The sequence below is a fragment of the Dama dama genome, chromosome 23, assembly GCF_033118175.1.
Source record: "Dama dama isolate Ldn47 chromosome 23, ASM3311817v1, whole genome shotgun sequence".
NCBI classification, from domain to species: domain Eukaryota; kingdom Metazoa; phylum Chordata; class Mammalia; order Artiodactyla; family Cervidae; genus Dama; species Dama dama.
The window spans coordinates 43,724,185-43,834,078 of NC_083703.1; the positions used below are offsets into that span (position 1 = coordinate 43,724,185).

Below are 109,894 nucleotides of genomic sequence, written 5' to 3' on the forward strand. Positions count from 1 at the left end.
AGGAACACTGGAGTGGGTTGCCATTTCCTTCTCCAAAGCATGAAAGTGAAAAGTGAAATTGAAGTTGCTCAGTCATGTCAGACTCTCCGTGACCACATGGACTGCAGCCTACCAGGCTCCTCCGCCCATGGGATTTTCCAGGCAAGAGTACTGGAGTGGGGTGCCATTGCTTTCTCCTCAAAGCCCTACTACCCCCCCAAATCCACACTCCAGTTCTATCAGTGTTTTACATGGTGTAGTGTGTGTCTCCACCCTTACTCCCTTGTCCTTGGCCCCATATATATATAGTTCGCTTGCAACTGTAAAGAACCACTCCAGCTGCTCTTCAGTTTAAGCTCAGTTAAGTGAAATGGATATCAGTCTCCAGGCAGCTCCAAAGTAGGGGAGAATATTGCACAAGAGGATTTCTGCAATGAATCTGCTTTGAGGGAGGCACCAGGGTGCTGAGCCACCACCCTTTACAGATCAAGATGGCTCTGTTCAAGTCAGGGGAGAGGTGAGTGTGAACAAAAACACACAGAAATATTCTTCCAGTCTTCTGGATCTTCCCTAGTTGTGTATTCACTTTGTTGCTGTAGATGTTTGTTTGACTGTTTCCCAGAACTCCTGTGATGTTTTTCAGCTGCTTTCTCTTCCCATGCTTCCCTTTCCAAAGGAGACTTCACTCCTCCTAGATCACTATTTTGCTGACATCACTCTATGTGTTAAATTGCATTTTCCTTCACAATATCTACTTGTACCAGTCCATCATGATTTCCCTTACTCTTCCCAAATTTGTTGCAATTTCAGTTGTTCATAGCTTTTCCTCTTATGAATAATGTTGAACAAGATAATAAAGTATGTATAATATGTTTCAGCTACATTATGAGAGTACTCTAAATGTTCTATAACTAAATGCAAGGTATAAACAACAGAGTCTCTTTGCATCCTGCACATGGTATCCTAAAGCTATTAATAATTAGCTTTCAATATACATGTTGCCAAAATATCTGGTTTTGTAACCTTTGTAGGATTTCTCCCTTGTCACTTCTGTAAGGGCTTCCCAGGTGGCCCAGTGGTAAGAATTCACCCCCCAATGCAAGTGACTCAAGAGACACGGGCCAGGAAGTTCCCATGGTATAGTAAATGGCAACCAACTCCAGTATTCTAGCCTAGAAATCCATGAACTATGTAGCCTGGTGGCTATAGTCCATGGGGTTTTAAAAGAGTTGGACATGACTTATTGACTAAACCTTCACCACCACATGCAGGGGTTAGTAGTCAGCCGCCTGTTGCTCTGGTTAAGCCATGAGAAAAATCACCATGGGAAAAGAATAAAAGCAAAATAGAGCAATACAGCATAACCCAAATAAAAGTACATCGGGTTGATTAGTTGGAGTCATCATACCCTGCTAAGCTAAGGAAAAGCATAGTGTGGACCTTGAAACGCCAGGTGAGGGCAAGTTCAGAACATGGGTTGTGCACACCCCAAGATGTTTTCCCAAGGCATATGTGGGTCTATGACCTCCAGCTAGGTGATAGCCCTTGTACAAGGAAATAACAAAGATAAGTTAAAGTAATCAATAAAATGGGAGACGTGCCTGGGGACACAGGAGGTGGACTTCATCGCAGCACAACAGATAGTTTCTGCTTGCCAAGACACTAAATAAAAATGATGTGTCTCCGAGGAACAGCACTCTTGATCCAAGAGGTCTTAAGTACCACAGTACCATCTTTAAAACTTTCATTCTGTCTCTAGATTCTTTTTCCCAAACTGTGCGTGTTGGTTGTTGACCACTTTGGATCCCTACCTGCTGCGCTCACTGCAGCAAATGGCGCCCAACTCGGGGCTGGGATGTGAGGGATCGGTGAGAGAGAAACTGAAGTTGAAATATGGGCGGCGCTTGGTCCTGCAGGAGAGTGGGGTGAGGCCTCTGAAAATCCTCCTTTGCGGTAAGTGATACTCTCTCAGGCATTGAAACCGGGCATGGGAATTCAGAAAGCTGGGAACAAAAGGCAGCTTTTGAAAGCAGGGGGAACAAAAACAAGTGAGGGCCGGCTATTGGAGCTGTCACAAACCACTGAGAAACACTGATTATAGTTCCCTTCTCTCGGTACTTTAGATTTACGAACGTGGGAGAAGGTAGATAGTGAATTAGAGAAACCTCTTTGCAAGGGAGTGCCCTCAACTTGGGCACTGATAAAATCTGTTTTGGAACCTCTTCAGATCCCGGAAAGCTCAGAAGGGAGTGAAGATGAAAGTGAAATCCCATCATGAGGGAGGACCTGAAAATGCAGAGCCCAAGGGGGTAGAACAAAAAACGCAGGAGGCTCTTAAAGCTGCAGTTCCTTCTGCGCCTTTGAGAAAGACCGGTTTCCTCTGCCCCCTCCTGCCTTAACCGCTGGAGCGGCTCAAGCTTTTCCTTCCTTACAACAGACAGCAGTTCTGTCACCCCTCCAGAAAGGTGTTTGTTGGACTCGACAGGAGGGTGACTTGGAGGCTATGATTATGGCATTCCTAGTGACAATACATGAATGGATAGCTGCTGGGACAGATCCTAATAATACTACTGGGGTGTGTGAGGCTGTACACAAATGGATTCTCTTCAAAATACTAAAGGAACTTAAGCAAGCTGTTCAGAATCATGGAGTAAATTCTCCTTTAACTTGGGGATAGTGCAGGGACTAGCTGAGGGTTCCCATTTGCTTATGGTGTCTCATGACCAAGCCAGGCAGAGCCTCATCTCTTTAGATCAATTGATAGGCAGTGGAAACTGGGGGAGAACCCAAGATCAAATGCTTATGGAAGACCAAGCTATAGAACAGGTGAGGTGATACTGCATAAGAGCCTGGGAGAAAATAAAGGCTAAAGGACAGGCTTTCTTTACTTTAAAAGAATACCTCACCTCCCCAGAGACACAATCCCTGCTGGGACAACATCTTATCAGTCACGTTACCCCTGTCATCAAAGCCAATTTGAACATTTCCTGGTTTACTTTTTAGCTAGAACAGCATGTATATTATCTATGGTGAAACAGATCACCAGCCCAGGTGGGATGCATGAGACAAGTGCTCGGGCCTGGTGCACTGGGAAGACCCAGAGGAACTGGGTGGAGAGGGAGCTGGGAGGGGGGATCGGGATGGGGAATACATGTAACTCCATGGCTGATTCATATCAATGTATGACAAAACCCACTGAAATGTTGTGAAGTAATTAGCCTCCAACTAATAAAAAAAAAAAAAAAAAAAAGAGATGACTCTGGGAAAACTGGTCAACCACTTGTAAAAGAATGAAACTAGAACACTTTCTAACACCATACACAAAAATAAACTCAAAATAGATTAAAGATCTAAATGTAAGACCACAAACTATAAAACTCCTAGAGGAGAACATAGGGAAAACACTCTCCGACATGAATCACAGCAGGATCCTCTATGACCCACCTCCCAGAATATTGGAAATAAAAGCAAAACTAAACAAATGGGACCTAATGAAACTTAAAAGCTTTTGCACTACAAAGGAAACTATAAGTAAGGTGAAAAGGCAGCCCTCAGATTGGGAGAAAATAATAGCAAATGAAGAAACAGACAGAGGATTAATCTCAAAAATATACAAGCAACTCTTGAAGCTCAATTCCAGAAAAATAAATGACCCAATCAAAAAATGGGCCAAAGAACTAAACAGACATTTCTCCAAAGAAGACATACAGATGGCTAACAAACACATGAAAAGATGCTCAACATCACTCATTATCAGAGACATGCAAATCAAAACCACAATGAGGTACCATTACACGCCAGTCAGGATGGCTGCTATCCAAAAGTCTACAAGCAATAAATGTTGGAGAGGGTGTGGAGAAAAGGGAACCTTCTTACACTGTTGGTGGGAATGCAAACTAGTACAGCCACTATGGAGAACAGTGTGGAGATTCCTTAAAAAACTGGAAATAGAACTGCCATATGACCCAGCAATCCCACTTCTGGGCATACACACTGAGGAAACCAGATCTGAAAGAGACACATGCACCCCAATGTTCATCACAGCACTGTTTATAATAGCCAGGACATGGAAGCAACCTAGATGCTCATCAGCAGACGAATGGATAAGGAAGCTGTGGTACATATACACCATGGAATATTACTCAGCCATTAAAAAGAATTCATTTGAATCAGTTCTAATGAGATGGATGAAACTGGAGCCCATTATACAGAGTGAAGTAAGCCAGAAAGATAAAGATCATTACAGCATACTAACACATATATATGGAATTTAGAAAGATGGTAATGATAACCTTATATGCAAAACAGAAAAAGAGACACACATGTACAGAACAGACTTTTGGACTCTGTGGGAGAAAGTGAGGGTGGGATGTTCCGAGAGAACAGCATGTATATTATTTATAGTGAAACAGACCACCAGCCCAGGTGGGATGCATGAGACAAGTGCTTGGGTCTGGTGCACTGGGAAGACCCAGAGGAATCGGGTGGAAAGGGAGCTGGGAGTGGGGATCGGGATGGGGAATACATGTAAATCCATGGCTGATTCATGTCAATGTATGACAAAACCCACTGCAATGTTGTGAAGTAATTAGCCTCCAACTAATAAAAATAAATGAAAAAAAAAAAAAAGAGAATATTGTAAAAATATATATTTATTCAAATATTTAAAAAAAAGAGAGATGACATTTTTGACACTGAATGGCCATGATATTCTTTAGAAAACTGGCTAAAATAGAATCTTTTTTGAAGTTGCAAAACTGGTTCTTGCATGTAAAATTAAGAAAAAGTTGGCTTGTTAAGATACTTTTTTGGAGCTCCAATTCTGCCTAAAAAACTAAAACAGGCCTGGGAAAAAACCCGAAGTTAACTCTTACCTTGTCCTTGGGATACACAGCCCACTCTATCTGGGACTCCAGCCCTGGGCAAATTGGTAGAACTCAAGCCAAGGAAAAAAAAGAAAAAGGGGCAAAGAGACATTTTAAATTTAAGTGGAAAACTATGGGATCTCTGTCTGTCTGTCTCAATTTATCTGTGTCTCAGTGTGTGTCTTTGTTTTTGCATAACATGAGGGTAATTTATAAATGAGCTCTATTTAAATTCAGGTTCATGTGAACTGAAAAATATTCAATATTAAATATCTAACATTATTATTTGTTTGCTAATCTAATTAAGACATGTCTTAAGTCATCAAAATTGTGTAATATTTTTATTGTGCCTAGGTTTAAGGTAAACTAAACTTGTCAACAAGAAAGCAACTCTTTATATATATAAATGAGATGAAAACATTTAGATAAACTCTATTAAAAATAGCTATATTTTAGAATTGTCTATCTAAAATAATCTCTGAGAATTGGGGTATTTTAAATTTCTAGAGTTGTACTAAACTAAATGATGAAAGTTTATTAAATAGCTAGGTCATTTCCAAGTAAAATAAGATTTTGAAACATTAATTACTGAACACTAACTTCCTCTTACAGAGAAGCTAGAGATTTTGGACCGTTAATAAATATGTTTGGTGCTATCCTGAGATGTTCTCTGTTAAAAAAGAAAAAAAGCAAATATTAAAAAAAATTAAAACTGGTATTTATGTTCACCAATCTATAAAGTGTTAATATACAAGATGGTTCATGGTTGCTTAAGGAAAATACAATTTATGTTTTTAATAATAATAAAAGATATGAAAAATAAAATTACAGTCTATTAAGGAAAAAATAAAGTAAATCTAAACTTCCAAGTGGCTATTCTCTAAACAGGTAAATGAAGTGATGACTTCAGAAAATGTAAAAAAAGGTTTATGACAAGTGAAAAAAGAGTTTTGTGCACGGTACAATTTTCTTAAGACATTAAACTGCCTTTGAAGTCTTATTGTTACTTTGACTAAGAAAATAATTATTGTTTCACAATGAATATAAGATGGTACCAATCTGGAATATGGTTTTCTCTTCCTATTAAAAAAACAAAGGTTTCTTGGAATATGGCTTTTGATAGCAGATTATGTAAATTTCTTTAAGTGATTCATACTTGTTTTTAAACTCTGTTGTTACTTTGACAAAATAAATGAGTGTTATTTCACAATGATCTATGGAAACCATGGCACACATAGACAAAGCTCATTCTGCTTCTACAAAATTAACCCCCCATCAAGAAATTTAAAATGGATAAACAATGGCTATAAACCAAACAATCAGGGCTATGGGAAGTCCAAGACGGCAGCTTGGCTTTTCCCAGCTCCCTCTAAAACCTCACTTCTTTTTATAGGATAAAGCCTTTCCTGGCTGCGGGGTTAATATCTCACAATGGAAAAAATGGTTAAATTGCATTTTCTGTGATCTCCAGTGATCAGGGCACCCACTTTGCTGGACAGGTTGTACAGACACTAGCAAAAACTTCATGAGCTTCTTAGAGACTACCACTTTCACTGACGTCCTTCGTCATCAGACAAGGACCACAAAACAAAGGGATTGGTTACATGAGATTAAACAGACTGCTAAATATGACTAAAATTTTCATGACTTTTTGTCTGACATATTACTGGCTTCTAATCTTTGTTTTCAGATATAAAAAAGCTCTTCTCCTGGAGTCACTGATGGTTTAAAACAATTTAGTGATTTACACTTGTGGGTAAAATTGAAACATTTTTCTTTTCTCTCTGCCTCATCCCTCCAAGAATTGGAGACATTTTGAGTTCTAAACAGCCTCATCAAGGTAAAAAAAAAAAAAAAAAAAAAGACTGTCTCCAGACATATACAAAAATCTCAGAGTAATACTAGGGAGCTCTAAAAAAATATCCACCCAACTGATGTCAGGCCTATGACATCTAATATATTTCACTGCATATTAAGTTCTAGTTTTGTTAATTAAGGTCTGTCTTTAATAAGAATCACTTCTTAGATAGTTCCTTGTGGTTACGTTACATTGCTAAAAAGACATTCATTAAGTTAAATTAAAAGTGTCCTTCATTAAAAAGGACACTGTAAGTTTGTTTCTAAAGCTTATCTCAGTAACTAGTCTGTAAATAAAGATCAGATGCTCCAGGATCTACAACCAGAAAGTTAACAACAAGTTATAGTCATTTAACAAACTAAGTCAGATGACTTAAAGATGTCACTAGGCTATACCTAATGAAAGTTCTTGACTTAAGTTCTTACTTTTGATTTTACTATTACTGCTAGCTATATTGTTTTCTACATCGCCTATTTCAAAAAGTGTTGTCAGAGGTGTTATCATAGGTGTGATTGAGCCACAGATATAATGATGGTATACAGTTCCATGTGAAATCCATAGTTGTAATGAATGTAACTCATATATCTTCCTTTGGTAAACTCTCTTATGCACATGTGACTATTGATACATTCTTTCAATTTATATAGACCACTACTCAATCCAGTGAGACTATGAAACAAGTACAAAGACATCTATGTGCTCGTTTTTTGCTGTTATAAAACTACCAAAACTATAAAAACTGATAATGGCCCTGCTTATACCAGTAGAGTATTCCAACAATTTCTTAAAATTTTTTCTATAAAACATTCTACTGGCTTTCCCTATAATCCACAAGGACAGGCCATAGTGGAGGGTGCTAATCAATCACTTAAACATATGATACAAAACAAAAAGCGGGAGATGCCATAGGACAGCAAACAACATTAATAAAGCTTTACTTACTCTCAACTTTTTAAATATTTTGTCACAAACTACGGAAACTGCAGCTGAGTGACATTTTCAGGGTACATCCACAAATACAACTAAGCCTGTGATTCGGTGGCAAGATCCACTAACATATGCTTGGTCACCGGGGAAGTTAATTACAAGGGGAAGAGGGTTTGCTTGTATCTCCCCAGAAGAAGGTCTAGAGTCTGTGTGGATTCCAGCTCGTAGAGTAAAACCTAGCAGAGACAACCAGTGATTCCAGGCAACCTGATCATGGTTATGTTGATTACCATCATAGTGAGTATACCCCTAGCTTTAGTAGAAGCAAAGAATTATACCTATTGGGCCTAGGTACCCTTGCTAAGGCCTGTTGATTAGGGTGAAGGATCTATCCCTGTTTATGTTAATGACTCCTCCTGGATCCCTGGTCTAGAAGACAAGCATTTGCCCATTCATAAAAAGGAAGAGGGGACTCCCTTCATTAGTACTTTGGGTTTTGACACTTGTTCTGTTTTCCTGGGTGCTGATCAGGGCTGTCTTAATCTATCAATGCAGGCTTGGCTTTCTGTAAATTCTTTGAACAGAAATCACACTAAGGCTCAACTGCATTTACTTTCTGGATTGAACTTTGAATATCAAGAGACTGATCAAAATAATCTAACCAAGCCAGATAGACCTTTGTGTGAGAGCAGACACATAAGGGCCAAATGACATGATCAAATACTCTGGAATAATTGTCGTGGGACTGAGGGGGTGATCTTACTTAATGGTTCCTATGGAATTGTCTGGGACTGTCCCCTAAGGGGTATGCAGCCTCGAATTGCTCACACCATAACTCATCCTGCAATCCTTATGAGAAGTTGCATTGGCATGTGTCTGTATACAATCATACTAATATTACTACACACTCAGAATATCCTATTATCTGGCATGGCAGTGGAAGGTCCCCACCACAGCCACGGCTCAAATTAGGTAGGGCTCAAACAGAAATATGGAAGCTAGCCAAAGCCTGAAAAAATATCAGTTTTGGGACAGAAATTATTCTTATTCCAGGAATTATACCTTATCATTAAATATATCAACAAATTGGACATTTTATACTCAAGTTTGTGTTACAGATCCCTAAGTGATTATAATTGGTACTATAACTATTAATCAGATAGAAAGGAAACTGACCTGCCAGAATTGCAAACTGTATACTTGAACAGTTCTTTATTTAACTCTAAACATTCCTATGTGATTTTGTGTAGATGTTTAAGAGTTTGGCTGCCAATAACTCAAAATAAGCCGTGGGCACTCTCCCCTGACATGCATACTTTGCTCACAGACCTAAATATTTTTCTGAAAAGATCCAAACGTTTCATTGGGCTTATTGCTGCCATAATGGGCATTTTTGCCATATGGCCAACAACCTTACTCTACATATTAAAAAGCTACAAGCAAAAATCATTGGCATACAGCATGCTTCTCTTAGACTATTACCAGGTACAGATACACTTCTAGGAATAGCAGAGGGCCTTAACTCACTGAGTCCTCTTGAGTGGATCAAAGGTATCAGAGGTGGTCTCATTGGAACACTAGCAATGCTTTGCTGTTTCACTATAATCTCTTTAGTCCTTAGATGCATGCAAAAAGCCCTCTGAAAACTAATGAAGAAAGAAGTTGCGAGATCAGCATATTTTCTGCTACAAAAACAAAAAGGGAGATATGCAGGGTTTAATAGTCAGCCCCCTGTTGTTCTGGTTAAGCCATGAGAAAAATCACCATGGGAAAAGAAGAAAAGCAAAATATAGCAATACAGCATAACCCCAATAAAAGTACATTAGGTTGATTAGTTGGGGTCGTCATTCCCTGCTAAGTTAAGGGATAACATAGTGTGGACCTTGGGACGCTGGGTGAGTGCAAGTTCAGAACGTGGGTTGTGCACACACCAAGATGTTTTACCAAGACATATGCAGATCTATGACCTCCAGCTAGGTGATAGTCCTTGTACAAGGAAATAGCAAAGATGGTTTAAAGTAATCAATAAAATGGGAGACGTGACAGGGGACACAGGAGGCTGACTTCATTGTAGCACAACAGATAGTTTCTGCTTGCCAATACACTAAATAAAAGTGATGTGGCTCTGAGGAACAGGGCTCTTGATCCAAGAGCTCTTGAGTCCCCCGGTCCCATCTTTAAAACTTTCATTCTGTCTAGTTTCTTTTTCCCATACTGTGCATCGACCAGTTTGGATCCCTACCTTGCTGCGCTGGCTACAGCAACCACAGGTGTGTAAAACAAAACAATTTTGTTGTTGGGAAATTTAAGCAGGCAAATTTAGTTTCATTTCACATTTCGATTTTTTATTTTAGGACCACATTTAGGAAAATTGTTAATAATCATCACTTTTCAATTGTGTGATTAGTGTGTCTTTCTGTACAATGACATAGTTATTTCAATTGATGTTTGATCAAAAGTGGGCTTCATAATTAGAAAAAAGAAATGACTGATATGTGGAAGTTTCTGTGTAACATTTGGTGAATAATTGTTTGGAACACTTCATCATTATATAACTTAAGTTAGTCTGATAAAAAAAAAAAAAAAAAGCAATGTAACCAGCTTCAATTCTCTTCTTATTCTATGGGCACTGGTTTAATCCTCTCCTCCTCCAATGTATCTGCTTACTTTGGACAGTCAGCTGGGGTGTTAACTTCCTGTTATTTAAAACATGTGGAGGCTGAAGAAAAGATCAGAGTCTGCTTATTCAGAGGCGAAACAGACAATGGATCCCATTAAGCTTCACTCAAGCTTAACGACGGCCACTTCATTCCCATCCTGGGATTTGGCACCGCTGTACCTCCAGAGGTATCAGTACTGGTATGGGGTTGAGATATAAATACTAGTGGATGTAACATGAGTGGAAGGGACTTGGGTTGTCAAGCACAGAGCTCCTGTGTGACTCTGGCTGGGTCACGTGGTTCCACAATCAGGCTAGAACCACGTCCTGTGAAAGGGGAGAGAGAGCGTCCAGTTTTCACTCTGCATCAGGGTCTGAGGCTTCGCTCACCTGCAGATTACTCAGGGTTCCCCTCTGGTTTCTGTCTCTTTCCCAGCTTGTCAGAAGAGGTGAGACTCGGCTGTCAAGATCACTGTCAGTTGCTTTGCTTTGAGGGCGATTGCAATGGCCGGGTTTCTCTGTGTATTTCATTAGTTCCAGAACTCTTACCTCTCAAGAAAGATGTGACCCAGAGAAGTATTTGAGGTGGAAGATCCTAAGGATGAGGTGAATAGGAAATAGTGCAGAGAATTGCCTTTCTACCGTGGGGTGCTTGGTAGGTGCCAGGCAAGGTTTTGCCTGTACTTCGATTGCTCCCTGGAAATTTCTTCTAATGGAAAATATAGTGTCATTTGAGGGGATAAGCTACCATCTTACAGGCATGGTTTTGTAATGTATCCTTGGGTGTTGTAATATCTTTTTATTAAAGTGTAGTTTTCAGTGCTTGGACAGAAAAGGGACTAGCGGACAAGTCTCTAGACCTGAAGCCAGAAAATTTGTTGTCTATCTTGTCTTTATAGAATGTAGTTGTGACAAGATCTGATCCTGAAACTTTGCATCTCATTTTTTTTCATTTGGAGAACAGAAGGAAATATTCAGAGGCATTTTGGAAAGAGAAGACAGGATTTTGTAGTGCAAAGTAGGGTGTGGGGGGTAAAGTGTCCAGGCTAGTACTGAAGCTCACTGGTCCATTCCTCAGTACATTCCCCGAATGCCAGAGTGTTAAAGAAAGACCAGGACTGCACCCAACAGAGGGTGGTTACACCAATTATCTACCTCCTTGAAATAGAAAAGATTCTGACACATGAAAAAGATATGGAATATTATCCAACATTTAAAACAAAGTTAATCCTGCCATTTGAAACCACACAGGTGAACCGGGAGAACTTTAGCTAAGTGAAGTAAGCCAGAAGTAAAAACACAAATACTACATGATCTCTTTGTAGGTGGAATCTAAAATAGTGGAACTTATAGAAACAGAGAGTAGAGAAATGATGACCAGAAGCTGAGACAAATCTGGGGAAAATGGAAAGATGTTGGTCAACCATCCAGACCTTCAGTTATAAGATGAATAAGTCGGAGACCTGATGTATAGCACCATGACTATATGTAAAAATAATGGGTGATACCCTGAGATTTTGTAGAGACTAGATCTTAATCCTTCTTACAAATACACCCTAAAGTGAGGTATGTGAAGAGATGGATCTGCTAACTAGCTTGATTTTGGTGATCATCAACAATGGATTCTTATATGAGAACATCACTTTGTACACCTTGAATAGATACAGTTTATATTTGGTGTATTCCACATAGTTTCACTGGTAGACAGTTGTCTTAGAAGATTTCACCTTGCTTCTTGATGCTTTTTGCTATTGTTTTTGTTCAGTCACTAAGTCATGTCTGACTCTTTGTGATCTTATGGATTGCAACAGGCCAGGCTCCCTGTCTCTATCTTCTATAGTTTAATGTTTTTACCATGTACATTTTACCTTTGTTGATTTTGCTTCACCTATGTTGTAGATAAATTATGCTCATGACTACAACTTTATGCTGAGACCTTTGGGTTCTTCTAGCAAATCTCTTAACCTGAAGGTGGTCTTGGGGTCCTCTGATGCCAGTGATCGACCACGAATCATTTGGGATGTAAGGGTTACTGGGTATCTATTTTTTAAAAAATATTTTTATTCTTTGTACTTTCATCTCACTTTATTTATTTTTTAAAATAAATTTATTCATTTTAATTGGAAGCTAATTACTTTACAATATTGTAGTGGTTTTGCCATACACTGACATGAATCAGCCATGGGTGTACATGTGTTCCCCATACTGAACCCCCCTCCCACCTCTCTCCCCTCGGGGTCATCCCAGTGCACCAGCCCTGAGCACCCTGTCTCATGCATTGAACCTGGACTGACGATCCGTTTCACGTATGATAATATACATGTTTCAATGCCATTCTCCCAAATCATCCCATCCTCTCCTTCTCCCACAGAGTCTAAAAGACTGTTCTATACATCTGTGTCTCTTTTGCTATCTCACATATAGGGTTATTGTTACTATCTTTCTAAATTCCATATATATGTGTTAGTATACTGTATTGGTGTTTTTCTTTCTGGCTTACTTCACTCCATATAATAGGTTCCAGTTTCCTCCACCTCATTAGAACTGATTCAAATGTATTCTTTTTAATGGCTGAGTAATATTCCATTGTGTATACGTATCACCATTCATCTGCTGATAGACATCTAGGTTGCTTCCATGTCCTGGCTATTATAAACAGTGCTGAAATGAACATTGGGGTACACATGTCTCTTTCAATTATGGTTTCCTTGGTGTCTATGCCCAGTAGTGGGATTTCTGGGTCATATGGAAGTTCTATTTCCAGTTTTTTAAGGAATCTCCACACTGTTCTCCATAGTGGCTGTACTAGATTGCATTCCCACCAACAGTATAAGAGGGTTTCCTTTTCTCCACACCCTCTCCAGCATTTATTGCTTGTAGACTTTTGGATAGCAGCCATTCTGACTGGCATGAAATGGTACCTTGTTGTGGTTTTGATTTGCATTTCTCTGATAATGAGTGATGTTGAACATCTTTTCATGTGTTTGTTAGCCATCTGTTTGTCTTCTTCGGAGAAATGTCTGTTTAGTTCTTTAGCCCACTTTTTGATTGGTCATTTATTTTTCTGGAATTGAGCTGCAGGAGTTGCTTGTATATTTTTGAGATTAATTCTTTGTCAGTTCCTTTGTTTGCTATTATTTTCTCCCATCTGAAGTTTGTCTTTTCATCTTGCTTATAGTTCCCTTCATTGTTCAAAAGCTTTTAAGTTTATTAGGTCACATTTGTTTATTTTTGCTTTTGTTTCCATTACTCTGGGAGGTGGGTCATAGAGGATCCTGCTGTGATTTATATCAGAGAGTGTTTTGCCTATGTTTTCCTCTAGGAGTTTTATAGTTTCTGGTCTTACATTTAGATCTTTAATCCATTTTGAGTTTATTTTTCTGTATGATGTTAGAAAGTGTTCTAGTTTTGTTCTTTTACAAGTGGTTGACCAGTTTTCCCAGCATCACTTGTTAAAGAAATTGTCTTTTCTCCATTGTATATTCTTGCCTCCTTTGTCAAAGATAAGATGTCCATAAGCACGTGGATTTATCTCTGGGCTTTTTATTTTGTTCCATGATCAATATTTCTGTTTCTGTGCCAGTACCGTACTGTCTTGATGACTGTAGCTCTGAAGTATAGCCTGAAGTCAGGCAGATTGATTCCTCCAGTTCCATTCTTCTTTCTCAAGATTGCCTTGGGTATTCGAGGTTTTATGTATTTCCATACAAATTGTGAAATTATTTCTTCTAGTTCTCTGAAAAATACTGTTGGTAGCTTGATAGGGATTACATTGAATCTATAGATTGCTTTGGGTAGTATATTCATTTTCACTACATTGATCTTCCAATCCATGAACACGGTATATTTCCCCATCTATTTGTGTCATCCTTGATTTCTTTCATCAGTGTTTTATAGTTTTCTATATATAGGTCTTTTGTTTCTTTAGGTAGATATATTCCTAAGTATTTTATTCTTTTTGTTGCAATGGTGAATAGAATTGTTTCCTTAATTTCTCTTTCTGTTTTCTCATTTTTAGTGTATAGAAATGCAAGGGATTTCTGTGTGTTGATTTTATATCCTGAAATTTTACTATATTCATTGATTAGTTGTAGTAATTTTCTGGTGAAGTCTTCAGGGTTTTCTATGTAGAGGATCATGTCATCTGCAAACAGTGAGAGTTTTACTTCTTTTCCAATCTGGATTCCTTTTATTTCTTTTTTGCTCTGATTTCTGTGGACAAAACTTCCAAAACTATGTTGAATAGTAGTGGTGAGAGTGGGCACCCTTGTCTTGTTCCTGATTTCAGGGGAAATGCTTTCAATTTTTCACTGTTGAGGATAATGTTTGCTGTGGGTATGTCATATATAGCTTTTATTATGTTGAGGTATGTTCCTTCTAATCCTGCTTTCTGGAGGGTTTTTATCATAAATGGATGTTGAATTTTGTCAAAGGCCTTCTCTGCATCTATTGAGATAATCATATGGTTTTTATCTTTCAACTTGTTAATGAGGTGTATTACGTTGATTGATTTGTGGATATTGAAGAATCCTTGCATCCCTGGGATAAAGCCCACTTGGTCATGATGTATGATCTTTTTAATATGTTGTTGGATTCTGTTTGTTTGAATTTTGTTAAGAATATTTGCATCTATGTTCATCAGTGATATTGGCCTGTAGTTTTCTTTTTTTTGTGGCATCTTTGTCTGGTTTTGGTAGTAGGGTGATGGTGGCCTCATAGAATGAGTTTGGAAGTTTACCTTCCTCTGCAATTTTCTGGAAGAGTTTGAGTAGGATAGGTGTTAGCTCTTCTCTAAATTTTTGGTAGAATTCAGCTGTGAAGCCGTCTGGTCCCGGGCTTTTGTTTGCTGGAAGATTTTTGATTATAGTTTCAATTTCCGTGCTTGTGATGGGTCTGTTAAAATTTTCTATTTCTTCCTGGTTAAGTTTTGGAAATTTGTAGTTTTCTAAGAATTTGTCCATTTCTTCCAAGTTTTTTTTTTCTTCCATTTTTTAATTATTTGGAGGCTAATTACAATATTGTAGTGTTTTTTGCCATACATTGACATGAATCAGCCATGGATTTACATGTGTTCCCCATCCAGATCCCCCCTCCCACCTCCCTCCCCATCCCACCCCTCTGGGTTTTCCCAGTGCACCAGTCCTGAGCACTTGTCTCATGTATCCAACCTGGGCTGGTGATCTGCTTCACCCTTGATAGTATACTTGTTTCAATGCTATTCTCTCAGAACCAAGTTGTTCATTTCATTGGCATTTAGTTGTTGATAGTAGTCACTTATGAGCCTTTGTATTTCTGCATTGTCTGTTGTGATTTCTCCATTTTCATTTCTAATTTTGTTAATATTCTTCTCCCTTTGTTTCTTGATGAGTCTGGGAAAAGGTTTGTCAATTTTATTTATCTTCTCAAAGAACCAGCTTTTACCTTTGTTGATTTTCGCTATGGTCTCTTTTGTTTCTTTTGCATTTATTTCTGCCCTAATTTTTAAGATTTCTTTCCTTCTACTAACCCTGGGATTCTTCATTTCTTCCTTTTCTAGTTGCTTTAGGTGTAGAGTTAGGTTATTTATTTAACTTTTTTCCTTGTTTCTTGAGGTAAGCCTATACTGCTATGAACCTTCCCCTTAGCACTGCTTTTACAGTGTCCCATAGGTTTTGCATGGTTGTGTTTTCATTTTCACTCGTTTCTAGGCATATTTTGCTTTCTTTTTTAATTTCTTCTGTGATTTGTTGGTTATTCAGCAGCGTGTTTTTCAGCCTCCATATGTTTGTATTTTTAATAATTTTTCTCCTGTAATTGACATCTAATCTCATTGCATTGTGGTCAGAAAAGATGCTTGGAATGATTTCATATTTTGAATTTACCAAGCCTAGATTCATGGCCCAGGATGTGATCTATCCTGGAGAAGGTTCCATGTCACTTGAGAAGAAAGTGAAATTCATTGTTTTGGTGGTGAAATGTCCTATAGATATCAATTAGGTCTAACTGATCTATTGTATCATTTAAAGTTTGTGTTTCCTTGTTAATTTTCTGTTTAGTTGATCTATCCATAGGTGTGAGGGGGTATTAAAGTCTCCCACTATTAATGTGTTATTGTTAATTTCCCCTTTCATACTTGTTAGCATTTGCCTTACATATTGCAGTGCTCCTATGTTGGATACATATATATTTATAATTGTCATATCTTCTTCTTGGAATGATCCTTTGATCATTATGTAGTGTCCTTCTTTGTCTTTTTTTCACAGCCTTTATTTTAAAGTCTATTTTATCCGATATGAGTGTTGCTTTCTTTTGGTCTCTATTTGCATGGAATATCTTTTTCCAGCCCTTCACTTTCAGTCTGTATGTGTCCCTTGTTTGGAGGTGGGTCTCTTATAGACAACATATATAGGGGTCTTGGTTTTTTATCCAATAAGTTAGTCTTTGTCTTTTAGTTGGGACATTCAACCCATTTACATTTAAGGTAATTATTGGTAAGTATGTGCTGTTGCCATTTACTTTGTTGTTTTGGGTTCAAGTTTATACACCCTTTCTGTGTTTCCTGTCTAGAGAAGATTTTTTAGAATTTGTTGGAGGGCTGGTTTGATGGTGCTGAATTTTCTCAGCTTTTGCTTCCCTGTTAACTTTTGGTTTCTTGATGGAGAAGTTTAAATAAAGTGTCTGAACTTCTGAAACCATGCCTTTCCTTTTCTCTCCTATTTCTATACTTCTGTTAGACAGAGGCATCAACTATACTTCATTCCACACAACTTTTCATTTGTAAAAAACAGCCTTGAAACACACAGACAGTGGCTCCTTGCATTTCTCTGGAACAGAGAACGCTTATTCCAGGAAGGAAGAGTGTTCATGGAACATTTAAGGGCCAGTAAGTCGACTGATGTGAGTGGAATTTAGTGAAGTAGGGAGACAGGAACTGAAGACAGGTCAGAGAGCCAGTGGGGCATGGGATTCCTGTCACATAGGCTTTTAAAGGACTTTACTGTGAAGGAAATTAAGAAGGATATTTCCAGAACCCTGCTCCTTGATCCCCTCTCATAACCGATGGCCACCCTGGCCTGTCCAGATGTCCTGCTTGTCTGAGCCGGCTCTGTACCCCTACTGCCTACTCTGCCCAGCATGGGCAGCCCTTGCCCCAAGGGGAGTGAACTGGATCTAGAGGCACTGAGGGGGCATCTGTGGGCTGGGGGGCACAGACACTGCCTAGTAAACCGGCCGAGTCCTGGACAGTGTCTGGCGGCCTCTTCAGTCTGTTCCAGGAGCAGGAGTGGGTGCATGTCTCAGGAGACGAGTCAGGTTCCTGGGCCTCCTGTGGGTACCCCTGGGTTCACAGCAGCTGCAGGGCTGCCACCTCCCCGGGTCGTTGCAGGGCTGTGGTGCCCAGTGCGTGGCGTTCAAGGGTCTCTCTAGGGAGGACCTCCAAGTCCCTGTCCCCCCTCTCGTCTGGGGCCCTCCCAGGGTCTCAGTCCTGATCTGCCAGCTTCTCTTCCCTTCTCACCCAGCTCCGTGGGGACGGTTCTTTACAGCCTTGGTGTGGAGGGTGCTTCCTGCTGCTCTTGTGTATTTTCAGGAGATGTGATCCCCCTGATGTTCTCTTGGGGGAGCTGAGCTCAGCACCCTCTTGCCCACCTGGAGTTCCTCCCCAGGACAGTGTGTGATACTCACTGTATGCTAAGTGTGCCTCCTGTGATAGTTCAGAAAGAGTTGGTGCCGATTTTTTTTTCCTTTCATGGATCATGTTTCCCAGGTAGGGCAGTGATAAAGAATCTGCCTGCCAATGCAGTAGATGCAGATTGGATCTCAGATCCAGGAAGATCCACTGGAAAAGGAAATGGCAGCCCACTCAGTATTCTTAGCTGCAGAATCCCATGGCCAGAGAAACCTGTGGGGCTACCATCCATGGGGTTGAGATAGTTTGACTTAGCGACTAAAGAGTAACAAAACTGTTTCACGGCTCATGTTTTTCTCTCTTTTTTCATCTGTGTTTCTTTTATTAGCTTTCTTTTTTCACCTTTCTTTAGTGTATGCCTTTTCTCTCTCTCCCTCCGTGTGTTCATGACTGGGTACTTGGAAAAGCACAGCACACCCACTGTTTGCAGATTTGTACCACATCCTGATTGTCCTTCACTAGCTGGCACGGCATGTGCCTGGTCATGGGGTCAGCCCAACAGGAAACTAAGGGAAACTCAGTTCATTTCTGAGTCAACAACTTACCTGGGCCATGAGAGCCTTTCTGATTCTGGGAATTTATCATTGTTTTTGAATGCCTTCAGTTCAGTTCAGCTACTCAGTTGTGTCTGACTCTTTGTGACCCCAAGAAAAGCAGAACTCCAGGCCCTCCTGTCCTTCACCAGCTCATGGAGTTTACCCAAACTCATGTCCATTGAGTCGGTGATGCTATCCAACCATCTCATGCTCTGTCGTCCCCTTCTCCTCCTGCCCCCAGTCCTTCCTTGCATCATGGTCTTTTCCAATGAGTCAGCTCTTCACATCAAGTGGCCAAAGTATTGGAGTTTCAGCTTCAACATCAGTCTTTCCAATGAACACCCAGGACTGATCTCCTTTAGGATGGACTGGTTGGATCTCCTTGCAGGCCAAGAGACTCTCAAGAGTCTTCTCTGACACCACAGTTCAAAAGCATCAATTTTTTTGGCACTCAGCTTTCTTTATAGTCCAACTCTCACATCCATACATGACTACTGGAAAAACCATAGCCTTGACTAGACGGACCATTGTTGACAAAGTAATGTCTCTGCTTTTTGATATGCTGTCTGGGTTGGTCATAACTTTCCTTTCAAGGAGTAAGCATCTTTTAATTTTATGGCTGCAATCACCATCTGCAGTGATTTTGGAGCCCCCCAAAATAAAGTCAGCCACTATCTCCCCTGTTTCCCCATCTATTTGCCATGAAGTGACAAGACCAGATGCCATAATCTTAGCTGTCTGAATGTTGAGCTTTAAGCCAACTTTTTCACTCTCCTTCTTTCACTTTCATCAAGAGGCTCTTTAGTTCTTCACTTTCTGCCATAACAGTTATGTCATCTGCATATCTGAGGTTATTGATATTTCTCCAGGCAATCTTGATTCCAGCTTGTGCTTCTTCCAGCCCAGCGTTTCTCATGATGTATTCTGCATATAAGTTAAATAAGCAGGGTGACAATATACAGCCTTGTCATATTCCTTTCCCTATTTGGAACCAGTCTGTTGTTCCATGTCCAGTTCTAACTGTTGCTTCCTAACCTGCATATAGGTTTCTCAAGGGGCATGTCAGGTGGTCTGGTATCCCCATCTCTTTCAGAATTTTCCACAGTTTATTGTGAACCACACAGTCAAAGGGATCAGTGAACTAAAGTGGACTGGAATGGGTGAATTTAACTCAGATGACCATTATATCTACTACTGTGGGCAGGAATCCCTTAGAAGAAATGGAGTAGCCATCATGGTCAACAAAAGAGTCTGAACTGCAGTACTTGGATGCAATCTCAAAAATGACAGAATGATCTCTGTTCATTTTCAAGGCAAACCATTCAATATCACAGTAATCCAAGCCTATGCACCAACCAGTAATGTGGAAGAAGCTGAGGTTGAATGGTTTTATGAAGACCTATAAGACCTTTTAGAACTAACACCCAAAATGGATGTCCTTTTCATTATAGGGGACTGGAATGCAAAAGTAGGAAGTCAAGAAACACCTGGAGTAACAGGCAAATTTGGCCTCAGAGTATGGAATGAAGCAGAGCAAAGGCTAATAGAGTTTTGCCAAGAGAACGCACTGGTCATAGCAAACACCCTCTTCCAACAACACAAGAGAAGACTCTACACATGGACATCACCAGATGGTCAACACCAAAATCAGATTGATTATTTTCTTTGCAGCCAAAGATGGAGAAACTCTATATAGTCAGCAAAAACAAGACTGGGAGCTGACTGTGGCTCAGATCATGAACTCCTTATTGCCAAATTCAGACTTAAATTGAAGAAAGTAGGGAAAACCACTAGAGCATTCGGGTATGACCTAAATCAAATCCCTTATGATTGTACAGTGAAAGTGAGAAATAGATTTAAGGGACTAGATCTGATAGACATAGTGCCTGATGAACTATGGACGAAGGTTCGTGACATTATACAGGAGCCAGGGATTAAGACCATCCCCGTGGAAAAGAAATGAAAAAAAAAAAGCAAAATGGCTGTCCGAGGAGGCCTTACAAATAGCTGTGAAAAGAAGGGAAGTAAAAAGTAAAGGAGAAAAGGAAAGATATTCCCATTTGAATGCAGTGTTCCAAAGAATAGCAAGGAGAGATAAGAAAGCCTTTCTCAGCAATCAGTGCAAAGAAATAGAGGAAACCAACAGAATGGGAAATTAGAGATCTCTTCAAGAAAATTAAAGATACCAAGGGAACAAGAATTCCTTACTATCCCCCAAATCCATATCCTAGTTCTATCAGAGTTTTACATGGTCTTGTGTGTGTCTCCACCCTTACTTCCTGGCCCTGACCCCATATATTTCTAGTCCCCCTGTAGCTGTACCTAGCCAATCCAACTGCTCTTCAGTTCAAGCTCAGAGCTAAGTGAAATGGACACCAGTTTCCAGGCAAGCCCCAAGTAGGGGAGAATATAGCACATAAGGGTTTCTGCGATGAGTCTGCTTTGAGGGAGGTAGCAGAGTGCCAAGTCACCGCCCTTTACAGACCAAGGTGGCTCTGTTCAAGTCAGGGGAGAGATGAGTGTGAAAACAAAAAACAAAAACAAAAAAAAACCCCAAAAAACCACACACAGAAATATCCTTCCAGTCTTCTGGATCTTCCCTAGTTGTGTGTTCAGTTTGTTGCTGTAGATGTTTGTTTGACTATTTCCTAGAACTCCTAAGATGTTTTCAGCTGCTTTCTCTTTCCATATTTCCATTTCCAAGGGATACTTCACTCCTCCTGCTCACTATTTTGCTGACATCACTTTATGTGTTCAATTGAATTTTCCATCACAACATCTACTTGTACCAGTGCATCATGATTTCCCTTACTCTTCCCAAATTTGCTGCAATTTCAGTTGTTTATAGCTTTTTCTTTATGAATAATGTTTAGCATGATAATAAAATATGTAAAATATGTAATGATTACATAATAAGAGTACTTTAAAAAGTTATGTAATTTAGTACAAGGTATAAACACTCAGTCCATCCCAGAGGAGATCAGTCCTGGGTGTTCATTGGAAGGACTGATGCTGAAGCTGAAACTCAAGTGCTTCGGCCACCTCATGGGAAGAGCTGACTCAATGGAAAAGACCCTGATGCTGGGAGGGATTGGGGGCAGGAGGAGAAGGGGACAACAGAGGACGAGATGGTTGGATGGCATCACTGACTCGATGGACAAGTGTTTGAGTAAACTCTGGGAGTTTGTGATGGACAGGGAGGCCTGGCATGCTTCGATTCATGGGGTCACAAAGAGTCAGACACGACTGAGCGACTGACCTGAACTGAACTGATAAACACTCAAGAGTCTGTTTGAATCTGCACATGGTATCCAAAAATTGTTAATGATTAACATCAATAAACACTTTGCCAAAATGTCTGGTTTTGGTATCCTTTTCAGAATTTCACCATAGTCAGGTCTGTTAAGAGTTTCTCACGTGGCCCAGTGGTAAGAATTCGCCTGACAGTGTAAGTGACACAAGAGACTTGGGTTCAATCTCTGGATCAGGAAGATACTGTGGTGTAGGAAATGGCAACCCATACCAGTATTCTAACCAGGAAATCCCATGAACTGTGGAGCCTGGCACGGTACAGACATGAGTCAGACAAAGAGTCAGACATGACTTACTGATTATACTCCACCACCATAGGTGTATAAAGCAAAATAATATTGCTGCTGGAAAATTTAAAAAAGGCAAATTTGGCTTGTTTCACGTTTTGATTCTTTATTAAGAGATTACATTTTGGAAAATGCTTAATAATCAACAATTCTTAATTGTGTGATTAGTATGTCTTTCTGTACTATGTAGTAGTTGTTTCAATTGATGTTTGATCAAAAGTGGGCTTCATAATTAGAAAAGTGAATTGACTGATAATGTGGAGGTTTCTGTGTAATATTTGGGCAATAACTGTTTGGCACATATTATCATTATATAACTTACATTTTTTTCTGATAAAAAATTGTACTGGATTCAATTCCCTTCTTACTTTATGGGCACTGGTTTAATCCTCTCCTCCTCCAATGTACCTGCTAACATTGGACAGTCAGCTGGTGCATTAACGTTCTGTTATTTATAACCTGTGGAGGCGGAAGAAAAGATCAGTTTGCTTATTCAGAGGTGAAACAGGCAATGGATCCCAAAGGCCAGAGAGTGAAGCTTAATGATGGCCACTTCATTCCTGTCCTGGGATTTGGCACCGCTGAAAGTAAAGAGGTAACAGAGGTGGTTTGGGGTTGAGATATAAATAGTAGTGGATGTAACATGAGTGGAAGAGACTTGGGTTGTCAAGCACTGAGCTCCTGTGTGACTCTTGGAGGGTCACATGGTTCCACTAAGGAGGCTAGAACCATGCCCTGTGAAAGGAGAGAGAGCATCCAGTCTTCACTCTGCATTAGGGTCTGAGGCTGTGCTCACCTGCAGATTTCTCTTGGTTCCCCTCCAGTTTCCACCTCTTTCCCAGCTTAGCAGAAGAAGTGAGACTCTGCTGTCCAGAACACTGACTGTCAGCTGCTTCTCTCTGAGGGGGATTGCAATGGCCAGGTTTCTCTATATATTTTATTAGTTCCAGACCTCCTTCCTCCTTCCAAAAAGACATGATCCAGAGAAATGTTTGAGGTAAAAGGTCCTGAAGATGAAATGGCTGAAAACTAATGGGAGAGAATTGCTTTTCTACTGTGGGGTGTCTGCTTGGTCCCAGGCCAGACACACTCCAGCTGTATTTTACCCTGTACCTCTGTTTCTGTTGACTACTTCTTCTAATGGGAATTCTAGTGTCATTTGAGGGGATAAGCTACAGTCTTACAGGCCAGGCTTTGTAATGTATTCTTGGGTTATGCAGTGTCTTTTTATTAAAGTATAGTTTTTAGTGTTTGGACATGAGGGGCTAGTGGACAAGTGTCTAGACTGGAAGCCAGAAAGTTTGCTGTCCATCTGGTCTTTAGAGTATGTAGCTGTGACAAGAGTCTGACTGGTCCTTAAACTTTGTGTCTCACTTCTTCAGCTATAAAACGGAAATATTCAGAGACCCTTTCAAGACAGAAGACAGGGCTTGTTTCCTTGTAGTGCAAAGTGGGATGAGGGGAGGGAAGGGACCAGGCCATACTGAAGCTCACTGGTTCATTCCTCAGCACAGTCCTGAATACCTGAATATTTAAGAAAAACCAGGACTAGACCCAACAGAGGGAAGTTAGACCAATCATCTAGTTCCTTGAAACAGGAAAGATTCTGAATCACATAAAAAGAAATGGAGTATTATGCAGCATTAAAAACAAAGTTAATCCTGCCATTTGCAACCACACATATCAACCTGGAGAACATTAAGTTAAATGAGAGAAGCCAGAAATAGAAAGACAAAACTTCATGATCTCTATATGGGTGAAATCTAAAAAAGTGGAACTCACAGAAGAAGAGAGTAGAGGAATGGTGACCAGAAGTTGAGGACAAGGCTGGGAAAAAGGGAAAGATGTTGGTCAAAGGGACAGAGCTTCAGTTTGAGATGAATAAGTCTTGACCCCTGATGTTCAGCACAGTGACTCCAGTTAATAATAATGGATTCTATCTTGAGATTTGCTAAGAGAGGAGATCTTCAGTGTTCTCACAAACACCCTCAAAAGTTAGCTATGTGAGGTGATGGATCTCCTGGTAGCTTGACTGTGATAATCAATAACAGTGAGTAATTATAAGCAGTACTTATGTTACTTTACCATTAGTGCCACTTGGTGCTGGTTGTAAAGAACCCACCTGCTAATTCAGGAGACATAAGAGGTTAAGGGTTCAATCCCTGGGTTGGGAAGATCCCCTGGAGGAGGACATGGCCATCCACTCCAGGATTTTTGCATGGAGAATCCCTTGAACAGAGGAGCCCGGTGGGCTATGGTGGCCATAGGGTGGCAAAGAGTTGGACATGACTGAAGCAACTTAGCTAACATGCACTTATATGAAAACATCACTTTGTATACCTTGAATATATATATATATATATATATATATATATATATATATATATACTTACATATATATATATGTAAGTACTACCTTTGTTGCTCATGTAGGTTCCTAAGTGTGAAGCTCTGGAGGCAACCAAATTCTCTATAGAGGTTGGGTTCCACCATATTGACTGTGCTCGTGTGTACCAAAATGAAGAGCAGGTTGGCCAAGTCATTCGAAGCAAGATTGCAGATGGCACTGTGAAGAGAGAAGACATTTTCTATACTTCAAAGGTGCTGTGTGTGTGTGTGTTGTGTGCGTGCACATGTGGGCAACTGATTGTACCCAGGTGACTATTGTATAATAGGATCATTGTTTGGTGAAGAGTTGTTTGGTGACCCATATTTATTGTTACATTCCTAAAGTATTGGAATTCCCTGGTGGTCCAATGGTTAAGACTCAGTGCTTTATTGCCATGAGCCCGGGTTCAATTCTTGGTCAATGAAGTAATATTCCAAAAGCCACGTGGTAAGCCACCCCCAACCCCACCCTCTCATCGCCCACCAAAAAAAAATTTCCTGAAATATTATTAACACAGCTTCCATTCTTTAATCTCTGCAGCTTTGGTGCACTTTCCTTTGACCAGATTTGGTCCGACCAGCCTTGGAAAAGTCACTGAAAGATCTTCAGCTGGACTATGTTGATCTCTATCTCATTCATTTCCCAGTGGCAATGAAGGTTGGATATTTGTGTGGTCACTTCTTTTTTCAGAATGTGTATCAACTTGCATGGATGGTTGAATTAAAGATTTGTCTTAATAGGTTGTAGCGAGGGTTTCACTAGAGTTCAGTTCAGTTCAGTCACTCAGTCGTGTCCGACTCTGCGACCCCATGAATCGCAGCATGCCAGGCCTCCCTGTACATCACCAACTCCCGGAGTCTACCCAAACTTATGCCCATTGAGTCAGTGATGCCATCCAGCCATTCACCCTCTGTCGTCCCCTTCTCCTCCTGCCCCCAATCCCTCCCAGCATCACGGTTCTATCCCATGAGTTAACTCTTCGCATGAGGTGGCCAAAGTATTGGAGTTTCAGCTTCAACATCAGCCTTACACTGAACACCCAGGACTGATCTCCTTTAGGATGGACTGGTTGGATTCCCTTGCAGGCCAAGGGACTCTCAAGAATCTTCTCCAATACCACAGTTCAAAATCATCAATTCTTTGGCACTCAGCCTTCTTCACAGTCCAACTCTCACATCCATACCTGACCACTGGAAAAACCATAGCCTTGACTAGACGGACCTTTGTTGGCAAAGTAATGTCTCTGCTTTTTAATATGCTATCTAGGTTAGTCATAACTTTCCTTCCAAAGAGTAAGTGCCTTAATTTCATGGCTGCAGTCACCATAGCAGTGATTTTCAGTTCAGTTCAGTCGCTCAGTCATGTCTGAATCTTTGTGACCCGATGAATCGCAGCATGCCAGGCCTCCCTGTCCATCACAAACTCCCGGAGTTTACTCAAACTCATGCCCATCGAGTCAGTGATGCCATCCAGCCATCTCATCGTCTGTTGTCCCCTTCTCCTCCTGCCCCCAATCCCTCCCAGCATCAGGGTCTTTTCCAATGAGTCAGCTCTTCACATGAGGTGGCCAAAGTATTGGAGTTTCAGCTTCAGCATCAGTCCTTCCAATGAACACCCAGGACTGATCTCCTTTAGAATGGATTGGTTGGGTCTCCTTGCAGTCCAAGGGACTCTCAAGAGTCTTCCCCAACACCACAGTTCAAAAGCATCAATTTTTCGGCGCTCAGCTTTCCTCACAGTCCAACTCTCACATCCATACATGACCATGGAGCCCCCCAAAGATGAAGTCTTACACTGTTTCCACTGTTTCCCCATCTATTCGCCATGAAGTGATGGGACCAGATGCCATGATCTTAGTTTTCTAAATATTGAGCTTTACAGCAACTTTTTCACTCTCCTCAAGAGACTTTTTAGTTCCTCTTCATTTTCTGCCGTAAGGGTGGTGTCATCTGCATATCTGAGGTTATTGATATTTCTCCCAGCAATCTTGATTCCAGCTTGTGCTTCTTCCATACCAGTGTTTCTCATGATGTACTCTGCATATAAGTTAAATAAGCAGAGTAGAATCCCCCTATAATCATTCGTGATCATCTTTTTCCTGATTTTCTTTGAATTCCTTACACACCTCCCAGAGAAAGGAGTTAAAGAATCTTTCAGTGTCTGCCTCAAAAAATTGAGAAAATAGAAATAGGTGAGTTCTGCACACAGTCCTGAATATGACTCCTGAGTCTCTAGGGATTTCATGATGCAGCCATGATGAGCAGCCATGATGAGCAATGACACAATCTTACATTGAATGCGATGCGTTCTTACCCTCTTTCACCCTTTTGAGTTGAGCAGATTTGGTGGGTACTCCATCTGGGTGGGTCTAAAACTAGCAGACATCATAGTGACTTGGGCAATCTTGGCTACACTGTTGCTTGTCTTCATGATGAATTTTGTACACTGCACTTAGACTTTAAGAACCCTATTATTATGCTGCATAATTATGTAGACGGGAATTTCCTGACAGTCCAGTAGTTATGACTCCATGCTTTCACTGCTGAGGCAAGTTGGATTGAGGGAAGGAGTGCAATCCATGTTTGGGGAACTAAGATCACACAAACCTGAGACACACACACACACACACACACACACACACACACAACAAACCCCACAATGAAACTACAACAACAAAAAACTGTGTTATCCGAGGGTGGGATGTTTCGAGAGAACAGCATCGAAATGTATATATTATCTAGGGTGAAACAGATCACCAGCCCAGGCTGGATGCATGAGACAAGTGCTTGGGCCTGGTGCACTGGGAAGACCCAGAGGAATCGGGTGGAGAGGGAGGTGGGAGGGGGGATCGGGATGGAGAAAATACATGTAAATCCATGGCTGATTCATGTCAATGTATGACAAAAACCACTACAATATTGTAAAGTAATTAGCCTCCAACTAATAAAAATAAACAGGAAAAAAAAAAAAAAGAAAACTTCTTATAACTAAATGTACAGCAAGTCTCAGACATTACTATTAAAAAAAAAAAAACAAAAAACTGTTATCTAGAACTCTTGATTTTAAATTACGGAAATCTACTCAAGCCATCCTATGTAAAATAACTTAGAGGACTATGTAGATGGGAAGTCCAAGTCATGGATAGATTTATGGATTTGCAGTACTCTTCAGAAATGTCTATTTTTTCTATCTCTTATCATGGCATTGGAGGCTTTCCCTATGGCTCATCAGTAAAGAATCTGCCTGCAATGCAGGAGCTGCAGGAGATGTGGGTTCAATCTCTGGATTGGGAAGATCCCCTGGAGGAGAGTCTGGCAACCCACTCCAGTATTCTTGCCTGGACAATCCCATGGACAGAGGAGCGTAGTGGGCTACAGTCCATGGGGACACAAAGAGTCAGAAATGACTGAAGCAACTTAGCACACAGACACATCATGGCATTACTCATGATTTGCTTTATTTTTACTAAACTTTGATGACATTTTCGATTGGTGGCAAATATGGTCTTGGGGCAGCTCAAGGCTCATGGTCATGAACTTTTGAGGGCATGTCTGGATCTTCCACATTCCATATCAACCTAACGAGAGCCTTGCTGGTTCACATGCCTGCCCTAGGGCATCTGATGCTCAGAGGGAATAGGAAGTCTGATTATCTCATCATATCAAGATTGAAATTTTTATTCTGGAAATTATGTCAGGTAACTTACTGGCATTTCCAGCTCAAGAGAAGCATTTCAAGGGAGGCAAGTAGAAGGAACAGACAAAATTCACAAAAGTCATGGGAAGTCCCTTTTAGTGCCTAGAAAAACATATTTATTACTATCTATCTATCTATCTATCTATCTATATATATATATATGTATATATATATAAAGTATAAGAGATTAGAATAAGCCTCCCTCCTAAAGACATTGCTTACAACTCCATATATGCAAATACTAGTATCAAGAATATTATAACACCTACCTCATGGAGGTTAACTACTTGGTGCCAAGCAGCCAGGCTAAATGTAGAGATATTACTTTGTGACATCTCTAAATTGACTACTTCTATTCCAGCCAGGGGAGGAATTTCTTCCAAAAGATGAAAATGGAAGAATGATATTAGACTCAGTGGATTGCTGTCAGAAGTGGGAGATGAGTCTGGGAAGGAGAGAACCAGAGGAGGAACCAGGAGAGGGGGAACCTCTTTCATTTCTTCCAACTTGACAATGGGCTGTGGATCATCAGACAAAGCAGTTCACGGATCTAAGGGCTGGGATGCTGGGGTTTTGGGGAGGAAACCATTGCTGAAATGTTCACAGAGAGGAACGGAGGTGGAGAACCTGGGACAGTGAAGACAGGCATCTCTTTCCTTCCATGTGGTATGTCTTGTAAGGGTTTTTCTAAGGAGGAAATGGTAATTGTTGCTTTTGTGTCAAAACTTCTTTTTTCCTCTTGATAATCAATGCTAATTCTTGATGGGTGACCCTGTTGACAGATAATTTTTCAGCATTTATTTTGCTCATTGCCCATCCTCACCACAGCCCTGGAGAAGTGTAAGGACTCAGGGCTGACCAAGTCCATCGGGGTGTCCAGCTTCAACCACAAGATCCTGAACAAGCTGGGGCTCAAGTAGAAGCCCATCTGCAACCAGGTGAGCAGCTCAGCTCCTCTCTTTCCTGCTCTTCAGAACTTCCTTCTTGCACCGGAGCTTGATGTCTTTCTGTCCTCCCCTCCTGCTCACCTGACCTTTGTGGACAGAATATTCTAGAGAGCAGAGCTTCTGTGTGGATGGAACACTGAATAGAACCCACAGTGGTATCTCTGTTTGATAAAGTCTGGATGGAACAGCTGGGGAGGGGGATCCTGCTAAATTGTGGTGGAGACTGAGGAAAGGTAAAGGAGGTGAAGAAGTGTTAGACTAGTCATCCAGAACTTAGAGGAAGGTGGTGTTTACCTGAGCCAAAAGGGTGTCAAGAAATGGATGTTGAAAGTGCCTGGGAGGGAACTGTGGACAGGAAGCAGGACTATGAAAACTTGGCATGGGGAGTAAAGAAAGATAAATCAGGTAATATTGGTTTAAAATTTGCATGGGTTTGGATGGCTGAATCCTTAGTGTTTCACCTTTTCTGGGTCTTCAGTACCTAAAATGTGCTGAAAACTATGAAAGTCATCCAGTTGAAAGGCTGAAGTTAAGGGCTCATGGTGACACTAACAGTCAATAAAATATTTACTCAGAAACATTTACTCATATGTAGAGCTCACCTTATGATTACTCAAGCTTGGAATGGTTCTCTCATCCATGTCTATTATAAAATTAACTTTTAAGTACACTTCTCTATATTTTTATCTTGATGTTGATATTTCAAGTTTACATTTAAGTTATAGTTTTTCCTTTAGCATTTTAAAAAACTTTTAATATTTCTGTGTCATATTAATATTACTTTTCCATATAATCTAACACTCTTCTCTGTTGGCATTCTACAGGTGGAATGTCACCCTTATCTCAACCAGACTAAACTGTTGGATTTATGCAAGTCACACGATATTGTTCTTGTTGCCTATAGTGGTCTGGGATCCCAAAGCGTAAAAGAATGGTAATGAACTCTAAGGAAGAAAACATGGTGTTTACCTAAAATTCAGTTTTTGATGAAATGGTTTAAATCATACAGTACTCAGTGGTCAGGAGATAACTCTCATAGGCAGGGGAAGAAAGGGGAAGGATGGACTGATTTCTTCTCTTTTATCTTCCCGTCACTCAGACAGTTTCTCTACATTGTATTAGCTTGGGTGAAATGGTTAATTGCATGTTGTTTCTGACTCTTTGTGACCTTATGGTTTGTAGCCTGCTTAACTCCTCTGTCCATGGGATTTTCCAGACAAGAATACTGGAGTGGGTAGCCACTCCCTTCCCCAGGGGATTTTTCTGACTCCGGGATCCAACCCAGGTCTCCTGCTTGTAGATTCATCAATAACATTAAAATCTGTATATAATCTCCCAGTTGAGACCAGCAACCCAAGCTTATGTCATGATTTTGCTTATTAACTAATGAACATGTTTCTAACAATAAATGATCCGAACCTCACTTACCTTATGTCTAAAATTGGAACAATAATATGTAACTCCTAGGTCTATCATGCTAGAAAAAAATTTCAATTTGAACCATTTTTGTCAGCATCTCTAGAAGAATAATGGTGAAATAAATGACTGTCATTCTGGGACTACTCAGTTTTTATCAGAGCTTAGAAAAGTGACATTAAAATATTTCCTGGTATTTTTCTTCTCTTTCTCTACTCATAGTCTTGATTACCAAAGAAAAACAATCAGTGAGAAATAAAGAAAAAATTCCACAAGTTTGGCAATCCCGGTCTCAACTCAATCATGAATCTGAATTACACACAGAACTTTGTAAACACAGAATGTGAGGTGACCCACTTGAGGTTCTGATTCAGTTTGTCTTCAACTAAGTCACGGAATTTGTATTTCTAACAAGATCCCAAGTGATACTGATGAAGCTGGTCCCTGGATCACACTTTGAGAAGCACCGGTCTAGAGTGAACCTACTTGGTCTGTTTGAGAAGTCTCCTTAGAAACTGAGTATTTAGTTTCAGCTCCTCAGCATTTCTGAATTTCCTTCCAGGGTGAACCAGAACTACCCCACTCTTTTGGAGGACCCAGTTCTTTGTACCATTGCCAAAAATCACAAACAGACCCCAACTCTTGTTGCCTTTCGCTACCAGATACAATGTGGGGTTGTGGTTCTGATCAAGAGTTTCAACAAGAAGTGAATCAAAGAGAACATAGAGGTGATGATGAGTGGGGCTGTGGGCAGAGGGCTCCTAGGGAATATCCTTCACGAGGGTCATTCTTTGTCCATCTCTCAAGACTTTCCTTGAGTCAAGATGAGTTACCTGTTCTTCCCTGTGCATGAATACCTTATGTGTATTCCTGGTAGATTTCTCCTCCTGCTGTGGCAACAGGAAATGTGGCATGGATGGAGAGGGTTAACGTTGGACAGATGTATGTGCTCAGTTTGTCAGTCTTCTCTGACTCTTTGTGACCCCATGGACTGTAGCCTGCCAGGCTGGTCTGTCTGGGGGGATTCTTCAGGCAAGAATATTGGAGTGGGTTGCCATGCTCTCCTCCAGGGGATCTTCCCAACCCAGGGATTGAACTCAGGTCTCCCACATTGCAGGCAGATTCTTTACTGTCTGCATAACCAGGAAAGCCCAAGAACACTGGAGTTGGTAGCTTGTCCCTTCTCCAGGAGATCTTCCCAACTCAGGAATCAAACTGGGGTCTCCTGCATTGCAGGTAGATTCTTTACCACTGAGCCAAGTTTGGACAGATAACAGAAATTTATTTCCAGTGTTACTTCTGCAATTTATTCTGTGCAAATGACATCTTATTTTCTTTGTTCTCAATTGATGAAATTGTGAATTTTTAAGGCCGTTTGGACTAACAAAATATCACAGATTGAGTGGCTGAGAAAAAATTGAAATTTGTTTCTCACATTTATGAAGCTGGAGTCTTGAGGTCAGGGGGCTTGTGTGGTTGGGTGAGGGCCCTTCTTCAGGTTACACACAGGCTTCTCCTTGTGTTTTAACATGGTGGAGGGGGCAACAGAGTATTTCCCTGAATACTAATAAGGTTTCATCTTCATACATTTAATCTCCATGAGTTTCTGCCTTTGAGAAGCTCCTCTTCAAGACTTTGTCCACTTTAGCTTGGTTGTTTCTATTTTGACTTCTGTGTAGGAGGCCGATATTGTTCTCATAGGCATAGGTGTGCAGAAAACCCTCCCCAATTTCAGGATTTAATGTAGAGATCAGTTATGCTTCTCTTGATTCTGTGGTTTGACAATCAGCCTGCACTCAACTAAGCTGTTGTCCTTTTGGCTGGGCTCTCTCATGCCTTTGCAGTTCAGTGCAGAGCAGCTCGGCAGTTCCGCTTTAGCAGGTGGATGTGGCTCTTGTTAGAGGAGCCTGCACGCTTCTCTGCATAGCTTTTCATATACGTTTGGCTAAACTGTGGTCAACTGACTTGGTCTTCATCTCAACACAGGGCTGTGAATCAAGTCAGTGATTAGGGACAAAATTCTCTTCCTGTCTGGTTTCAGATTTGCCTCAGCACTTCTGGGAAATATCACTGTTCAGTGCCGCAGGTTACAGGTCAGGCCAAGTCAAGGGGAATGGAAATTGTTCCCTGATCAATTGTTTCCGTGTTTCCATTTAAATTTGGTTCTGTAATCTAACTGGAACTGAGTTTCTAAGATAATATGAAAATGGATACATACACCTTTGGTATACTTAAATTTAAACTTAAAGTTCCATGTTTCCTCACAGATTTTCATTGTCAACTCTGTCATATATGAAGTCTCCAGAAGTACATTTCTGGTGTCTCTCTTCTATTTAACTATTCTGTTTTCTGCAACATGTTATTAAAGTGGAAAATAAGTATGCTTTTCAGAAAGATAATTTTTTATTTTTTAGAATGTCCTGACTGCTTTTGTTTAGCTCTCTTTTATTGAAAATTTAGTATCACTTTACCAACTTCTGGGGGAGAATACATGCTCAAGTCTTTGGTTCATGTTGCATTGAAACACTGGATCATTTGGAGAAAAGGAATTTCTTTACAAAACTGAGCTTTCCATTTCATGATTATGATATGAAATTTTAATTATCTAGGTGTTCTTTAATGTTAGACATTTTTCATAACTGTCTCCAGAAACACATTTACATAAAGTTTTTGTTAGATTCAGTCATAGATAATGAATAGTTTGATATCAGATCCTTGAATGGGCTTTCACAGGGAGCCTCCTTCCCACAATTCTTCAGCTGAATGTTGTCACCCTTAGGGCTTGTTGGGGAGAGTTAACAGTCTAATGTTAGCTCAGGTTCAGGTATCGAGTCAGGAGTGTCCAAAGGCAATGTATTTGGAGAAAGAAGATTTTAGCTTGTTTTCTGTCACAGATGATTCACAAAGAAAGATAAGGGACTGATGCGCTGTAATGTTTGTGAGGTGGACAGAGAAGGAGAAGGTGTGGGGAGGAGAGGTGAGAACTCAGCAGAGGGTCCCAGGTTGTTGTCCTGGAAGCTGAGGACAGACATGGCTTCCCAGTCCTCTATTCTTGTCTCTACCAGCTGGAAAGCCCTTTAGTCCCCAGGGGAGGCTGTCTCCTTTGGGGAGAGGTTAATGTGATTGTTCCTTCCTTTCAGGTGTTTGACTTTGAACTGAGTCCAGAAGACATGAAAGCAATTGATGGCATCAACAGAAATATAAGATATAACAAGATACTATTGTAAGTGATTTGCAGATATTTCACACATACACTGTTTTATGTAGCAGGCAGGTCAGCAGGAGAACTAAGCTTTTCAAAAGCTTAATTCTGGGAAGAGAGTCCTGATTTTCAGTGTAGGAGTAAACCAGGGGCTTCCTGTAGACTTCAGACCAGAGGTTTCCTCCAGGGCTCCATCTCTGACCAACAGAAATGTAACTTGGGCCCAGGACAGCCCATCAGTAGAACCCCCAGATTTGACATCATGGTGATGTCACTACTTTGTATCCCTAATCCCTATGCCTAGTGTACCTTCTCTCAGGGTAGAGGGACCCAGGAAACACAAAGGGCATAGTGCCTGCAGCCCACAATTCTTTCAGGGACCTGTGAACATGTTTCATCTTTAATTCTTTTTGTGTCAGGGGAATATGATTATATTAATAATAGCTATATAATAATGAATCCATCATGCATTACATTCATGTTTTGTTGTTGTTCAGTTGCAAAGTCCTGTCTGACTCTTTTGCAATCCCATGGACTGTAGCCTATCAGGCTCTTCTGTCCATGGGATTTCCCAGGCATTTCCTTGTCCAAGGGATCTTCCCAACCCAGGGGTTGGACCCATGTCTCCTGCCTGGGCAGTGGGATCCTTTACCACTGAACAACCTGGGAAGCCTGTGTTGATGTTTGCCCATGTGCAATTGTGAAATGTCATGTTAATGATTTTCTGCGGTGGGGGGATCCAGGCAGGCCAATGTGCATCAGTGCTCCAAAGTCACAGTGGACCTACTTCCATCCCCTCCCCTAAGTATCTGGTGGGTTTTCTCCATAATGGACATTTCTTCTCCAAGACATTATCCATTTATTTTAAATTGATCTCTTCATTGGCCTTTTTCCCTATTCCAACTCCCATTTCCTCATCCTTATAATTTCACAAAACTGAATTATAAGTAGGTCATTAACTTAACTGACCCTCCAGTGGGTGACTTCTGTGTCCTTAGCAGGACATGCCCAGGTAAGATCGGCTGGGTGTTTGGTTTTTTGAGTCAACACTTATCCCACTGTAGCTTCTGTCCATCAGGGGTACATCCCTTTGGAAGCCCCTATCACCTGGACTTTGACTTAGTCACTAACATGCGGCTCGAGCTGCCCAATTACTGAAGAAGGCAATCAGGATCGAAGAGACAGAATAGAAATTTGAAAGGGAGTTTTGAGAAATGAGAGTACAAATTATTGGCAAAATGAAGATTTAATTTCAGTGAAAGATCTCAAAACTGCCCCTGTTGTTGCAAAGCTATATCATGATTCTAAGAAAAGATATGATACATGGAAAAAACATGGAAAGCTCTTCTTCTGTACTCAAAGGCTTTTAATTTCTCAAAGGCTTTTTAATACTATATTCTCCTTCATTAGGCTGTGAGTGCTATCTTTGTGGGTTTAGCTCAATAGCACAGCACTTGGAACATGGAATTGCTAAAAATGCACTTTTAATGAATTGAATTTGAAAGGACACATTAGAATGAAAAGTAAAAATATGGAAAAAAGGGAAAGAGCAGTAATACTAATTGCTGAATAACCAGTGTATTAATATATTATAAAGTAAGAAAATAATGATCCCACTTTGTGCTGGGCAATTATTGAGGTGTACATGGTATCTCTTCAACAGATGAGAAATTCCTTAATGGAGACACCCTGTAATTTTTTGGTTCTCAGTATCTGCTTATCCATGGATGTGTGAAAAAGAGCAGCTAATTTGTTCACTGTGATTCTTATCATCATCTAGGGACAGAAGTTCCACCTGTGTCTGAAATGATCCCCACAGTTAGTCCTACGTCTTGTGCTTTTGTATAAATTGTAACCTGAATCAAACTACCTGTCATTGTGGAGTGAATATTACACGTGAATGTTGGGACTGTAGATGCAGGTACTGTGTGCACATGAAGTGGGCATCTGTATGTGTGCTTATTGGGGGAGAAGGCTAGTCCTGCTTTTAGAATTAGAGTTTTAGCCCATCCCAACCACATTCACAGAATAATATTCTCTGTGTACGAACAAAGCTAGTGGAGGTGATGGAATTCCAGTTGAGCTATTTCAAATCCTAAAAGATGATGCTGTGAAAGTGCTGCACGAAGTATGCCAGCAAATTTGGAAAACTCAGCAGTGGCCACAGAACTGGGAAAGGTCAGGTTTCATTCCAATTCCAAAGAAAAGCAATCCTAAAGAATGCTGAAGCTACCGCACAATTGCACTCATCTTACATGCTACTAAAGTAATGCTCAAAATTCTCCAAGCCAGGCTTCAGCAATGCGTGAACCATGAACTTCCAGATGTTCAAGCTGGTTTTAGGAAAGACAGAGGAACCAGAGATCAAATAGCCAACATCTGCTGGATCATCGAAAAAGCAAGAGAGTTCCAGAAAAACATCTATTTCTGCTTCATTGACTATGCCAAAGCCTATGACAACATGGGTGATTTAATAAATGAATCCTCCTCCTTCTCTTTCAGTGGTGTAGGTCACCCTGAGTTTCCATTCTCTGAAGAATATTGACTCTCAGCTCTCACCGTGGTTCTTTGAGAATGTATTTCTTCTAGGGTGGTGAAGAAGATTTTCATACTTGGTGGAGGTACTTAAATGAAGTGTCTCAAATTTTGAAAGCTTGCTTTTCCTTTTAAAACATTTAACACTTTATGAAACAATAAAGACTTCAAAGTTAGACAACTTCTTTTTTTCTGATAATTAAGGTAATACATACAAATTACAGAAAATTAGGAAATAGAAAGCCAAGGATTGAAAATCAAAATAAGCTGTGACTAACCATTTTAATAATACTTTCATGCACTTTTCTTTACAAATGTGTGTGATTTTTTTTTATTTACAAAGAGAAAGAATCTTCAATCTACAGGTTATATATTTATTTTTTAACTTAGCATAATTATCTTGGTAACTTAAAATATGATTTACAAATCCAGCATTATATTTTGCTTAGGCAAAAATCTTATTCATTTAATTTCTTAACTGTCTGCCTAGAAATTGCTTTATCAATAGATATTAATTAAAATGAGAAACTTTTGAGTTGATAGTCTAGTGGAGGCTGAGACTGTGAACAAAATCAGGAGTATTTAGCTGTTAGAAATGGGTAAGTTTCTGTAGGAGTTATTTCTACACAATCTCTCCCATTTCTGTACATCTGTTAGGCAGAGGAGCCAACTACACTTCATCCCACACAACTTTTCATTTGTACAAGAAAGAGCCTTGAAACATAATGATAGTGCTCCCTGCATTTCTCTGGAACAGAAAATGATAGTCAAGTAAGTATGAATACTCATGTAACATTTAAGGGCCAGCAAGTCAGCTGATTTTGGTGGAGTTTAGTGAAGTGGCGAGACAGGAGCTGAAGCGAAGGCCAGAGAGTCGGTGGGGCCAGGAGGTCTGTGTTGTGTAGGTTTTTGAAAGGACTTTACTCTGAGAGAAATGGAGAATTACATTTTGGGTTTTGAGCATAGTAGTTACATGAATTTATTATTATTATTATTATTTTTTCCAGTGGGTTTTGTCATACATTGATATGAATCAGCCATGGATTTACATGTATTCCCAATCCCGATCCCCCCTCCCACCTCCCTCTCCACCCGATTCCTCTGGGTCTTCCCAGTGCACCAGGCCGGAGCACTTGTCTCATGCATCCCACCTGGGCTTGTGATCTGTTTCACCATAGATAGTATACATGCTGTTCTTTTGAAATATCCCACCCTCACATTCTCCCACAAAGTTCAAAAGTCTGTTCTGTATTTCTGTGTCTCTTTTTCTGTTTTGCATATAGGGTTATCGTTATCACCTTTCTAAATTCCATATATATGTGATAGTATGCTGTAATGTTCTTTATCTTTCTGGCTTACTTCACTCTGTATAAGGGGCTCCAGCTTCATCCATCTCATTAGGACTGGTTCAAATGAATTCTTTTTAATGGCTGAGTAATATTCCATGGTGTATATGTACCACAGCTTCCTTATCCATTCATCTGCTGATGGGCATCTAGGTTGCTTCCATGTCCTGGCTATTATAAACAGCGCTGTGATGAACATTGGGGTGCACGTGTCTCTTTCAGATCTGGTTTCCTCAGTGAATTTTTTAAAAAGTCACTCTTTGGAGGAACAAGATGGTGGATGAGTAGGTGAATGTGGAGTACATCTCTCTCCTTGGATACATCAGGAATCCACCTTCTGACACAGAAGTGCATACAGAACAACAGCTGAGAGCGGACAGGAGGATCTGACCAGTGGAAAAGAATATATGGAACCACACAAAACTCCATAGGATGAAGGAACTAGGGGTAAAAACAGGAGTGTTGGTAGGACTTGACCTGCCCTTGGTGTGTGGGGAAACTGAAGCAGGGGTCCAATCTCCACAGTGGGGCAATTGTCTGAGTCAGAGGAGAAACATTTAAGGCTGAGTGTGAAATAGTTGATCCGTGGCAGCCTAAATAGAATGAGAATCAGACAGTTGGTGCTGCAGCCATATATACCGTGGGCAGGGATGCAAGTCCCCTAGAAGGTACAATGGCTGGGAGCTGGCGCTTAGGGATTGTGGAGCAATCCCAGGGCAAGGGCTGCTGTGGAGAGATGGATGAGGTGATGTGAGGGAGGAGACTGTGGTGGAAAATGCTGAGTCATGCATAGGGGATGGAGCCATCACCATAGCCTCTCTCTCCCCGCACGTCAGCATGGGGAGCTGAACAATAGAGAGGCTGAGACAGGGAACTACTGAGGAGGACCCCACCCAGAGTGCCCCTTTAAGTGCCTCATGTGCTGATCTACACAGTAGGACCCCACCCTGGGGTGGGGGTATGGCACAGGGAAGGGGGGCCCTCTATGTCCGTGAAGCACCGAACAACAGAGAAGGACCCCAGGCAAGGGAGCCCTCTAAGTGCCTAAACGGGCTGAGCTATGGACAAAGACTAGCCAAAGAGGCCTTCTGATCGCCAGGTACCAGAGGTTTGAAAAAAGGCTCTGATAGGGCCAATACTCCAGTGGCTCAGGCAGTCCGTGTCCCTGCGCATTTGACACCACCATGGTTCCCACAACCCAAGCAGCTATGCCACCATCATGTTCAACCTTCACTGGGGAAGAACTGTCACAGGCAAAAAAAAAGTCTTGCATCTATGCTCACGGGGTCCCTTTGGTTGCGTCCAACTCTCTGCGACCCTGTGAACTGTGGCCTTGCAAGGCTTCACTATCAGGGGGTTCTCCAGGTGAGAATACTGGAGTGTATTGGACAATACTGGTTGCCATATCCTTCTAGAGCACTACATTTCCTGCTGCCCTAGCCGCCAACACCCCTGAGTACCTGGTGCTGCTAGAACCCCTGCGACCCAAGCAGCTGCACCGCCTCCACACTTGGCTGTCAGTGGGACAAATCCAAGTCCTCCAGGGCAGCCTCAGGAGCAAACCCCCGTGGACGACTCACATGCAGAGGCGGAAATAAAACCACAATCGAAACTCGGGGGCAGTGTGGCTAAGGAAGAGAATCCAAAACATTCCCACCAGCTGTACAAATTGCAGATTAAATCCACACAATCAACTAGGCAGACTCTGTGTCCATGGAATATATAAAAGGACATTGAGAACTCCCACAAATGAAATCGTACCAGTTCCGATAGCTGTGGACATTGGAGGCAAGAACACACAGGAGTTGGACCAGATTAGAATCTGAACTTCCCAGATGACCAGGAGGTCCGGAGAACAGCACAGTGTTGGGGGGCATCCTAGGGAGGTGAGGTGGACTGTGACTCAAAGAGAAGGAAAAGATTCTGACAGCAGTGACTCAAGAAAAACATTTATTATTCTTGTTTTGACTTGTTCTATAGTTTCTTTTGGATCTTTTTTCTTCCCCTCCCCCCCCCCCCGCCCCCACCATCCCCGTTATTTGTTGATTTTATTGGCACTATGAAATCTAATTAAGCTTTTTTTTTTTCAGTCACACTTTTTGTTGTTGTTATAAACCTCTGCCTCTAAGTTGGGCCTTTGCAGTTCTGTGGAGTTTTCTTTTTTGTTGTTGTTTTTTATTTCCTCTTCCTTTCTTTGTTTTTCTCTTTTTTTAATTTTTAAATTTAATTTTTTAAAACCTTCCTTTGTTTGCTTTTCCTACTGTTCTTTTCCCCTAGCAGTTAATCTTTAATGTATATAGCTCTTCTTTATCTACCTCTATTTAGCTTTGCATATCTATTTTTCCTTTCTTTTGTTTCTTTCCTTTCCTCTCAAAATATTTGTTAGTTTTGTTTTCATTGCTTTATTCCCCACTTGGCACCTTGCTTTAGTTGTGTTTTCCAGTTTGTGCTTTAGTTAGTTTTGACTTAACTGGTAGATATCATTTTTGGCATCCTTTGTTCTCCAGGTCAATCGATCGTACTTTATTTTTGTTGAGCTATATTGATTTTGCCTATGGGTGTATATGTATATGTGTATATTCCATCATTTTTATTATTATTTGGCTGATTTTGTAACTCCCATTTGTCTGGGATTCATCTTTGGTTTCTCATTTTTAGGTATGTGCTTTAATCTCACTTAATGCCATAAGAAACCACTTGTGGAATCTTTGTTCCTGACCGGAGATCAAGCCCTGAGCCTTTGGCATGGAAGTACTGACGTCAAAATCCTAGACTACCAGAGAACTAACCCTAGGGAGTATCAAATAGTCAGAACTCCCACAAAGGAAACCACTTGAATACAAGTCCTGGCATCACCCAACAACCAGTAGCACCCTGTGCAGGACACCTCATCTAAACAACAAGCAAAACAAAAATACAAACCTAATCATCAGCAGACAGGATTACCACCTCACTCAGCCTTGCCCATCAGAGGAAAAACAAGCAAACAACAACAACAAAACAGCATAAATCTCACCCTATACAAAGCTTCAGTGCAGTTCAGTTCAGTCGCTCAGACATGCCCGACTCTTTGTGACCCCATGAATAGTAGCACACCAGGCCTCCCTGTCCATCACCAACTCCTGGAGTTTACTCAAACTCATGTCAATCGAGTGGGTGGTGCCATTCAGCCATCTCATCCTCTGTCGTCCCCTTCTCCTCCTGCCCCCAATCCCTCCCAGCATCAGGGGCTTTTCCAATGAGTCAACTCATTGAAAATATAGAAATTATGAATAACCCAATTACAAGCACTGAAATAGAAGCTGTGATAAAAAATCTCCAAAATAATAAAAGCCCAGGGCCTGATTGCTTCCCAGGAAAATGTTATCAAATATTTAGAGAGGAGCTAATGCCTATCCTTCTAATTCTCTTTCAAAAAATTGCAGAGGAAGGAACACTTCCAAACTCATTCTATGAGGCCACCATCACCCTTATCCATACTAACAATGAAAAATCAGAAGGAGAAACTAAGGAATCAATCCCAGTCACTAGTCCAACAAAAAGAATAAATTATCTAGGAATAAACTTACCTAAGGGCACAAAAGAATTGTACACAGAAAATTATTTCTGTATGCATGTATGTTTGTACTATAAGATCATTGTTTCAACTGATGTTTGATTGAGATTGGCTTTGTAATAGAAAAATAAAAAATATTGCTCTTGTGGAAGTTTCTAGTCTAATACATGGTCAATAATTTTTCAGCACATATCATCATTTCATAATAATGCTCTACTGCTAAAAAAAAGCAAACAAGTTAACTGATTTCAATCCTGTTCTTACTCAATGGGAACTGATTTAATCATGCTCCTCCTACAGTATATCTGCTAACATTGGATGGTGCAGCTGGGGTGTTACCTTCCTGTTATTCCTAACCTGTGAAGGAAGAGGAAAAATATCAGTCTGCTTACTCCAAGGAGAAATAGGCAATGGATTCCAAAAGTCAGAGAGTGAAACTTAGTAATGGCCACTTCATTCCTGTCCTGGGATTTGGAACCTGTGCACCTCCGGAGGTAACAGTAGTGGTTGTGGGTCAAGATATAAATAGTAGTGGATGTAACATGAGTGAAAGGGATTTGGGTTGTCAAGCACTGGCTCCTGTGCGGCTCTGGGAGGATCACATTGTTCCACTAACCAGGCTGGAACCATGCTCTATGAAAGAGGAGAGAGCATTCAGTCTTCACTCTGCATCAGGGTATGAAACTGTGCTCACCTGTAGATTACTCTGGGTCTGAGTTCCCCTCCAGTTTCTGTCTCTTTCCCAGCTTGGCAGAAGAGGTGAGACTCGGCTGTCAAAATCACTGATTATCAGCTTCTTTCCTTTGTGGGTGACTGCAGTTGCACGGTTTCTCTGTACATTTTATTAGTTCAAGAACTCTTTCCTGCCTCCATTAAGACATGACCCAGAGAAGTATTTGAGGTGGAAGGTCCTGAAGATGAGGTGACTGAAAACTAATGGGAGAAAATTGCTTTTCTACTGTGGGATACCTGCTTGGTGCCAGGCAAGAAACACTTCAGCTGTGTTTTGCCCTGTGCTTCTGTTTCTGCTTGGAAACTTTTTCTGATGGGAACCATAGTATCACTAGAGGGGATAAGATACAATCTTACAGGCCAGGTTTTGTAATGTATCCTGGGGTTTTGTAATGTGTTTTTATTAAAGTATGGTCTACAGTGCTTGATCATAAGAGGGGCTAGTGGACAAGTCTCTAGACTAGAAACCAGAAAGTTTGCTATCTTGCCTTTATAGTACATGTGACAAGGGACTGGACTTATACTTTGAGGCTCACTATTCTAATTTATAAAATGGAAAAATTATTAAGAGACAATTTGCAGATAGAAGACAGAACTTGTTTACTTCATAGAGCACACTGGGTTGAAGTGAGGAAAGGGACAGGGCTGTTACTGAAGCTCATGGGCTCATTCTCAAGTACATTCCCGAAAGTGAACATCACTCAGTCATGTTCAACTCTTTGCGACCCCATGGACTGTACAGTCCGTGGAATTCTTCAGGCCAGAAAACTGGAGTGGGTAGCCTTTCCCTTCTCCAGGGGATCTTCCTATCCCAGGGATTGAGCCCAGGTTTCCTGCATTGCAGGCAGATTCTGTACCATCTGAGCCACCAGGGAAGCCAATCCCCAAATGTCCATGCATTTAAGAAAAACCAGAACTAGACCCAGCAGAAGTCTGTTATACCAAATATCTACCTCCTTGAAATGGGAAAGATTTTGAATCACATGAAAAGAAATGGAATATTATTGAGCATTGAAGACAAAGTTAACCCATTTGCAATCACACAGAAGAACTGGGAGAACATTAAGTTAAGTAAGCCAGAAATAGAAAGACAAATACTGCATGATCTCTTTGTAGGTGGAATCTAAAATAGTGGTACTTGTAGAAGAGAGAGTAGAGGTATGGTGACCAGAAGCTGGTGACAAGACTGGGAAAAATGGAAAGATGTTGGTCAAGGGTACAGACCTTCAGTTATAAGATGCATAATTCTGGAAACCTGACATACAGCAAGTTGACTATAGTTAAAAATAATGGGTTATATCTTGAGATTTTGTAGACACTAGATATAAATCTTCTTATAAGCACCTCCAAAAGGTAGCTATGTGAGGTGGTGTTTCTGTTAACTAGCTTGCTTGTGGTAATTAGTAACAATGGATACTTATATGAGTAAGTACAATCCTGAGAAATGCCAGGCTGGATGAAGCTCAAGCTGGAATCAAGATTGCCATGAGAAATATCAATAACCTCAGATATGCAGATGACACCACCATAATGGCAGAAAGTGAAGAGGAATTAAACAGCCTCTTGATAGAGGTGAAAGTGGAGAGTGAAAAAACTGGCTTGCGTCTGAAAAACTATGATCATGGCATCCCGTCCCATAACTTTATAGCAAATAGATGGGGAAACATGGAAACAGTGACAGACTCTTTTTTTTGTCTTCAAATTACTGTGGATGGTGTGTAGCCAGGAAATTTAAAGACACTTGTTCCTTGGAAGAAAAGCTGTAACAAATTTGGACAGTGTATTAAAAAGCAGAGATAACACTTTGCCCACAGAGGTACATATTGTCAAAGCTAAGGTTTTTCAAGTAGTTATGTTCATGTATGGATATAAGTGCTGGGCCATAAAGAAGGCTGTGCACAAAAGAATTGATGCATTTCAACTGTGGTGTTGGAGAAGACTCTTGAGAGTCCCTAGGACAGCAAGGAGATCAAACTAGTCAATCCTTAAGAAAATTAATCCTGAATATTCCTTGGAATGACTGATGCTAAAGCTGAAGCACCAATACTTTGGCTACTTGATGCTAGTGACAACTCATTGGAAAACACCCTGATTCTGGGAAAGATTTATAGCAGGAGGAGAAGGAGGGGACAGAGGATGAGATGGTTTGATGGCATCATTGGCTCAAAGGACATGAGTTTGAGCAAACTCTGGGAGATGGTGAAGGACAGGGAAACCTGGAGTGCTGCTGTCCATGGGGTTGCAAAGAGTCAGACATTACTGAGCAAGTGAATAACAAGAATAACTTATATGAGAACATCACATTGTACACCTTGAAAAGATAGTTTTTTTTTGGGGGGGGTGGTTATTCTGTGTGGCTTCACTGGTAGATATAAGTCTCAGAAGTTTTCACCTTGGTTCTTGATACTTTTACCAGGCACCTGTAACTTTGCTCATTTTGCTTCAAACACCTCACATTATAAGTCATGTTCATGACTACAATGTTTTGTTAAGTCCTTTGAGTTCTTTCATCAAATCACTGAACCTAAAGGTGGTTTTGCCGTCCTCTGATACCAGCAGTCAGCCACTGATCACCTGAAGTTGAAGAGTTCCTGGGTAGTGTTCATTTAATTACTTATTAGGTATGTTAAGGGAAACTGTATGGGTTCATCACTACACATACAGAACTAACCAAACACACAGATAAAAGGTGATTCTTTGGAAGATCAAAGCTTGTGCCTAGCAATATCTTATGTGGATATTCAACTTCTACCTTTGTTGCTTATGTAGGTTGCTAAGAGGGAAGCTCTGGAATTCACCCCATTTGCTATAGAGGTTGGGTTCTGCCATACTGACTGTGCTCATGCCTACCAAAATGAAGAGGAGATTGGCCAGGTCATTCGAGGCAAGATTGCCGATGGCACTGTGAAGAGAGAAGACATATTCTGCACTTCAAAGGTACTGTGTGGGTTGTGTGTGTGCACATGTGCAAGTGATTGCGCCCAGATGACAATTACATAATAGGATCCTTTGGTGAAGAGTTGTTTGGTGAACTATGCTTATTGGAGTATTCCTAAAGTATTAGAGTTCCCTGGTGGTTCAGTACTTAAGACTTGGTACTTTACTGCTATGAGCCAGGTTTCCATCCTTGGTTGGGGAAGTAATACCCCACAAACCTTGCAGTAAGACAAAAAAAAAAAAAAAAAAAATTACCTAGTGTATTATTAATGCAAATTTCATTCTTTAACCTCTACAGCTTTGGTTAACTTCCCTTTGACCAGAGTTGGTCTGAGCAGCCTTGGAAAAGTCAGAGAAAAATCTTCAATTGGACTACGTCAATCTCTATATTATTCATTTTCCAGTGGCTCTGAAAGTTAGAAATTTGTGTGATCACATCAATGTTATATCTTGTGTTAGAATGTGTACCAACTTGCATGGATGGTTGAATAAAGATTTGTCTTAGTAGGTTGAAGGGATGATTACACTAGAGTAGAATCCCCCAAGTAATTATTTGTGATCTTCTTTTTACTGAGTTTTTTAAATCCCTTACATGCTTCCCAGAGAAAGGAGTTAATAATCTGAGGCTCTGCCTGAAAAATAAAGGAAATAGAAACCAGCCATTTCTTCAGAAAGTCCTGGTTATGACTCCTGAGTGTCTGGGAAATTCATGAACCAAGAGTTTGGTGCAGCTGTGGTGAGCTTGACACTGCATTACGTTGAACAGGATGAGTTAATCTTGTCTTTTACTCTTTCAAGTTGAGCAGGTTTGGTGGTGCTTCCTCTGGGTGAGTCAAATCTCTTAACTGTATAGGAAGTTGGGAGACATTGCCTACATTTTTGCCTGTCTTCACGATGAGGTTTGTAGACTGCACTTCACCATTAAGAATGGTTTACTTAGAACTCTGGATTTCAAGTTACAGAAATAAACTCAAGCCATCTAATGCAAAATAGCTTAGTGGACTATGTAGATGGCAAGTACCAGACACCGAAAGATGTGAGGATTTGCAGGACTCTTCAGAAATGTCTCCTTTTCTCTATCCCTTATCAGGACACTACTCATGATTTACTTTATTTTAACTGAACATTTTTTATTGGTGCCAAATAGGACCTTGGGGCAGTTTGAGGCTCATGGTCACAAATATTTGACAGCATGTCTGGATCGTCCACATTCCATATCCACCTAAAGATAACCTTGCAGTTCACATGTCTGCCCTAGGCCACCTGATGCTCAGAGGGAAAAGGAAGTCTGATATCTAGCCATATGAAGACTGCAATTTTTATTCTGGAAATTATGTCATGTAACTTACTGCCATTCCCAGCCCAAAAAGGCATTTCAAAATGGCAAGTACAAGAAGCAGACGAAATAGAGAGAAGTCACTGTGGGTCCCTTTTAGGACCTAGAAAAATTGTGTTTATTACAACATATATTAAGTGTAAGAGATTGGAATAAGCCTCCTTCCTAAAGGTATTGCTGACAACTCCATATATGCAAATCACTTTGCAAATATTAATATTTAGAAATTAGTAAACCTAAGGTTTACTCCCTGGTGCCAGGTAGCCTTGCTCAATGCAGAGAAATTATTTTGCAACATGTCTAAAATGACTGCTTCTATTCCAGCCAGGGGATGAATTATCCCCAAAAGATGAAAATGGAAAACTAATATTTGACTCAGTGGATCTCTCTCATACATAGGAGGTGAGTCCAGGGAGGAGAGATCCATGGGAAGAGCCAGGAGAGGGTGCACCTCCTTCATTTCTTCCACCTGTGAGAATGGGCTGTGGAGCATCAGACTCAGCAGTTCACGAATCTAAGGCCTGGGATGCTGGGTAGTGGGGAGGAAACCATTGCTGAGATGTTCACAGAGAGGAACAGAGGAAGAGAATTTGGGATAGTGTAGACAGGCATCTTTTTCCTTCCATGTGATATGACTTTCAGGAGTTTTTCTAAGGTGGGGGCAGTAGTTTTTCTTTTTGTATCATGACCTTCTTCCCGATTTTTCTTCTTGATAGTCAAGGGTAACTCTTGATGGAGGAGAGTGATTACTGATGTTTTTCACCACTAATTCTTGTTCTATTACCCATTCCAAGTGACTGTCCACCACCCCTCCCTCCCAGGTCCTGGAGAAGTGTAGGGACGCAGGGCTGACCAAGTCCATTGGGGTGTCCACCTTCAACCACAAGCCGGGGCTCAAGTACAAGCCCATCTGCAACCAGGTGAGCAGCTCAGCTCCTCTCCCTCCTGCTCTTCAGAACCTCCTTCTTGCCCTGGAGCCAGATGTCTGTCTGTCCTCACCTCCTGTTCATCTGACCTTTGTGGACAGAGGATTCTAGAGAGTAGAGCCTCTCTGGATGGTGTGAATAGAATCCATATCAGTATCTCTGTTTACAAAAGTCTGGGCAGAAAAGGTGGGTTGCTTTCCATCTAAACTGTGGGTAGAACTCAGAACTAGAAGAAGGAGGCATTTCCTTGAGATGAAAGGATGACCAGATGGAGGGCAATGTGCCCTGGAGTGATCTGCATACAGGAAGGAAGATGATGAAGACATGGAATCAGAAGTAAATTAATATGGCTATTCAAGGTTTTTTGTATTTCCATACAAATTGAGAAATTATTTGTTCTAGTTCTGCAAAAAATACTGTTGGTAGCTTAATAGGGATTGCATTGAATCTAAGATTGCTTTGGGTAGAATAGCCATTTTGACAGTGCTGATTCTTCCAATCCATGAACACGGTATGTTTCTCCATCTGTTTGTGTCCTCTTTGATTTCTTTCATCAGTGTTTTATAGTTGAGATGGATGAAACTGGAGCCCATTATACAGAGTGAAGTAAGCCAGAAAGAGAAATAACATTACAGCATACTAACACATATATATGGAATTTAGAAAGATGGTAATGATAACCCTATATGCAAAACAGAAAAAGAGACACAGATGTACAGAATAGACTTTTGGACTCTGTGGGAGAAGGCGAGGGTGGGATGTTTCGAGAGAACAGCATTGAAACATGTATATTATCTATAGTGAAACAGATCACCAGCCCAGGTTGGATGCATGAGACAAGTGCTTGGGCCTGGTGCACTGGGAAGACCCAGAGGGATTGGGTAGAGAGGGAGGTGGGAGGGGGGATCAGGATGGGGAACACATGTAAATCCATGGCTGATTCACGTCAATGTTTGACAAAACCCACTACAGTATTGTAAAGTAATTAGCCCCCAACTAATAAAAATAAATGGAAAAAAAAAAGAAGTAAATTAATCAAGTAACAAATCAGCTGAGATGGGTGTTAAGGATTTGTGTGCTGTTCTGATGTCTGAATCCTTGGTCCTGGTGTCTCAGCATTTATGAGTCTTAAACAGGGAGCGCAGTTCAGAAAAGTGTGTTGCGGGTAATTAAAATCATCCAGTTTAGAGGGTGAAGTAGCTCAAGGTGGTACTAACAATCTATGAATATTTACTCAGGAACATCTACTCAAATGTAGAGCACAGCTTTTGATCACTCAATCTTGGACTAGTTTTCCCATCCATGTCTATCATAAAATTAAGTGTATAAATACACTTTTCTCTATTTCTCTGTTGATGTTGACTTTTCCAATTTACATTTAATGTTGTAGGCTTTCCTTTAGCCTTTGAAATCTTTTAGTCTTTCTCTGTTATATTAATATTGCCTTTGCATATAATCTGAAATTCTTCTCTGTGAGCATTCTACAGGTGGAATGTCACCCTTATCTCAACCAGAGCAAACTGTTGGATTTCTGCAAATCACATGGAATCATTCTTGTTGCCTATGGTGCTCTGGGATCCCAATGAGTAAAAGAATGGTATTGAATCCTATTGGAGATACCTGGGAGTTTCCCTAAAATTCAGTTTTTGATGAAATATTTTAAATTATACAGTACTCAGATAACTCTCATAGGCAGAGGCGAGAGAGGGGAGGGATGGAATGAATCCTTCTTTTATATCTTCCCATTACACAGCCAATTTTTCTATGTTATATTAGATTGTCAACTTGTCAATAACAAATGTCTGCATTGAAATCTATATGGAATCCCCGAGTTGAGACCAGAGACACAAGCTTATGTAATGATTTACTTATTAACTAATGAATAGATTTCTAAAAATAGATATTGTGATCCTCACCTACCTCATATCTAAAATTGGGATAATAATATGTAACTCCTATGTCTATCATGTTAGAAAATATTTCAGTTTGAAGCATTTCTTTGACATCTATAGAAACATAATGATAAAATAAATGTCTCTTATTTTGAGACTACTCAATTTTTATGGATACCTCAAAAAGTTAAATTTAAAACAATTCCTGGTCTTTTCCTTCTGTTTTTCTACTCATGCCCTCGATTTTAGAAGAAAAACAATCCCTGAGAATTAAAGAAAATATCCACCATTTGGCAATCTGGTCTCAACTCAATAATGCATCTGAATCACCTGCAGAGCTTTGTAAACACAGGCTGAGAGGTGACACAGTTGAAGTTCTGTTCAGTTTGTCTTCATCTCAGCCATGGAATTTATATTTATTACTAGATCCTAGTTGATAGTGATGATGCTGGTCCTTGGACCACACTTTCAGAAGCTCTGGTTTAGAGTCTACCTACTTAGTCTATATGGGAAGCCTACTTACAAACTGAGTATTCAGTCTCAGCTCTTTGGCATTTCTGAATTTCCTTCCAGGGTGAACTTAGATCTGCCCATTCTCTTGGAGGACCTTGTTCTTTGTGCCATTACCAAAAAGCACAAGAAAACCCCACTCTGGTTGTCCTTTGCTACCAGAAACAATGTGGGGTTGTGGTTGTGGCCAAGGGTAACAATAAGAATCAATGAGAACATACAGGTGATGAGCAGGGCTCTGGGCAGAGGGCTCCTAAGGAATATCTTTCCTAAGAGTCATTCTTTGTCAGCTCTCAAGAGTATCCTTGAGTCAAGACAAGTTACTTGTTCTTCCCTGTGCATGAATGTTTTGTGTATATTCCTGATGGTTTTCTCATCCAGATTTGGCAACAGGAGAGACAATATGGCTGGATAGGGTTAAGATTGGACAGAAAATAGAGATCTTAGGTTCAGAGTTATATCAGCAATTTATTCTGTTACCTCGTGTAAGTGATATCTTATTTTCTCTGTTCTGAATTGATAAAATTGCATTATGTGGTGTTTTAGACTGTTTGAACTGCTCTAATGAAATACTACAGATTGAGTGGCTGGGGAAAAAAACTAAATTTGTTTCTCATAGTTCTGAAGCTGGAGGTCTGAGGTCAGGATGCCCATGTGGTCAGGTGAGGGCCCTCCTCTAGGTCACAGGCTTCCCTTTTATCTTAACATGGTGGAGTGGGCAACAGCGCTCTCCAAAATCTCCTTTATGTGTATGATATTGTTGAAATCTCATCCATGAGGGCTCTGCCATCATGATCTAATCACCCCCAAAGGCTCTATTTATAACACCATCAACATGTAAATTTGGGGACACAAAAATTATGGCAGCATTCTTTAACCTCCTAATCATTGTGGTTTTATTTTGTATTTCCCTGAATACTCATATTTTTTCATCTTCATACATTTAATCTTTTTGAGATGCTGTCTTTGAGAAATTTCTCTTCAAGACTGTCCAAGTTAGCTATGTTGTTTCTCTTTTGACTTCTGTGTAGGAGACTATTATTGTACTTTAGCCATAGCTGTAGAGGAAACTCTCCCCAGTTTCAGGATTTAATGCAGAGATCACTTCTGCATCTCTTGATTCTGTGGTTTGGCAAACAGCTTGCACTCAGCTCAGCTGTTGTCCTCTTGGCTGGGCTCTCTCGTGCATTTTCAGTGCAGAACAGCTCAGCAGTTCTGCTTTAGCAGGTAGATGTGGCTCTTATCAGAGGATCCTGAACACTTCTCTGTATAGTTTTTTGTATATAATTGGCTAGAATAAGGCAACTAACCTGGTCTTCATCTCAACACTATTGTATGATTGCCAGTCAGTGGGGAAAAAATCTCTTCCTTTGGGATTGCAGAGTTGGACACACTAAGCGACTGAATAACACCAAGTGTCCATATTTTCCACAGATTTTCATTGTTAGTTCTGTCATATATCAAGTATCCATAAATACATTTCTGCCCACTCTTTTCTATTTAACTATTCAGTTTTCTGTACTGTGTTACTAAAACAAAAAATAAGTCTTGCTTTTCAGTATGGTACATTCTTCTATTTTAAGGATGTCTTGACTGCTTTTGACTAGCTCTTCTCTCATTTAATATCAGTATCACTATACTGACTTCCACAAGAGTATATGTGTTTAAGTCTTTGGTTCATGTTGCATTGAATCATGAGATCACTTTGGAGAAAATGAATTTCTTTATAAAACTGAGCTTTCCACTTCATTATTATGATGTAAATTTTTAATAATTTGTTGTTCCTTAATGTTTAAGCACTTTTCGTAACTTTCTCCACAAAGGCATTTATATAAAGTTTTTTTTAGATTCAATTATAGATAATGAGTAATTTGATATCAGATTCCTGAACAGGCTTTCACGGGAAGCCTCCTTCCCACACTGCTTCAGCTGAATGCTGTCACCCTTAGGGCGTGCTGGTGAGAGGCAATCAGTCTAATGTTAGCTCAGGTTCAGTATCAAGTCAGGAGTGTCTAAAGCAGTGTGTTTGGAAAAGAACGATTTTAGGTTTTTTATTTTTTGTCTCAAGTAATTCACTTAGAAAGATAAGTGACTGATGTGCTGTAATCTTTTTATTTTATTTTTATTTTTAGTAGTTGGAGGCTAATTACTTTACAATATTGCAGTGGTTTTTGCCATACATTGACATGAATCAGCCATGGATTTACGTGTGTTCCCCATCCCAATCCCCCCTCCCGCCTCCCTCCCCATTCCATCCCTCTGGGTCTTCCCAGTGCACCAGCCCTGAGCACTTGTCTCATGCATCCAACCTGGGCTGGTGATCTGTTTCACCCTTGATAGTATACTTGTTTCAATGCTATTCTCTCAGAACATCCCACCCTCGCCTTCTCCCACAGAGTCCCAAAGTCTATTCTGTACAACTGTGTCTCTTTTTCTGTTTTGCATATAGGGTTATCGTTACCATCTTTTAAAATTCCATATATATGCATTAGTATACTGTATTGGTCTTTATCTTTCTGGCTTACTTCACTCTGTATAATGGGCTCCAGTTTCATCCATCTCATTAGAACTGATTCAAATGAATTCTTTTTAATGGCTGAGTAATATTCCATGGTGTATATGTACCACAGCTTCCTTATCCATTCGTCTGCTGATGGGCATCTAGGTTGCTTCCATGTCCTGGCAATTATAAACAGTGCTGTGATGAACATTGGGGTGCACATGTCTCTTTCAGATCTAGTTTCCTCAGTGTGTATGCCCAGAAGTGGGATTGCTGGGTCATATGGCAGTTCTGTTTCCAGTTTTTTAAGGACTCTCCACACTGTTTTCCATAGCGGCTGTACTAGTTTGCATTCCCACCAACAGTGTAAGAGGGTTCCCATTTCTCTACACCCTCTCCATGATGTGCTGTAATCTTTTTGAGGTGAACAGAGAAGGAGAAGGTGTGGGAAGGAGAGGTGAGAACTCAGCAGAGGGTCCTAAGTTGCTCACCTGGAAGCTGAGGACAGTCATGGCTTCCCTGTCCCCTCTTCTTGCCTCCATCCAGCTGGAAAGTCCTCCAGTCCCCAGGGGAAGGCCGGCTCCTTGAAGGAGAGATTAATATGATTGTTCCTTCCTTCCAGGTGTTTGACTTTCAACTGACTTCAGAAGACATTAAAGCAATTGATGGCATCAACAGAAATATGAGATATTATGAATTTCCACTGTAAGTGACTTGCAAGTGTTTCACACATACATGGTTTTCTGTAGCAGGGAGGTCAGCAGGGGAACTAAGCTTTTTAAAAGCTTAATTCTAGGAAGACAGTTCTGATTTCCAGCTTAGGAATCTACCAGGGGCTTTCTACAGGCCTCAGACCAGAGGTTTCCTCCAGGGCTCCATTTCTCACCAACAGAAATGTGATTGGGGCTCAGGACAGCCCATCAGTAAAATCCCCTGAGTTGACATTGTGGTGAATTCACTACTTTGTACCCCTAATCCCTGTGCTTGGTGCACCTCTTCTCAGGTTTGAGGGACCCAGTAGACACAGAGGGCACAGTGCCTGCAGCTCAGTATTCTTTCAGTGTTCTTTGAACGTGTTTAATCTTTATTTCTTTTTACACCAGGGGAAGATTATTGTATTAATAATAACTGTATAATAGTGAATCCATCACAAATTGCATTCAAGTTTGTTGATGTTTTTAGTCACTCAGTCATTTCCAACTCTTGGTACCCCATGGACTGTAGCCCGCCAGGCTCCTCTGTCCCTGGGATTTCCCAGGCAAGAATACTGAAGTGAGTTGCCATTTCCCTCTCCAGGGGATCTTGCTGACCCAGGGATCAAACCTGTGTCTCCTGCTTTGCAAATGGATCCTTTACCACTGAGCCACCTAGGAAGCCTGCAATCATGTTAACCCCAACATAACTATAAAATGTATTGTTGATGTTTTTATGGAGGAGGGTCCATCAGTGCTATGATGTCACATGGGCCTGCCTCCACCCTGTCCCCTAAGTGTTTGGTGCACATTCTCCCTAATTGGTATTTATTCACCAAGACACTATCCATTTCTTTCAAATCGACCTCTTCATTGCCCTTTCTTCCCTATTACAACTCTCATGTCCTCATCCTTGTTATCTCACAAAACTGAATTAATAGATCAAAAGCTTAACTGACCCCCCAGTGAGTGACTGCTTAGCAGGACACACTCAGGTAAGGTCATCTGGATCTCTTTGGTTTCTTGAGTCAAGACTCACACCAGTGTTGTATTTGTCCATCAGGGCTCTATCCCTTGGGGGCCCCTAACTTCTTGACTTTGATTCAGTCACTAACATGGAATTCCAGCTGCTTATTTACTGCATGAGGGTGTCAGGATTGAAGAGACAGAAGACTGATCAAACAGGGAGAATTAGGAAGGGAGTTTAGAAGAAGGGAATACCAATTATTGGCAAAACGAAGATTTTGTCTCCAGTGAAAGATCTCAAAACTCTCCCTATTGTTTGTATAGCTATATCATGCTTCTGATAAAAGACTTGATAATTGAAAAAAAAGGTGGAAAGTTACTTTTCTGTACTGAAAGGGTTTTAAGTATAGTTGTATGTTTTCCTTCATTAGGCTGTGAATGCCTAGACTTACTTATCTTTGTGGGCTTGGGTCCACAGCCCAGCTCCTGGCACCTGGAATCACTTAGAATGCATTCTTTAATGAATTGAATTGAAAAAGACAAATTCTGAAAGAAAAGTAGAAACATGGAAAAAAGGAAAAAAGTAGTAATAGTAATTAGTGAATAACCAGTGGTTTACTACATTATAAATTAAAAAAAAATAATAATCCCACTTTGAGCTGTATGATTGATTATTCAGGTGCATATGGTAGTGTTCTGATTGATGACAAGTTCCTTAATGTAGGCACTCTATATTTTTAGGGCTGCTCAGTATCTGCTTATTGATAGATGTATGAAAAAGAGTCAGACGTTCCACCTGTGTCTGAAATGACTTCCAGAGTTAGCCCTAGGTCTTGCACTCTCGTATAAATTGTAAACTACCTGTCACTGTGGAGTGAATATTACACGTGAGTGTTGGGATTGGACATGCAAGTGCTGTGTGCACATGGAGCAGACACCTGCATGTGTGCTTGTCAGGGGAGAAGGAGGGATGTGTTTATAGATTTAGACAAATATATCCTGACTGCATCTATAGAGTAGCAGCTTTTGACAGCATGACAGATTTAATAAATTAATCCTCCTCCTCTCTTTCAGTGGTGTTGGCCATCCTGAGTATCCATTTTCTGAAGAATATTGACTCTCAGTTCTCACTGTGATTCTTTGAGAATTACTTGCTTCTAGGACTATGAAGAGGATTTTTGTATTTGGTGAGGTGCTTAAATGAAGTGTTTGAATGTTTCAAATCTTACCTTTCCTTAAAAATATAAAAACAGTTTATGAAACAATAAAGACTTCAAAGTAACAATAAATTTTTTTCAAAATTAAAAAATACAAATTGCCGAAAATTTGGAAAGCAGAATGGAAGTGATAGAGAATAAAGATAAGCTGTGATTAACCCATTTAATAATACTTAAATTTGGTGCTTTAACCTTATGATTTTCCTGTAGAAATGTGTGTGTTTTCATTTACAAAAAGAAAAGATCTTCAGTCTACAACTGTCTACTTGTTTTTAACTTGGCATAAGTATCTTGGTAAAATAAAAATATGACTTAAAAAATCCAGTATTATATTTTGCTTACTATAAAGCAGGACATCTTATTCATTTATTTAATTTTTTAATTGTCTTCCGATGCTTAACATTTTGATGAGTTTTTATATATTTTGCCTTTGATTCGTTGGTTACAATTCATTCATCAATTCAGCAAAACTTTACTGAATATTCTTTAGAAACACATGGTTTTATCAATAAATATTAATTAAAATGAGAAATTCTTGAGTTAATAGTCTAGTGGGCCGAGACTGTGAATGACATCAGGAGAATTAAGCTGTTAGAAATGGGTAAGTGCCTGTTGGAGATAATTCTGCACAATCTCTCTCACTTCTGCACATCTGTTAGGCAGAGACACCAACTACTTTTTTCCCACACAACTTTTCATTTGTATAAGAAACAGCCTTGCAACATAGAGACAGTGGCTCCCTTCATTACTCTGGAACAGAAAAAGGCTAAGTTCAGGAAGAACGAGTGTTTATGTAACATTTAAAGTCCAGCAAGTCAGCTGATGTGGGTGGAGCTTACTTAGTGAGGTGGGGCGATAGGAGCTGAAGAGAAGGCCCAGAGAGCCATAGGGATTTTGAGTCTGTATTATGTAGGTTTTTGAAAGGATTTTACTCTGAGAGAAACAGAGAATGATATTTAGGACTCTGAGCAGAGTAGTTACATGAACAGACATGCTTTACTTTTTTTTTCCTTTATTTATTTATTTATTTTTCAGTGGGTTTTGTCATACATTGATATGAATCAGCCATAGATTTACACGTATTCCCCATCCCGATCCCCCCTCCCACCTCCCTCTCCACCCGATTCCTCTGGGTCTTCCCAGTGCACCAGGCCCGAGCACTTGTCTCATGCATCCCACCTGGGCTGGTGGTCTGTTTCATCATAGATAATATACATGCTGTTCTTTCGAAACATCCCACCCTCACTTTCTCCCACAGAGTCCAAAAGTCTGTTCTGTACTTCTGTGTCTCTTTTTCTGTTTTGCATATAGGGTTGTCATTACCATCTTTCTAAATTCCATATATATGTGTTAGTATGCTGTAATGTTCTTTATCTTTCTGCCTTACTTCATTCTGTATAATGGGCTCCAGTTTCATCCATCTCATTAGAACTGGTTCAGATGAAATCTTTTTAACGGCTGAGTAATATTCCATTGTGTATATGTACCACAGCTTCCTTGTCCATTCATCTGCTGATGGGCATCTAGGTTGCTTCCATGTCCTGGCTATTATAAACAGTGCTGCGATGAACATTGGGGTGCACGTGTCTCTTTCAGATCTGGTTCCCTCAGTGTGTATGCCCAGAAGTGGGATTGCTGGGTCATATGGCAGTTCTATTTCCAGTTTTTTAAGGACTCTCCACACTGTTTTCCATAGCGGCTGTACTAGTTTGCATTCCCACCAACAGTGTAAGAGGGTTCCCTTTTCTCCACACCCTCTCCAGCATTTATTGCTTGTAGACTTTTGGATAGCAGCCTGGCGGGTAATGGTACCTCATTGTAGTTTTGATTTGCATTTCTCTGATAATGAGTGATGTTGAACATCTTTTCATGTGTTTGTTAGCTATCTGTACGTCTTCTTTGGAGAAATGTCTGTTTAGTTCTTTGGCCCATTTTTTTGATTGGGTCATTTATTTTTCTGGAATTGAGCTTCAAGAGTTGCTTGTATATTTTTGAGATTAATCCTTTGTCTGTTTCTTCATTTGCTATTATTTTCTCCCAACCTGAGGGCTGTCTTTTCACCTTACTTATAGTTTCCTTTGTTGTGCAAAAGCTTTTAAATTTCATTAGGTCCCATTTGTTTAGTTTTGCTTTTATATCCAATATTCTGGGAGGTGGGTCAAAGAGGATCTTGCTGTGGTTTATGTCGGAGAGTGTTTTGCCTATGTTCTCCTCTAGGAGTTTTATAGTTTGTGGTCTTACATTTAGATCTTTAATCCATTTTGAGTTTATTTTTGTGTATGGTGTTAGAAAGTGTTCTAGTTTCATTCTTTTACAAGTGGTTGACCAGTTTTCCCAGCACCACTTGTTAAAGAGGTTGTCTTTTTTCCATTGTATATCCTTGCCTCCTTTGTCGAAGATAAGGTGTCCGTAGGTGCGTGGATTTATCTCTGGGCTTTCTATTCTGTTCCATTGGTCTATATTTCTGTCTTTGTGCCAGTACCATACTGTCTTGATGACTGTGGCTTTGTAGTACAGTCTGAAGTCAGGCAGGTTGATTCCTCCAGTTCCATTCTTCTTTCTCAAGATCACTTTGGCTATTCGAGGTTTTTTGTATTTCCATACAAATTGTGAAATTCTTTGGTCTAGTTCTGTGAAGAATACCATTGGTTGCTTGATAGGGATTGCATTGAATCTATAGATTGCTTTGGGTAGAATAGCCATTTTGACAATATTGATTCTTCCAATCCATAAGCATGGTATGTTTCTCCATCTGTTTGTGTCCTCTTTGATTTCTTTCATCAGTGTTTTATAGTTTTCTATGTATAGGTCTTTTGTTTCTTTAGGTAGATATACTCTTAAGTATCTTATTTTTTTTGTTGCAATGGTGAATTGTTTCCTTAATTTCTCTTTCTGTTTTTTCATTGTTAGTATATAGGAATGCAAGGGATTTCTGTGTGTTAATTTTATATCCTGCAACTTTACTATATTCACTGATTAGCTCTAGTAATTTTCTGGAAGAATCTTTAGGGTTTTCTATGTAGAGGATCATGTCATCTGCAAACAGTGAGAGTTTCACTTCTTCTTTTCCTATGTGGATTCCTTTTACTTCTTTTTCTGCTCTGATTCCTGTGACCAAAACTTCCAACACTATGTTGAATAGTAGTGGTGAGAGTGGGCACCCTTGTCTTGTTCCTGATTTCAGGGGAAATGCTTTCAATTTTTCACCATTGAGGGTGATGCTTGCTGTGGGTTTGTCATATATAGCTTTTATTATGTTGAGGTATGTTCCTTCTATTCCTGCTTTCTGGAGAGTTTTAATTATAAATGGGTGTTGAATTTTGTCAAAGGCTTTCTCTGCATCTATTGAGATAATCATATGGTTTTTATCTTTCAATTTGTTAATGAGGTGTATTACATTGATTGATTTGTGGATATTAAAGAATCTTTGCATTCCTGGGGTAAAGCCCACTTGGTCATGGTATGTGATTTTTGTAATATGTTGTTGGATTCTGTTTGCTAGAATTTTGTTAAGGATTTTTGCATCTATGTTCATCAGTGATATTGGCCTGTAGTTTTCTTTTTTTGTGGCATCTTTGTCTGGTTTTGGAATTAGGGTGATGGTGGCCTCATAGAATGAGTTTGGAAGTTTACCTTCCTCTGCAATTTTCTGGAAGAGTTTGAGTAGGATAGGTGTTAGCTCTTATCTAAATTTTTGGTAGAATTCAGCTGTGAAGCCGTCTGGTCCTGGGCTTTTGTTTGCTGGAAGATTTTTGATTACAGTTTTGATTTCCTTCCTTGTGATGGGTCTGTTAAGATCTTCTATTTCTTCCTGGTTCAGTTTTGGAAGGTTATACTTCTCTACGAATTTGTCCATTTCATCCCAGTTGTCCATAACAGACATGCTTTAAAAAAAAAAAAAAATTACCCTGCTCGCTATATTGAGAAGGAAGAGAGAAAGAAAAACCCTCTTTTAGGACTCTACAGGAATCTAGGTGAGAGATGATGCTTGGGTGGACCACAGAACGAACTGTGAGTGTGGTCAAAGTTGTTAGAGTAGGGATATATTTTAAGGGCTGCATCAACTAGACTGTCTAATGTATTGGGCATAAAGTGAAAGGAAAAGGGGAATCAAAACTGACCCCCAACGTTTGTGCTTAAGGGATAGGAAAAGGAGATGCCATTTTCTCAGATGGAGACAATGTAGGGAGAGCATATTTTTGTGGGAAGATTAGGAGTTCAATTATAGACATGTATCTTTGAGATGACTTTAGGTACCCAAGTGAAGATGCATGCATACAGTTGGACATAGAAGTCTATCAGAGAAAAAGGTTAGCTAAAATATTTATATTTGTGGTTTCTCAATTTTAGTTGCCACTCAAAGCCAAGAAACTAGAAAATTGGAGATAATATGTCATACAGTGAGTAAGTTTAGACATGGATGTTAAGGTTCATGACAACTCAGCATTGAGAAGTTGGTTTTTCCTTAAAAAAAGAAAAAGTGGAAGAACCAGCAAAAGAGACAGAGAAGGGTGCTTCCTAGTGGACAAGTAAGAGAAGACTGAAACGGACCACTGGATTGGGCAGTTAAGCTTGGCAAAGTCAAGTGGTGCTTTGATAGTGAAGGCAAACCTTGAGTAGAGTAACTTCAAGAAATGGTGTGAAGAGACCAATGAGAAACATAGTATACATGGTTTTCAAAGACGTTGCTATAACACGGACCATGGAATTGGGCAGGTGCTGAAGGAGAAAGTGGAATTACAAGACAAGGTTCCCTGTTGGGGGAGATGACCACCTACCTCTGAGGTCAGAGGAACAGTCCAGCAGAGAGAGGAAAACCTATGATGCAGCAGATGGAGGTGGGGCTGATTTGAACCACATTTGTTTTAGTTAGATTGCTGTTATAACAAATGACCAAAAATTTGTGCTTTGAAACAACAGCAATTTATTAGTTGCTGATATTATTTATATTATTTATTATTGCTGATATTATTACATATCCTGAGGTCAGAAATTCAAAATGTGGTTCAATGGGCTAAAGTCAAAGTGCCAGCAGGCCAGCATTCTTTTCTGGAGGTTGTAGGGGAAAATCCATTTCCTTGCCTTTTCCAGCTCCTAGAGAACAGGTCCTGTGTTGTTGGAAGAGGGTGTTTGGTAAGACCAGAGCATCCTCTTGACAAAATTCTCTTAGCTTTGGCCCTGCTTTATTTGTATTCCAAGGCCAAACTTGTCTGTTAGTCTGGGTATCTCTTGACTTTCTACTTTTGTATTTCAGTCCCCTATGATGAAAAGGACATTTTTTTTTTTTTTGGGTGTTAGATTTAGAAGGTCTCTTAGGTCTTCCAAGAGCACATCAACTTCAACTTCTCTGGCATTTGTGGTTGGGGTATAGACTTGAATTTCTGTCATGTTGAATGGTTTGCTTTGAAAATGAACCAAGATCATTCTGTCATCTTTGAGATTGCACCCAAGTATACTGCATTTTGGATTCTTTTGTTGACTATGAGGGCTACTCCCTTTCTTTGAAGGCATTCTTGCTCACAGTAGAAGATATAATGGTCAGTTGAATTAATTTCACCCATTTCCCATCCATTTTCGTTCACTGATTTCTAAAATATCCATGTTTACTCCTGCCATCTCCTGTTTGACCACATCCAGTTTACTGGGATTCAGAGACCTAACATTCCAGGTTCTTATGCAATATTATTTTTTACAGCATCAGACTTTACTTCCACCACTAGACACATCCATAATTGGGTATTGTTTCTGTTTTGACTCTGCCTCTTCATTCCTTTTAGAGCTATTTCTCCACTCTTTTCTAGCAGCACATTGGACACCTAGCTGTGTCCTACACAGGTCCTGTGTCCTGTAGGTGTAGGTACACCTGTAGGTGTAGGACCTGTGTCCTGACACCTACCTGTTGGACATCTACCAACCTGGGGGTCCTGTCCTTCAGTGTCATATATTTTTGCCTTTTCATACTGTTCATGGGATTCTCAAGGCAGGAATACTGAAGTGGTTTACCATTCTTTCTCTGTCATCAAATCTCTCCATCATGACTTGTCCATCTTGGGTGGCCCTGCATGGCATGACTGATAGTTTCATGAGTTACACAAAGTGTGATCCATGTGATCGTATTGTTTAGTTTTCTGTGATTGTAGTTTTTATTCTGAAGGCCATAGAATTGAAATTCTTGCTTCTTCTGTGTGCCCTCTGATGGATGAGGATAAGAGGTTTGTGCAAGTTTCCTGATGGGAGGGACCGACTGTGGGGAAAGTCTTTCTCTGGTTGGCGGGGCAATGCTCAGTAAACCTTTAATCCAATTTTCTGCTGATGGGTGGTGAAATGAAGCAGACTCCTTTGTTCCTTGCCCCTGTACCATGTCCTTTTCCTGCTCTTTGTGGAAAACTTCAAAGAATAAGTTTAATCAGAGGATTGAGAAATGTACACACAAAGGAAAAGGGTCAAAAGAGACTAAATAATAACAATGTGGTCATTAAGCATAATCAGGGACCTTCAGCTCTTTCTCAAAGGGCTGTAGATAATATTCTGAACCATATCCTGTGAGCTTCCTTATAAATAGTAAAACACCTGGTGGAGAAGTTAACTACATGATGACCAGAATACATTCATGACATAAACTGCCACAATTCTGAGTACTGGCCTCAAGAAATTCAAACAAATGGGTCCTGGAACTGAAGACTAATGTGCATAAAGCAATCAATATGACACGGGTCAGACCACCGATGACCAATTTGAAGATGACTGTCAGAGCTGACTGTGCTGTTTCTGCATATAGCACCCTTGTCATTTCTGTCTATAAGGGCTCTTACCCCACTGGTTTCCAGTGGAGAGAGGTTGGGCTCTGGATCGATGTCTGTCACCCCAACAGCCCTGTTACTGGTATCTGAAATCAAACAAACTTTTCTTTCCACCAACCTGGCCTGATTATTGGCTTTGAAGCAACAAGCAGCGGTACCCACACACACCATTTTGGTAACAGTGGCACGTGCTCCCTCTAGTAGAAGGGAAAACCACTAGGACATTCTGGTATGACCTACATGAAATTCTTTATGATTATACAGTGGAAATGACAAAAAGATTCAAAGGATTAGATCTGATAGATAGAGTGTGTGACGAACTATGGGTGGAGGTTTGCAACATCATATAGGAGGTGGTAATCAAGACCATCCCAAGAAAAGAAATGCAACAAGACAAGATGGTTGTCTGAGGAGACCTTACAAATAGCTGAGAAAAGAGGAAAAGCAAAAGGCAAAGGAAAAAGTGAAAGATTTACCTTTCTGAATGCAGAGTTCTAAGAAATAGCTAGGAGAGGTAAGGAAGTCTTCTTAAGTGATCAGTGCAAAGAAATAGAGGAAAACAATATAATGAGAAACACTAGAGATCACTTCAAGAAAATTAGAGATACCAAAGGAACATATCATTCAAAGATGAGGACAATAAAGGACAGAAATGGTATGACCTAAGATAAGCAGAAGAGATTAGGAACAGGTGGCAAAAATACAAAGAAGAACTATACAAAAAAAAGGCCCTAGTGACCGGGATAACCATAAAGGTGTGATCACTCACATAGAGCCAGACATCAAGGAATGCGAAGTCAAGAGGGTTTTCGCATGAACAAAACTAGTGAAGGTGATGGAATTCCAGCTGAGCTATTCCAAATCACAAAAGATGACGCTGTGAAAGTGCTGCACTCAATAACCCAGCAAACTTGGAAAAGTCAGCAGTGGCCACAGGACTGGAAGAGGTCAGTTTTCATTCCAATCCCAAAGAAGGGCAATGCCAAAGAATGTTGAAACTGCTGCACAATTGCACTCATTTCATAGAGTAGCAAGGTAGCAATGCTGAAAATCCTTGATGCTAGGCTTCAGTGGTATGTGAACTGAGAACTTCCAGATGTACAAGCTGGATTTAGAAAAGGCAGAGAAACCAGAGATCAAATCGCCAACATCCATTGAATCATAGAAAAGGTGAGGGAATTCCATAAAAAAGCATCTACTTCTGTTTCATTGACTATGCTAAAGATTTTGACTGTGTGGATCACAACAAACTGTGGAAAATTCTTAAAGAGATGGAAATCCCAGACCACATTACCTGGCTCCTGAGAAACCTGTATGCAGGCCAAGAAGCAACAGGATGTGACAGGACACGAAACAATGGACTGGTTCCAAATTGGGAAAGGAGCCCATCAAAATCATATATTGTCACCCTGTTTATTTAATTTATATGCAGAGTACATCATGTGGAACGCCCGGCTAGATGAATCACAAGGTGGGTTGAAGATCACTGGGAGAAATATCAGTAACTTCAGATAAGCAGATGACATCACCTTAATGGCAGAAAGCAAAGAGGAACTAAGGAGTCTCTTGATGGAGGTAAAAGAGGAGAGAGAAATAACTAGTTCAAATCTCAATATTTGAAAAATTATGATCATGGCATCTGGTTCCATCCCTTCACAGCAAATAGATGGGAAAAACTTGGAAACAGTGACAGAGTTTATTTTCTTGGCCTCCAAAATCACTGCAGATGGTGACTGTAGCCATTAAATTAAGATGATTACTCTTTGGAAGAAAAACTATGACAAATCTAGATAACCTGTTCAAGAACAGAGCCATCATTTTGTCAACAAAGTTCTGTAGAGTCAAAGCTATGGCATTTCCAGTAGTCATGTATGAATGTGAGAGTTGGACTATAAAGAAGGCTGAGCCCTGAAGGATTGATGCTTTCAAACTGTGGTGCTGGAGAAGACTCTTGAGAGTCCCTTGGACAGCCAGGAGATCAAACTGGTCAATCCTGAAGGAAATCAACCTGAATATTCATTGGAAGGACTGATGCTGAAGCTGAAGCTCAATATTTAGCCACCTGATGCTAAGTGCCAACTCACTGGAAAAGACCCTGATGCTGAGGGCAAGAGGAGAAGGGGATGACAGATAGTGAGATGGTTGGATGGCATCGTCAACTCAATGGGCATGAGTCTGAGCAAACTCTGGGAGATAGTGAAGGACAGAGAGGCCTGGTGTGTTGCAGTCCATGGGGTGGCAAAGAGTTGGACATACTGAGAAACTGAACAACAAGATAACTCTTCCATCTTCATCTTGTAGACTCTATCAAGATCTTCAGAGACAGACTGTAGCATCTTAGAATCTTTTATCCAATGCTCCTATCTTCCCACCTTCTCTTCGACTACAACCGTCCCAGGTCACACATTTAAGGACTTTGTCATTATATTAGGGTTACCAGGGAAACCAAGAATATCTTGCATCGCAAGATTTTAATCACCTTTACAAGATTGTTCCCAGACCAGGTTCAGAATCGTGCCCCCTGCAGTGGAAGCACAGAATCCTCACCACTGGACCACCAGGAAAGTCCCAGGTTAAAGGAAATTTTTAGCCATAATTTCATCACACCTATATTTTCAGACCTCTTCCCCATCTCTTCTGCTTCTGGAACCCCTACACTGTGAATGTTAGTATGTTCTATTCCCTAGATATTGTGGCATTCTTCTTATAATTCTGTATTCTGATAAATTATTTTGGTAAATTATTAATCTCTGTCTCAATATCTGACCTTTTCAGTTTTTTTTTCTTATTGTTTCTTATGACACAAATTCCTCTCTCTTCTCATTTTGCTTAGCTTCCTCCTTCTCTATGAAATTAGGTAATAAAAGTTACCTGTCCCGGTTTGTAGGGGTGTCCTTGTGTAGACCCGTCCCTGTACAGTCTATGTGCCCAGAGGCTTGGGGCAGAGCTGGAGCTGAGGAGGGAGGGCAGGGTTACCCCTTCCCAGGTCATGCTGGCAACTGTCACCTTGGTGGGAGGGGGAGGGGCAGGCTAGAGCCAGAGCCCAGTGTGAGCAAAGGCTTCTCCCGTGCTCAGCAGCTGTCCCCACCCTACTGGGCCAGGCAAGTCCCAAGATGCTGGAGCAAAACTCTGAGGGTTGGGTCCAGACTGGTTCCACTCCTTGTAAGTGTGCACCCCCCTCCTCTGCACTGGCACCTTTGCCCCAGAGAGTGGCAGAGCTGGAGGAAGGCGTGCTGGAGCAGTCCCTGGTGCGGGCAGCCGTGCATGTGGTGCAGCCCTGGCACACCATCAGAGCCCCAGACTCTGCTCCTCATCAGGCCCCTCTTTGATGGCCGCCTTGCCCCATCCAGATGTGTGTGTGGCCCTGTGTGTGTGCATTCAGTTGGGTACTTGAAACAGGCAAATGCTCACTCTTGGTAGAGTTATTCCTTGTCATAACTTTCACTAGTTAACTCATCATGCTCCTAGTCCTGGGATCAGCCCAATAGGAAAGTAAGCGTGGCTCAGTTCACTTTGAGTCAGCATCTTACCTGGTCAAGACTGGCTATCTGATTCTGGTGAATTTATGACTGTTTTTGAATGCACTTTGTCCCCCAAAGCCACACCCCCATTCTATTCAGAGTCTTTTAATACATGGTCTAGTCTATGTCTCCACCCTTATTCATTTTCCTTGGCTCCATATGTATGTATATATATATATATATATACATACATACATACACACAAACATAAATATATAGTTCCCCTGCAGCTGCAATAGGCATTCCAGGAGCTCTTTAGTTCAAGCTTAGAGTTAAGTGGAACAGACACCAGTCTCCAGGCAGCCCCCAAGTTGGTTGGAACCTCGCACATAAGGTTTCCTCTGATCATTCTGGTTTGAGGGAGGCAACTGGGAGCTGATCAAGACTGCACTACTGTACCAGGCAGGAGGAGGGTACAAGTGAGTAATACATGATGAAATTTCCTTCTACTCTGTTCTGGATTTTTCCTAATTGCCTGTTCACTTTGTTGTTGTCAATCTTTGTTTGACTTATTTTACAACTAATTTCTCTTTCTTTTCTTGTCTTTCCATGGGAGATTTCAGTCCTCCCACCTCACCAGTTTGCTGACATCACTGTACATGTTAAATTTTATTTATCTTCACAACATTTTCGTATATCAGTGCATCGTAACTTCTGTTTTCTTTCCAAATTTGTGTTATTTTAATTTGTTTATAGTTTTTTCTTTTATGAATAATGTGGAACCGTTAGTAAATTATGTAAAATATGTATCAGCTACATTATAAGAGTACTCTTTAAAAAATAATTTACTTCTTTTAATTGGAGGTTAATTACTTTACAATATTGTGGTGGCTTTTGTCATACGTTGACATGAATCAGCCATGGTTGTACGTGTCCCCTTGTTCTGTACTGCTGTTCCATCTCCTTCTCCATCCCATCCCTCTGGGTTGTCCCAGTGCACTGGCTTTGAGTGCCCCATTTCATACGTTGAACTTGGACTGGTCATCTATTTCATGCATGGTAATATACATGTTTCAGTGCTAATCTATGAGAGTACTCTTAAAGTTATATAACTAAGTACAATGTATAAATACTCAGAGTCTCTTTGCACAGTGCATATGGTATCCTAAGGATATTAATAACTAATCTCCAATAAGTACTTTGCCAAAATGTCTGGTTCCTGTATCCTGTTCAGGATTTCACCAGTCAGGTCTGTAAAGCATAATAATTTTCCTGGTGGGAAATATAAAGAAACAAATTTATTTTCATTTGAAGTTTTGATTCTTTATTAAGGGGTAACATTTTAAAAAATGCTATTAAACACTTTCGGATTGTGTGATTTGTGTATGTGTGTGTGTTTGTTCTGTAGGATGACTTTTTCAATTGATGTTTGATTGACATTATGGTCATAATAGGAAAACAAAAGGGATTGTTGTTAGAAGTTTCTAGTCTAACTAATGGTCCATAATTGCCCACCCAATTTCATCAGTATATAATACTTGAGGTTATGCTGATAAAAAAAAAGTCAAACAAATTGACTGTCTTTAAGCCTCTTCTTACTCCATGGACACTAGTTTAATCACACTTCTCCTACAATATATCTGCTAATGTTGGACAGTGCAGCTGGGATGTGAACGTCCTGCTATTTATAACCTGTGAAGGAAGAAGAAAATATCAATTTACTTACTCAGAGGAGAAACAGGCAATGGATCCCAAAGGCCAGAAGGTGAAGCTTAATGACGGCCACTTCATTCCTGTCCTGGGATTTGGAACCTATGCACCTCCAGAGGTAACAGTACTGGTTGTGGGTTGAGATATAAATAGTAAGTGAATGTAACATGAGTGGAAGGGACTTGGATTGTCAAGCACTGAGTTCCTGGGTTACTTTGGGAGGGTCACTAACCAGGCTAGAACCATGCCCTGTGAAAGGGGAGAGAGCATCCAGTCTCCACTCTGCATCAGGGTCTGAGGTTGTGCTCACTTGCAGATTACTCTGGGTTCCCCTCCGGTTTCCATCTCTTTCCCAGCTTGGCAGAAGAGGAGATTTGACTGTCAAGAAAACTGTCAGGTGCATTGCTTTGAAGGTGATTGCAACAGTGAGGTTCATCTGTATATTTAATTAATTTCATAACTCTTTCCTCCTTCCAAAAAGCCATGACACAGAGAAGTATTTGAGGTGGGAGGTCCTATAGATGAGGTGAATGGAAAATAATGGGAATGAATTGCTTTTCTACTGTGGGGTGCATGCTAGATGGCAGGGAAGAAACACTCCTGTTGTGTTTTGCCTCATATTTCTGTTTCTGCTTGGAAACTTATTCTTAGGGAAAATATAGTCTCATTTGAAGGGAAAAGCTACTGTCTTACAGGCCAGGTTTTGTAATATTTTCTTGGGCTTCCCCGGGTAGCTCACATGGTAAAGAATCTGCCTGCAATGTGGGAGATCTGGGTTCGATCCCTGGGTCAGGAAGATCCCCTGGAGAAGGAAATGGCAAGCCACTCCAGTGTTCTTGCCTGGAGAAACCCGTGGACAGAGGAGCCTGATGGGCTATAGTCCACGGCATCACAAAGAGTCGGACACGATTGAGCAACTAACACTTTCACTTTCAATGTCTTTTTATTAAAGTATGGTTTGCAGCGCTTGGGCTTAAGATGGGCTGGTAAATCTCTAGTCTGGAAGCGAGAAAGTTTGCTGTCTATCTTGTCTTTAGGGTAGATGTGACAAGGGATTGGTCCTTAAACTTTGAGTCTCACTATTCTAATTCATAAAATGGAAAAACATATTCAGAGACATTTTGCAGATAGAAGACAAGACTTGTGTACTTTGTAGAGCAAAGTGGGGTGAGGGGGATGAAGGGGTCAGGATGTTACTGAAGCTCACTGGCTCATTCCTCTGTGGTGATGGTGGTTTAGTCGCTCAGTCATTCCTGACTTCTGCGATCCCGTGGACTGTAGCCTGCCAGGCTCCTCTTTCCTTGGGATTCTCCAGGCAAGAATGGAGATGACACCACCGTAATGGCAGAAAGGGAAGAGGAACTAGAAGGCCTCTTGATGAAGGCAAAAGAGGGAGTGAAGAAGCTGGCTTAAAACTCAGCATTAAAAATACTAAGATGAAAAAAAAAAAAAAAAAAAAAAACTAAAATGATGGCATTCAGTCCCATCACATCATGGCAAATACATGAGGAAAAAATTGAAACAGTGGCACACTTTATTTTCTTGAACTCCAAAATCATTGCGAATGGTGACTATAGCCAGGAATTTTAAAAGACGCTTGCTTCTTGGAAGAAAAGCTATGAGAAGCCAAGACAGTGTATTAAAAAGCAGAGACATTACTTTGCTGACAAAGGGCCATATAGTCAAAGCTATGCTTTTCCAGTAGCTATGAACAGATGTGAGAGTTGGACCATAAAGAAGTCTGAGTGCAAAGAAATGATGCTTTTGAACTGTGGTGTTGGAGAGGACTCTTGAGAGTACCTTGGACTGCAAGGAGACAGACAAAACTGGTCAATCCTAAAGGAAATCAATCCTAAGTATTCCTTGGAAGGACTGATGCTGAAGCTGAAGCTCCAATACTTTGGTCACATGATGCAAAGAGCCAACCCATTGGAAAAGACCCTGATTCTGGGAAAGATTGAGGGCGGGAGGAGAAGGATACAATAGAGGATGAGATGGTTGGATGGCAGTATTGACCCAATGGACATGAGTTTGAGCAAACTGCAGGAGATAATGAAAGACAGGGAAACCTGGAGTAGGGTCAGAAAGAGTTGAACAGGACTGAGAAACTGAATAGAAACAACAATTTATATGAGAACATCACTTTGCATGCCTTGATTACATAGTTTTTATGTGGTGTATTCTTTGTGGTTTTACTGGTAGACAGAGGTCTTAGAAGCTTTTACTTTGTTTCCTGATGCTTTTACCAGGCATCCTACACCTTTGTTGACTTATCTTCAAACATCTCATTGTATAATATCCATGACCATGAATTCTTTGGGTTCTTCCAGCAAATCAATGAACCTGCAGGTGGTCTTGAGGTCCTCTGATGCCAACAATCAACCACTGCTTGCCTCAGGTTGAAGGGTTCCTGGGTGTCTACTTAACCACTGACCAGGAATGTTCAGGGAAATCATCAAGCATTCATCACCACACATACAGGACTAACCAAAGGCACAAAGAAATGTTTATGTTGGGAAGGTGAAAGCTTGTGTCTAGCAATTTCTTATGTGGATATTCAGCTTCTATCTTTGTTGCTTATGTAGGTTGCTAAGAAGGAAGCTCTGGAATTCACACCATTTGCTATAGAGGTTGGGTTCCGCCATATTGACTGTGCTCATGTGTACCAAAATGAAGAGCAGATAGGCCAGGCCATTCAAAGTAAGGTTGCAGATGGCACTGTGAAGAGAGAAGATGTATTCTGCACTTCAAAGGTACTGTGTGTGTTGTGTGTGTGCACATGTGTGCAAGTGATTGTGCCCAGGTGAAAATTATATAATAGGATCATTTGTTCAGTGAAGAGTTGTTTGGTGAACTATGCTTATTGGTATATTCCTAAAGTATTAGAGTTCTCTGGTGGTTCAGTGCTTAAGCTGTGGTACTTTACTGCAATGAGCTGGGATTCCATCCTTGGTCGGGGAAGTAATATCTCATAAACCACATGGTACGCCCCCCCAAAAAAATTACCTAAAGTCTCATTAACACAAATTTTATTTCTTAACGTCTGCAGCTTTGGTGCACATCCTTTCGACCAGAGTTGGTCCGACCAGCCTTGGAAAAGTCACTGAAAAGTCTTCAACTGGACTATGTCAATCTCTATATTATGCATTATCCACTGGCTCTGAAGGTTGGAAATTTGTGTGATCACATCAATGCTATATCTTGTGTTAAAATGTTCATCAACTTGCCTGGATGGTTGGAGTAAGATTTGTCTTAGTAGGTTCTACACTAGAGTAGAATCCCCCAAGTAATCATTTGTGATCATCTTTTTTTTTTTCCATTTATTTTTATTAGTTGGAGGCTAATTACCTTACAATGTTGTAGTGGTTTTTGTCATACATTGACATGAATCAGCCATGGATTTACATGTATTCCCCATCCCAATCCCCCTTCCCACCTCCCTCTCTACCCAATCCCTCTGGGTTTTCCTAGTGCACCAGGCCCAAGCACTTGTCTCATGCATCCAACCTGGGCTGGTGATCTGTTTCACTATAGATAATATACATGTTTCAATGCTGTTCTCTCGAAACATCCCACCCTTGCCTTCTCCCACAGAGTCCAAAAGTCTGTTCTGTACATCTGTGTCTCTTTTTCTGTTTTGCATAAAGGTTTTCATTACCATCTTTCTAAATTCCATATATATGTGTTAGTATACTGTATTGGTCTTTATCTTTCTGGCTTACTTCACTCTGTATAATGGGCTCCAGTTTCATCCATCTCATTAGAAGTGATTCGAATGAATTCTTTTTAATGGCTGAGTAATATTCCATGGTGTATATGTCCCACAACTTCCTTATCCATTCGTCTGCTGATGGGCATCTAGGTTGCTTTTTACTGAGATTCTTTGAATTCCTTATATGCCTCCCAGAAAAAGGAGTTAAATAATCTGAGAGTCTCTTCTTGAAAACTTTCGGAAATAGAAATAAGCCAGTTCTGCACCCAGTCCTGGTTATGACTCCTGACTCTCTGGAAATTTCATGAACCAAGAGTTTGGTGCAGCTGTAGTAAGCATGACACTGCCTTACATTGAACATGATGAGTTTATCTTGCCTTTCACCCTTTCTAGTTGAGCAGATTTGGTGGTGCTCCCTCTGTGTGGGTCTAAACCTCATACCTTTATAGGGACTTGGGAAACCTTGCCTACAGTCTCCCCTGTCTTCAGATGAGGTTTGTAGTTTGCACTTAGCCATTAAGAAAGGTTTACTTAGAACAACTGATTTCATGTTACAGAACTCAAGCTATCTGACGCAAAATAGCTTCATAGACTATGTAGATGGTAAGTTCCAGCCACAGACAGAATTAAGGGTTGCAGTACTCTTCAGAAATGTCTCCTTTTTTCTATCCCTTATCAGGGCACCACTCGTGGTTTGCTTTATTTTTACTGAACATTTTCCATTAGTGGCAAATAATGGGGCAGCTCAAGGCTCATGGTCATGAATATTTGAGAGCATGGCTGGATCGTCCACATTCCATATCAACCTAAGGAGAGCCTTCCTGGCTCATATGCCTTCCCTAGGGCACCTGATGCTCAGAGATAAAAGGAAATCTGATTATCTAGCCCAGGTCAAGATTGCAATTTTTATTCTGGATATAAAGCCATGTAACTTACTGCCATTCCCAGCTCACAGAAGCACTTCTAAAGAGGCAAGTACAAGAAGAGACAAAATTCACAGAATCACAGGAAGTCCGTTTTAGGAATTAGAAAAATTGTACTTATTACAACATATATTTAGTGCAAAAGAGTAGAGTAAATCTCCCTCCTGAAGACATTGCTTACATAGACAAAATCACTTGGCAAAGATTAGTATCTAGAAAGTTGTAAACACATCTCATGGAGGTTTAATTCCTGGTGCTTGGGAGGCTGGCTAAATATGGAGAAATTACTTTGTGACATCTCTAAAATTACTGCTTCTATTCCAGCCAGGGGAGGACATTTTGCCAAACAGATGAAAATGGAAAACTGGTATTTGACTCAGTGGATTTCTGTTGCACATGGGAGGTGAGTATGGGGAGGAGAGAGACCAGAAGAGGAGCCAGGAGATTGGGAACCTCTTTCATTTCTTCCACCTGTAAGAATGGGCTGTGGACCATCAGACCCAGCAGTTCATAAAGTCTAAGGGCTGTGATGCTGGGGTTGTGGGGAGGAAACCATTGCTGAAATGTTCCAGAGAGGAAAGGAGGAGGAGATTATGGGACAGTGCAGACAGGTATCTCTTTCCTTCCATGTGATATGTCTTCTCCAGGGTTCAGAGAGGAGATGATAATTCTTTTTGTATAATGTCTTCTTCCCCTCTTTTCTTCTTGATAATCAATGTTAGTTCTTGATGGATGATACTTTTACAGATTTTTTCCAGCATTTATTCTTGATCTATCACTAATTTTAAATGACTGTTCACCACCCTTCCCTCCCAGGCCCTGGAGAAGTGTAAGGATGTAGGACTGACCAAGTCTATCGGGGTGTCCAACTTCAACCACAAGTAGCTGGAGAAGATCCTGAACAAGCCGGGGCTCAAGTACAAGCCCGTCTGCAACCAGGTGAGCAGCTCAGCTACACTCCCTCCTGCTCTTCAGAACATCCTTCTTGCACTGGAGCCTGATGTCTGTTTGTCCTCCCCTCCTGTTCATCCTACATTTGTGGACAGAAGGTTCTAGAGAGTAGAGCCCCTGTCTGGATGGTGTGAATAGAACCCATAATGGTATCTCTGTCTGATAAATTTGGATGGAGAAAGTGCAGAGGGCTTCCTGGTAAATCATGAATAGAACCCAGAAGTAGAGGAAGGAAGTATTTCCCTGAGATGATAGCATGACCAGTTCGGAGATTGAAAGTGCCCTGGAGCAAGCTTTTTACAGAAAGGAAAACCATGAAAACATAGAATCAGAGGTAAATTAATAGAGTCAAATCAGTTGCAATGGGTATTAAGGGTTTGTGTGGGGTTCTGATGGCTGATTCCTAAATCTTGGTGTCACAGCATTTATAAGTCTTTAGCAGGGAACACAGTTCAGAAAATTGTGCTGGACATTATGAAAATCACCCAGGTTAGAGGGTGAAGTTAAAGGCTCATGGTGATGCTAACAGTCTATGAAATAGTTTATTCATGAATGTCTACTCAAATGTAGAGTCCATGTTTTGATTAGTCAATTTTGGACTGGTTCTCCTATCTATGTCCATCATAAATTAACTGTATAAACATAAACACACTTTTCTTTGTTTCTCTGTTGATGTTAATATTTCCAGTTTACATTTAATGTTATCATTTTTCCTTTATCATTTTTTAAACTTTTTGTCTCCCTTTGTCATATTAGTATTATGTTTCCATAATATCTGACACTCTTCTCTACTGGTTTTTTACAGGTGGAATGTCACCCTTATCTCAACCAGAGGAAACTGTTGGATTTCTGCAAGTCACATGATATTGTTCTTGTTGCCTATAGTGCTCTGGGATCCCAAAGAGTAAAAGGAAGGTATTGAACTCTAATGAAAGCAACAGGGAGTTTATGTAAAATTCAATTTTTGATGAGATAGTTTAAATAAAAAGATACTCAGGTAACTCTCATAGGAAGAAGGGAGAGAGAGGAATAATGGAATGGTTTCTTCTCTTTCATCTTCTCATCACCCAGCCAATTTTTCTAGATTGTATTAGCTTGTTGACTCATCAGTAACAAATGTCTGCATTAAAATCTATATATAATCCCCCAATTGAGACCAGAGACACAAGTTTATGTCATGATTTACCTATTAACTAAGGAACACATTTTAAAAAATAGGTGTTCCAAGACTCACTTACCTTATGTCTTAAGTTGAGATAATAATATAATAATATATAACTCCTAGGTCTATCATGATAGAAAAGAAATTCAACTTGAACCATTTTTGTAAACATCCATAGTAGAATAATGATGAAATAAATGTCTCTTATTTTGAGATCACTCAATTTTTATCAATACCTTAGAAAAAGTGAAATTTACAAGCTACTCTTGGTCTTTTCCTTCAGTTTCTTTTTTCATACCCTTGATTGTAGAAGAAAAAACACTCCCTGAAAATTAAGGAAAAAATCTATGAGTTTGGCAGTCCTGTTCTCAACTCAATAATGCCTCTGAATTGTCTGTAGAGCTTTGTAAACACAGAATGGGAAGTGACGCAGTTGAGGTTCTGATTCAGTTTGTCTTCAGCTCAGGCATGGTTGTATTTCTAATAAGATCCCAGGTGATACTGATGATGCTGGTCCATGGACCACACTTTGAGAAGCAGTGATCTAGAGTGAGCCTCTTGGTCTGTTTGGGAAATCTACTCACAAACTGAGTACCTAGTCTCAGCTTCTCAGCATTTCTGAATTTCCTTCCAGGGTGAATCTGAACCACTAATTCTCTTGGAGGACCCGGTTCTCTCTGCCATTGCCCAAAAGCATAAGAAAACCCCAGCTCTGGTTGCCCTTCATACCAGATACAACGTGGGGTTGTGGTTCTGGCCAAGGGTAACAATAAGAAGTGGATCAAAGAGAATATACAGGTGATGAGTGAGTCTGTGGGGAGAGGGTTCCTAAGGAGTATCCTTCACGAGGGTCATTCTTTGTCTGACTCTCAGACCGTCTTTGGGCCAAGACGAGTTACCTGTTCTTTCCCTGAGCATGAATGCCTTGTGTGTATTTCTGGTGGCTTTCTCCTCCTGCTGTGGCAACAGGAGAGGCATCATGTCTGAAGAGGGTCACAGTTGGACAGATAATGGAGGTTTTAGTTTGAGCATTACATTTGCAATGTATTCTGTCACTTCATGCAAATGAAATTTTGTTTTCCTTGTTTTCAATGGATGCAATTGAATTATTTGATTTTTTTTGAATGTTTGAATCAATCTAGCAAAATACCACAAATTGAGCGCCTGAGAAAAAAATTTAAATTTGTTTCTCACAATTCTGAAGCTGGAGATCTGAGTTCAGGGTCCCCATGTGGTCAGGTGAGGGTGCTCCTCCAAGTCACAGGCTTCTCTTTCTATCTGAACATGGTGGAGGGGGCAATAGAGCTCTCCCAAATATCTTACATGAATATGATGTTGTTTAACTCTCTTTCACAAGGGCTCCACCATCATTACCTAATTGCCTCTCAAAGATTTCATTTCTAACACCATCAACATGTGAATATGAGGGCAGAAAAATTGTGTTTTTATTTTGCATTTCACCAAATTCTAATAAGGTTTCATTTTTGTATATTTAATCTTCTTGAGTTTCTGTCTTTGTGAAGTTCTCCTTCAATAGTTTGTCCATTTTTGCTAGATTGTATTTTGTTTTCGGTGTAGGAGACCATTATTGTACCTTTAGCCATAGCTGTACAGGAAACTCCTCAGTTTCAGAATTTAATTCAGGGGTCTTTTATGTGTCTCTTGCTTCTGTGGTTTGGCAATCAGCCTGCACTCAGCTAAGCTGTTGTCCTCTTGGCTGGGCTCTTTTATGAATTTGAAGTTCAGCTCAGAGCAGCTTGGCAGTTCTGCTTTAGCAGGTGGATGTGGCTCTTGTCAGATAGGCCTTCATACTTCTCTGTACAGTTTTTCATGGATATTTGACTAGACTGTGCCAACTAACATAGTCTTCATCTCAGCACAGGGCAATGACCCCAAGTCAGTGATTAGGTAAAAAGTCCTCTTCCTGGGCTCAGAGCTGGCTTACCACTTATGGGATATATCACTATTCAATGCAGGTTACAGGTCAGGCCAAGTCAAGGGGAACAGAAATTGTCCCCTGATAAATTGTTTCCATATTTCCATTTAAATTTGGTTCTGTAATCTAATTGGAACTGATTATCTAAGATAATATGAAAATAGATACATACATGTTTATGTGTATTTAAATGTAAATCTAAGGTTCCATATTTCCTCACAGATTTTCATTGTCAGCTCAGTCATATATCAAGTTTCCATAAATACATTTCTGGTGTCTCTCTTCTATTTAAATATTCAGTTTTCTACACTGTGTTCTTTATTTTTTATTAAAAAATTTTTTCCCATTTATTTTTATTAGTTGGAGGCTAATTACTTTACAATACTGTAGTGGTTTTTGCCATACATTGACATGAATCAGCCATGGATTTACATGTATTCCCCATCCCAATTCCCCCTCCCACATCCCTCTCCACCGGATCCCTCTGGGTCTTCCCAGTGCACCAGCCCTGAGCACTTGTCTCATGCATCCAACCTGGGCTAAAAAACTGGAAAGAGAACTGCCATATGACCCAGCAATCCCACTTCTGGGCATACACACTGAGGAAACCAGATCTGAAAGAGACATGTACACTGTGTTCGTAAGTGAAAAATCAGTCTTGCTTTTCAGAATGGTAATTTTTTTTATTTTTTAAGAATGTCCTAACTACTTTTGATTAGCTCTCCTTTATTTAAAATTTAGTATCATTTTACCAGCTTCCAGGAAAGAATACATGCTCAAGTCTTTCATTCATGTTGCATTGAAACACTAGATCACTTTGGAGAAAACGAATTTCTTTACAAAATTGGGCTCGCAATTTCATGATTATGATGTGAATTTTTAATTGTTAACGTAAAGTAAAGTCGCTTAGTCGTGTCCGACTCTTTGCGACATCATGGACTGTAGTCTACCAGGCTCCTCTGTCCATGAGATTTTCCAGGCAAGAGTACTGGAGTGGGTTGCCATTGCTTGCATTTTCATGACTATGATGTGAAGTTTTAATTGTTAAGGTGTTCTTTAATGTTTTAACAATTTCATTACTTTCTGCGCAAAAGCATTTGCATAAAGTTTTTATTAGGTTCAATCATAGATAATGAGTAGTTTGATATCATATTCCTGAACAGGCTTTCAAGGGGGAGGCTCCTTCCCACTCTGCTTCAGCTGAATGCTGTCACCCTTAGGGTGTGTTGGGGAGATGCAATCAGTCTCATGTTAGCTCAGGTTCAGTATCAAGTCAGGAGTGTCCAAAGGCAATGAGTTTGGAAAAAGAAGATTTTAGTTTGTTTTCTGTCACAAGTGATTCACTTAGAAAGATAAGGGACTGATGCGCTGTAATATTTGTGAGGTGGAGAGAGAAGGAGAAGGTGTGGGAAGGAGAGGTGAGAACTCAGCAGAGGCTCCCAGGCTTGTTCACCTGCAAGCTGAGGACAGACATAGCTTCCCTGTCCCCTCCTCATGTCTCCATCCAGCTGGAAAATTCTCCAGTCCCCAGGGGGAGGCCGGCTCCTTGGGGGAGAGGTTAATGTGATTCTTCTTTCCTTCCAGGTGTTTGACTTCGAGCTGACTCCAGAAGACATGAAAACAATTGATGGCCTGAATAGAAATATAAGATATAATGAGATACTATTGTAAGTGACTTACAGATATCTCACACATACACTGTTTTCTGTAGCAGGCAGGTCAGCAGGGGAATTAAGGTTTTCAAAAGCTTAGTTCTTGGAAGACAGTCCTGATTTCCAGTGTAGGAGTAAACCAGGGGCTTCCTGTAGACCTCAGACCAGAGGTTTCCTTCAGGGCTCCATCTCTGACTGACAGAAATGTGACTGGGTCCCAGGAAAGCCCAGGAAAGAGTGGCCATTGTACAGGATGGCCAGAGTGGACACTGTGGTGAATTCACTACTCTGTGCTCCTAATCCTTGGGCTTGCTGCACCTCATCTCAATGTGGAGGGACCCAGAAAACACAAAGGGCAGGGTGCCTGTAGCCCACTCTTCCCTCAGGGACCTGTGAACATGTTTCATCTTTAATTCTCTTTGCATCAGGGGTAAATGACTATGTTAATAATAACTATATAATAATGAATCCATCATGCATTACATTCACGTTTTGTTGTTGTTCAGTTGTGAAGTCCTATCTGACTCTTTTGCAACCCCATGGACTGTAACCTATCAGGCTCTTCTGTCCATGGGATTTCCCAGGCATTTCCCTCTCCAAGGGATCTTCCCAATCCAGGGGTTGGACCCATGTCTACTGCATGGACAGTGGGATCCTTTACCACTGAACAACCTGGGAAGCCTGCATTGATATTTGCCCATGTGCAATTGTAAAATGTCATGTTAATATTTTTCTGGAGGGGATCCAGGCAGGCCAATGTGCACCAATGCTCAGAAGTCACAGTGGACCTACTTCCATCCCCTCCGCTAAGTATCTGGTGGGTTTTTTCCATAATGGGCATTTCTTCTCCAAGACATTATCCATTTATTTCAAATTGATCTCTTCATTGGCCTCCCCCCCCCTCATTCCAACTCCCATTTCCTCATCCTTATAATTTCACAATACTGAATTACAAGCAGGTCATTAACTTAACGGACCCTCCAGTGAGTGACTTCTGTGTTGTTAGCAGGACACGCCCAGGTAAGATCGACTGGGTGTCTTGTTTCTTGGGTCAACACTCACCCCTCTGTACCTTCTGTCCATCAGGGGTACATCCCTTTGGAAGCCCCTATCACCTGGACTTTGACTTAGTCACTAACATGCTACTCCAGCTGCCTAATTACTGAAGAAGGAGATCAGGACTGAAGAGACAAAATAGAAATTTTGAAGGGAGTTTTGAGAGAAAAGAATACAAATTAATGGTAAAACGAAGATTTAGTTTCAGTGGAAAATCTCAAAACTCTCTCAATTGTTGCAAAGCTATACCATGATTCTAAGAAAAGTTATGATACGTTGAAAAAAACTGGAAAGTTCCTCTTCTGTACTCAACGGCTTTTAAGTTTTCAAAGCCTTTTAAATTCTGTGTTCTCCTTCATTAGGCTGTGAATGCCTAGACTTACATATCTTTGTGGGCTCAACTCAATAGCATAGCTCCTGGAATATGGAATCACTAAAAATGCACTTTATAATGAATTGAATTGAAAAGGACACATTAGAATGAAATATACAAACATGGACAAAAAGAAAACAGCACTAATACTAATTGCTGAATAACCAGTGTTTTAATATATTATAAAGTAAGAAAATAATGATCCCATTTTGTGCTGTATGATTATTAAGGTGTACATGGTATCTCTTCAACAGATGAGAAATTCCTTACTGGAGATACCCTGTATTTTTTTTTTGGGTTCTCATTATCTGCTTATCCATGGATGTGTGAAAAAGAGCAGCAAATTTGGTCACTGTGACCCTTCTCATCATCTAGGGACAAAAGTCCCATCTGTGTCTGAAATGACCTCCATACTTAGTCCTACGAATGTGCCCTCTTATAAATTGTAACCTGAGTCAATAAACATGAAAAAAATAAATAAATTATAACCTGAGTCAAACTACCTGTTATTGTGGAATGAATATTACATATGAATGTTGGTATTGGACAAGCAGGTGCTGTGTGCATGTGGAGCAGACTCCTAATGTGTGCTTGTCAGGGGAGAAGGAGGGACGCGTTTGTAGATTTAGAGTTTTAGCCCATCCTGTCTGCATCATAGAGTAATGCTCTATGACATTAATGCTCTATGGCTGATTTAATAAATGAATCCTCCTCTTTCTCTTGCAGTGGTGTCGGTCACCCTGAGTTTCCATTCTCTGAAGAATATTGACTCTCAGCTCTCACCGTGGTTCTTTGAGAATGTCTTGCTTCTAGGATGGTGAAGAAGATTTTCATACTTTGTGGAGGTGTTTAAATGAAGTTTCTGAAATTTTGAAAGCTTGCTTTTCATTTAAAACATTTAACACATTATGAAACAATAAAGACTTCAAATTAAGAATACTTCCTTTTCTGATAATTAAAATAATATATACAATTTAAAGAAAGTTAGGAAATAGAAGGCAAAGGATTGAAAATAAAAATAAGCTGTGATTAACCCTTTTAATAATACTTTGGTGCACTTTTCTATACAAATGTGTATGCATGTTTATTTACAAAGAGAAGGAATCTTCAAACTACAGGTTGTATACTTATTTTTTAACTAAGTAAACTCCGGGAGTTGGTGATGGACAGGGAGGCCTGGCGTGCTGTGATTCATGGGGTCACAAAGAGTCGAACACAACTGAGCAACTGAACTGAACTGAACTGAATTACCTTGGTATGCTAAAATATGATTTAAAAAATCCAGCACTGCTTCACCCTAGATAATATACATGTTTTGATGCTGTACAATATTGTAAAGTAATTAGCCTCCAACTAATAAAAATAAATGGGAAAAAAAAAGAAAAAACTCCAGCACTATATTTGCTTACTGTAAAATGGAAAATCTTATTCATTTATTTAATTTCTTATTCACTTGCCTAGAAATTGTTTTATTTATTTTTAAAATTTTTAAAAAAATATTTATTTTAATTGGAGGCTAATTACTTTGCAATATTATATTGGTTTTGCCATACATTGACATGAATCTGCCATGGGTGTACATGTGGTCCCCATCCTGAGCCCCCCTCCCACCTAACTCCCCATCCCATCCCTCTGGGTCTACCCAGTGCACCAGCCCCAAGCACCCTGTATCATGCATTGAACCTGGACTGGGGACTCATTTCACATACGATAATATACACATTTCCATGCCATTCGCACAAATCATCTCTCCCTTGCCCTCTCCCACAGAGTCCAAAAGTCTGTTCTTTACATCTGTGTCTCTTTTGCTGTCTTGCATACAGGGTTATCGTTACCATCTTTCTAAATTCCATATATATGCATTAGTGCACTGTATTGGTGTTTTTCTTTCTGGCCTACTTCACTCTGTATAATAGGCTCCAGTTTCATCCACCTCATTAGGAATGATTCAAATGCATCCTTTTCAATGGCCGAGTAGTATTCCACTGTGTATATGTACCACAGCTTTCTTATCCATTCATCAGCTGATGGACATCTAGGTTGCTTCCATGTCCTGGCTATTTTAAACAGTGTGTTTAAAATAACCAGGACATGGAAGCAACCTAGACTCCCATCAGCAGATGAATGGATAAGGAAGCTGTGGTACATATATACCACGGAATATTACTCAGCCATTAAAAAGAATTCATTTGAATCACTTCTAATGAGATGGATGAAACTGGAGCCTATTATACAGAGTGAAGTAAGCCAGAAAGAGAAATAACATTACAGCATACTAACACATATATATGGAATTTAGAAAGATGGTAATGATAACCCTATATGCAAAACAGAAAAAGAGACACAGATGTACAGAACAGACTTTTGGACTCTGTGGGAGAAGGCAAGGGTGGGATGTTTCGAGAGAACAGCATCAAAACATGTATACTATCTAGGGTGAAATAGATCACCAGCCCAGGTTGGATGCATGAGACAAGTGCTCTGGCCTGGTGCACTGGGAAGACTCAGAGGGATTGGGTAGAGAGGGTGGTGGGAGGGGGGATCGGCATGGGGAATACATGTAAATCCATGGCTGATTCATGTCAATGTTTAACAAAACCCACTACAATATTGTAAAGTAATTAGCCTCCAACTAATAAAAATAAATGAAAAAAAAATACACGTGAATCATATAGCTGTATGGGGAGCTATATCTAAATATATGGAAAAAATAAACACTATTATGAAAAGCCTAAAAAAAATAAACAGTGCTGCGATGAACATTGGGGTACACATGTCTCTTTCAATTCTGGTTTCCTCGCTGTGTATGCCCAGCAGTGGGATTGCTGGCCATATGGCAGTTGTATTTCCAGTTTTTTAAGGAATCGTCACACTGTTCTCCATGGTGGCTCTACTAGTTTGCATTCCCACTAACAGTGTAAGAGGGTTCCCTTTTCCCCACACCCTGTCCAGCATTTATTGTTTGTAGACTTTTCGATAGCAGTCATTCTGACAGGCGTGAGGTGGTACTTCACTGTGGTTTGGCTTTGCATTTCTCTGATAATGAGTGATGTTGGGCATCTTTTCATGTGTTTGTTAGCCATCTGTATGTCTTCTTTGGAGAACTGTCTGTTTTGTTCATTGGCCCATTTTTTGATTGGGTCATTTATTTTTCTGGAATTGAGCTGCACGAGTTGCTTGTATATTTTTGAGATCAATTCTTCGTCATTTGCTTCATTTGCAATTATTTCCTCCCATTCTGAAGGCTGTCTTTTCACCTTGCTTATAGTTTCCTTTGTTGTGCAAAAGCTTTTAAGTTTAATTAGGTCCCATTTGTTTATTTTTGCTTTTGTTTCTATTACTCTGGGAGGTGGGTCATAGAGGATCCTGCTGTGATTTATGTCAGAGACTGTTTTGCCTATGTTTTCCTCTAAGAGTTTTATACTTTCTGGTCTTATATTTATATCTTTAATCCATTTTGAGTGTACTTTTGTGTATGGTGTTAGAAAGTGTTCTAGTTTCATTCTTTTACAAGTGGTTGACCAGTTTTCCCAGCACCACTTGTTAAAGAGATTTTGCTTTCTGCATTGTATATTTTTGCCTCCTTTGTCGAAGATAAGGTGTCCATAGGTGTGTGGATTTATCTCTGGGCTTTCTATTCTGTTCCATTGATCTATATTTCTGTCTCTGTGCCAGTACCATACTGTCTTGATGACGGTGGCTTTGTAGTAGAGCCTGAAGTCAGGCAGGTTGATTCCTCCAGTTCCATTCTTCTTCTTAAGATTGCTTTGGCTATTTGAGGTTTTTTTGTATTTCCATACAAATAGTGAAATTCTTTGGTCTAGTTCTGTGAAAAATACCGTTGGTAGCTTGATAGGGATTGCATTTAATCTATAGATTGCTTTGGGGTAGTATACTCATTTTCACTATATTGATTCTTCCGATCCATGAACATGGTATATTTCTCCATCTATTTGTGTCCTCTTTGATTTCTTTCACCAGTTTTTTTTTTTATTTTTATAATTTTCTATATATATGTATTTTGTTTCTTTAGGTATATATATTCCTAAGTATTTTATTCTTTTCTTTGCAATGGTGAATAGAATTGTTTCCTTAATTTCTCTTTCTATTTTCTCATTTTTTCTGTGTGTATAGGAATGCAAGGGGTTTCTGTGTGTTAATTTTATATCCTGCAAGTTTACTATATTCATTGATTAGTTCTGGTAATTTTCTGGTAGAGTCTTTAGGGTTTTCTATGTAGAGGATCAAGTCATCTGCAAACAGTGAGAGTTTTACTTCTTTTTTTCCAATCTGGGTTCTTTCTATTTCTTTTTCAGCTCCCATTGTCATGGCCAAATCTTCCAAAACTATGTTGAATAGTAGTCATGAGAGTGGGCACACTTGTCTTGTTCGTTAGGGGAAATGCTTTCAATTTTTCACCATTGAGGATAATGTTTGCTGTGGGTTTGTCATATATAGCTTTTATTATGTTGAGGTATGTTCCTTCTACTCCTGCTTTCTGGAGGATTTTTTTTTTATCATAAATGGATGTTGAATTTTGTCAAAGGCTTTTTCTGCATCTATTGAGATCATCATACTGTTTTTAATTTTCAATTTGTTAATGTGGTGTATTACTTTGATCGACTTGTGGATATTGGAGAATCCTTGCATTCTTGGGATAAAGCCCACTTGGTCAAGATGTATGATCTTTTTAGTATGTTGTTGGATTATGTTTGCTAAGATTTTTGCATCTATGTTCATCAGTGATATTGGCCTGTAGTTTTCTTTTTTTGTGGCATCTTTGTTTGTTTTTGGTATTAGGGTGATGGTGGCCTTAGAAATTGTTTTATCAATAAATATAAATTAAAATGAGTCAATAGTCTAGTGGAAGCTGAGACTGTGAACAAAATCAGGATTATTTAGCTGTTAAAAATGGGTAAATTCCTGTTGGAGATAATTCTACACCATCTCTCCTATTTTTGCACATCTCTTAGGCAGAGACACCAACTGCCCTTCATCCCACACAACTTTTTCATTTGTACAAGAAACAACCTTGAAACATAGTAATAGTGCTCCCTGCATTTCTCTGAAACAGTAAATGCTAAGTCCAGGAAGGAAGAGAGTTCATGTAACATTCAAAGGCCAGCAAGTTGGCTGATGTGGGTGGAGTTTAGTGAGGTGGGGAGACAAGAGCTGAAGAGAAGGCCTACAGAGCCACTGCAACCTTGGGTATGTATCATGTAGGTTTTTGAAAGGACTTTACTCTGAAATAAATGAGTGATATTTTTGGTTTTGAGCACAATAGTTATGTGAACTGACATGTTTTTTAAAAATTCACTTTGGTTTTTATGTTGAGAAGAAAAAGAGGAAAAAGAGCCATCTTTTAGGACTCTGAAGGAATTTATTTTTAAATTTTATTTATTTATTTTTTCTGGCTTATTTATTTTTTATTTTTTGTATTTAAACATTTTATTATCATGATCCCAGTTTATAAGAGTAAAAACAGATAATCAACTGACCTTGATTATCTTAACCTGCAACTGATCATACATATAGCAACTCACTAGTTCTTTTACTTTTTGTTTATAACAAGCAGACTTTAAAAACTTTTAATATATCTGAGACAATAAATGATAAAGAAATGCTTTCATCTTAGTAAAAGAAATCACTCAAATATTAATGAAGTAAATCTTGATTTTACAAATAAATATTGGAATTAACTTAATAACTAATTCTTTCATAACTGCAACTATCAAGATTAACTGAGAAAAAAATGTCTTTGACATAACAAGATACAGGAGCTTAATGAGCTTAAGACATAAACTGTAAAAGAGAATTTTAACTATAATGAAATTATGATTTAAATGGAAACTGTGTAACTTTCTGTTAGAGCTCATCAATAATCAATGTCAAAGTTTATAAGTGTCTATCTCATATATTGCCTTTTTTTTTTAACTTTTATTTTTAATTGGAGGCTGATTACTTTACAGCATTGTGGTGGTTTTTGCTATATATTCACATGAATCAGCCATGGGTGTACATGTGTTCCCCATTCTGACCCTCCCTCCCACATCCCTCCCCATCCCATCCTTCAGGGTCATACCAGTGCACCAGCCCTGAGTACTCTGCCTCATGCATCAAACTTGGACTGGCAATCTATTTCACAGATGATCATATACATGTTTCAATGCTATTCTGTCAAATCATCATACCCTTGCCTTCTCTCACAGAATCCAAAAGTCTCTTCTTTACATCTGTGTCTCTTTTGCTGTCTCGCATACAGGGTCATTGTTATCATCTTTCTAAATGTCATATATATGCATTAATATACTGTATTGGTGTTTTTCTTTCTGACTCACTTCACTCTGTATAATAGGCTCCAGTTTAATCCAGCTCATTAGAACTGATTCAAATGCATTCTTTTTAATAGCAGAGTAATATTCCATTGTATATATGTACCACAGCTTTCTTATCCATTTTTCGGCCGATGGACATCTAGGTTGCTTCCATGTCCTGGCTTTTGTAAACAGTGTTGCTATTAACATTGGTGTACACGTGTCTCTGATTTCCTCAGTGTGTATGCCCAGCAGTGGGATTGGCTTGGACCACAGAATGAACAGTAAAAGTGGTCAGAGTTGTTAGAATAGGGAAATATTTTAAAGGCAGCATCTACTAGACTTTCTAACATATTGGACGTACGGTGAAAGGCAAAGGGAATCAAAGTTGACTCCTGATGTTAGTGGTTAAAGGACAGGAAGTGGAGATGCCATTTTCTCAGATGGAGACAATGTGGGGGAGTACATTTTTGTGGGAAGACTATGAGTTCAGTTATAGGCATGTATTTTTGGGTGCCGTTAGGTACTCAAGTGAAGATGTATGAATACAGTTAGACATAAAAGTCTACTAGAGAAAAGGTTTAGATAAAATATTTATATTCATGATTTGTCAAATTTAGTAGGAGAAAGTGGACAAGGCTCCCAATTGCTGGAGATGACAAACTGTCTCTGAGGTCAGAGGAACAATCTAGCAGAGAGACAAAAACCTATGATGCAGCAGGTGGAGGTGGGTTGACTTGAACCACGTCTGAATTAGTTAATTCTGCTGCTTCAACAAATGACAAAAAATTTTGTGGCTTGACAAACCAATTTGTTATTTTATATTTTTGGAGGTCAGAAATTCAAAATCAATGGGCTAAAATCAAAGGCCAGCAGGCCTGCATTCTTTTCTGGAAGTTGTAGGGAGAGGCCTATTTTATTGCTTTTTCCAGCTCCTAGAGAACAGGTCTTGTGTTGTTGGAAGAGATTGTTTGCTATGACTAGAGTGTTCTCTTGATTAAACTCTATTAGCCTTTGCCCTGCGTTGTTTGTACTCCAAGGCCAAACTTGCCTGTTACTCCAGGTTTCTCTTGACTTCCTACTTTTGGATTCCAGCTCCCTATGATAAAAATGGACATCTTTTTTTTGGTGTTAGTTCTATAAGGTCTTATAGGTCTTCACAGAACCTTTCAACTTAAGCTTCTTCAGCATTTGTGGTTGGGGCATAGAATTAGATTACTGTGATGTTGAATGATTTCCCTTGGAAGTGAACCAAGATCAGTCTGTCATTTTTGAGATCGTACCCAAGTACTGCATTTTGGAATCTTTTATTGATTATGAGAGCTTCTCCTTTTATTCTGATGGATTCTTGCCCACAGTAGTAGATATAATGGTCATCTGAATTAAATTTGCCCATTTCTGTCCATTTTAGTTCACTAATTCTTAAAATGCCCATGTTTACTCTTGAAATCTCCTGTTTGTCCACATCCAGTTTATCTGGATTAGAGACCTAACTTTCCAGGTTCCTATGCAATATTATTCTTTACAGCATTAGACCTTACATTTGCCAACAGACATGTCTACAACTGGGAGTTAATTCTGCTTTGGCACAGCCTCTTCATTCATTCTGGTGCTATTTCTCCCTCTTCCTTAGTAGCATACTGGGCACCTACTGACCTGGGGAGTTCATCTTTCAGTATCATATCTTTTTGGCCTTTTCATTCTGTTCATGTGGTTCTCACAGCAAGAATGTCAACGTGGTTTTCCATTGCCTTCTCTAGTGAACCACATTTTGCTGGAACTCTCCACCAGGACTCGCCCATCTTGGGTGGCCCTGTATGGCATGACTCATAGTTTCATGAGGTACAGAAGAATGTGATCCCATGTGATCATTTTGGTTAGTATTCTGTGATTGTGGTTTTCATTCTGAGGGCCATCGGATTGAAATTCTTGCTCCCCTGTCTGCCATGTGCTGGATGAAAGTAGAGGTTTTGCAAGCTTCCTCATGGGAGGGACTGACTGTGGGAAAAATTAAGTCTTACTCTGGTAGACAGGGTCATGCTCAGTAAATCTTTTATCCAATTTTCTGCTGATAGGTGGGGCTGTATTCCTTCCCTGTAGTAGGAAAGTCACTAGGCCATTCACATATGACCTAAATCAAATCCCTTATGATGATATAATGGAAGTGTTTAATAGATTCAGGGGATTAAGTTGATAGACAGAGTACCTGAACACTATGGATGAGGCTTGTAACACTGTACAGGAAGTGGTGACCAAACTATCCTGAAGAAAAAGAAATGCAAGAAGGCAAAATGGCTGTCTGAGGAGACCTTGCAAATAGCTGAGGAAAGAGGAATTGGGAAAGGCAAATGAGCAAGGGAAAGATATACCCAACTGAGCACAGAGTTCCAAGGAATAGCGAGGAGAGATAAGAAAGCCTTCTTAACTGAACAATGCAAAGAAATAGACTAAAATGATAGAATGGGAAAGACTAAATGTTTCTTCAAGAGAATTAGAGATACCAAGGAAACTTTTCATGTAAAGAGGAAGAAAATAAAGGAAATAAATGGTAAGGGCCTAAAAAAAGCAGAGGAGATTAAAAAGACGTGCATGAATACACCGAAGAACTGTATAAAAAAGGTCTTTATGACCTGGATAACCACGATGGTATTGTCACTTACCTCTAGCCAGAATCCTGGAGTGTGAAGTCTAATCAGCCTTAGGAAGCATCAGTATGAACAAAGTTAGTGGACATAATGGAATTCCAGCTGAGCTATTTCAAATCCTAAAAGACGATACTGTTAAAGTGCTACACTCAACATGCCAGAAAACTTAGAAAGCAAAGCAGTGGCCACAGGACTGGAAAAATTCAGTTTTTATTCCAGTCACAAAAAAGGGCAATGCCAAAGCACGTTCAAATTACTACAAATTTCACTCATTTCACATGCTAGCAATGTAATGCTCAAAATCTTTTAAGCTAGACTTTAGCAATATGTGAACCGAGAACTTTTACAAGCTGGATTTAGAAAATGTGGAGGAAGCAATGATCAAATTGCCAATATCTCTTGGATCATAGAAAAAGCAAGGGAATTCCATAAAAACATCTACTTCTGCTTCCATGACTACTCGAAAGTCTTTGTGTGGATCACAACAAACTGTGGAAAATTCTTAAAGAGATGAGAACGCTATAAAACCTTACCTGCTTCTGGAGAAACCTGTATGCAGGTCAAGAAGCAACAGTTAGAACCAGACATGGAGCAATGAACTGATTCGATTGGAAAAGGAGTATGTCAAGGCTGTATATTGTCACCCTGCATATTTTACTTATATGTGGAGTACATCAAGCTAAGTGCAGGGTTGGATGAATCACAAGCTGGAATTAAGATTGCTGGGAGAAATATCAACAATCTCAGTTATGCAGATGACTCCACGTTTCTGGTAGAAAGCAAAGAGAAATTAAGAGCCTCTTGATGAAGGTGGCAGAGGAGAGTGAAAAGCCTGGCTTAACTTTCAACATTCAAGAAAATAAGATCATTGCAGTCAGTCACATCGTGCATGAGTGCATGCTAAGTCATTTCAGTCATGTCCGACTTTTTGCGACCCTATGGACTGCAGCCAACCAGGCTCCATTGTCCAGGGATTCTCCGAGCAAGAATACTGGAGTGGATTGCCATGCCCTCCTTTAGGGAATCTTCCTGAGCCAGATGTAGAACCCACCCCACTTATGTTTCCTGCATTGGCAGGCAAGTTCTTTACCACTAGTGCCACCAGGAAGCCCATCCAGTCCCATCACTTCATGGCAAATAGATGGGGGGAAAATGGGAACAGTGACAGACTTCATTTTCTTGGGCTCCAAAGTCACTGTGAACCATGACTGCAGCCAGGAAATTAAGACACTTGTTCCTTGAAAAAAAATCTATGACAAACCTAGACAATGTATTAAAAAACATTTGTCCACCAAGGTCCATATAGTCAAAGAATGGTTTTTTCAGTGGTCATGTATGGATGTGAGAGTTGAACCATAAAGAAGTCTGAGTGCTGCAGAATTGATGCTTTTGAACTGTGGTGCTGGAGAAGACTCTTAGTCCCTTCAACAGGAAGGAGAAGATTCTTAGTTCCTTCAAAAAGCGAGACATCATGTTTCCCACCAAAGTCCATATAGTCAAAGTTATGGTTTTTTCAGTAGTCATGTATGGATGTGATAGTTGACCCATAAAGAAGGCCGAGTGCCAAAGAATTGATGCTTTTGAACTGTGGTGCTGGAGAAGACTCTTAATCCCTTCAACAGCAAGGAGAACAAACCAGTCAGTCCTAAAAGAAAACAATCCTGATTATTCATTGGAAGGACTGATGCTGAAGCTCCAATATTTTTCCCCTTGATGCAAAGAGCTGACTCATTGGAAAAAGACCCTGATTCTGGGAAAGACTGAGGGAAGGAGGAGAAGGGCACGGCAGAAGGTGAGCTGGTTTGATGGCATCATTGACTCGATGGACATGAGTTTGAGCAAACCCCAGGAGATAGTGAAGGACAGGGATTCCTTGTGTGTTATAGTTTATGGGGTGCAAAGAGTCAGACTCGACTATGTCACTGTACAAGAAAACACTTCATTTTTTTGTCTTGGAGACTCTTCCAGCATCTTCAGAGACAGTGCATAGTGTCTTGGATTCTCTTATCTAATGCTTCTATCTTCCCACCTTCTCTGCGACTACAACCCTCCCAGGTCCCATGTATAAGGACTCTAATTACACCAGAGTGGTCTAGGTAATCCAGGAACACCCCCCATCTCATGATTTTAATCACCTTTGGTAAATAGTTCCCTGGCCAGTTTCAAAACCTGTGCCCCCTGTAGTGGAAGCACTGGACCACCAGGGAAGTCCCAGGCTCAGAAAATTTTAGCCATAATTTCATCAGATACATTTTCTGCCCCTCTCCCCCTCTCTTCTGCTTCTGGAATCCCTACACTGTGAATGTTAGTATGTTCTATTTTTGAACTGTGTTAAGGTAGCATTCTTTTTATGCTTCTAAATTCTGGTAAATTATATGGGTAAACTATCAGTATCTGTCTCATAACTGATTTTTTTTTCAGGTGTTTATTCTTATTGTTTCATTTGACACAAATTCCTCTCTCTTCTCGTTTTGCTTAACTTCCTCTCTCCCTATGAAGTGAAAGTTGCTCAGTTGTGTCTGACTCTTTGTGACCCCATGGACTGTATAGTCCATGGAATTCTCCAGGCCAGAATACTGGAGAGGGTTGCTGTTCCATTCTCCAGGGGATCTTCCCAGCCCAGGGATCAATCTAGGTCTCCTGCATTGCAGGCAGATTCTTTACCAGCTGAGCCACCAGGAAGCATCCCTATGAAATTAGGTGAAAATTATCTGCCTTGGTCTTTCAGGGGTGTCCTTGTGTGGACGGGTCCCTGTGCAGTCTTTGTGACCAGAGGATCTGGGGCAGAGCTGGAGCTGATGTTGGCAGGGTTACCCCTACCCCAGGGCATGCTGGCAGCTGGCATCTTGATGGGAAGGGGAGAGAGAGGCTACACCAGAGCCAAGTGTGAGTAGAGGTTTCTGTGCTCACCGGTTGTCCCCACCCTACTGGGCCTTGTGGGCCCCAAGATGCTGGAGCAGAACTCTGATGGTTGGGTACAAACTCATTCCACTCCTTGTAAGTGTGCACTGCCCCTTCTCACCCCTGCCCCCCTGCTCTGGCACTTTTGCCAGCAGCCCCTGCAGCAGGCGGCCATGCATGTGCTACAACCCTGGCACACTGGTCACAGCTCCTGATCTTGCTTCTCTGGCACCTCTCTAATGGCTGCCCTGTCCCGTTCGGATGTGTGTGTGTTCCTGTGTGTGTGTGTGTTCACAACTGGGTACCTGAAAAAACAGGTGAAAACTCACTATTGGTAGATTTGTTCCTTATCATGACTTTCCTTCATTAGTTTTTTCATCATGTTCTTTGTCCTGGGGATCAGTGCAACAGGAAAGCTAAGGGGTTTCAATTCAATTCTGAGTCAGCATCTTGCCTGGACTGAGAATGTCTTTCTGATTCCAGTGAATTTTTGACTGTTTCTTAATGCTCTATGTCCCCCAAAGACACACACCAATTCTACTCAGGGTTTTATTAATACGTGGTCTAGTCTATATCTCAACCCTTATTCCTTTGTCCCTGACATATATATATATATATACATATGGTGCCAGGGACTATATAGGTATAGTCCCCCTGCAGCTGCAATAACCACTCCAGGTGTTCTTCCATTCGAGTTTAGAGGTAACTGGAACAGACTCCAGTCTCCAGGTAGCCCTCAAGTTAGTTGGAACATCATACACTGTTCTGTGAGCAGTCTGGTTTGAGGGAGGTAACTGGGAACTGATCAAGACTGTACTACTCCAGACAGGAGGAGGATCAGTTCAGTTCAGTTGCTCAGTCATGTCTGACCCCATGGACTGCAGCACAGCAGTCTTCCCTGTCCATCACCAACTCTTGGAGTTTAATCAAACTCATGTCTATCGAGTAGGTGATGCCATCCAACCATCTCATCCCCTGTCATCCCTTTCTCCTCCAGCCTTCAATCTTTCCCAGTTTCAGGGTCTTTTCAAATGAGTCAGTTCTTTGCATCAGGTGGCCACAGTATTGGAGTTTCAGCTTCAGAATCAGTCCTTCCAATGAATATTCAGGATTGATTTCCTTTAGGATGGACTGGTTGGATCTCCTTGCAGTCCAAGGGACTCTCAAGAGTCTTCTCCAACACCGCAGTTCAAAAGCATCAATTCTTCAGCTGTCAGCTTTCTTTATAGTCCAACTCTCTCATCCATACATGACTACTGGAAAAACCATAGGTTTGACTAGATGGACCTTTGTTGGCAAAGTAATGTCTCTGCTTTTTAAAATGCTGCCTATGTTGGTCATAGCTTTTCTTCCAAGAAGTAAGCATCTTTTAATTCCATGGCTGCAGTCACCATCTGCAGTGACTTTGGAGCCCCCCAAAATGAAGCCTTTTACTGTTTCCATTGTTTCCCCATCTATTTGCCATGAAGTGATGGAGCCAGATGCCATGATTTTAGTTTCCTGAATGCTGAGTTATAAGTCAGCATTTTCAGTCTTCTCTTTCACTCTCATCAAGAGGCTCTTTAACTCTTCTTCCCTTTCTGCCATAAGGGTAGTGTCATCTGTGTATCTGAAGTTATTGATATTTCTTCCAGCAATCTTGATTCCTGCTTGTGCTTCATCCAGTCTGGCATTTCTCATGATGTACTCTGCATAGAAGTTAAATAAATAGGGTGACAATATACAGCCTTGATGTACTGCTTTCCCAATTTGGCAGCAGTCTGTTGTTCCATGTCTGGTTCTAACTGTTGCTTCTTGACCTGCATACAGACTTCTCAGGAGGCAGGTAAGGTGACCTTGCATTCCCATCTCTTTAAGGATTTTCTACACTTTGTTGTGATCTACACAGTCAAAGGCTTTGGCATAGTCAATGAAGCAGATGTTTTTGTGAAACTCTCCTGCTTTTTTTTTTTTTTTATCATCCAGAGGTTGTTGGCAATTTGTTCTCTGGTTCTTGTGCCTTTTCTAAATCCAGCTTGAACATCTGGAAGTTCACGGTTCATGTACTGTTGAAGCCTGGCTTGGAGAATTTTGAGCACCACTATGAAAGCATGTGAGATGAGTGCGATTGTGTGGTAGGTTGAACATTCTTTGGCATTACCTTTAGTTGGGATTGGAATGAAAACTGACCTTTTCCAGTCCTGTGGCCACTGCTGAGTTTTCCTAATTTGCTGGAATATTGAGTGCAGCACTTACACAGCACCATCTTTTAGGATTTGAAATAGCTCAACTGGAATTCCATCACCTCCACTAGCTTTGTTTGTAGTGATGTTTCCTAAGGCTCACTTGACTTTGGATTCCAGGATGTCTGGCTCTAGGTGAGTGATCACACCATAGTGGTTATGTGGGTCATGAAGATCTTTTCTGTATAGTTCTTCTGTGTATTCTTGCCACCTCTTCTTAATATCTTCTGTTTCTCTTAGGCTCATACCATTTCTGTCCTTTACTGTGCCCATCTTTGCATGAAATGTTCCCTTGGTATCTCTAATTTTCTTGAAGAAATCTCTAGTCTTTCCCATTCTATTGTTTTCATCTATTTCTTTGCATTGATCACTGAGGAAGGCTTTCTTATCTCTCCTTGCTATTCTTTGAAACTTTGCATTCAAAGTTTGCATTCCTTTTCTCCCTTGCCTTTAGCTTCTCTTTCTTTCTCAGCTGTTTTTAAGGCCTCCTCAGACAACCAACAGACTAGTTCCAAATAGGGAAAGGAGTACGTCAAGGCTGTATATTGTCACCCTGCTTATTTAACTTATATGCAGAGTACATCATGAGAAATGCTAGTCTGGATAAAGCACAAGCCGCAATCAAGATTGCTGGGAGAAATATCAATAACCTCAGATATGCAGATGACATCACCATTACGACAGAAAGGGAATAAGAAATAAAGAGTCTCTTGATGAAAGTGAAAGAGGAGAGTAAAAAAGTTGTCTTAAAACTCAACATTCAGAAAACTAAGATCATGGCATCTGGTCCCATCACTTCATGGCAAATACGTGGGGAAACAGTGGAAATAGTGACAGACTTTATATTTTTGGGCCTCAAAATCACTGCAGATCACCAGCCCAGGTTGGATGCATGGGACAAGTGCTCGGGCCTGGTGCACTGGGAAGACCCAGAGGGATCCGGCAGAGAGGGAGGTGGGAGGGGGGATCGGCATGGGGAATACATGTAAATCCATGGCTGATTCATGTCAATGTATGACAAAAACCACTACAATATTGTAAAGTAATTAGCCTCCAACTAATAAAAATAAATGAAAAAAATCACTGCAGATGGTGACTGCAGCCATGAAATTAAAAGATGCTTACTCCTTGGAAGGAAAGTTATGACCAACCTACACAACATATTTAAAAGAAGAGACATTACTTTACCAACAAAGGTATGTCTCGTCAAGGCTACGGTTTTTCCAGTGGTCATGTATGGATGAGAGAGTTGGACTATAAAGAAAGCTGACAGCCGAAGAATTGATGCTTTTGAACTGTGGTGTTGGAGAAGACGCTTGAGAGTCCCTTGGACTGCAAGAAGATCAAACCAGTCCATCATACAGGAAATCAATCCTGAATATTCATTGGAAGGACTAATTCTGAAGCTGAAACTCCAATACTTTGGCCACCTGAGGTGAAGTATGGACTCATTGGGAAAAACCCTGATTCTGGAAAGATTGAAGTCTGGAGGAGAAGGGGATGACAGAGAATGAGATGGTTGGATGACATCACCGACTCAATGGACTTGAGTTTCATCAAGCTCCAAGAGTTGGTGATGGACAGGGAGGGCTGGCATGCTGCAGTCCATGGCATCACAATTGAGTGACTAAACTAACTAACAGACAACAATTTTGCCTCTTTGCATTTCTTTTTCTTGGGGGTGGTTGATCACTGCCTCCTGTATGATGTCACAAACCTCTGTCCATAGTTCTTGAGGCACTCTGTCTATCAGATATAGTCCCTTGAATCTATTTGTCCTTTCCACTGTATAATCGTAAGGGGTTTGATTAAGGTCAAACCTGAATGGTTTAGTGGTTTTCCCTACTTTCTTCAAGTTAAGTCTGAATTTGTCAATAAAGAGTTCATGATCTGAGTCATAGTCAGCGCCCAGTCTTGTTTGTGCTGACTGTATAGAGCTTCTCCATCTTTGGCTGCAAAGACTATAATCAATGTGATTTCGGTATTGACCATCTGGTGATGTCCAAGTGTAGAGTCTTCTTTTCGTTGTTGGAAGAGGGTGTTTGCTATGACTGGTGCATTCTCTTGAGAAAACTCTGTTAGCCTTTACCCTGTTTCATTCTGTACTCCAAGGCCAAATTTGCCTGTTACTCCAGGTATCTCTTGACTTCCTCCTTTTGCATTCCAGTCCCCTATGATGAAAAGGACATCTTTTTTTGGTGTTAGTTCTAGAAGGTAGTGTAAGTCTTCATAGGACTGTTCAACTTCAGCTTCTTCAGCATTACTGGTCGGGGCATAGACTTGAATTACTGTGATAATGAATGGTTTGCCTTGGAAATGAACAGAGATCATTCTGTCGTTTATGAGATTGGAACCAAGTACTGCATTTCAGACTCTTGTTGACTGTGATGGTTACTCCATTTCTTCAAAGGGATTCTTGGCCACAGTAGTAGATACAATGATCATCTGAGTTAGATTCACCCTTTCCAGTACATTTTAGTTCACTGATTCCTAAAATATCTATGTTCACTATTGCTATTTCCTGTTTGACCACTTCCAATTTATCTTGATTCATGGACATAACATTCCAGGTTCCTATGCAATATTGCTCTTTACAGTATCAGACTTTACTTCCATCACCAGTCACATCCACAACTAGGCGTTGTTTTCACTTTGGCTCCATCTCTTCATTCTTTCTGGAATAATTTTCCACTCTTCTCCAGAAGCATATTGGGCACCTACTGACCTGGGGAGTGCATCTTTCAGTGTCATATCTTCTTGCCTTTTCATACTGTTCATGGGGTTCTCAAGGCAAGAATATTGAAGTGGTTTGCCATTCCCTTCTCCAGTGGATTACGTTTTGTCAGAAGACTCCCCCATGACCCGTCCATCTTGGGTGGCCCTAGATGACATGGCTTATAGTTCTTGAATTAGACGAGTCTGTGTTCCATGTGATCAGTTTGATTAGGTTTCTGTTATTGTGGTTTTCATTCTGTATTCCTTCTGACAGATAAGGATAAGAGGCTTATGGAAGCTTCCTGATGGGAGAAACTGACTGTTTAGGAGACCGGTGAGTAAATACATAATGAAATTCCCTGTCACTTTGTTCTGCATTTTTCCTAGTTGCATGTTCACTTTGATGCTGTAGATCTGTGTCTGTTTCCCAGAACTCCTATGAGGTTTTTCAGCTACCTTCTCTTTCTTTTCTTGTCTTTCCTTGGGAGAATTCAGTCCTTCTAGCTCACCATTTTGCTGATGTCACTGCACATGTTAAATTTTATTTGTCTTCACAACATCCCCGTGCATCAGTGTATCATAATTTCCATTACTCTTTGCAAATTTGTTGTATTTTACATTTTTTAAAATAGATTTTTCTTTTATGAATAATATGCAACATTTAGTAAATAATGTAAAATATGTATCAGTTACATTATGAGAGTACTCTAAAAGTTATATAACTAGCTACAAGGTATAAACATTCAGAGTCTCTTTGAACAGTGCACATGGTGTCCTAAGGCTGTTAATAATTAACCTCCAATAAGCACTTTGCCAAAATGTCTGGTTTCCAGATCCTGTTCAGGATTTCACCAGTCAGATCTGCAAACAAAATATTTTGCTGGTGGGAAATGTAAAAGGGCAAATTTATTTTCATTTGAAAGTTTGATTCTTTATCAAGGGGTAACATTTTGAAAAATGTTTTCAAAATACTTTTAGGTTGTGTGGTTTGTGTATGTGTGTATGTTTTCATTGTAAGAGAGTTGTTTCAGCTGATATTTGATTGAGATTGACTTTGTAATAGAAAAATGAAAAATATTGCTCTTGTCGAAATTTCTAGTCTAACATATGGTCGGTAATTGTTCAGCACATATCATCATTATGTAATAAGGTTTTACTGATAAGAAAAAGCAAATAAGTTGACTGATTTCAATCCTGTTCTTACTCAATGGGTATTGGTTTAATCATGCTCCTCTTACAATATATCTGCTAACATTGGATGGTGCACCTGGGGTGTTACCTTCCTGTTTTTCCTAACCTGTGAAGGAAGAAGAAAAAAATCAGAGTCTACTTACTCAGAGAAGAAACAGCAATAGATCCCAAACAACAGAAGGTGAAACTTAATGATGGCCACTTCATTCCTGTCCTGGGATTTGGAACCTATGCACCTGAAGAGGTAATAGTAGTGGTTAGGTGTTGAGATATAAATAGTAGACAGATGCAACATTAATGTAAGGGGACTTGGATTATCAAGTGATTGAGTCCAGTGTGACTCTGGGAGCATCACATTGTTCCACTAACCAGGCTAGAACCAATCGTATGAAAAGGAAGAAAGCATTCAGCATTCACTCTGCATCAGGGTCTGAGACTGTGCTCACCTACAGATTACTCTGTGTTCCACTCGTTTCCATCTCTTTCCCAGCTTGGCAGAAGTGGTGAGACTCGGCTGTCAAGAACACTGACTTGCTTTCCTTTGAGGGTGACTGCAATTGCAAAGTTTCTCTGTGCATTTTATTGTGTAAAATAATAAATAAATAAATGGATGAAGCTCAAGCTGGAATCAAGATTGCCGGGAGGAATATCAATAATGTCAGATATGTAGATGACACCACAATAATGGCAGAAAGTGAAGAGGAGTTAAGCAGCCTCTTGATGAAGGTAAAAATGGAGAGTGAAAATGTTGGCTTAAAACTCCACATTCAAAAAACTAAGCTCATGGCATCTGTTTCCATAACTTTATGGCAAATAGATGGGGAGAATGGTAACACTGATGGACTTTATTTTTGGGGGATTCAAAATCACTGTGAGTGGTGACAGCAGCCAGAAAATTAAAAGACACTTGCTCCTTGGAAGAAAAGCTGTGACAAATGTGGACAGTGTATTGAAAATCAGAGATATTACTTTGCCAACAAAGTTCTATAGAGTCAAAGCTATGGTTTTTCCAGTAGTCTTGTACAGATGTGAGAGTTGGACCATAAAGAGGGTTGGGTGCTGAAGAACTGATGCATTCAAAATGTGATGATGGAGAAGACTCTTGAAAGTCCCTTGGGAAGCAAGCAGATAAAAAAAAATCAATTCTAAACAAATCAAATCTGAATATTCCTTGGAATGACTGATGCTAAAGCTGAAGCTCCAGTACTTTGGCTACCTGATGCTAGTGCTGACTCATTGGAAAAGACCCTGATTCTGGGAAAGATTGACAGCAGGAGGAGAAGGAGGTGACAGAGGATGAGATGGTTTGATGGCATCATTGGCCCAATGGACATGAGTTTGAGCAAACTCTGGGAGTTAGTGAAGAACAGGGAAGCCTGGCGTGCTGCTATCCATGGAGTTGCAAAGAATCGGTCTAGTGAATAATATGAGTGACATTTATGAGAACATCACATTGTACACCTTGAATAGATACAATTTTTTTCATTGTATTCAGTCTGTGTGGCTTCACTGGTGGACAGAAGTCTCAGAAGCTTTCACCTTGGTTCTGATACTTTTACTAGGCACATTGTAACTGTTCATTTTGCTTCAAACTCCTCACATTATAAATCTTATTCATGACTACAACATCTTGTTGAGTCCCTTGGGTTCTTCCAGCAAATCACTGAACCTAGTGGTGCTCTTGCCATCCTCTGATACCAACAATCAACCACTGATCACCAGATGTTGAAGGGTTTCTGGGTGGTGACCATTTAATTACCTATTAGGAATGTTAAGGGAAGCTGTCATGGGTTCATCACTAAACATACAGAACTAACCAAAGACACAGAAAAAAGTTTATTCTTGGGAAGATCAAAGCTTGTGCCTAGCAATCTCTTATGTGGATATTCGACTTCTACCTTTGTTGCTTATGTAGGTTGCTAAGATGGAAGCTCTGGAATTCACCCCATTCTCTATAGAGGTTGGGTTCCGCCATATTGACTGTGCTCATTTGTACCAAAATGAAGAGCAGGTTGGACAGGCCATTCAAAGCAAGATTGCAGATGGCACTGTGAAGAGAGAAGACATATTCTGCACTTCAAAGGTACTGTATGTGTTGTGAGTGTGTGCTTGTGTAATATCCCACAAGCACATGGTATGGCCAAAAAAAATTACCTAAAGTATTATTAATACAATTTTTATTCTTTAACCTCTACAGCTTTGGTGCACATCCTTTCGACCAGAGTTGGTCTGACCAGCCTTGGAAAAGTCACTGAAAAGTCTTCAACTGGACTATGTTGATCTCTATATTATTCATTTTCCACTGGCTCTGAAGGTTAGAAATTTGTGTGATCACATCAATGTTATATCTTGTCTTAGAATGTTCATCAACTTGCATGAATGGTTGAATTAAGATCTGTCTTAGTAGGTTGAAGGGATGATCACACTAGAGTAGAATCCCCCAAGTAATCATTTGTGATCATTTTTTACTGAGTTTCTTCGAATCCCTACATGTCTCCCAGAGAAAGGAGTTAATAATCTGAGGCTCTGTCTGAAAAATTAAAGGAAATAAAATAAGACAGTTCCGCACACAGTCCTGCTTATGACTCCTGAGTGTCTGGGGATTTCATGAACCAAGAGTTTGGTGCAGCCTTGATGAGCATGTCACTGCCTTACATTGAATATGATGAGTTTATCTTGTCTTTCACCCTTTCTAGGTGAGCAGATTTGGTGGCACTCTCTCTGGGTGCGTCTAAATCTCATACATTTATAGGGACTTGGGAGACCTTGCCTATGCTCTCCCTTGTCTTCAGGATGACACTTGCGGACTGCATTTAGCCATTAAGAAAATTATTACTTTGAACTCTTGATTTCAAGTCACAGAAATAAACTCAAGCCATCTGATGCCAAATAGTTTCATGGACCATGTAGATGGCAAATCCCAGCCACAGGCAGAATTGAGGGTTGCAGTACTCTTCAGAAATAACTTCTTTTTTCTATCCTTTAATATGGCACAACTCATGGTTTGCTTTATTTTTACTGAATATTTTTCATTAGTTGCAAATATGGCCTTGGGGCAGCCTAAGGCTCATCATGGCCATGAACATTTGAGAGCATGTCTGGATTGTCCACGTTCCATATCAACCTAAAAAGAGCATTGGTGGTTCACATGCCTGCCCTAGGGTATCTGATGTTCAGAGATAAAAGGAAATCTGAAATCTAGCCCAGGTCAAGATTGAAATTTTTATTCTGGAAATTATGTCATGTAACTTACTGCCATTCCCAGCACAGAAAGGAATTTAAAAATAGGTAAGTACAAGGAACAGAGAAAATTCAGAGAACTCACTGTGTGTCCCTTTTAGGACCTAAAAAGATTGTATTTATTACAGCATATATTGAATGTAAGATATTAGAATAAGTCTCCCTATTAAAGACATTGCTGACAACTCTATATATGCAAATCACATTGCAAATATTAGTATCTAGAAAGTTATAAACCTACCTGATGGAGGTTTAATCCCTGGTGCCTGGAAGCCTGGCTAAATGCAGAGAAATTATTTTTTGATGTCTCTAAAATGACTGCTTCCATTCCAGCCAGGGAAGGAATTATTTCTAAAAGATGAAAATGGAAAACTGATATTTGACTCAGTGGATCTCTGTCACACGTGGGAGGTGAGTCCAGAGAGGAGAGAACCAGGAGAGGGGCCAGGAGAGGGGGAACCTCCTTCCTTTCTTCCACCTGTGAGAATGGGCTGTGGACCATCAGACTCAGCAGTTCAAGAATCCAAGGTCTGGGATGCTGGGGATGTGGGGGGGAAACCACTGCTGAAACGTTCATAGAGAGGAACAAAGGAGGAGAATATGGGGCAGTTAGAGAGGCATCTCTTTCCTTTCATGTGATATGACTTTTTGGGGTTTTTCTAAGGAGGGGACCATAATTCTTTCTATATTGTGACCTTCTTCCCAATTGTTCTTGATAGTCAAGGGTAATTTTTGATGGATGAGTGTGATTACCAATGGTTTGAAGCATTCATTCTTGTTCTATCATTCCATGTAATTGTTCACCACCCCTCCCTCCCAGGCCCTGGAGAGGTGTAAAGATGCAGGGCTGACCAAGTCCATTGGGGTGTCCAACTTCAACCACAAGCAGCTGGAGAAGATCCTGAACAAGCCGGGGCTCAAGTACAAGCCCATCTGCAACCAGGTGAGCAGCTTGGGTCCTCTCCTTCCTGCTCTTCAGAACCTCCTTCTTGCATTGGAGCCAGATGTCTGTCTGTCTTCCCTCACTGTTCATCTGACCTTTGTGGGTCAGAGGATTCTAGAAAGCAGAGCCTCTCTGGATGGTGTGAATAGAATCCATAACACTATCTCTGTTTGACAGGCTGGTGGAAAAGGTGGGATGTCTTCCTTTTGAACTGTGGGTAGAACCCAGAACTAGAGGAAGGAGTCATTTTCCTGAGATGAAGGGAAGAGCAGATAGCGTGAAAAGTGCCCTGAAGAGAACTGCATGCAGGAAGGAAAATGATGAAAACATGGAATCAGAAGTAAATTAATAAAGAGTCAAAATAGCTGAGATGGATTTTAAGGGTTTGTGTGGGGTTCTGATGTCTGAATTCTTGGTGTTGTTGTTTCAGCATTTATGAATCTTAAACAGGGAGCACAGTTAAGAAAAATGTGTTGGAGGTGATGAAAATCATCAAAGTTAGAGGGTGAAGTTAAAGGCTCAAGGTGATACTAGTAATTTATGAAATATTTACTCAGGAACATCTACTCAATGTAGAGCACAGCTTTTGATTATTCAATCTTGGACTGGTTCTCCCATCCATGTATATTATAAAATACCTGTATAAATATACTTTTCTCTGTTTTTCTGTTGATGTTGACATTTCCAGTTTTCATTTAATGTTCTAGTCTTTCCTTTAGCCTTTGAAAACTTTTAGTCTTTCTCTGTCATATTAATATTGCTTTTGCATATAATCTGACACTGTTCTCTTTGGGCATTCTACAGGTGGAATGTCACCCTTATCTGAACCAGAGCAAACTGTTGGATTTCTGCAAGTCACATGAAATTGTTCTTGTTGCCTACACTGCTCTGGGATCCCAACGAGTAAAAGAATGGTACTGAATTCTAATGAAGACAACTGGGAGTTTCCCTGAAATTCAATTTTTGATGAAATAATGTAAATAACACAGTACTCAGATAACTCTCATAGGCAGAGGGGAGAGAGGGGTGGGATGAAATGAATCCTTCTCTTTTATTTTCCCATTACCCAGACATTTTTTTTACATTGTATTATCTTGTAGACTCATCAACAACAAATGTCTGCATTGAAATCTATATATAATCTCTCAGTTGAGACCAGAGACACAAGCAGATGTCATGATTTACTTATTAACTATTAATTAATGAACACATTTGTAAAAAGAGATGTTGCAAGCCTCACTTATCTTATATTTAAAATTGGAATAATAATATGTAACTGCTCGGTATATCATGATAGAAAAATTTCAATTTGAAGCATTTCTGTGAACATATATAGAAAAATAGTGATGAAATAAACGCCTCTTATTTTTGAGACTACTCAATTTTTATCAATACCTTAAAAAGTGAAATTTAAAAAGAAATTTAAAAAGTGAAATTTAAAAAGAAATTTAAAAAGTGAAATTTAAAAAGAAATTTAAAAAGAATCTCCCTACTGTTTCTATATTCATGCCCTTGATTGCAGAAGAAAAACAACCCCTGAGAATTAAAGAAAATAACCCACAATTTGGCATTCTGATCTCAACTCAACACATCCGAATTACCTGCAGAGATCTGTAAACACAGAATGGGGAGTGACACAGTTGAGGTTCTGACTCAGTTTGTCTTCAGCTCAGCCATGGAATTTGTATTTCTAATAAGATCCCAAGTAACGCTGAGGCTGCCGGTCCCTGGACCACACTTTGGGAAGTACTGGTCTAGAGTGGACCTAACTGGTCTGTTTGAGAAGCCTCCTTAGAAACTGCGTAGTCTAAGCTCCTCAGCATTTCTGAAATTCCTTCCAGGGTGAAACTGAACCACCCCGTTCTCCTGGAGGATCCGGTTCTCTCTGCCATTGCCCAAAAGCACAAGAAAACGGCAGCTCTGGTTGCCCTTCACTACCAGATACAGCGTGGGGTTGTGGTTCTGGCCAAGGGTAACAACAAGAAGTGGATCAAAGAGAACATACAGGTGATGAGCAAGGCTGTGGGCAGAGGGTTCCTAAGGAAAATATCTTAGTTTCTCTGTTCTCAATTGATAAAATTGCATCATGTGATTTTTCTTAGACTGTTTGAACTGCTCTAACAAAGCACCACAGGCTGAGTGGCTGTGAAAAAAATTAAATTTGTTTCTCACAGTTGTGAAGCTGTAGATCTGAGATCAGGGTACCCATGTGGTTGGGTGAGGGCTCTTCTCCAGGTCACAGGCTTCTCCTTGTATCTTTACATGTTGGAGGGGAAACAGAGCACTCCCAAGTCTCTTATATGAATGTGATATCCTTGAAATCTCATTCGTGAGGGCTTTGCCATCATGACCTACTCCTCCCTCAAAGACTCCATTTTTAACACCATAACATGTGAATTTGGGGGCACAAAAATTATGGCAGCGATCTTTAACTTCCAAATCACTGTGGTTTTATTTTGTATTTCCCCGAATACTCATAGGTTTTCATCTTCATACATTTAATCTTTTTGAGTTTCTGTCTTTGTGAAGTTCCTCTTCAAGACTTTGTCCACTTTAGCTAGTTTGTTTCTCTTTTGATTTATTTGTAGGAGACCATTATTGTACCCTTAACTGTATAGGAAACTCTACCCAGTTTCAAGATTTAATGCAGAGTTCATTTATTTAATTCTCAATCTGTGGTTTGAAAATCAGCCTGCACTCAGCTAAGCTGTTGGCCTCTAGGGCTGGGCTCTTTCGTGCATTTGCAGTTCAGTGCTGAGCAGCTTGGCAGTTTTGCTTTAGCAGGTGGATGTGGCTTTTGTCAGAGGAGCCTGAAGACTTCTCTGCACAGTTTCTATTGGCTAGAGTAAGACAACTAACCTAGTCTTCTTTTCAGCACAGTGATATGATTCTCAGTCAGTGAGTGGGGAAAAAATCTCTTCCTTTGGGGTCACAAAGCATCGGACAAACTAAGTGACTGAATAACAAAAACAAGTGTCCATGTTTTCCACATTTTTGTTGTCAACTCTGTCACATATCAAGTGTCCATAAGTACATTTCTGCCCACTCTTTTCTTTTTAACTATTTCTCTACTGTGTTACTGAAGTAAAAAATAAGTTTTGCTTTTCAGTATGGTATGTTCTTTTATTTTAAGGATGTCTTGACTGCTTTTGACTAGTTCTTTTCTTATTTAAAATTCAGTATCACCAAATAGGAAAAGGAGTATGTCAAGACTGTATGTTGTCACCCTGCTTATTTAACTTCTATGTAGAGTACATCATGAGAAATGCTGGGCTGGAATAAACACAAGCTGGAATCAAGATTGCCGGGAGAAATATAAATAGCCTCAGATATGCAGATGACACCACCATTATGGTAGAAAGTGAAGAGGAACTAAAAAGTCTCTTGATGAAAGTGAAAGAGGAGAGTGGAAAAAGTTGGCTTAAAGCTCAACATTCAGAAAACTAAGATCATGGCATCTGGTCCCATCACTTCATGGAAAATAGATGGGGAAACAGTGGCTGACTTTATTTTTTGGTGGCTCCAAAATCACTGCAGATGGTGATTGCAGGCATGAAATTAAAAGACACTTACTCCTTGGAAGGAAAGTTATGACCAACCTAGATAGCATATTAAAAAGCGGAGACATTACTTTGCCAACAAAGCCCATCTAGTCAAGGCTATGATTTTTCCAGTGGTCATATATGGGTGTGAGAGTTGGACTGTGAAGAAAGCTGAGCACCGACAAATTGATGCTTTTGAACTGTGGTTTTGGAGAAGACTCTTGAGAGTCCCTTGGACTGCAAGGAGATCCAACCAGTCTATCCTAAAGGAGATCAGTCCTGGGTGTTCATTGGAAGGACTGATGCTGAAGCTGAAACTCCAATACTTTGGCCACCTCATGTGAAGAGTTGACTCATTGGAAAAGACCCTGATGCTGGGAGGGATCGGGGGCAGGAAGAGAAGGGGCCGACAGAGCATGAGATGGCTGGATGGTATCACCGACTCGAAGGACATGAGTTTGAGTAAACTCCAGGAGTTGGTGATGGATAGGGAGGCCTGGCGTGCTGCGATTCATGGGGTCACAAAGAGTCGGAGACGACTGAGTGAATGAACTGAACTGAACTGATCACCATACCAACTTCCAGAACAGAATATATGTTTAAGTCTTTGGTTCATGTTGCATTGAAATGAGATCTCTTTGGAGAAAATGAAGTTCTTTACAAAATTGAGCTTTCCATTTCATTGTTATGATGTGAATTTTTAATAATTTGTTGTTCATTAATGTTTAAACACTTCTCATAACTTTCTCCAGGAAGGTATATACATAAAGTTTTTTTAGATCTAATCATGATAATGATTAGTTTGATATCAGATTCCTGAACAGGCTTTCTCAGGGGAGCCTGCTTCCCACATTGCTTCAGCTGAATGCTGTCACACTTAGGGCGTGTTGGGGAGAGGCAATCAGTCTAATGTCAACTCAGTTTCAGGTATCAAGTCAGGAGTGTCTAAAAGCAGTGTGTTTGGAAAAGAACGATTTTAGATTTTTTTTGTCTCAAGTAATTCACTTAAAAAGATAAGTGACTGGTGCACTGTAATGTTTGTGAGGTGGACAGAGAAGGAGAAGGTGTGGGAAGGAGAGGTGAGAACTCAGCAGAGGGTCCCAGGCTTGTTCATCTGGAAACTGAGGACAGACACGGCTTCCCTGTCCCCTCTTCTTGTCTCCATCCAGCTGGAAAGTCCTCCAGTGACCAGGGGGAGGCCAACTTCTTGGGGGAGAGGTAATGTTATTCTTCTTTCCTTCTAGGTGTTTGACTTTGAACTGACACCAGAAGACATGAAAGCAATCGATGGCCTCAACAGAAATATAAGATATTATGAATTTCACTAGTAAGTGACTTGCCGATGTTTCCCACAAAAACCGTTTTCTGTAGCAGGCAGGCCAGTAGAAGAACTTAGCTTTTTAAAAGCTTAATTCTAGGAAAACAGTGCTGATTTCCAGGGTAGGAGTAAACCAGGGGCTTCCTGCAGACCTGAGACCAGAGGTTTCCTCTAGCGCTCTGTCTCTGACCAAAAGAAATGTGATGGGGCCCAGGTCAGCCCATCAATAAAATCCCCTGAGTTGACATTGTGGTGAATTCACTACTTTGTACCCCTAACCCCTGTGCCTGGTGTATCTCCTTTCAAGGCTGAGGGACCCAGGAAACCCAGAGTGCCTGCAGCCCTGTATCCTTTCAAGGTCCTATGAACATGTTTTATCTCTATTTCTTTCTAAGTCCATCATGAATTGTATTCAAGTTTTGTTGTTGTTGTTTAGTCACCTAGTCATTTCCAACTCTTGGTACCCCATGGACTGTAGCCCACAAGGCTCCTCTGTTCCTGGGATTTTCCAGGCAAGAATACTGAAGTGAGTTGCCATTTCCTTCTTCAGGGGATCTTGCTGACTCAGGGATCAAAGAACTGTCTCCTGTTTTGCAGGTGGATCCTTTACCACTGAGCCACCTAGGAAGCCTGCAATCATGTTAACCCCAACACAACTATAAAATGTATTGTAGATGTTTTTTATGGAGGAGGGTCCTAGAAAGGCCAACATTCATCAGTGCTACGATGTCACATGGGCCTGCCCCACCCTGTCCCCTAAGTGTCTGGTGGACATTCTCCCTAATGGGCATTTCTTCACCAAGACACTATCTGTTTCCTACAAAACGAACTCTTCATTGCCCTTTCTTCCCTATTACAACTCTCATGTGCTCATCCTTGTTATCTCACAAAACTGAATTACAAGTAGATCTTGAGCTTAAATGACCCTCCAGTGAGTGACTGCTTAGCAGGACACACTCAGGTAAGATCATCTGGGTCTCTCTGGTTTCTTGAGTTAAGACTCACACTAGTATTGTATTTGTCCATCAGGGGTCCATCCCCTGGGGAGCCCCTACCCTCTTGACTTTGACTTAGTCACTAACATTGAATTCTAGCTGCCTAATTACTGCAGGAAGATGTCAGGATTGAAGGGACAGAGGGCTAATCAACCAGGGAGAGGTTGGAAGGGAGTTTAGAGAGAAGGGAATCCCAATTATTGGAGAAATAAAATTTTGTTTCCAGTGGAAGATTTCAAAACTCTCCCTATTGTTTTTATAGCTATCATGCTTCTGATAAAAGATATGATAATTGAAAAAAAAGGATAATTACTTTTTTGTACTTAACAGTTTTTAAGTATAATTGTATATTTTCCTTCATTAGGCTCTGAATGCCTAGACTTATTTATCTTTGTGGGTTTGGATCATTAGCCAGGTTCCTGGTACTTGGAATTGCTTAGAATGCATTCTTTAATGAATCAAACTGAAAAAGACCAATTCTGAAAACAAAGTAGAAACATGGGAAAAATGAAACAAAACAAAACAAAACAAACAAACAAACAAACAAACAAAAAACAAAACAACAGTAATAGTAATTACTGCATAACCAGTGTTTGACTACATTATAAGTTAAAAAGGTAATAATCTCACTTTGAACTGTATGATTATTCAAGTGCACATGGTAGCTCTTCTATAGATGACAAATTCCTTTATGGAGGTGCTCTGTATTTTTGGAGTGCTCAGTATTTGCTTATCCATGGATGTGTGGAAAAGGGCAGCTAATTTGTCCACTGTGCAACTTTTCATCAACTAGGGACTGAAGAAGTTCTACCTGTGTCTGAAATGACCTCCACAGTTGGCCCTAAGTCTTGTGCTCTCATATAAATTGTAACCTGGGTCAAACTACCTGTCACTGTGGCGTGAATATTACACATGAATGTTGGGACTGGATGTGCAGGTGCCGTGTACACATGGAGCAGGCACCTGCATGTGTGCTTGTCAAGGGAGAATGAGGGATGTGTTTATATATTTAGGCAAATATATCCTGACTGCATCTATTGAGTAACAGTTTTTGACAACATGACAGATTTAATAAGTTAATCCTCCTCCTCTCTTTCAGTGGTGTTGGTCAGCCCGGCTATCCATTTTCTGAAGAATATTGACTCTCAGCTCTCACTGTGGTTCTTTGAGAATTACTTGCTTCTAGGACTATGAAGAGGATTTTTGTATTTGGTGGAGGTGCTTAAATGAAGTGTCTGAATGTTTGAAAGTTTGCCTTTCCTTTAAAAAAAATAAACAGTTTATGGAACAATAAAGACTTCAAAGTAAGAATACATTTTTTGTGATAGTTAAACAAAGTAAATTACAGAAAGTTTGGTAAGTTGAAAGGAAATGATAGAGAATAAAGATAACCTGTGATTAACCCATTTAATAATACTTAAATTTGGTGCCTTAAACTTATGACTTTCCTGTAGAAATGTGTGTGTGTTTTCATTTACAAAGAGAAAAGATCTTCAATCTACAGATTTTCTACTTATTTTTAACTTAGCATAAGTATCTTGGTAAAACTAAAATATGACTTAAAAAACCCAGTATTATAATTTGCTTACTATAAAGCAACATATCTTATTCATTTATTTAATTTCTTAATTGTTTGCCCATGTTTAGCATTTTAATTAGTTCTTATATATTTTGCCATTGATTTATTTGTTGCCATTCATTCATTAATTCAGCAAAACTTTATTGAATATTCTTTAGTAACACATGGTATTATCAATAAATGTCAATTAAAATGAGAAATTCTTGAGTCGATAGCCTACTGGAGGATAAGACTGAATGAAATCAGGAGGACTTAGCTGTTAGAAATGAGTAACGGCTTGTAGGAGATAATTCTGCACAATCTCTCTCATTTCTGTACATCTGTTAGGCAGAGACACCAACTACCCTTCATCTGACACAACTTCTCATTTGTGTAAGAAACAGCCTTGCAACATAGAGACAGAGGCTCCATTCATTACTCTGGAACAGAAAATACTAAGTTCAAGAAGGACATGTGTTATGAAACATTTAAGGGACAGCAAGTTGGCTGACATTACTTTACCAACAAAGGTCCATCTAGTCAAAGCTATGGTTTTTCCAGTAGTCATGTGTGAATGTGAGAGTTGGACTATAAAGAAAGCTGAGCACTGAAGAATTGATGCTTTTGAACTGTGGTGTTGGAGAAGACTCTTGAGAGTCCCTTGGACTGCAAGGAAATCCAATCAGTCAATCCTAAAGGAAATTAGTCCAGAATATTCATTGGAAGGACTGATGCTGAAGCTGAAACTCCAATACTTTGGCCACCTGATGTGAAGAGCTGACTCATTTGAAAAGACCCTGATGCCGGGAAAGATTGAAGGTGAGAGGAGAAGGGGACGGCAGAGGATGAGATGGTTGGATGGAATCACCAACTTGATGCACATGAGTTTGAGTAAATGCTGGGAGTTGGTGTTGGACAGGGAAGCCTGGCGTGCTGCCATCCATGGGGCTGCAAAGAGTCGGACATGACTGAGTGACTGAACTGAACTGAAGTTGGCTGATGTGGGTGAAGCTTAGTGAGGTGCAGAGACAGAAGCTGAAGATTAGCCAGAGAGATAGTGGTGCCATGGGGTTTGTGTCACACGGTTTTGAAAGGACTTTACTCTGAGGGAAATGGAGAATGATATTTTGGGTTCTGAGCAAAGTAGTTACATAAGTAGACACGCTTCAAAAAAAAAAATTACACTTGTTGCTATTTTGAGAAGTAAAAGAGAAAAAAGAGCCCTCTTTTAGGACTCTACAGGAATCTAGGTGAGAGATGATGTTGGCTTGGACCACAGAAGGAACAATAAGTGTGGTCAAAGTTATTAAAATAGGAATACATTTTAAGGGCTGCATCAGCTAGATTGTCTAACATATTGGATGTAAAGTGAAAGGAAAAGTGGAATCAATGCTGATTCCCAACATTTGTGCTTAAGGGATAGGAAAAGGAGATGCCATTTTCTCAGATGGAGACAATGTGGGGGAGCACATTTTTGTGGGAAGATTAGGAGCTCAATTATAGACATGTATCTTTGAGATGTCTTTAGGTACCCAAGTGAAGATGCATGCATACTGTTGGACATAGAATTCTATCAGAGAAAAAGGTTAGCTAAAATATTTATATTTGTGGTTTCTCAAATTTAGTTGCCACTTAGTCATGAAACTAGAAAATCTGAGATAATATGGTATACATTGAGTGAGTGTAGACAGGG

At 40.2% G+C, this 109,894-nt stretch overlaps 4 pseudogenes; all 4 read left to right on the forward strand.

Moving 5' to 3' along the window:
• Positions 1–22,597: 22,597 nt before the first annotated feature.
• Positions 22,598–36,281, forward strand: LOC133044371 (prostaglandin F synthase 1-like; annotated as a pseudogene).
• Positions 36,282–41,474: 5,193 nt separating this feature from the next.
• Positions 41,475–54,781, forward strand: LOC133044372 (prostaglandin F synthase 1-like; annotated as a pseudogene).
• Positions 54,782–66,886: 12,105 nt separating this feature from the next.
• On the forward strand, positions 66,887–79,454 carry LOC133044373 (dihydrodiol dehydrogenase 3-like; annotated as a pseudogene).
• Positions 79,455–95,719: 16,265 nt separating this feature from the next.
• LOC133044260 (prostaglandin F synthase 1-like) lies at positions 95,720–107,785 on the forward strand (annotated as a pseudogene).
• Positions 107,786–109,894: the final 2,109 nt, after the last annotated feature.